General features: G+C 41.4%; 1 pseudogene; it reads right to left on the minus strand.

The window, feature by feature from the left end:
- Window positions 1-45,371: 45,371 nt before the first annotated feature.
- Window positions 45,372-45,469, minus strand: LOC140916679 (U6 spliceosomal RNA; annotated as a pseudogene).
- Window positions 45,470-144,179: the final 98,710 nt, after the last annotated feature.

The raw sequence follows: 144,179 nt of genomic DNA on the forward strand, positions 1-144,179 counted from the left end.
CTCATCCTGTGAGTATAGCCTCATTCTTCGTTCGCTGATGTATACGTGTACATTTAGCCATAGTAAAACTCTTATTGTTTGCTTGTGCCCAGTTTACCAAGCAATCCAGATAACTCTGAATCAGTAACCTGTCCTTTCATTTACCACTCCCCCAATTTGTATCATCTGCAAACTTTGAGTGATGATTTTACGTTTTCTTCCAAATTACTGATAAAAATGCTAAATAGCATAGGGCCAAGAACCAATCCCTGAAGGACCCCACCGGAAACTGACCCACTGGATGATAAATAGACATTTAGTTACATTTTGTGACCTATCAGTTAGCCAGTTTTTAATCCATTTAATGTATATTGTGTTAATTTTTTATTGTTCTAATATTTTCATCAAAATGTTATATGGTATCAAGTCAAATACTTTACAGAAATCTAAGTATATTGCATCAACACTATTATCTCTATCAACCAAACTTGTAATTCCATCAAAATATATCTGGTTAGTGTTAGAGGGCTTATTCCTTCACCCACTTACTTCCCTGGTCCTTCTCGCATGAACAGAGAGCAACAATACCCGAAGTCCAAAGGTGCAAACAATTCGATGTTTATTGGGGTGAACTTCCAGCAAGCAGTATTCCAGTTTCCTTCCTTAGTATCCTCCTTCCCAGCTCTGACACCACAGAGCCTTACACCTGTGTCCCTGTTCCCATTCCTGCCCTTAGCAAAACATTATTCCAATTTCCTTACCTCTATTCCCTGTTCTCATCTCTCCCACCCACACACCCACCCCCTCACTTTCTAATTGACTGCAGACTATATAGTAAAACTTGAGTTCAGCTTAGCTATACCTTAGCCATTCATTTTCCTGAAATTTAACTAACCAATCCTAACATATTGTAACATGATTATGTAACCAATTATATCCCACCACCTTAATTAGTTTACACCCAGCAAAATTAATTATACAGCTGACAGGAACAATCACAGAACCAGACAGAGATTAGACAGACAAACAATAGCAAAGTGGGAACTATAATGACAAAACAATACAGAAGTGAGGATTTCACATCCCAGTATTGATAAGTGAGTTCTTGCCAGACAGGATGCTATCAAACTAAGTTTCCTTTTACATTTTCTAGGCACTTCCCTTTCTCTGGAGGTGATAGGCACTATCAGGACAGGATTGTACTCCTAACAGCCCAATAGCACCTTATTTCAATGTGACTAGTTTGGAATGCGAGGATGTGACCAGTCGCTTCCTAGCTTATGGCTGCCTCTGCTGCTTAGCCAAAGGCCTTAGCCTAAGAACAGGGCCTCAGACTGTGACAGTAAGAGAAGGTCCTTACACCAGCAGACAGTGATTTTGATTCTTTCTTTTATACCTCTAGAACTAGCCAAGTGATGAGAATACACCTAAATTCTTAAAGAACAGGCCTTTGCAGACAGGCCTGAATATCTATATCCTAACAGTTAGTTTGATAAATAAACCATTGTTGGTGTGCATTAATTACATTACCATCTATTAATTCTTTAATAGAGTCCCACATCAGCCACTCCATTATCTTGCCCAGGATCCATAACAGGCTGATAGGCCTGTAATTACCCGAGTCATCCCATTTATCCTTTTTTTTTTAAATGGCCCATTAGCTTTCTTCCAGTCTTCTGTAACTTCCCCAATGCTCCAAGACTTATTGAAAATCATATTAATGGTCCAGCAAACTTCTAAACTAGTTCTTTTAAAACTGTTGGATGCAAGTTATCTGGACCTGCTGGTTTTAAAATGTCTAACATCCTCCAATGATACTAGTGGAATGGAAAGAGTGTTATCACTCCGTGATTAAAACTATATCATTTATTTTTTCACAAAACATAGAACAGAAATATTTATTGAACACTTCTGCCTTTTCTGCATTATTATTATTGATAATTCTATCTTTTCCAATTAGTAATGGACCAATACCATTGCCAGATTTATTTTCATACCTAATATATTTTTAAACATTGCTTCTTATTGTCCTTAACTCTGCTGGCTATAGATTTCTCTTTGTATCCTTTGGCTTTCCTTATCAATTTTCTACAATTCTTAACTTCTGAGTTATGCCAAGAAGACATTGTTTGTTCTTCTTGTCTTCCTGAGCTTGGCAGAGAGTTGCTTAAGCATTGTCAGGTAACTAATTAGTTTCCCAATTAATATGAATAATTTTATATTCAAATGGCTTTTTATGTTAATAATCAGCTAGCTAGGTCATTTGAATCCATAGTTGTATAAGATATCTCACTGTTCACATAACAATGGTATAAAGCAGTCATTACATATGCAGACAAAAATCTCAAAGCATCTTAAGCATTTAAGGGGCAATGAAGGTTTTCATCTTCTAAAGGAAACATGAGTTAGAAGTAAACTATCTAATATAAAACTTTTTCCAATCATAAACATTCTCCTTAACATTTGAAGACTTCAGACCGTTTCTAAACAAAATCACTTTCAGTAAGAATATTTCTAGAATTCTTTGTGAGAGTTTAAAGGATTTTCTCTTTGCACAGAGATGGGGTAAAAAAAGCTGACTTAATGACTTTATGTATAGCTCTGATTACACACCCTAACTATCATTCCTCTTTGGAATATCCTAAATAAAGAACTTCCTTACACTAGGACATGACCAGGTGTTATTTTTTTTTCTTAAAGCATAAATATCTTGAGAGAGTTTTTTCTTGAGATAAAGATCAAACCTACACCAGGCTGGTGTCTTGTATGAGAGGGAGGTGTCTTGTTCTTTGAGAAGTTTCAGAGTAGCAGCCGTGTTAGTCTGTATTCGCAAAAAGAAAAGGAGTATTTGTGGCACCTTAGAGACTAACCAATTTATTTGAGCATAAGCTTTAAATTGGTTAGTCTCTAAGGTGCCACAAGTACTCCTGTTCTTTGAGAAGATGCTCTTAGATGGTTATTTGCCTTTTGACCCATGGTTTCTAGTTTTACAACTTGCCATTTGGAGTACATTTACAATTTGCAATTAAGGCTCCTATATGGGATACAGATCATGACTAACACTTGTATACATCTTTCAAAACATATATAAAAGGAAATTAAAGCAAAATAAAAGTTACAAATCTGCATTCCAGAGTCTCTGTAAACACACTTGGAGGTAATAAATATGGCTTTACAACTAAGGATATGTCTTCATCTTTGATACGTTTGATGCCTGTCACTGGTTGACAAAAAGCAGAGACTTTCTAGAATTTACTTAATTAGCTCAAACATTTAATTAAATTAAATAAGCAATCAAAACATAAGCATGTGAGCTGTCATATTCTCTAAGCATCATGTATATAAATAAGTATTGCCTTCAATTCAATAAAAGCAAGATTGTAATATCCTACAATTAGAATATTAACATTTTATTAACCATTTTTGCATCAACATTGAGGTCTGTCCCATATAAAGAGGAAAAGAGCAGAATTGTTTGTGATTGAAGGAAAGCAATTTGTACCAAATACACCAGCAAACCTGTCATAGCAAAAATATTGCTGTAATATTGTAATACTGACCATGCACTGTCTCCAATAAGAAGCTGAGTTGTGTGGCAGGGAAATGCCAGTCAGACAGCTTACACTGATGCTAAGTTACTCATGTCTTCACCCATCTTCTTTTCAAAAGATGTTCTTACCCTTTTGTTCCTTCATCACTGTTCTTTTCTCATTTTCATTAGTGTCACTCCTCCTTCCTCATTTCCTAAATTTTATACCTTGTGCACTCTTAACAGCTCTGTACAAAACAGGAGTCCCACTGCACACAGCCCATACTGATGAATAATGACGGAGCCAGATTTTCAAATGAATTCACCTCCCAGTTAAGTACCTAAACATAGGTCAGATTTTCAAAAGTGGCCCACTCCCAATGGCTCTCATTGTGAATAGTAACACTCATGGCCAGATTTTCTAAGGAGCTCAGCACTCAATGTGCACTCAAAGCATTGAGCTCTTTTGGAAAACCCAGTTTTGGGTAATGAGCACATATGAATATTTTAGCCATAAGATAGTTTTTGTTTTTTCTGTGCTGATTACAGAACATGGAGCACATATTTATCAGGGTTTCAGATATTCATGACAAGTCTCTTCAGTAAAATCTTCAGAAGATCTGGAATCTGACCTCCAATTTTGTACGTGCTGCTTTTTACACAGTATCCTCTTCACCTACAGGTGCCTGCATGCAGACACAAACGCATGCACAATTATCAGAATGTGTTAATGATATGCATGTGCAAAGTCTATTTGTGCATAGACATGTGAACGGAATTGCATACACCAATAAATGTGTTTGCCACGTCATGTGCAAAAAAGCCCATATTTTGAAAATGTGACTCTACTGGTTAGTTTGTTAATAACTGAGTTATTATGGTCTTTCTGGTCTGATAGCAAACCTGCATGAAGATGTACTAAATATGCAGCTATAAGGATTAGATTCTCTAGTGTGATCTTGTGCTGAATATAGCTTAGCCAGAGTGGGTGAATAAATGTGGCTTTAATACCATCCTGTATTCTTCCATAGTCTAATGACCAGCAGGATGCTGGACTGGTCCCTGCCTAGCTGCTCATAGTATCAAGGCCCATTCCACCAGCTGGGGATAAGTGTCAAGTGTAGGGGCATTTCTCCGACAGTGATGCCTGTGGGGAAGTGGCATAGAAGCTGCTACAGAAGCCCTATGTCACCAGAAGACTTCCTGACCCAAAGGGAATCTTCCTATGTTTAGAATTGTTTTGCACTACCAAGTAAATCAGGCTCCGTATATTTAACTAGTGAATACTGATTTGATCAATATATTAATATTCATTAGTACAGTTGTGTGTATCTTTCCTGCACAATTTCTGCTATACAAGTTACTGTAAGAGCCTATTATTCCCTTAGTGGGTAAAAAGAACTATTCACTCTCATTTTCTGCCTCTACTGAGAATTTAATAGAGTTGCTCAATGAAATCAAAAGTTTAGGAAAATCATTAGTTTCTCAGTTGGTAGTTATTAACATATTTGGTATGTTTTGAGTTTAACTGTGTCTAAGTACATGGCTTTGTCATCTAAATAGTTCAAAGGACAACAGCTGCAGCTTGAATTAACCTGTTAATCCATTGTATCCCTCTTAAGTATAATTTGCTGACTACCTGATTTACAGTGTATTGCATCAAGGTGGCAAGCTGCTCTGCCCACTGTTCTTAAACCCTCAGATTGAGAGGGACATTTCTTCTGGAGTGAGAGGGTAGTTCATTCTCTATACCTACTCAAGTCCTGACCACTCTGTTTAGACTGCTTTAGGGCTGCCGATTAGTGCCAGTTTTGACTGTGGTTTTCTCTCATGGATTCTAGTCCAATCAGAACAGAACTTTGATCACCATTTCATTTCTCAGAGGTCACACTTCTGAATTCTTATTTGAATCAAATAGCTGAATCTGAGGTTTGTTCCACACCTGTTGACTTTCTCCTCCCTTCAGTTAAAGTACAGTATGTAATTCCTATCAATCTCCCTTTGTTTTATGTATAAATCCTGCAGGTGACCCTAATCACTAAACAATCAGAACTAAAAATGGGATTGGGACTCAAAAGGACAATTTGATTGGAAATCCGAGAAAATTATTCAATATGAAGAAATGGAATGAAGGATTTACTTAACCCATGCTAATAGTCTCTGCTAAAGTGAAAATAATTAAATCAAGTTTAGCTTTAATTTGTTGCCCCGATATACACTTTTCTCCCCTGTGTGATAAATTATTGGAAAAGCAAATCAAATTTACTGTGAGCCTGCTGTTGTATGAAAGTGGAATTAGTTGGAAAATAGTTGAAGAATTATTCAGCACTTAAATTTATTGCATTGGCAAAGTAAAAGGACAGGTAATCCTGAGCGGCCAAATTGAGATCCACATTCAGAATTGATCTTCCTCAAAGTCCTATGGAGTTTGCATCCAGGGTATTGGAGCAGTCCATTAAAGAGACATGGAAGAGATGCAAAATTTAGATTGGCATCTGCATATGGTTCTGAACTTCATCAGTGAATGTGCACATTGGAGGAGATTCAAAGAATACCAGAGATGTTTGTAAACATACTCTCTCCTATGCCAAACAAGGGAACACCTTAAAGATGTTGAGAGCATAATATCTGCTTTAAGGTCAGTACTTACTTTCAGTACAAGGAAGGTAACATATTAATTTGATTTTAATTCAATGGCAATTAGGACCTATAGGAACTGTTAAGGCCTAGCAAGATTGTAGGGCATTTACACTCAGTAATGGGAACTTTAAAGATACTCTGAGATGAAAGAGTCACGTGAAAGGAGAAAGTCAACTGGCATATCACAAGCTGGTAATATGGGAGCCTAGATAAGATCAAATATTATCATTGTAAGGACAATGATAATTATGAATTGTAGGATTTGCCAAGGCCTAGTGGAGAAGGGATAGACTGAGGGAGATGATATCTACTTGAGAGTCACAAGGAATAATTCTCAGTATAAAGAGAAGGAAAAGAGCAGAGGCCTAATGAAAGATCCTAGGGAAGGATGGTCAGCAAGGGGCTATTTAAGAAGTAGAGTTAGAGATAAGGAGATTATCCAAAAGTTTGGATGCAGCTTATCCCAGCTGAACAACTTGGTCTGTGTTTGACTAAGTCATCGGGCATGTTTGTGTTCATTAGAGCCTACTCACTGTGGAGATCTTACAAAACATTTTTAAAGGTGACCTGAAATATTTACCTATCAAGACCCAGGGTGAAAGAGTGAACGTGGAACCTTGAACAGGCGATGCCACTTGTAACACCTAACATAGAGCAGCAAGCACCATTCCTTGTACTCTGCTGGGTGGCAGCATCAACTGCCACAGGAGAAACAGAACCCAGAACTCAGGTCCTGACAAGTAACGTTCTTAATCACTTGTTATACTTCAGTTACACTGGCAGCAAAAATATATCCAGCTTAGCCCTTTTGCGTTAGCAGAACAAAATCACAATACAGCAATCCATCATCTGCCAGCCCATTATGCTCATGTGTTGTCACTGCCAGGTAGAGGGCAAAGAACAGACTACTGAACAGTTTTCAGCCAATGATGGTCTGCGTGCCTGACCATGCTTAAGCGAGGCTCTGGAGAGTCATTTTTTTTCTGTTAACTCATTCTTCCAGTATCAGCATTAGTGTCACTGCTGTAGTATGTGCAATAGCGATTGCTGCAGGGGGTTAGTTTCAGAGAGCTCTGATGCTTCATTGTCTCACAAATTAGAGGCGATAATAAAATCTAAAAATGTTGAACTATGACTCCATCTCGGTAGATGACCCTGACTTAAACCCCAGGGCCAGGACTGAATAAATCACCCATAATGGGTGTTATGACTGCAGCAACCTAATAATAGCAGGAGAGTGTTGCTGCTTAGTCTACTGTTGCTGCAGTAGCCTCTTGCTGTCTGTAGTAGGACCTGAATTAGAGACTGTGGCCTAGGTTGGGTGAGGGGGGCCAAAAGGAGGTGCTGAACATGAAAAATCTGATCATATGCTTCCCCATCTCAACTCCTAACCTCCAAGTGCTACCTCTAGGAATGAAAGAATAGTATCTTTCTGCTCATTCATTCAGTCCTTAATACTCCCCCTGCTGAGACGAGCAATGGGTGTGTCTTCATGATGTAAACATCTGCTATCAGGATCTGCCCTGAGCCTCAGCAACTCATTTCACTCATATCACCAAACAACCATCAGAGGGTAGTGATTTTAGTCACTATTCCATTATAGACCTAGGCTTGCTTCACACCTGTGTCCTAATGGTAAAAAGCTTTGTATCCTGTTCCTAGGACTCAGTGAACGATCTGAAACAAATGTATCTAATAAATGTGGCCTTTTTATTTGCTCATGGAATATCTATGAATAGATCACATTCTTGAACCTATTCATTATTCAAAAATATTATAAACTCTTTGGATTGTATATTGCAGGAAAGTGCTGGTGATCAATGCTCAGAACATGCACTGTGTTGGCTAGTTATCACTGGTCAGGTAAGTTACGCGGCAACAAAGGACTTATAAGCAGAACAGGAATGGCATGAACTAAATGGAGAGAAGTGAGCGGAGTGATCTGTGATAGGAGAATGCCTATCAAATTGAAAAATAAGATTTATGAAACAGTAAATAGCCCTGCACTTTTATGTGACTCCAAATGATGGGTGCTGAGGAAGAGATAGAAAGAGATCTTGAATAGTGAAAATGGGAATGTTAAGACGGATACTTGGAAATACCAGGACGGTTCATATTTGGAACAACCGTATTAGGGAAAGTGTGAAAGTGGTACCAGTAACAGAAAAGTGGAGGGAATCCAGGCTTAGATGGTTTGGGCATGTGAAAAGAAGACTGGAAGAATATATTTTTAATGAATCTGTAAACTCAGGGGTTGTACCGTATGATTGGAGAATTGCTAACATAGTTCCTGTTTTTAAGAAAGGGAGAAAAAAAGTGATTCAGGTAATTATAGGCCTGTTAGTTTGACATCTGTAGTATGCAAGGTCTTGGAAAAAATTTTGAAGGAGAAGGTAGTTAAGGACATTGAAGTCAGTGGTAAATGGGACAAAATACAACGTGGTTTTACAAAAGGTAGATTGTGCCAAACCAACCTGATCTCCTTCTTTGAGAAAGTAACAGATTTCTTAGACAAAGCAAACACAGTGGATATAATTTACCTAGATTTCAGTAAGGCATTTGATACCGTGCCACATGGGGAATTATTAGTTAAATTGGATAAGATGGGGATCAATAGGAAAATTGAAAGGTGGATAAGGAATTGGTTAAAGGGGAGACTACAGCGGGTCACACTGAAAAGTGAACTGTCAGGCTGGAAGGAGGTTACTAATGGAGTTCCTCAGGGATCGGTTTGGGGAGCAATCTTATTTAATCTTTTTATTACTGACCTCGGCACAAAAAGTGGGAGTGTGCTAATAAAGTTTGCGGATGATACAAAGCTGGGAGGTGTTGCCAATTTAGAGAAGGACAGGGATATCCTACAGGAGGATCTGGATGACCTTGTAAACTGGAGTAATAGTAATAGGATGAAATTTAATAGTGAGAAGTGTAAGGTTATGCATTTAGGGATTAATAACAAGAAGTTTAGTTATAAGCTAGGGATGCATCAATTAGAAGTAACGGAGGAGGAAAAGCACCTTGGACTATTGGTTGATCATAGAATGACTGAGTCGTCAATGTCATATGGCCGTGAAAAAAGCTAATGCAGTCTTGGGATGCATCAGGAGAGGTATTTCCAGTAGGGATAAGGAGATTTTAGTACCGTTATACAAGGCACTGGTGAGACCTCACCTGGAATACTGTGTCCGAGGAATGGAAAACTTGTCTTATGAAAGGAGATTCAAGGAGCTTGGCTTGTTTAGCCTAACTAAAAAAATGTTGAGGGGAGACATGATTGCTCTCTATAAATATATCAGAGGGATAAATACCAGAGAGGGGGAGGAATTATTTAAGCTCAGTACCAAAGTGGACACAAGAACAAATGGATATAAACTGGCCACCGGGAAATTTAGATTAGAAATTAGACGAAGGTTTCTAACCATCAGAGGAGTGAAGTTTTGGAATAGCCTTCCAAGGGAAGCAGTGGGGGCAAAAGATCTATCTGGCATTAAGATTAAACTCGATAAGTTTATGGAGGAGATGGTATGATGGGATAACATGGTTTTGGTAATTAAATATTCATGGTTAATAGGCCCAATGGCCTGTGATGGGATATCAGATGGGGTGGGATCTGAGTTACCCAGGAAAGAATTTTCTGTACTATCTGGCTGATGAATCTTGCCCATATGCTCAGGGTTTAGCTGATTGCCATATTTGGGGTCGGGAAGAAATTTTCCTCCAGGGCAGATTGGAAGAGGCCCTGGAGGTTTTTCACTTTCCTCTGTAGCATGATCACTTGCTGGAGGATTCTCTGCTCCTTGAAGTCTTTAAACTATGATTTGAGGACTTCAATAGCACAGATATAGGTGTGAGGTTTTTTGGAGGAGTGGTGGGTGAAATTCTGTGGCCTGCGTTGTGCAGGAGGTCAGACTAGATGATCATAATGGTCCCTACTGTCCTAAATATATATGAATCTATGGGAAACAGGATGCTAAATTTTAGAAATAGAGGGTAAGAAAAGGGTGGAAGACCCAAACGCAGATGGAGGACGTCCTACAAAAGGATTTGATTAGTTGTGGAGTTTCCAAGGAACACTTCAAGACAGACTGGAATGGAGAAGGATTCAAAGAGCTTACCTCAAAGAGCTTACCTCATAAAGATGGGACAGTGGTTACAAGAAGAACAAGAAGTGGTAAGTTACAAGGCATCTGATTCCTGATTCTGATCCCTGATTAGATGTGTATGCAAATGTTTGTCTTGTGCAAATTTAAATTTACTCTCTCGCACACATTCAAAATTTCCATTTCCATTATTATGTATGCCTATGACTTTGAAATTCACTTCAGTAAATATTCATACCAACAAATCCCAAATGCACAAATGTTCCCAGGAGGTAAACACATAAAGGGAGTTAATATGGCTTAATCGAATTCATTTATAAATGTGTACAAATTCACAGAAAATGTAACCCTATTACCAATCCCAAGAGCCATCCACTCCTCAAGGGGGTCAAGGACAAGAAGGCTAATGGCACCAAAGAAAAAACTGTGTGATTCAGAGATGCAGCTCACCTCGAAGAGAAATAGGCTCTAAAATAAATCCCCTCTAAAATAAAAGGCACTCAAGCTTGTTTTTGTAGCAGGTTTCAATTTTCTTAAATAGTCTGTTCTACGTGATCTGTTCCAGCCAAAAATATAATATATGTGTCTGTACTTTTTTGAAGTGGGCAGTGCTGAATTGTTTCTGCTTATAGCTTTTAGCAGCCATGTTTTTGGCTGTCTGGGTGTCCTCTAGTAATTGAAAACTTGCTTCTTGGCATCACTTGTTGGACTTTTATTTAATCACAATTTCTCCTTGAGGAGTTGATTTATCTCTTTTGAGGGCTGACTTTGTATAGGCTTTGTCTGTTTTCTGGCATTGGGCAGGGTCTGTTTCATGCATGTGGATTTGTAATTTAGATGCAGTGACTAACCATGAGCTATCTTGTCTTTGGGTGTAGTTGGGAACCACTCATTTGGTGTTCTTTGGAAACAGAAGGCACTGGATAAGTACCTGATGAGAAGAGAAGTGTCTCCCTTACAATGGATTGGACAGCTGCTGTTGTGCCCATTATAGCCAAGGCCACTGTCATTTTCCTGAACACACTGGCAGGCAATCTGGCCGCCTTTTAATTGTGAAGAGTTTGAGTAACAGTTCTCTGTTTATCAAAGTGGGCCCTTGTTAACACTGATTACTTAGATTTCTGTTTGATCACATTACATACAGCACACACTGCTTTTGCTCTGATTTAAATGTCGCTTTTTCATCCTTCCCAGAAAAGTATTTTAGTCTCATTCCCCATGAACTCCGAGAGGGAAGAAGGATTATTCCACACAGTGCGAGAGACAAATCTTAAAATCCTTCCTTGCTGAGTCCTTCTTAAAAATCTGTTTAACACAACAGTTATATAAGAGTCACCTGATGGGAGAGGACTTGACTGTGGCTGCTGCCACCAGTTTCTAGATCACTGAGAGGCAGCAGGTTGCTGCTCTAAGAGTCTGTCTAAACTGGCGGTGTAATTTGCAGCTCGGGTAGACGTATGCATATTAGTTTTGATTGAGCTAGTGTGCTACAAATAGCAGCGTGGCCATGGCAACGTGGGGCAGTGGCATGGACTAGCCAGCTGAGTCCAGTCCCGTCTGAGACCGTATGTATGTACTAGAGGCAGCTAGCCTGCACTGCTGCATACACCACCATGGCTACATTACTATTTCTGTCACACTAGCTTGATCAAAGTTAGCGCATGTACATATAATGGGCGGCAAATTACACATCCACCTGCAGTGTAAATATACCCTAAATGACCACAGGGCCACTTTGGGATCAGTGCAGAAGATCCAGGGACTACAATTGATTAATACTGATTATATTAAATCTTAATTTGGCTTCTTGAGAAAGGAGATTTATGATGGAAAAGGCCATGGGCAAGGTTGTTTCTGACTAGATGGTTTGGAGGAGATGAATGAGTCATCACACAGAGGCCTGAGTATCCACTGGAGCTGCATTTTCAGCACATCCTCTGGGAGATCCATGCTAGTGAATCAATACTGAGCTTTATTTTCCTGTTCTACAACGCAATTTATGGAAAAGATGAGACCAGAGGGTGTAAACTCTTGAGGGATTGTTTATGTGGGCTGCGCTAGTGAATTTATGCTTGCATTGACAACTGTACATTAAAGATTTGTGTTCAATATGAATGCAATCAGCTTGTGTGTTTCTTTCTGTCATTCAGTCTAGGAGGTAAGGAAATGTGAGACTGGATTTAAATTGGGTGGGCTGAGGCAGGCAATGAGGGAATGGCAGCCAGATGAACCTAAAATAAATAGCCAAGTTGTAACCAAGGCAGTAGGGAACATGTGGGTTGTTTTGTCTGCATTGTTTGTATCAGCTCTGCATGCTAACCTGCTGGTGTCCTCACCACGGAAGGTTGAGTGGTCTAGCTGTCTTTGTATGAAATGCTCATGGAAAGTGAATTTTAAATTTTCATGCTTGAGTATTTGCACTGGAAGTTATATTTTTAATATGATATGAGCCATGTCTCTCTGCTGTAGGAAGCAATGTTCTTTCCAAGGCTTGGCACAGAAACAGTTAAACAAGCCAGACAAGAAACTTACTGCATCCTTCACAGTTCATATCAAATACACCTACACAGTTATTTTGTGTCATTGACTGTGCTGATGTCAGAAAATTACAGTAAATGCAATAAGAAAAGGAGTACTTGTGGCACCTTAGAGACTAACCAGTTTATTTGCGCACAAGCTTTTGTGAACTACAGCTCACTTCATCGGATGCATTCAGAGCTGAAGTGAGCTGTAACTCACGAAAGCTTATGCGCAAATAAACTTGTTAGTCTCTAAGGTGCCACAAGTACTCCTTTTCTTTCTGAGAATACAGACTAACACGGCTGCTACTCTGAAACCAGTAAATGCAATGTGCTTGGTGTATTTTAGATAGAATGGGACAGTTCTTAACACAGCAGGAATATAGGGTCCCCCAAACTTCTCACTAAAGCTCTGACACTGTGGCAATTAAGGGAACCAGACAGGGATCTGACCATCAACCCACCTTCCCACTCACTCAGGGGGAATTTGATGAGAGAGAATTAAATGTGAACCCTGTCCCATCCAGTAAATCTTACAATAGCCTGACCTATTTTTGAATGATGCCTCAGGCAAAACCTTTGTAGCCTTGAAAGGGCAAAGTTTAAAATTATCTAAAATTCCCTACATCTGTCCCTCAACTGTATCTCCCTAAACCACTCCCTCTCCCTTACAGATGCAAAGTCACAGTGGCTTCTTGAAGCTCTGCTCCAGGTTGAGAGTTACTCTAATGTGTCAGGGAAGAGAAGCAGTACCACTTAAGTTGTGTGACCATTCACTACTTTTAAAATTGAGTATTGAGGAGTCCCAGTAAGCATTTCAGATCAATACGCAGTAAAATAATTTAGAAAACCAAAAATTCATTGATAAGATATGAATGTTCTTGAAAACATGCTCTGTTTGTAGGGATTGGTCAATCAGTAAAAGAGGCTAAATTTGTTCAGCAAATTATTGACTGTGATTGATTTATCCTAATATTAAATGGCTTCATTAAAGCTTCATGAGTTGCTACCAATTGTATTCGTACATTCCTCTGTTTATTTAGTGTCTGGTTATGTTGTCCCAGCCAATGATTTGTTTTTATTTAAATGATAGCTAAACATCCTCAGAGCCATTTGAAGAGTCTATTTCCTTCTCCCTTCTGGGGAAAAAATGTAGGAGATAAGAATACTGGTAAAAGAGAGACCTCAGAATGAAACTGTGCTGGTCAAATGTTCTCTCATGCAGTTTGCTTCAGAGCAGGTGAGATCATCTATCCTCTCCTGAGCCTCAGACGGACCATGAGAGATAGGCAGGGAGCATAGTCGGTTGCTCTTTTTCATCCACTCTTTCTGAATTCCTTTTTCCTCTTTGGGAATAACTGCTATTATTTCTCCTCCTCCCTCTTCCTTCACAAGGGAGTGTTCCTCTGAGAATGGAAAGCATCAGGAAGTATATACTTTTCACAATCATGTGATCTCGTACTCTGCTACCTTCAAGTCTAATCCCAATTCTATTGAAATCAATGAGTATGGCAGTTCTCCCTTCACCTGTCTTCCTTGCCAGTCCCATAATTCCCTCCACCACTACACTGAACAGCAGAGCTGGCAGGAAACAGTAGGGAATTCCTGGATATCTAGTGCTGGCAGTAGAGCTAGTAGAGAGCACTGCACCCACTAGTGTCCTCTCACCCCTCTCCTCACACACATCTACACAGGGTTATGGTTAATAGTGTGAATGGAGATGCAACACAGTCTTACTTGGGAGCTAGTGGTGATAGACACATCCCGCTCCGTTTCATTTATCCTCATGGAATATTGGTAATGGTAGCTACCTTGACAGTGGACCACAAAAGTGCTATGCTTCCACCTCCCTGGATCACTTCCTACTAGACACCTCTCTTCCAACAGGTAAAGTCAAGTCATTAAACACCTGCAGTCAAAGATAAAGTCTCAGACCTTCTTCTGAGTTTGGCAACATCACTATAGCCAAGCCTCAGGTGGCTCAGAGTGCAGGTCAGTTCATCGCTGTCTGCTGCCCTCCTAGCCTGGGCTGCTCACCTTCTGAGCTCCTCCTCCAAGCCAAGCCTGCATTGCAGATGTAGCAGGGTGGGGCTGCCTGTACCCAGAGCAACTGCTTAACTCCTTCCTTACTGGTGCAGGGTTTATGTACCACATCACAGGCACACATCACTGTGGTATCCTAGGACATCACAACCTTTTAATGTTTTTATCCTCACAACACCCCTGTTAGGTAGAGAAGTGTCTTAACCCCACTTTATAGATGGGGAACTGAGCCACAGACAGGTCAAGTGACTTGCCCAAGGTCAGAGAAAGTCTGGGTCTCCCACATCCCAGGCTAGCGCCCTAACCAATGGACCATCCTTCCTCTCTAGTGTTATCTCCTGCATCCCTCTAAAAGCACTCTGATCCCTCCATTCTTCTCTGTAACTCTCTCATAAACCCTGCTTCAGCCCATTGATTTGAACCTTGAAGTTGGATAAAAAGACATAGCTGAGCAAGAAAAGTAAATCTTAGAAATAAAATAAAATACAGAGTACAAAAAAACCCCAAAAAAACCCAAACACCAAAGTGTAAAACTCTTCAGGGAGGAAAGTAGAATAAACTGACAGTAGCAAGCAAAGGAATCCTGTATAGGAAAGAATTCTCAAGATACTGGTGAAAGTAGAGTTAGTCCACAGAGAGGATGGAGCTTTAAAAGAATTAAGGTAAATAATAAAGATAAAAAAGAATCAAGGAGGACAAGATGGTCAGGGAGTCCATGATTTTTCTCTTTGAGTATGAGCTATTGGTGGGTTTTTTGTTCGTTTGTTTGGGGTTTTTTTAATAATAAGCTGAACTTCCACTGGCATTTATTCTGGGATTTGTTTCCAAGTCTATTGAGATTCATACCTTCAGAAGGAAGGATGTGGATTGGGTTCTTTCTGGGAGTATGGGGGAAAACCTGTGTCACTTTACCTCCTTGTGAGGATAAAGTATCCAGGAGCAGGTTAAGGCATGTCCTTTGAGAATTGTTGGGAGGAATCCTAGAGGCTCCTCCCCTCCTCCTTGGAAAATTATACATAGGATGAGTACTGATCCTCTAACTTAAGGAAAAACAGGTATTTTGGTATAGCATCAGCTGTATGGGTATGACTTGAAACCTCAAACAGTCATTGAGAGTGAAGATTGATGTACCCTGGGATTGTGGTATTGAGCTTCTAATTTTTTATTACAATTCGTGAAGTGTCACTCGGACAAAGGTTTCCTTTATTGCAGTGGTGCTATGGATCACTGTCATAAGTTATTTCTGTTTGTACAATTTTCTTTTAGGTTCTCATGTGTCTAGTGGTTTTATTGGTGGCTGGCCATAATTGGATTCCAGTTGCTGCCTCACTTTCATCATTCTTCGTCTCGTTGCCTGGAAGGCACCACTTGTGTTCTACTGCTTCATTCTTCAGCACTAAATATCTGCCTTCTAAGGTTATTTTAATTGGTAGGATCCTCAATACTCCATGAGTAGAAACCTTTCTAAAAGCCCTATTGGATTTAATAGGGAATTATAATGTTTATAGAAGTGTTAAACCACCCCATATTGTTCTTTATTTAATTCTATAGGCTAATAGAATAGTTCCTATAAATGCTCTTCAGTGTCTATAGAACCATATTAAATTCTGTGTGGCCTTTCTGATAAATTCTGTGGGACATGGTTTAGCACAATTTGACTATCTCCTTGTGGATTGCCTGATTCTGGAGTTGGAGTAACTCAACACCTCTCAGGATTCAGTGTGGAGTGAGCACGTTTTTGTCATCTTGTGCTGTAATCGTTATTAACTTGGATCCCAGTTCTGCCTCTGTTTCTCAGAACCTGGTGGGCCCCCTGTCATCCAGTGGTACTCGCCTCCTAAAGACCTAGGGAAGTAAGAATAATCGAATTACATCAGGGATGAACTTGGGCTATTAAATCCATATATGTATCTTCATCTGGTACTCAGTAATACCAGACACGTCTGAATTCCAAGATCATATCTTTGGCTTTTAGGATGTCATCTTCCTCTGGCTAGATTAAGAACACTCCCTTTTGAAGCATATTCTTGTTTCTGGAATGGATTATCAAACGGTGTGCAGGTGCTGCTTGATCAAAAATGAATGAGTCTACCTCTTCTTATTCCTCTGATGCTCATCCAAAGGATTTCCCAGTTGATCGTGGACATGTTTACATGTGGGATGGTTTCTCTGGCATGGTGTTATTCCAGTGAGAAAATCCAGGTGATGGAGACATGTCTTCCTGGAATACCTCAGGATGAAGCCAAAGAAGAGGGAATTGCTTATTTTATAGAGCTGCAAATTTGCCACAGGGAAAGCTATTCCATGTATGGCTGGTATTTTCAGCACTGTCCTTTTTCGAATACTGAAAGTTACTGGAGACTGGCATATAAATGGATGTAGAAGTGTAGTTCTGAGGAAGATATAAATAATTACCCATATATTAGCTAACATATTTGTTTATAGAAAAGGATGTGAGTAGTGAGGGTTGAACCTAAAAAGTGTAGAGGACTGAATCAGATAAGCATCCACAATTTCAGATATTTACTCTTTCTGATTTTTACACTGTATTTGTAATGATCTGGCTATGTATCACTTTTGAATAGCTAATATAAATAGAGGATGATTACCTGTATTATTACTAGCCAACAGAATCATTCCTTTAGCTCTCATGGTAGAGACCTGTGCATTTGATGTTAGAAGGTCCCAGATTCAACTTTTGGTAATGACTCATGGGGGGGGGTCATGATATATTTATTACCTGAAGCTGTCTTTCTAGCTGATACTTTATCTGAGCTCATGTTTATGAAGATGGGGGGAAAGTTACAAATATATTGGAATTACTGAAAAAAAGCACAATGCATTGTACGAAACTGCGCATTTTTAATGGCACACCTGTCTAGTAAAAATTCACAGGCCATAAAGAAAACCCCAATGCACTTCAATGGCAAACAACAACAAGATGTTTAAAGATGTTTCTCTAGAATTCACACATCAGTTAAAAGCCTTCACTTGTAAATCTGAATAATACCAAATAAACCAAAATTGACAAACATTTAAGATAAGTACCTTCTGCTGTGATCTGAATACCAGCTGTGTAATGTCTTCATATATAAAGTGGTTGATGAGGCTGGGCTAACTTCATCCCACCAAGCAAGGTGAAAATGGTGTTCTTGCCTGCAACTAGATGTAGGTGATAATTAACTAGAAATAAAGTTGTAAAGATAATACAGCTGTCATATGAAATTATAATGCAGCCGTTAGAACTCGATCCTACATTGAGGTCAATGGGAATTTTGTGTGAGTAAAGTCTGCAGAGTGAAGCTCAGAGAAGAAAATTTAATTTGAACTGTAATATTTCATACTTTTTTTTTTTAAATCCTAGAGCATTTTCACAAAGAAGTGGTTTGTGAGTGAGATACTGAATCATTGACTAGGGATGCAAACAGAGCAACTATTATAACATTAGCAATAGCTCTGACCCAATGTTGGAAACTGTTTTACTGTGACAGAATCAATGTTGGGCAAGATATATGGATCATCCACTACCCTATTCAAAAAGAGTCAAGGGATCTTTAAATTCCAGTGCTTTATCCTTTCTACTTCCAGATTCTATAGCTGATTTGTTAATGGGGAGCATGCTGGTCTTCATTATGTATTGCCTTCCTTTGAAGGACCTGCAGAAGTGCCCTACTGGTATGCATTGTACTTGCCTCCCCACCTCTAGTCAATCACTGGACCCTAAGCAGCTCTGAGCAGTGGTTGAGACAAGCCAGCAAGGTAAGATTTATGCTCAAATAAATTGGTTAGTCTCTAAGGTGCCACATGTCCTCCTTTTCTTTTTGCAAATACAGACTAACACGGCTGTTACTCTGAAACAAGGTAAGACTGGTACTCACAATTTTGGGGAAGCCAAATTAAGTCAATTAGTGCTACCATATTTTCCTTCAGCAAACTGAATACATAAATTAATAAAAATGTCAAGCCATGAAAGTTTATCATCAAACTGAACTTGACTTAGTATTGATCAGTAGATTGCAAAATTCCTGCATGTTTTATTATCAAAACAAATGCAAAAACTCCAAAAGCTGTTATTTCTTATGGCCCAATTATGATTTTAATAATATTTCTCAGGAACACTGCTGTTGACATAAGCACCTTGGGGCAATCTGTCATTATTATTTACTTTTTGATGTATTTGATATAGCATTGTCAAAGCAGGAAAGATGATATTTTCCTTTGCAGTATCAATTAAAAAAACTCCCCTTTGCCCAACTTAAATTATTTCCCAACACAGAGGCCCTTTTGGCACATTCAATTTTATTGTGAAAGAAAGCACTGTACGTTTCCTATAGCTTTTGATGAAAGATTCATTTTCAATCTCTGTGTCAGGAAAGGTACCAATGTTATCTATAAATTAGAAACGTATGCAAGATACTTAATCAATGCTGAATTTCAATGAACTTTGTGGTTCTAATGTCATGGAACTCTGTCAAATGTTAACAGAAATTAAAGGTAAAATTCATATAGAGCCTTCACAAATCACAGCTTTATCTGTCAACATTTTATAATAACCTAACATCTATGATCTATCAAGGTATTAAAGTGCAAATCTGAGTTCCATTGGAAAAATCATGACATTCTCAGACCAGTATAATAACAATATATATTTCCATTGAACAGAATTGTCAAGCTTTCCTTTCAAACTTCTCTCACTAATTGCATTTCAAACAAGTTCCATTGCGAATACTGAAAATAATAGACAGGAAAAACACTGGGCCTGTTATAACTTTGAAATACTTGAGATAGCACTGGTTCATGTTTATTTAAAACATTACTTTCTTCCAGCATTTTTAAAAATAAAACTAATTTTAAATTTTTGATAAGGTAGTTTTCTTTACAAACACACACTAAACAGAGGCACTACAAATCTTATTTAACAAGGCAAGTGAAACATTAAAAATATATAAAGCATTCCATCTTATCTGTCACCACAAGTAAATTTCCTTACAGGCCACTGTGTTATATAAATCTAGACATTGTGCAGCAATACACTTTTAATTCAATTACTTGGCCCTAATTTTAAAAGACACCAAATCTGTGGAGATCAGGGTACTGTTTAGAACTATATTTCTCTCATTTTGTGCAGTTGTGAACTCGGAATACCCAGATTCTGCCCTAAATTATGGTCATAATGTGCTGCTCCGGTGGTGCAAAAGGGGCCATAAAGCTGCCCTAAGTAGTAAACTAGGATTACCCCTCAGCGAGGTAAACTCTGTACCTCCCCTTCCTAGATCTCCAATGAGGAGGCATGAGGGCGTGTGGTCACACTGTGCTCTGGGAATACCTGGCTGCAGTATTAGTCTCTTGGGAGCCATTACAAGCTGATATAATTCAGAGCCACTTAGAGGCTGTTCTAAATTAGTGTGGAGGCCAGCCTGCAGGGAGCAGGGGAGGGGAGCATAAAGGTGGTGTACAGCCCCACCCCCCCGCCGTAGTGAGCAGAGGATCTAGTCCAGAGGTGGGCAAACTATGGCCCGCGAGGCACATCCGGCCCTTGGCACCATCCTGCCTTGCCCTTGAGCTCTCGGCCGGGGAGGCGAGCCCCCGGCCCCTCCTCCGCTGTCACCCCTCCCCTGCAGCCTCAGCTCGCTGTGCCGCGAGCACTCTGGGCAGCGGGGCTGCAAGCTCCTGCTGGGCAGCGCGGCAGCATGGCTGGCTCTGGCTGGGCCACGTGGCTGCCAGTCCTGCTGCTCTGAGCGGCATGGTAAGGGGGCTGGTAGCAGGGGGGTTGGATAAGAGGCAGGGGATCCCAGGGGGCAGTCAGGGGACAGGAAGCAGCAGGGGTTGGATATGGGGTGGGGTCCCAGAGGCTGGTTAGGGCAGGGGATCCCAGGAGGGGGCAGTCAGGGGAAAAGGAGCAGAGGGGGTTGGATGGGTTCGAGGTTCTGAGGGGGGCAATCAGGGGATGGGAAGTGGGAGGGGGCGGGTAGGGGGCAGGGGCCAGGCTGTTTGGGGAGGCACAGCCTTCCCTACTTTCAGAACCCTGATGTGGCCCTCAGGCCACAAAGTTTGCCCACCCCAATCTAGTCCATGGCACTTTGAACAACTTAAGATTTAACAAAATATTATATACCTGGTATACAATACACAAAAGCCTGAGTGGGTTTAATGTGAACAGCTGTTTTAAGTGTTCCATATTTAGTTTAGCCCACAGACATACTTGCCAAGGACCTGTGTGATGAAATACCAGTCTATCAGAGGGTTTGGCCTAGCCTCAAGGGCTTCATGTGGCAAAATGGCATCTTCATAGTACCATTCCTACCAGCCTGCCACTTCTCCAGCAAAGGATCCCCAACTCTACAGAAAGGGGTTCTGGGATAGATATGATTTTATTGTGATAGTAGCTGAACCTCCTCTTCTCTTCACAGGGGGAAGGGTGATCCATGCAAAGGGTCTTAATACAGACCAAAGGTTATTTGAGTCTGAGGGTGTTTGGATATTGTGACAAGTGTTTTTCTTATTGGACACTTTTCCTAAAATCCAGACAAGTTAAAGAAAAACTCAGGACAATGGATGCCTTCCTGCTTGAAGTTGTCTTTGTTAGCAACAAGCAAACTTCAAAATGTCCAGAAGTTCATTGCATTTTGGAACAGCTCCCTAAAGTTCAGATGTTTATCAGAACTTTACTGGGTCTACATAACTCTGTTTGGGATTTTACCAGAAATGGTTTGCTTGTGAGAATTTTGGTGCTTTTGAAGGGGCTTCAAATGCTGGCTTTCTCCAGTATTTCACAAGTTCTGTTTCCAGTATTGAAAGGATCCAAGAAGTGCAGAGGAGCAAAAATAATTAAAAAGTACAATAAAAACAAATTACCATTAATTTTCAGAATAAGTAAATTATTTTTATTTCAGGGGAATAAAGACCTATGTTTTCCTTATTCTGTGATCCTTAAAATGACTTCAAGCAAGGACTATCTGGCCCACAAACCAAAAGTTCAGATTCCCTTCTGTTGTACAGAGGCTTAACTTCCATGCATTGGTGATTTTGAACTCAATGCATGTATAAACAAGATGAGAGTGCCTGAAAAAAAATCACAGTTCACTTCGTATAAACAGAATTATCATTTCTCACTGTAACTCTGGCTTCCTTTGATTCTCACTGCATTTCAGCCTCTAAAGGGCAATTATGAGGTAGTGGAGAGCCCTAGGTAACTTCACTTGGCTGACCTGCCTCTCTTTTTGTTAGAGAGCCTGGTCAGTGGAAAGGTAGGGGCAAGATAGAGGTTGATGTTACTCTGTTGCATCTTGAGGAAGATGTTTCTGTATCAGTACATGCAGATAGTCTGCAGAGGTAAGACTGAGAGATAGAGATAGTACTATGACTCCATTTCTACACAACTGGGGTGTTCAGATGGGATTTAATACTGATCTTTATCATATTAGATTTCACAGTGACCTAAAGTTGTCACAAAGATGCTGCCTGTTGGAAAGGTGGGTGTTAGGTGCTTCCCAAACACAGAGGAGCATGTTATATTGTTTCCTATTGGAAATATCTTATTGCTGTTCTGAGATTGTTCTTTTCAGATCCAAAACACTTGCCATAGGTAAGTCGGCTCTTTCAGCCGAAAGCCTTGCTTGAAGTTTATCCTTAGGGTGACTATACGACCTGTTTTGGCCAAGGCAGTCCCTTTTTTTAAGCCCTGTCCCAGCCATCCCGACTTTATTGGTGAAACTGTGCATTTGTCCCATTTGTTCTTGCCAACTGATGATCAGTTGGCAAGAACAAACGGGACAAATGCACAGTTTTGCCAAAAAAGTGGGGTGAGACCCCTAGCGGGGTGAAGAGGAATGTGCAGGGGCAGGTAAGTGGCAATGCCAGCCCTGCTCAGGAGAATGACTCAGGCCAGGCTGGACTGGCCCCGTGCCCCGAGCGGGACCTTGGGCGGGTGGCAGGAGGGCTCAGGCCAGCCCCAAGGGGAAAAGGGAAGGGTCTCAGTCCAGCCTGTGGGCATTCTGTATTCCCTTTGGGAAAATACAGTCACCCTATTTATCCTGTAACCAGATGTTTCCTCTTCTTACAAATTCAGGGACTGGGGAGTGACTCTGGTACCCATATGTAGCATGGGGGTCAGGACCAAATTCCATTTGTGTTTTGTTTTTTGTTTTGTAAGAGTAACTTTTTTTTCTTTTTAAGATCAGTGTGTAGGAAGTTAAGTTTCATTTAATTTCCTGGTTTATATATCACTGTGTTCTGATGAATGAGGTTGCAATGAGTTTGAATAGGGAACAATAATGATGAACATAGAAAGCAAGTGATAAGCATTTCATTGGCATCAAACAGCTTTTGAAGTTTGTTAGCAAGTACCAGTCCTTGCTTTCAAGGGAAAATGAAAACAAAAAAAAGTTATATTTAAACAGATGGCAAGAAACACAAAGGCTACATCAAAATAAGCGAAGTATTATCTCGTTGTCCAAATCAAGCTATTAGTGTCAAGGACACATAAGAAGGAGACAGTAAAGAAGAACATGAAGAAAGAAAGGATCAGGTAATATCTTGAACTGATATGGAGATAAAGTGCTAGTTATACATCAAAAGATGCTGTACATTGTGTGCAATAATTTGTCGTTTTGGTTTCCTCTATATTCAGGAGAAATGGTTGCAAAATAAACTTAACATTTGCATAAGAAACTTCATGTTTGGCATCTATCATGGTTCTGTTTAGACAAAACAGGGTTTTCAGGCAGAGATGTTCAAAGCTGCCTAAAGGATTTGGATGCCCAATTCCCATTAAAATTATCCGGAATTAGGAATCAGAATCCCCTATGTAGCTTTGAAAATTTCAGCATCAGAGCAGGACAGAGCAGTTGGGGATTGGTCCTGCTTTGAGCAGGGGGTTGGACTAGATGACCTCTTGAGATCCCTTCCAACCCTGATATTCTATGAAACTTGAAAGAACTGACTGTTCATTCCCAGAGCAGTTTTATTAACTGACCATTTTCTGTATCCTTTTACTGTTATTGGCTAAGGTTTTATTCCATCTGCAGCCCAGCTCTCTCCTTGATTTTCTGCAGTGCTTGATGGTGTAGTCTGGAGTTTGGGGTACAAAATGCACTTGTCACAAATAGGTTCTTTATCCAGGTGGCTACAAAGAGTTAATTAAGAAGATGAGATTGGTAAAGCACACAGAAATTTATGGACTTTAGTTAATACAAATGTAATTCAAAATTTGTTCCAATACCTTGCATACAATTGCGGTCAAACTAACAGGCCTGTAGTTTTCCCTATCACATTTTTCCCTTTCTTAAAAATAGGTACTATATTAGCAATTCTCCAGTCATAGGGTATGACCCCCAAGTTTTACAGATTTATTCCCCTTTTTAACATCTTGTCTTTTCTTTTTTCTGAACGCTCTTTTTCTCTCTCAATACATCTTATTTTTCCTCTCTCATATTCTTTCTCTCTCACGAATCCCCTTCATATTAGGTAGCTCTTCCTCTTGCTTTCTCCCTCTTCCCTGTTTTAAATCTTTCACCATTTCTTGTTTCTTTTCCTTCCTGTTACTGTTCTCCTCCTTTGCTATTCTCTGTAGTTTCTCTCTTTGACAGAACTTAAAATTACAGTCCAGTTCCCAGTAGATAGAGGTCCATGTCTCAATGACCACTACCACAACTGAATATGAATTAATCAAGAATTAAAAAGATATGAATCCTGAAGTATGCCCTCATGCCTGTAAATGATTCTTCTGGATCAGAGTTGAGTCACGATGGCCAAGCAGCATGGGAAGGATTGGATCTTGGAATTCAGCTTGTAAAGGCATTAAGATGAAGTATCACACTAGCTTCCTATATAACATGGCTTGACGTGGCAATCACATGGAGCTAAATTTTCAAAAGTGACTAGTGATTTTCAGTACCTTGACTTTTGGGTAATCCAACTTGAAATACTGTAAGGGGCCTGATTTTTCTGAAAGTATTAAATCTTCTAAAAACCAGTCTCCTTTATCTCTTTTAGATACCCCAGGAACAATGGGGGCATCCAAAGTCACTAGTCATTTTTTAAATTGTAGGCGTGGATTCCCTTCACCCTACTTACTTTATGGTTCATAGTTTAGGAAATGGGTTATTGCACAGTACTGCTGGCTCCAAGATGTTACCATTCATTCATATTAGGCAAAAAGAAAAGGAGTACTTGTGACACCTTAGAGACTAACCAATTTATTTGAGCATAAGCTTTCGTGAGCTGCAGCTCACTTCATCGGAGCTTATGCTCAAATAAATTGGTTAGTCTCTAAGGTGCCACAAGTCCTCTTTTTTTCTTTTTGTGGATACAGACTAAGCCGGCTGCTACTCTGAAACCTGTCATATTAAGGACAATGTATGGCTGCTTCTGCCAACGCAATTTTCTGTGCTCTGTTAACAGTTGCTCAGTCAGCCATCCTGAGCCCTTTGGTCATCTTGTCATACTTCTTTCCCTCACCCGCGTGCTCAGGGCCCTCCACCTTTTCTTTCCGCTCCTTTTACAAACAACTATAAGTATTTGTACTCTGACTTGTCTTATAAGGTTGCAGTCCCCAGGTGAAATTCCTAGGGCAGGCAACGTTTACAGCTCAGCACAGGTTTTCATAGTCCATGGGGGGGAAAAATGCTGCTATATTCCTAATGGACTTTCCTCAGTAATATGCTTCATGGCACCACTGGATGTTTGGGGACATTGACACTGCTTGAATATTTCTCTTTTATTGCTATTGTTGCTTTGACAGCTTTGATTTTATGGCAACTTTAATCATGTGTATCCTATTCCTTCACCTCTGGCATTTTGCAAATATGCTTTTTTCTCTGTTGCCACTATGATCACTACCTTCATCAAAGTATAACTCATCACTCTGTTCCCCCCCCCCATCACAAGTGAAACCCCAAAAGAGGACTATGTCAGCCAAACAAGGAGATGCTAAATGTTTATATGTTAGAAAATCAAGTAATTAAAACATAAAAAAGAAGAAAAATTAGGTGTATAAGTTAATGCAGCCCCAAGACAACACTGGCAATAACTTGTGCACTGAAACTTTAAGCAAGCTTTATGAGCCTGTTTGTACTCAACTGTTCATGAAAAAAAATGTGCTATCAAGTAGAACAACACAGTGTACTTGTGTTATCTTAAAGATACAGAGTACCAATAAATCACAATGGGCAACATAGGTCCTATTTCTACATCCTTTATTCTTAAGAAAATGTGTTCTGTTTCATAGGCTTTTTTTCCTTATGTATAATATTGATTAGTTTTACACTGAGACAGATTTTGGTAGTGAATTATTACCGAGAGTTGGAGGCAGTACAGAGTTGCAGCATCTCTGCAGGGCATTCTGACTCAGGTAGATAGAACCCCTCCTGGTGCTCCTGACTTGCTGGGAGAGTTTGCAGACAGTTCCACTTCTTGGATGCATGTAATGTCTTTTCTCCATAGCTGGCCAACTCTTCTAGTTGGTGTGTTGGGATGTGAGGCCAGAGAAATGCCCCCACCCCATCTTTTGGGTTGGCTTGCATCCTACTGGGGAACATTGGCTGCAAGGCTTGCAGTTATGACTCTTCACTGAGAAGAAGGGGCTGAGAAAGAGGAAGACGTCTTCAATCTTTTGTTGCAAGGATTGTCTGCAGTATAGCCCTGAGGTTATTATTCTCAAAGGATGTACAGCAACATTAAGCCAAGTTTAGCGTACAGTACACAAGCCCTTCCACAGTGTGCTGTGACTCTCCTCTGTAATATGTGAAAATGAATGACATTAAGAATACCAGTATTGTCAACCACAAGCATTCAAAAATCATTAGCGAGACTGGGAAAAAATCATGAGATTGGCTTAACAATCATAGGAGTTTTTTTAAATAATAATTGTTGGGATCATTTTATTCATCTTCTGGCTTCTGAGCCTTTAGGGTGAGTCACATTTTATACTTTTCTTCACAACTGTCAGAGTTAGAAACTTACTTAAAAAAAAAGAAGCTAAGATGCATGTATCCAGGAGTTGTAGCTTTAAGAAAAACATGAAATATCACAAGAGATGACAACACTGGGTTAGGTAAGCCAACTGAAATAAAAAGCCCCATCTTGAAGTCCTTATTACTCAGTTCTCTCTCAAACAAAATTCCCATTGAAGCCAATGAGTTTTCCAAGAGTAAAGATTTAAGGACTGGACCTAAAATAATAACTGACTCAGACCCTAACCTAAGCTCTTTTGACCTGGAAAAGACCAAACGCAAAAATGTCAAAACTCCTCAAGAAAATTTATTTTGTGACGTCCAATGTGAACCAGAAACAGGAAGGTCAATAAATATGAAGTGATTATCTTGCTAGATTCCTGACCAAATTTGCAGATGAAGAGGTCTGAAAAACACCTAAACTGTACAATATTTTGAACCAGAAGATTTTTTTTTAAATATAGATTACTCGTTACAGGGTAGTAAACTCAGCATGAGTATATTGGAAGAAGAGAGGTTCATGTTCCAAGGAAAGGAAGATGATGGAAAAAGGTTAGAAATTACCATAATTGTTTTGCATTTTGGATCTTGTTGCATTTCCAAACACACACACACTACCCTAACAAATGGCTGTGTGGATTACAAACCTGAATAGAATAACTGGCATTACATCAGATAATGTGCTGTCAAGTTTATTTCATCAGTAAATCTTCAGTGAATGAGAACTGTTGAATAACACACCTTCTGCTGAGACTCTCTTGCATCTTACCTTATGCATAATCAACCGAGAGAAGAGGATCCTTTAAGTCCTTAATAATAGATGAGAGCATCAATTGATCTCTAAGCAGTAATTTAAAATACATAGCAAAATTAGAGAGAGCATGACTCCTTGGCTTCTACCTCAATGCTCTCCCCTAAGAAAGGAATGTCATCCCTCCAGAGATTTATGTGAGTGACTCTTAATTAGTAACAAACCTTAGACAGCTTAGGATGCAACCATGACATTTTAAAAGGTATGTTACAATAACATGACACTGGGGAAAGAAAGTGAGGAAAAAAATCAGAATTTCACCATATATTAGCTCACTCCCATACAATCAATCAAGAATTGTAAGATGCTGCTTCTAATCTTTTAACCTTTCGACTGTCTCAGAACTTGTGTTTTTATTTAGTATGGTTCATAAAGGAACTAACCAAGGTGATCAAGGCTGAAGTCTCATTTCTCTTTAGTCTTGACTACTGTGACACACTGTCAGAATCTAATGCTTCATCTCGAGAGAGTTCCATTAAATAAAATGAGGGACTATTCTGTTAATTGTTATATATTTTCTGTTATATACAATAGCCTTTTTCTTTATGATGAAACAATTTTTTTCTTAAATGCATTGCAACAATTATTTAAACTGATTTCAATTACCATTTTAGTTTGCACTAAATTAACTATTATTAGGAACCCAGAGATTGGGTTGGCCGCTGATTTTGTCCAGTACAGTGCAGAATTAAGGATATAAAAATGATTTTTTCCTGAAAGGATAGTCTGGTGCCATGTTGTTGGGGTTGATTGGCTCTAAGTGAGGGCAGAGTGTAGCCTATTGTGTTTAAGGAGGTGGTGCAGTAGCTCTATGGCAGCCAGGGCTTTCCCTATTTTGAGCGAATCCTCAGTTGCACACTTAGGGCAAGATTATTGCTCCTTTGCACCTTGGGCCATGGTATGGCCACTGAAATTAAAGTGTGCTTTGATGCTGAAATGTAACTCCAGTGATGCCATGTTATTGTGTGGTAATGATTTCAGACCCGTTCTTTACAGATGAAAGCATGTTTTTCCTCGCTAACAGTCTGCACACTCTACTTGCGATCTGAGTAAAGCTAGTTTCTTTCCTTTTCACAAATCATCATTATTAATGATAAAATTTCCATGGGCCAAATTATGCTCTCATTTACACCTGTGCCAACCATGTTGTCCTCAGTTTATGCCCCCAGTGACAATGTGTAACCTCCGTGCTTTAGGTGGGTTGCACAGGTGTAATGGATTGGAATTTCATTTTTTTTAAATAGTTGTTGCACAAAGAATAAATCCTAGCTCATGCTCTCTCTGCTATGTTTCCTCTGTGGATCAAACAGGAGTAAAAAAAAAAAGCTGTAAAAATGTGGTTTTGTCCTGAAAGTAATCAACTGTGACTTTGGAATATACAGGGAATAGATATTTTGAATAAGACTCCACTGTACACAGTCATGTTTTATACATTAAATTAACTGAGCTAGTCCTGTTTGGTCCAGGTGATGATTAATACATTCACAGAGCAACAGGTGCCATTTTCCATCTATTTTATTATGCATTCTGAAGTGCGCACACAAATGAGTAAGAGCTCTTTCACACTCAGCTGATCTAGTTGCTCTTCAGTTTGAAGCTGTAATGGCTTGTGTAGCTTCACTCCTGTTTTCTGGGGAACAATTGCTCCCTTGCAGAGCAGCCCTCATGTGTAGTTTGAAGGACAGCTTTTCAGATTCAAAAAGGAGCGCTTCTGCATCTTGCAACACTGTTACACCATTCTTCCCTACAGTGTCTACCTTATGCTGCAAAAACTCTTGTTAGTATCTTGATCAGTACACTTAATATAAAAGATCACAAAACTAAGTCACTTTGCTGTGTTTTAAGATTTTCCCCAACGGCTAAGTAGCTTACCTGGGCAGATGTTCATGAGTGTGGAGGTGTGTTCAGTGTAACGATTGAAGCAGTTTCTGTGAGTTACTATACAGTCCCTCACCCCATCATGAATAGGGGGAAGGTGAAAGCATCCAGTCAATAGCAGTTTTGCACAGCCAGCCAGTGCTCTGCCCCCTCAACTCTGTTTGGGGGGGTGCCACACACAGTGCTCACAGGAGCAGAGCTATATGTTGCTCAGGAAAGGGGACCACATCCCTTTCTATTTCCAAACCCTCTGTATCCAGCTCCTGAAATAGTTCTCTTAAATCACATGGAAATATTAATCCTACTGCCAAAGGTCCCTCTGCATCTATTGAATTCCGGAGGCAGCCCGCCCTCATCTAAAGACCCTCCTCCCAGCCTGAGTGGGAGGAGCTACTAACCCAGGGCTCAAGTAAGTTCGGGGGGCAAGAAATGGAAAAAAAAACAGGGATGGGAGTGAGGGTCACAAGGTCAAAAGCAGGGAGTCGGGGGGGATACTGAACAGAGAACCCTGGATAGCACCCACTGCTCAATGACCCTTTGTAACTGCAGAGGAGGGAATTGGGTTTGCCCCTGTGATTCTGTTTGTCTCAGAAATGTTACAGACTTGAATACAATATCTTCCAGTGTACCAGATATGTAGACTTAGCAGAATTTGATTTTTGTTTTATAATTTCAATGGGTAGTAGATGCTAATTTTTAAGCATTTTTATATTTTTATCAATGTAAATGGTCAGTTGGGCAAAACTATGGGTTTTTAAGCATTTTTAAAGTATTTTATCTATTTAATTTTAACAATTAAGGGCAATTAGGGAGAGGTCAGATAGTGCGGGGGGGCAGACAATTATTTAATTACAGTGGATTTATAGATTCAAAAAGATAAAGCTTTATTACAGTTTAAACACAAATTGTCAACATCACCTATCAGAGTAAATATCCTAAAATCAAACTCTTTCAGTTCTCAAGCAGCATTTTTCTTACTTTACTTATCTCTAACTTTTGTTTATTATCATCAATGGAGATATTTTTAATCTGTGTGTGTGTGTGTGTGTGTGGTGAAAAAAATCAAATCCTTCCAACCCTGCCTATATGGTGATGGGTTTCAGCAATAAATCTACTGACAAATAATGAATCATACATGGCTTCATCTGAGATATATCTTGCCTCTTATCTCAGACATGATCATCAGAGAGAGGAGGATCCATTTTTAATAATAGATTATAGAGTTAATGCCTCTGTGCTGTACCTGAAAGCGAAGAGACACAGTGTAAATGCAGGCTGCTTCTCTATACTCCACACATGAATTTAAACTGCCAATAGACAGATGTGTGTGAGGTAATATATTTTATTGGACCAGCTTCTGTTGGTGAAAGAGACAAGCTTTCAAGCTTACACAGAGCTCTTCTTCAGGTGTCAGCTACAACACTTCTGTCCGCTTTGCAACTCTTAAATTGCAGCTAATGTGTGAAGACAACAGCATTAATAAATCTACAATGAAGTAATTCTAGCTGCTCTGATAGTTTCATAATACCGTATGCATAATATATTAAGAGCTTTTCCTTGGTAAATACGTTCCTGAAAGATAAAAGCCCTTCACAAAATACATAGAAATAGAGCCACTTCTAGGACAGAATTCATCAGCTAATTAGTTTATTATGTTTCCCAGCCCAATTTCATTAGGTTCCTGAGAAGTTCCTCACAATCTTCCCTAGTCTCAAGTACCCTAAATAATTTATCACCAAATTTGAATCAATCATTATTAACCGCCTCTTCTATGTTAATAATGAAGAGTCTGAGTCACAAAATTCAGGCTTAAGCTTCTTATTTTAAACTTCCCAGTATTTAAAGGTATTCAGACCTGCAGATTTTGTTTTGGACTGTATGTAGTTGTAAATAAATATCATATACAATGTTGGTCTTACTACTGATCCCTAGAGTATCCTACTATTAATCTTTTCAAGGTTGAGAATCAGCTATTTATTCCTACTCCTTGCTTCCTGCCTATTAACCAGCTTTTAATCATTGCAGGAATTTACCTCTCACACTGCGGTTACTAAATTTCCTTAATAGTCTCTTGTGAGCATCTTTATCAAAAGCCCTTTGAAAGTCTAAATGTATCATAACCCTTGTGTCTCCTTTATCCATTATTTTGTTAACTATTTAAAATAATCCTAACAGGCTAGAGAAGAATAGTTTATCTCAGCCAAAGCCAGACTGGTTTTCCCCTCTCATAGTAGACTGATATAGGTTCTTTTGGATTACTGTGTTAATTATTTACTATAATTCAACAATGTGTTCAGAAATAAAGTAACAGGAAAATAAGCACTGTACCTTTGTCAGTGCCACAACCCACTTTATTTGTACAATATGTCTTTTCTACGTGTGTCCACTGACCCTATTCTCTACTCCATGCCTAAGAAGATTCTAACTCTGTGTGCATATATGAAACCAACTTGACTAGGGAGAGGTACCAGAATAACCCTGCCCTCACAACTACTGATGTGCTTTATACTGTGTATAAAGTTAAACTAAGAAAATAATGTAAATAATGCTCTAAGATAAAGCAAAAACTATACATAATTAATGCCATAATAAAAGAGCCATCGGATGGAAAACTGTAGTGGAACGAAATACAGCATTGTGAAATACAGCCTATCAATGTGCATAAAATATGTATAAATGGGCAACTGCTCTCAGCCTGGTCACACAAAGGAGAAGATCATGAAGTGACTAATGGGTCACTTGTTCAATCCTGTGGTTTAGAAGAGTGGTAGGGAAGGGGAATATTATTTGTCACTTGAGCCATCAGTATTGACTCATCTATTGCACCATACAAGTGCTGGAGGCGTGGGAGGCAGGAGCCAGGCCATGCCGATGAACCTAATGGAGTATTGGAAGTACTGCAGTCAGCAGTACAGTAAGGGAATGTTCTATTCTATTATAATGTATTGATATCTTGGTAATGCCTAATTGATATCTTGGTAATTCCTACTCAGGAATTGATGCCCCATTGTGCCAGGCACTGTACAAGCACTTTTTTAAAAAGACAGTGCCACCCTCTAATCTTTCTTTTTTTATTTCATGCTCATCACTGAGTGGTACTTAAGCACCTGATAAGAAAGTAACAAGCGATGCATCAGAGTGTTCCTCTTTCTCTACTCCTGTTCCATGATAACTTAGGATAATATGTGCTAGTAGTTAAGCTTTCGTTTCATTACTTTATGTAATTTGCAATTATAGCCATGGGGCATCAAACTGCTTACGTGGAAAGGTACTAATTTCATTTTTAATTATGGTCTGTGGGTTGGCCTACAGAATAAGGGGCCATACAGTACCCGAACAGATTTTCCAAAGATGACAATGTAAGGTTTGAACAAGGACCTTTGTTATAGGGTCAGAATGAGAGTGCTGGAGTCTGGCTCTTAGTTAGCTTTACTGTGGGACACTGCATTACTCAATGCCGGAAAAATAATTCAATGCTCTCTTAAGGCCACCATTATTTCTGTCACCTTCATGTTGCCTATAAAAAATAAATACAAAGTCTGAGAGACCAGGTGGGTGAGAGCTCTTTCATTGGACCGATTTCTGTTGGTGAGAGAGAGAAACTTTGAGCAACACAGATCTCAAAAAGAATGAGGAGTACTTGTGGCACCTTAGAGACTAACATTTATTGGGGCATAAGCTTTCGTGGGCTAAAACCCACTTCATCGGATGCATGCAGTGGAAAATACAGTAGGAAGATATATATATATATATACAGAGAACATGAAAAAATGGGGGTTGCCATACCAACTCTAATCAGTTAAGTTTGAGACTAATCAATTAAGGTGGGCTTTTATCAGCAGGAGAAAATAAAACTTTTGTAGTGATAATCAGGATGGCCCATTTCAAACAGTTGACAAGAAGGTGTGAGTAACAGCAGGGGAAAAATTAGCATGGGGAAATAGATTTTAGTTTGAGTAATGACTCATCCACTCCCAGTCTTTATTCAAGCCTAATTTAATGGTGTCCAGTTTGCAAATTAATTCCAGTTCTGCAGTTTCTCGTTGGAGTCTGTTTTTGAAGATTTTTGTTGAATAATTGTGACTTTTAGGTCTATAATTGAGTATCCAGGGAGGCTGAAGTGTTTTCCGACTGGTTTTTGAATGTTATAATTCTTGACATCTGATTTGGGTCCATTTATTCTTTTGCGTAGAGATTGTCACGTTTGGCCAATGTACATGGCAGAGGGTCATTGCTGGCACATGATGGCATATATCACATTGGTAGATGTGCAGGTGAATGAGCCCCTGATGGTTTGGCTGATGTGGTTAGGTCCTATGATGGTGTCCCTTGAATAGATATGTGGACAGAGTTGGCAACGGGGTTTGTTGCAAGGATAGGTTCCTGGGTTAGTGTTTTTGTTGTGTGGTGTGCGTGGTCGCTGGTGAGTATTTGCTCCAGGTTTGGGGGGCTGTCTGTAAGCGAGGACTGGCCTGTCTCTCAAGATCTGTGAGAGTCAGGGATCATCCTTCAGGATAGGTTGTAGATCCTTGACGATGCGCTGGAGAGGTTTTAGTTGGGGGCTGAAGGTGATGGCTGGTGGCGTTCTGTTACTTTCTTTGTTGGGCCTGTCCTGTAATAGGTGACTTCTGGGTACTCTCACCAACAGAAGTTGGCCCAATAAAAAATATTACTTCACTCGCCTTGTGTCTCTAATTAATCTTGGGACTGACACAGCTAGAACAACATTGCATACATAAAGTTTGAACACCTACATAATACAGAAGCAGAAATAATTTTGTAAAAACACAAGGACTATTTAGGAAACAGTAATTGTTTTTTAAAAAGGTAGCAGTTTAGTCATTGCCAATCCTCATCATATGAAACAGCCATCTTGAAAATGGGCCACTACCAGATATGTGGGAAAGCTAATTTAAAAGACTAGCCATTAAATAAACATATTTCCTTTTAAATCTATTATGCTAATAATAGTAACTGCACATTTAACATTGATTATGGTTAACTCCAGTTGACCTACATGGCTATCATATTCCATACTACAAGAGACAATGCTATTCAAATGTTCCAAACTCTGGGCCGATATCTATGAGAGAGAGGCAGGGGAGAAGGAATTTCTTCTTCCCTCATTCCTTGAAGTGGCTATGGAGCTGCTCTGCAGCTGTTGTAATAGCCCAAGGCTTCAATAGCCACTGTGTCCTTAGCACATCTTCCTCAAAGGTGGGGGTGGGATGTAATCAAATATCCACATAGACACAGATCTTCTGGCTCTGCCCCACCTCTCTCAGCTTGCTCCTTCCCACCAGCTACACAATGACAGGCAGGGGCACTATGGTAATGAATTCTACATCATACACAGAGAGAGTACAGACCAGACCTCCCCACATCCTCTTCTTGGGCACTAGAAATGTGTCAGGTCTTCTTCCAGAGGACCCTCCAATGCAGATCATGCCCTTTCCTAGGTGAATGAATTGCTACAATTTAAAACAACTCTTTTTCATCTATGCTGCTGGAGCACCATGTATGCAACAGTTATTGGGTAACCTATTGCCAAATGCTAGGTCTGCTGGGGAAGAAGTGAACATTATCACCACTTAGTAAATTAGACCAACAACTAGAGACAAGATCCAACTGTGGAATGAGCTCAGTGAAATTGACAGGCTTATACTGGAGACGAATTTGGACCTTATGTTTCCATTAACTTGACACACACACCAGAGGAAGGATGGTCCAGTAGTTAGAGTGCTAGCCCAGGTCACGGCAAACTCAGATTCAGTTTTCTCCTCTGCCAAAGACCTCCTGTGTGACCTTGGGCAAATCACTTAGTTTTTCTGTGCCTTAGTCCCCGAGCTGTAAAATAGAGATAATAGCACTTCTGTACCTCATCAGTGTGCTGTGAGGATGATGACATTAAAAATTGTGAGGTGCTCAGATACTGCAGTGATGGGGGCCATATAAATACTGAAGCTAGAGCTACACTTTATCACCTATAAACCTGCACTTTCTAATTCTGTAATATGGCATAAAGGAAAACCACACTTGTCACCAAAACAATGGCCAAACATTGACAGTGTCTTATTCCTGGGAGTGGTCCCAGTAAAGTCAATAGGACTCCCGACATAACAGGGCTGTCTCAGACAATGCTACCAAATCTGCACTTGCAGAGGTCCCCCAGCACAAGGGATTGGGGGCTATCATGTTAGTATAAAGTTTACTGCATATGCTTCCATAGGCACTGACTTTCTTTCTAGCTGGGGGGTGTTCGACCCCCCGCCCCTCCACCTCAAACCTGCCCCCACTTTACCCCTTCCTCCAAGCTCCCCCTTAACCCCCCTCTTCCCATCCCTGCTCCACCCTAGGCCCCACTCCACTCCACCTCTTCCCCCAAGTCCCTACCCTGGCCCCGCCTCTTCCTGGCCCCTCCTCTGAGCATGCCCCGCCCCTCCCTCCCAGCTGTTCCATGGCATGCAGGAGGTGGTGGGCGGGAGGGGGAGGAGTTGATCAGCGGGGCCGCCAGTGGCTGGGAGGTGCTGTGGGGAAAAGGGAGAGCTTGGCTGCCGGTGGGTGCTAAGCACCTACTAATTTTTTTCCATGGGTGCTCCTGCCCTGTACGCTTCAATACCACATGGTTTGGTTTGTGCAGCTAGAGAAATCTGGGATGACAGTAAGGCTCCTAAGGAATTGGGATGTATCTCTCTTTAATTTGTGGCCCTGATGAGGTTACATCCTCCAGTGTCACAGGGAATCTTGATTCCCCTGTTCTCCATACTCCCTCTACAAACCCTACTAATTCTATGTCCGTGGGCACATTACCTATTCACCTCACACACACCTTCGCTCCCATGGAACTGAACCCCAGTGCTACTGACATGGCATAGGAGTCTTCCCTCCCCCACAGCCTCACCTCGCCGTGCCGCTGGTGCAGTGCTTGGGGTGGCGAGCTCCTGGGGCAGTGCCGCTGCAGAGCCCAGCCTGCCCAGTGCTCAGAGCTGCGCTGTGCATGGCGGGCTCCAGCGAGGCTCCAGCCATCAGCGCTCCAGGCAGCGCAGTAAGGGGGCAGGGAGCGGAGGGTTGGATCGAGGGCAGGGGAGTTCGGAGGGGGGCATGGACAGGGGTTGGGGTGGTCAGAGGGTGGGGAACAGGGGGGTTGAATGGGGGTAGGGATCCCGGGGGGGGCAATCAGGAATGAGAAGAGGGGTTGGATGGGGGAGCGGGGGCAGTCAGGGGTGGGGGTTCTGGGGGCGGTCAGAGGACAGGGACCGGGGGGGTGTGGATGGGGCAGGGGCTGTGCGGGGAGGCATCAGGGAACGGGGGGATTGGATGAGGCAGGAGTCTGGGGGGGGGTCCAGGGGGGAGGCCGGGCCATGCCTGGCTGTTTGGGAAGGAACAGCCTCCCCAACTGGCCCTCCATACAATTTCTGAAACCTGATGTGGCCCTCAGGCCAAAAAGTTTGCCCGTCCCTGATCTAGGGGCTTTCAACTGGAGAGAAGTGAGGTGGACTCAATCAACGAGCTTTTGGAGGGAGCCCAAATTTTTGAAACAGCCATGGTAAATAATGCATTCACAATCTGGCCATCTATTAACTAAGAAGGTGCCCATGAATGAGGAAAAGTATATGTTTTCACTGTTTATGTGTAGGCAAGACACGGAACATATACCCCTCCCCCCCCCCCGCCCAGTAGTATAAGGGGCAAGAGACTGTGTGGTATTGAGAGATCTAGATGAGAAGTTTGGTTTCCAATTTTCGACCAGACATGGCTGACAGCAGCTTCCTCTATCTTGTTTCCATGTCCATGTGATGTTTTCATTTCTTTGAGTTTCCCATTTCATAAAATCGGAGGGAGTCTATTTCTAAATATAAAAAACAGGTTAATAAAGCTGTTAGGACCTTTTTCAGCTTACAGTTCCCACTGAGTTCAGTTGGAGTTGTGGGTATTCAGCCAGTCTGAAAATCAGGGCCTGTTACATTTTATTTTTAGATGACTTTTCCATATTTTTTTCTTCTGTTTACACAAGAATAGGATAGGTTGGAATATGAAGAGGCTGTTAGACAGCTCTCCAACACCACATTCAACAAGCCATTACCCTCTGATCCCACTGAGGGTTACCAAAAGAAACTACACCATCTGCTCAAGAAACTCCCTGAAAAAGCACAAGAGCAAATCTGCACAGACACACCCCTAGAACCTGACCAGGGGTATTCTATCTGCTACCCAAGACCCATAAACCTAGAAATCCTGGACGCCCCATCATCTCAGGCATTGGCACCCTGACAGCAGGATTATCTGGCGATGTAGACTCCCCCCTCAGGCCTTACGCTACCAGCACTCCCAGCTATCTTCGAGACACCACTGACTCCCTGAGGAAACTACAATCCATAGGTGATCTTCCTGAAAACACCATCCTGGTCACTATGGAAGTAGAAGCCCTCTGCACCAACATTCCACACAAAGATGGACTACAAGCCGTCAGGAACAGGATCCCCGATAATGTCACGGCAAACCTGGTGGCTGAACTTTGTGACTTTGTCTTCACCCATAACTATTTCACATTTGGGGACAACGTATACCTTCAAATCCACGGCACAGCCATGGGTACCCGCATGGTCCCACAGTATGCCAACATTTTTATGGCTGACTTAGAACAACAATTCCTCAGCTCTCGTCCCCTAATGCCCCTACTTTACTTGCGCTACATTGATGACATCTTCATCATCTGGACCCATGGAAAAGAAGCCCTTGAGGAATTCCACCATGATTTCAACAATTTCCATCCCACTATCAAACCTCAGCTTGGACCAGTCCACACAAGAGATCCACTTCCTGGATGCTACGGTGCTAAGGAGCAATGCTCACATAAACACCATCCTATACTGAAAACCTACTGACCTCTATGCCTACCTACATGTCGCCAGCTTTCATCCAGACCACACCATACGATCCATTGTCTACAGCCAAGCTCTACGATACAACCGCATTTGCTCCAACCCCTCAGACAGAGACAAACACCTAAAAGATCTCAATCAAGAATTCTTACAACTACAATACCCACCTGCTGAAGTGAAGAAACAGATTGACAGAGCCAGAAGAGTACCCAGAAGTTACCTACTACAGGACAGGCCCAAAAAAGAAAATAACAGAACGCCACTAGCCATCACCTTCAGCCCCCAACTAAAACCTCTCCAACGCATTATCAAGGATCTACAACCTATCCTGAAGGACGACCCATCAGTCTCACAGATCTTGAGAGACAGGCCAGTCCTTGCTTACAGACAGCCCCCCAACCTGAAGCAAATACTCACCAGCAACCACACACCACACAACAGAACCACTAACCCAGGAACCTATCCTTGCAACAAACCCCGTTGCCAACTCTGTCCACATATCTATTCAGGGGACGCCATCATAGGGCCTAATCACATCAGCCACACTATCAGAGGCTCCTTCAGCTGCACATCTACCAATGTGATATATGCCATCATGTGCCAGCAATGCCCCTCTGCCATGTACATAGGTCAAACTGGACAGTCTCTATGTAAAAGAATAAATGGAGCCAAATCAGACGTCAAAAATTATAACATTCAAAAACCAGTCGGAGAAGACTTCAATCTCTTTGGTCACTCGATTACAGACCTAAAAGTTGCAATTCTTCTACAAAAAAACTTCAAAAACAGACTCCAATGAGAGACTGCTGAATTAGAATTAATTTGCAAACTAGATACAATTAACTTAGGCTTGAATAAAGACTGAGAGTGAATGGGTCATTACACAAAGTAAAACTATTTCCCCATGTTTATTTCCCCTCCCTCCTCCCCGAGCTGTTCCTCAGATGTTCTTGTCAACTGCTGGAAATTGCCCACCTTGATTATCACTACAAAAGGTTTTTTCCACACACCCCCGCCCCCCGCTCTCCTGCTGGTAATAGCTCACCTTACCTGATCACTCTCATCACAGTGTGTATGGTAACACCCATTGTTTCATGTTCTCTGTGTATATAAATCTCCACACTGCATTTTCCACTGAATGCATCCGATGAAGTGAGCTCTAGCTTACAAAAGCTTATGCTCAAATAAATTTGTTAGTCTCTAAGGTGCCACAAGTCCTCCTTTTCTTTTTACAATCCATCAGTGATCTTCCAGAAAACATCATCCTGGCCACTATGGATGTAGAAGCCCGCTACACCAACATTCCACACAAAGATGGACTACAAGCCGTCAGGAACAGGATCCCCGATAATGTCACGGCAAACCTGGTGGCTGAACTTTGTGACTTTGTCTTTGCCATAACTATTTCACATTTGGGGACAATGTGTACCTTCAAATCAGCAGCACTGCTATGGGTACCCACGTGGCCCCACAGTTGCTAACATTTTTATGGCTGACATAGAACAAAGCTTCCTCAGCTCTCGTCCCTTAATGCTCCTACTCTACTTGCGCTACATTGATGACATCTTCATCATCTGGACCCATGGAAAAGAAGCCCTTGAGGAATTCCACCAAAATTTCAACAATTTCCATCCCTCTTAGCCTGGACCAGTCCACAGAAGAGATCCACTTCCTGGATACTACAGTGCTAATAAGCGATGGTCACATAAACACCACCCTATACCAGAAACCTACTGACCGCTATAGTTACCTACACGCTTCCAGCTTTCATCCAGACCGCACCACACGATCCATTGTCTACAGGCAAGCTCTACTGGGAGTGGATGTGTCATTACACAAAGTAAAACTATTTCCCCATGTTTATTTCTCCCCCCCCCCACTGTTCCTCACACGTTCTTGTCAACTGCTGGAAATGGCCCACCTTGATTATCACTACAAAAAAGTTTTTTTTTCCCTCTCCTGCTGGTAAAGGTCACTTTACCTGATCACTCTTGTTACAGTGTGTATGGTAACATGTTCTCTGTCTATATAAATCTCCCCACTGTATTTTCCACTGCATGCATCCAATGAAGTGCACTGTAGCTCACGAAAGCTTATGCTCAAATAAATTTGTTAGTCTCTAAGGTGCCACAAGTACTCCTTTTCTTTTTACAAGAAAGAAAAATGCTCGTGAGCATGGCGACTCTTCATTTGCGTGCTGTCATTTTAGGCAATTTTACTCATTTAAAACAAGGATTTGGAACAAAAGCAAAAGTTATTCTTAGAGCACAACAATCCTCTTATGCTGTCTTTTCCCAGACACAAACACAGTTGGAATGCTAGGTTCTTCAGCCACCTTAATGTTGTCTGCTTCTTTCCTATTATGTCTAGAAAAAAATTAAAGCAAGGGGAAATACTTGAACATATCAAAAGAAAGTAAAACAATTAAAATTAACCTCTTGAGTGATCACAATGCACTTTCTCCCTCACTGGGTATGTCAGTTACTTCCTTTGCACAATTACCAGGGTCGTGCAATGAGAAGTCATAATTCAGCGGCAGGTCTGGGAAATGTAATAAATGGATGGCTAGCCCTGCCTAGCAGCAGTAGCAACCCAGTAGTAGGGGGTAATAGCAAGGCCATGGCACGGTCCCCTATCATGGAGGGTTAACAATGATCAGCACAGCAATAGCTACCCTTGAACTTGTCAGTCCACGTGCATGGAGTGCAAAGTGGATGTGCTGCAACCTAAGTGAGAGAGACAGCTGTGTGTAAGCAGAAGGATCAGCACTATATACTCCTCGGCACAGAGCAGAATTAAGCCTCAAGCCACTTGTATGCCTGTGGGTGGAGATTGGCATACCTGAAGATGCATAGATTTAGGCATAATCTAAACCATACAAATGAGATGCTTTACAAAATATTCCCCTTTTTGTTCTTACTTGTCTTACTGGGCAGGAGGAACTTGATGGCCACACTTTGGCTCTTTTATTAATGCAGGATAGGGTGGCCTCTGTCCTCCACAGCCTGCTCTTCATTTCTGTCTTGTACTTTCATGTACAAAATTCCCCACCTGCAGTGTTCAAGCTCAAGCCACCTATGGTACGTTCAAGCACCAGCAAACTAGGCCAAATTTGAATAGAAGTAAAGGAGTTGCATTCAATTTACAATGCCTTGAACTATGTAGACTCACAAGAGCTCATATTGTTACTTATATCCATGATGTAGGTACTGCAGAAAATGTGAATTGCTCCATAAATTTATCTGCAGTAGTAGATGTGGATATTATATCAATAACATGTGAAGCGAAAAGTAATACATTAAGTGGAAATCACATTTTAAAGAAGGATTATATAATAAAACAGAATTAAGTTGACTTATAATTAGGTAATTATTAAGAATTCATGTACCTTTTAACATAATTTACACTTAATATAGTAGTTTGAAAACTGCAAAGCATCTATTTTAAATTATACTTATGAATTTGCATATATTATTTGAATGAAAATAAATATAGGACTAATGGTTTAATAGGTATAAACAAACCTGGGTTGTGTGTTTGTGCATTGTGACTATAATAGAAAAGGAAAATAATTTCTTATTAGTCTAACTAACTGCAGGGCATTTACTAAACCAAATATTAATATTATTTTAGTTAACTTTCATGTATCAAAACAGCTGGGTAAATAAACTCTGTATGAAATTTGGAGTGTAATTTATAATGAATTTATACTAATGATATCTGATGGGCCTATTTAAAATGAAAGTTTTATTGAGAACAAATGTTCATTTACTTCAAGGGGAGATACAAAACATATGTAATTTGATGGTAATTTAAAAAATAAAAAAAATTGGCTAATAAATGCATTATTTACACATTTCTTTTATGAAAATGAGATTCACCGAGTATAAAATCTTACTTATATTGTGTAATATTAAAAAACATTCTTCTTCTGAGAATCTTTAGGCTGCAAAAGGGCCAAAAGGAACAAAAGTCCTCAAAATGTCTATGGTGTTTATTTAAGTAATAAAATCTATATTAGTCAATTCAGCAAATGAGTAATGTTGTAATGAAATGTTACCGTTACACTAGCTATTATATCTGCATTATGGACCAGAGCTTTAGAGCAATTTTCAGGAAGTGAATATGTTTCAAAGGTGACATCTTTAAACAGCTGAATGAGAACATGAGTCTAGTCCTGAATCAGTTGGGATCACTGGTAAAATCCTTCTGGCTTCAATGGTAGCAGGATTGGGCCCTGCATGTATGTATGTTTGTTTATTTTATACATAAAACATTAGCTGCTGTCAGGTTCTTTTGGGTTCGTTATGAGAGAGATGCACCTGGACGGAATGAGATCTTTATATATTTATAAAGTGTGGCCATCAAGTGGTCTCCATTTTTAACCAATTTATAATTAGCTCGACAGTGATAAAGTGAAAATCTATTCTTTACCTTCAGATTTTATTCACAGGTGAGAAGCTACTAATTTACTCTGGCTCCCCCTGTGTCTCTCTTCACATTTTACAGAGGGACCATTCAATAAGCCTTATGGCTTTCAATATAAAGATTTCTTCTGCCGATAAAAGTAGGTTTATAGACCTTTGCTCATGTTGCTTGTGCTATGGGGAATCTTGGTTTTGGTTTAATTTAAAGAGGAGCAACATACAGTGTATCACGCTGGGTTAGATTTCACAAAACATGGCTTCAGATATCCCCTATGATGGGAGTGTTCACCCCACACTTGCCCTGAAAGGGTTAATGAAGACACAGAAGGGGGCTAATTAACCCAACAGGGCACAGCTGAGAGGAATCAGGTGGCTAAATAATCCTCTGACTGAGTGAAGGAGGCCAGCTGAGAGAGAAGAAACTGGGGCTATAAAGGCAGGAAATTGGCAGCAGAAAGGTACTGCTGGGAGTAGTTTGCAGTCATTACCTGGAAGATGGGAGGAGTATTTGGGCTGGCAAGCCCACAGGGGGGAAGCAGGACAGGAAAGGGCTTAGGGAAAGGCAGTAAAGTCTAGGTGGGAACAGACCTTGACTGTTGACTAGAGGGCCTCTGAGCTGGGACTCAGAGTGGAGGGTGGGTCTGGGTTCTCCTGCCAGCTACTGAGGGAGTGGCACTATGAAGCAGTGAATAGAAAGACTGCCTGGGATTGCTGGAGAAACCCTTTAGTACCCCAGAAGGGGAAAATGCATGTAGTGATCTCACCAGAGGACCAAATCACAAAGAGGCGTCTGCAGCTTGTGGAGTGAGAAAGGGGCTACAGACTGGCAGCAATGGAATGATGGTGTGCAATTGTGGGAAGAGGATTTGACCCTGGTTAGCTATTCCCCAGAACTGCCAGAAGGAGGCGCCAGAAGCAGGTACCATCGGAGCAGTGAGTGGAGCATCGCATCCCTGGCCTTGTTAATTTGCACAAAGGGATCCATAACTAAACAAAGGGGAAGTGAGTATTACATTCTTATCCAAACCAGTGTATTTCATACACTTTAATTCCAAAATCTCTGACTTTCCTTTTTTCAAATATAGATGTGTATGTTTATAACCCAGCACCCCAGAGTGCCCTAGTTGTTCAGTCTACGCTGCAAGGTGTATTGAACTTCTCAGGCCTAACAGAGGGTAGGAGGGAGGTGTTTGGCACTAGAGACTTGTCAAGATTACTAGGAATAATATTTCACTGGTGGTGGTGGGATCAGCTGGTAGGCTTTTCTTTGTTTTGGAACTCATATCAGGGACACTTAGGTGCTTTTAAAAATACTTTAATACATTATAATAAATTAAAAACATTTTTAAAATAACCTCTTTCAGTACTGACCCACCGTAGCTTCTTTATTCTCTTGGCCTTCATATCTGTGGAGATTAACCCTGGCTCTAAGGCGGATGAATCCTCTCTCCAGTGGCTAGAAGCAGTTCCTGAGGCTAGGCTTCAGTGCCTGGCACTTATTTCTTAATATGAGGACAGGTTCTTCCAAAGAAGATTAACTCTCTCTTCACTGCCAGAACTGTGTTGTTTTTCAGTGAGATAACTAACGTGTGTTTTATTATTCCCCTGAGAAGTGGCGACAAGGCAACTTAGCTTTTACTGCAGAGAGCTAGACAAGATCAACACCATAGGCCCACAGCCTGTGGTTGACCTCATCTAGTTTCTTTCACAGTAAAACTACAGTGTCTCTTCTCCCCTAAGATTTTACAGCAGGGAAGCGAACATGGATTAGTTATCCCGCAGTAAAAACACATTACAGTAAAAGATTTGTTATCGAGAATGCGGGGTGCTGGTTAATCAAATTCTGGTTATACTTACTGAGGGAGGGGTTGTGGGAGGGGGCTCAGGACTGGGGGGTTTGGGCACAGGAGGGAGTGCGGGGCATGGACTCTGGGAGGGAGTTTGATGTGGGAGGGGTTTTGGGGTGCTGGATCCTGGTGGCGCTCACCTCAGGCAGCTCCCCGCAAGTGGCGACATATCCCTGCTGCTCCTACGTGGAGGCATGACCAGGCAGCTCTGTGCACTACCTCCGCCTGCAGGTGCCTCCCCCACAGCTCCCACTGGCTGCAGTTCCTGGCAAATGGGAGCTGCGGAGCCAGCATTTGAGGTGAGGGCAGTGCATGGAGCCCCCGTGGCCATTACTCTGCCTAGGAGCAGCAGAGACATGTTGCCACTTCTGGGGAGCTACGTGGAGCCAGGTAGGGAGCCTGCCGACCCAGCACCAACCGGACTTTTAATTTCTATTGGGGGATATCAGAAATGCTGGTTCCTAGAGCTTTCTGGTTAGTAAAGTGCCAGATAACAGTATTTATTGTATTTTCTAGTAGTGAAGACATAGCCTAAGTATACCCATCCCCTCAGCATCCTCCTTCCTTTCTTTTACTTACCTATCATAGAATATCAGGATTGGAAGGGACCCTCAGGAGGTCATCTAGTCCAACCTCCTGCTCAAAGCAAGACCAATCCCCAATTTTTGCCCCAAATCCCTGAATGGCGCCCTCAAGGATTGAACTCACAACCCTGGGTTTAGCAGGCTAATGCTCAAACCACTGAGCTATCCATCCCCCCCCCCCCAAAATATGGAATGCTTCACGCATTTGGTGTCATCCTTGCACTGGGGCCATGCTAGTCTTCTCTGTATTGTTCCAATTTTAGTATGTGCTGCTGAAGCTCATATTTAATTGCCTGCAACTGCGCCTTGCCCAGTCGTATAATAATATTGATTTTACAAAATAGATTAATAATAAGGAAGAAGTTTATTCAACATGATGTGGGCTCACCATGATCACTTTGCTGTACTCCTGTTCCCCACTCTTTTTTTTTTTGTCTATTTGGATTACATGCTTTGGGGGGCACTGTTTGTACAGTGCCTAGCACAATGAAGCTCTGATCATGATTGGGGTTTCTAGGTGATACTGCTGAATAAATAACAATATTACATTACCACTCTTTAGTCAAAATCGGCTCTCCATTCCCCTAGCTATCACTAACACAACTTTTGGCCACACAGCTGGCTTCAGTAGTTAGGTGGTACTTGCAGTTGGCCAAACAATACTACATAGTTTGCCACAGAGATGTGAACCACAATTTTCAGATATTGGTCTGCCACTGCGGCACTGAATTTAAAGGACAAAAGATTTAGAGCATTTATCAGTTTCTTAATGAGAAGTTTTCCAACTGTTGGTTTAGTTTTCCACCACTGATGATGAACCATCTGAGTCAATCATGTGCATAAATCAAGCTGAGGGAGATAGATCACTGTTAAGGGGGAAATCCTCAGCTTTAGTTCCTTATTAGCAAAGATAGTACTGCAGTGTTGTGCTTTTATTGGTAGTTCAAGCTCTATGCAACATACAAATTGCATCCAAGAGAGTTATTTACTTACATCTCACATTCTGTGGCACATATAGATTGCCCTTCTGTTATCTGTGAACCTCTTCTCTTCCCAAGGAAAAACCTTTGGGAGGGTGGGAAAAGTATGCTGAGGATTTTTTTGAACACATTAAGTTGCAGAGTTGCTACTCTATTCTCAACCCCATTCTGGAGGGTGGTATTTTTGGCCATGTGAAAGGGCTGGGGAGCATGGAAACCTCATGGAGCTGCTGTGGGAAAATCCAGTACTATTCCTACTGATCTCAGAGCATCTGCTTGGAGACTCAGACCTTCGCAGTACACCCCCCGTGACCCTAGCAGCTGCTCACTTGGTACAATGCTGGCAGCAGCTCCACCTCCCCTCTGCGCGCACAAGGAGTAGTAGCCGTGCTTTTCCAATTAACACTAACTGGCATGGATTTCTATTTACAAATCTACTAGTCCCTGAGAAAAATCACACTACTCCTGCCTCCCAAAAAGAAAAACACTGACTTTCAGACACATGGAAAAGTGTCTGAGCTCCGTGGTGGTGGTGCCGCATGTTGAAGAGCAATGTGTTTCCCTTCTCCCACCCCCAGCTTTTTTTATGGTTTTGGATCATTTGACCCTTGATTTCCCACTCCTTTGCTTCCCTAAGTACCCCAAACCAGAGGGGAAGTCTAGCTCTGCATGATTATTGTTTGTGCACTGTACTATAAGGCTGCAGATCATTTCCTCTATATAAGCCCTCATTTGTCAACTCACTGCAAGTGCTGTAACTATAAACAAATTCTAAACATCCCCCAGACAAATGCCACTCCATCTTTAGACATTAAGGACACATCCTTTGAAGTCAGGATCCAAACTGCTTTCTCTATAGTAGGCTGAGCAGTAGAGCAAACTCAGAAGTACCAGCACCTTACTGCAAAAGATGAGAGTAGACAACTTGGAGAACAGCGGTGATGATACGAGGTTACCAGTGGGTACCTCGTGCATTTTTAAACTCGTGTCAGGAATCAGTGATAAAACATCCTTCTTGGTGTTATGAAACTGCAAATGTAAATCACCAGGAAACCAAATAACCTAAGCAATGTGAACACTCTAATGCTGTTTTTGCACAGTAGAAAAGATATACCAAACTCCAAGATATGTCCTTTTGTACAGCAAAAGTTTAATTAACAGCAATATATTGCACTTAAGCCTGACAATCATGAGGTTTTTTCTAATGACAACTTTTCAGTAAATAGTTTTGGTCAGATAATTTACTATCCTTGGACAGTATCATGTTACTGAGTGAAAAGAGAGGGTCTGATCTTCTCAGAAATACACACAGAGCACAATAACTAGAGATGTGTGTGAGTATACCATCAAGTCATGAACAGATCCCTAAGTGTATGAAGATAACTGTAGTGTGGTAAACAAAGTTGAAAATAAAGTGGTGTATTTTTATTGTGGGATTAGACAGGGATTAGTGTAATTCGATACAGATATCGTATGATGAGGTGAGAATGTTATGAAAGTCCTGAAAGAAGGATTAGATTCTCAGTCTAAAAGTCCAGGATGTCTTAGATAACTTTATTTTTCACTAATGCTGCAGCTGTAAGATGTTCTTGGTATCCATGCTGACCATACTGATAACGGATGATCTGTAAATTTTCTAAGAGTCCTTTGAACTAATGGATACTAAAACTTCATTTATGAATCTCTAACCTGTTGTATTCCTCTGCAGTTCACAAACCTGAAATCTGTGGCGGTCCATCAGTGTTATCAAGTTCCTCGACCATATGAAATTGATCATTACATTAAATATTCCAATGAGGAGAGAGTTGTAGATGTGAGTTTAATTTCATAGTTTTTGCATTTGAAAGCAACTCTGATGGTTTGTAAAAATAAAGTGTAGAGAACAAAAATCCATGTAAGCAGAAAACTAAAAATAGCAAATGGTCCCCATATCTATATCTCAGAAGTCAGAATACAAATAAACACCCTTGGTGAAAACACATCAGTGCTTCCAATTAAGGCAATATAATTGCATTCTTTGAAGTGGAACAATGGAAAAATTTGACAATCCATTGTATTAATATGAGGCACAGACTTCAGAGACATATAAAAATACATTTAATCTGTGTAAGGCATCTGCTACTATATATTTTTTGCATAACATTTATGTAGTGTATGTAAACACACACACATTAGATAGATAGATAGATAGATAGATAAACATGTTACGGAGCAGAATGAAATCTGGTGCACTCTTTTGATGCAATTCAGAAACCATTGCTTTTCTAATTTAAATTTAAGATGTAAAGAATTCAAATTTCTAAGTGAATTTTTAATACCTGTAAAGGGTGCTAAAATGACAGCCTTCAAGTCTAAAACCCTTTGCTTATGACCAAAAGAGACTCTTGCTGCCAATGCTGTAATGTAAACTTCCCCAGGCCATCACCCAATAATGTGCCGTGGATTACATTTAAGGATTAAACAGTCTCCATGTTTGTTCAGTCTTTTCTCAGTTTTGAATTTTTTTAATACTTCTATCAACTGTTTGAACAAATTATTGGTGAATAATAACTTACTACTGTTCAACTAGTCTTTTAGATGGTTCAAACAATAGAAATAGATTATTCTTGGTTTTTCCTACCATCTCGAACATTTTTTACTATTTGATGAGCTGTTTAGTGCGATCTGAGGCCAAAATCTAATGAACCTGATGTGGGTGCTAATATCTCAGTCTCTGGCATGTTTGGTTTTGATCCTAGAGTAGAGCTTTTTACAAATTAAAATTCTCAAACTCAGATGGTTATTTTATTTCTGTAGTGTACTTTTTAAAATCGATTTTTAAAAGATTCAAACTATAGCTATTCTTTCCTGGTGTATACCCTCACTAAACTATTCTGTACTGATGGTATTGGTTTAATCACAGTGTGATACAGAACATTACCTTTACTCTGGACAAGAAGGCAGTTTGCTAACAAATGAGTAATTGTTTACTCTGCCTATTTAACAGTCTGACAGTTGAGGCAGTTTGTCGAAGATAGCTTTCAATTATCAGTGGGAGTCTGGGCTGGGAGGCCATTCTAGGCCTTCTAGTGTTGCCTGCAGACTTCACATTAGGAAGGATGAGGAACATAAGCAAGCATATGAACCCACTTCAGGTGAGTTGTCTAAATCCTTGATAAGGTCTCTACATTATTTGGCCCAGATTCTTCTTTGCCTGGAACTGAGTAGTCATTTAGACCAGTGCAGAGTGAGTGTAAAGCATATGTAAGATACTACTTCTGATCTGGTAGTGTTTTAGATGCGCTCTGTACTCATTTTGTGCAGCATGGATGACTGCACAAGACTCAGGGTGGAAGAGGATCAGGCTTTGTGAGCTGAATACTCCTCTGCAACCAGTGTCCATTTCCAGAAGCTGAAGTGGGGGAGCTCCAGCCACTTTTTGTGACTTCTCAAGTCTGAGGCTGGCCAGTTTGGCCCTTTGTTTATTTTAGGGCCATGGCCCCCTTCCCCGAATTCCTCTGCACACGTAGAAGAGGATGCTGCCAAAAATGGCTTCCTGACCAAGAGGCTAGAGCAAGGCTCAAGGTTGAGCCCTGTATGTCTTTAGGTGATCATAAAATCATAGAATATCAGGGTTGGAAGGGACCTCAGGAGGTCATCTAGTCCAACCCCCTGCTCAAAGCAGGACCAATCCCCAACTAAATCATCCCAGCCAGGGCTTTGTCAAGCCTGACCTTAAAAACTTCTAAGGAAGGAGATCCTAACACCTCCCTAGATAACACATTCCAGTGCTTCACCACCCTGTTAGTGAAAACGTTTTTCCTAATATCCAACCTAAACCTCCCCCACTGCAACTTGAGACCATTACTCCTTGTCCTGTCCTCTTCTACCACTGAGAATAGTCTAGAACCATCCTCTCTGGAACCACCTCTCAGGTAGTTGAAAGCAGCTATCAAATCCCCCCTCATTCTTCTCTTCTGCAGACTAAACAATCCCAGTTCCCTCAGCCTCTCCTCATAAGTCATGTGTTCCAGACCCCTAATCATTTTTGTTGCCCTTCGCTGGACTCTCTCCAATTTATCCACATCCTTCTTGTAGTGTGGGGCCCAAAACTGGACACAGTACTCCAGATGAGGCCTCTCCAATGTCAAATAGAGGGGAATGATCACGTCTCTCAATCTGCTCGCTATGCCCCTACTTATACATCCCAAAATGCCGTTGGCCTTCTTGGCAACAAGGGCGCACACTGCTGACTCATATCCAGCTTCTCATCCACTGTCACCCCTAGGTCCTTTTCCTCTGAACTGCTGCCTAGCCATTCGGTCCCTAGTTTGTAGCTGTGCATTGGGTTCTTCCGTCCTAAGTGCAGGACCCTGCACTTATCCTTATTGAACCTCATCAGATTTCTTTTGGCCCAATCCTCCAATTTGTCTAGGTCCCTCTGATTGGCATGCCTCTTGCAGTTCATTGAAAGACCTGTTGGAGATAACGTAGATGATCTGCCCATTTTGTGAAGAATACCTGGAATGGGAATATTAGCTCAGAAGATGAGGAACAATGGCACTGTGTTCAGAAGAGCAAAGGAACATTGGTGGCTGCCCCACCTAGAGCAGGTCATTGGAAGAAGATGTGGTGTATACTGTTGCATTTGCTGTTTCTGCCCCTGCTTCCCTCATTGCTGATTCTGCCATGGTCACAACAGCATCTTCCCCTGCTTTCCATTTTAAAGGAATTTTTAATATGGCTAGAGGTTTAGTTGGTTCTGGTAGAAATGCCAGGTGTATTTTGATTCAAAACACTCCCTACAACACCTGAACAATTCTAAATCTACAAAACAAAAGCACATTTGCAAGGAATTTTTAAGAATAATTGCTCCGTATATTTGTTTGGCACAGATTTTAGTCCCCAGTCAATTGTCCTTGATTTTTAGATTGCCCTGCATTTATTCCTGATCATTTCTTGCCCATATAATGCTCAATGTTACTGTAGCTGAAATTTTGGCAGCACAGTAAACATTGTAATTCAACCAATATGTTCTGCTGACATCAAGCGTCTCGTTTTTTGTGATTGGGGCTGGATTAACCAACACTGAAATTCCCTATTTTTCCACCAAACTCATGCTGCCGGGAGGAGACTGAGGGGAGGCATGAGTTTCACCAGCTTTTTATGTACCTCAGCCCCTCCGTTTTTAAGCCTCAACTTCTAGGTTGAGATGATACTTCAGTCTCCACAGTCCTAGGATAGCTCTGCATTTTCAGACATTCATCATGCATTGGGTTGTCATTCTTTCAGAATTGTTTAAACACAGCTCCCTACTCTATTACAGAGTATGCCTGGAGGTGGTAGCAATTGTTCCCTACTAGACTGTACAATAGGATCCTTAATATCCATTGTAGTAGGAGGGAAAAGATTACAGTATTCTGAACAAAATGAGAAATGCTTAAAGAATTTATCTGCAGCCATAATTTGTCAGGCAACATTCCGTGTATGTTTGAAGAGGCTTTGAAACAGGGATCGTATTTTCTCTTCTATGGATAGTTCCCATATTAAAATACTACTTTGCCAAGGGTTATGATCTTTGCACCAGATTCTGACTACAGTTATATTGGTGTAAATCTGGAGTAATACCGTTGATGCGAATGGGACTACTCCAAATATACATAATTTTGAGAGATGAGAATCTGGCCCTTTGTATTTCAGAATCAGTAATATGGTGGCAAGCATCCTGCCTGTACTTTGTCCCCTTTTCACAAGCCCATCCAGTCTAATGTCAGAAGTACCGTGAAGTAGAATCACAGGTGAAGTAATAAATCCCAATGAAGAAGCTAGGCTCTAGAGATGAAATAGTTTTACAACTGGCCAGAACACACACATAATAAGTAACATGCAACTAACTTCATCAGCTTTCTCCAAAAAGTACCAGAAGTAAATTATTTTTAAGCAAGGTAGCAAAATTTATTAGGCGCTTATAAATATTCTTTGTTAACCTGTCAGAGAGAGGGATATTAAAAGCATATGGAAAGAAAGGAGTGTTTTGATGAGGATGTGATGTATTTATTATTTTTGTTGCCATAACACCCAGGAGCTCTGTGGACCACAACCCCTTTGTGCTCAGCACTCTATAAACACAGAGCAAAAGACAATCACTTTTCCAAAGGGCTTACAATCTAAGTAAGACACAAGACAACAGAAGGAATAGTTACCATGAGGTGAATAAACTGTGTGAACTTCATGCACACAATGAAATTAGCTTTTTAATACACTTAAGGCTAACCTGAGGCTAAGTTTTTAAAATTTAATGGCCCAGATAAAACTGGAATCTATACTCTGTTCCCTACGTGCCTCTGATGGGGGGTGGGGGGGTTACGCCACACTAGCCTGCATAGGGTTACAGAGGTTACGAAGTGGCCAGCTAACCTAAAGGGGATTAAGTTTGCTAAGAAACCCTGGCTGATGATGGAACCCGGATGAGAAGGGGAGGCTAGTATAAAGGCAGGAAGTTGGCAGCAGAAAGGGGCAATAGTGAGGAAGCGTGCAGTCCCTCTCTGAGCATTAGAAAGGGAAATGCAGGGGAGTGAGTACAAACTGTTAGAGCTGGGCTCCGAAAGAAGGGTTTACATAGAAGGGTTAAGGAGCAAAATCCTGGGAGGTAGGAAAAGGCTCATGGAAATGTCAGCAAGGTGGGAATTAGCAGACCTTGGCTGATGATTATAGGGTGCCTGAAGTCGCCAGTGGGACTGGGTTCCCCAGTGGCTGGTAGGGGAAGTGGGTATAGTTGGGTCAGTGATCTGGCTAGAGTGTCAGCCACACAGGAGCAGCCAAGCCATGAAGAGAGCATGTAGAGTTGCAGAGAGAGAGAGAGGGACTGTGGGAGTTATGAACAAGTGACAGAAGTGGGTGTCGGACCTAGAAGGAGCTAATCCTCAGAGTTGCCAGGAGGGGGTACCCAACAGTGAGTGAACCCTGTGACAGAGCTCAAGAATTCAATCTGGGTAACATGCTGCATTGCATTTGCGCTCAGATTATGTGTACTTACAGCATGGTCCCATGAAAATGAAGGGAACCTTCTCGGTGTCATTACAGAGGCAGAACAGTGGGTTCACATTCACATTTCCAGTTCTGGACTCATCACAGACCTCTTAATTTCTGAATCTTTTTTGTTCTTTATATTAATGTTGCTAATTAAGGCTGGCTGTATTTTCAAGTAAGTACCATCAAACACTGTTAACTGAGTTTGTTGACCCCTATGAACCAAAGAATGAACATGTTTCTCTGTTAACTCCTCGCTGCTGGGAGGGTAAACACAAAACAAAACACTCCCCCAGTTGAGCTTCACAGAACCCTTTCTTGTGGACCATGTTTGTGGATTGTGAATTGGATGCAGATACAAATTTTGTATCCGTACAGGGCTCTGGCTATAACCCTTTGTGGACTGCTACGTGTGGCCCCTTTTCAGTATTCTGACTACTTTGTAGTTGGAAGATAAAGATGAAATATTTCACTGAGCTGAAGGACCAAAGTGAAATCCAAATGGTAGTCGGAGATAAAACACCTTGAAGACCATAGTAGATGGGACCAACTCTGGCTGAAAAAACATCAACCATGTGTACCTGTATCTGGGGGTGGCAGGGGTGCGAGGGGAAAATAACAAAAGAAAAATACAAATACTGTATACAAAATAAATGGGCTTCACTTCAAAATAGGTGAAATAAGCAAAATCAACTATTCCTCCCACTGTGATCACAACCAATCAATTGTCTTGAATTGCAATGCTCCTTTTCTTTCCTCCCTCTTAGAATCTGGGCAGATGCTGAGGCCTTGGAGAAAGGGAGTGACATTTATAAAGTCCTAACTCCATTTCTAACCCATCTCTTATCAGGTATCTACTGGGCACGTTCACAAGGATCCCTCTTCTTTTTTAATCAAAACCAGAGCTGCCCTAATCCAATGGAAAGTTAATTCTGACAGTAGATACAGCAAAACATTGTCTCCCATGTAAGATTTCATCTGAGAGCCTATGGTTGCACCAGGACTGAGGTGTCTTCCACTGTACAATGCCCATCAATGTTGCCAGCTGCCTCAATCAAATCTCTTTACATAGTTGTGGCAGACCTCTTTCTTTCTTTATAATTTTGACAGACATTGATGATTTTAAACTTTTTTTACATTGTTTCAATTTTCAGTTGTGGGAAATTATGGGGGTGTCAGGCAATGGCAGGGTCAGACAACTTTTTAATGACCATAGATGTTGATATTCAAAAAGTTAAAGCTTTATCTGTCATTTAGCTTTAATGGGCAACATAAAAATATACAAAGTAAATAGCCTTAAATCCAACTAAGATATCAAGCAGCATTTTTCGTACTTTGCCTATCTGTATATTTCATTGTCGATGAAAACGTTTTCATCTTGTGTGTGTGTATAGTGAAATCAATGTTTATTGACATGACTGATAAAAATGTAATCCTTCCAAGCGTAACCTTAAACAAGTGTCTGAATCTGCTTAAAGTTTTTTTATTTTATTCTTTTAATCCCATTCTGCCTAGGCAGAATTAAAAGATCTTTGTTTTTATTTATTTTTAGAAAAACAGCCTATCATAAAAATGGGGGTGAAATATTAAATGTTTTGCTTTTTTGAAAAAACAATTTAGGGATTGTTTCACTGGATTTGCTGCCTGTGAGAACTTTTTGACATACCTATGGTGGCTGATTCTCCTGGGAACTATAAAATCCTGAGGTACTCATTCAAGCAGAAGGGGATAGTAATTTGGATGCCCAAATTATCATAGTATTGAGAACATACTTGAAATCTGAGACTTAATTTGAACTCTTCACACTCATTGTTGCATTCTAAATTAACTGTAGCCACTCAAGAACATGTTATAGCCATCGGAGCGGACAGCCAAATGGAAACATCTGGTCACTACATAGCTGTGGCAAAAAGTTAGAAAATAATAAAATATGGGATAGAAAAATACCCTTCAATATTAATATTGCTTACATCTGTTCACCCTCACTCCAAAAGGATAGAGCAAAAATAGAGTTCCAGAGATGGCCAATGGAAACTATTAGAGATATGGAAGGACTTCTGCATGGGGAGGGACTGAAAAGATTATGGACCAGATCAAGGGTGACCAGACAACAAGTGTGAAAAATCGGGAAGGGGGTGGGGGTAATAGGAGCCTATATAAGAAAAAGAACCAAAGATCGGGGCTGTCCCTATAAAATCAGGACATCTGGTCACCCTGGCCAGATTCTCCATTCCATTAGGGTATTTTTGTATGACTTCTGTTGGCTGGATCTGCCAGCTTTGGGATAGGAAAGATCCAACTATAAGATTCCAGAATGATTTAGTGGCTAGAGGAAAGGTCTGGGGCTCTGAAGATATGGGTTCTGTTCTAGGTTTTGCTACTGGCCTGCTAAGTGATATTAGGCAAGTATCTTCCCCCACCCTGTGCCTTCATTTCTCCATCTGTAAAATGGAGATGATAGTGACCTTTTTATAAAGTGCTTTGAGCTCTATTGATGTAAAACACTAAATAATGTTCTCTGGTAGCAGTTCCTATTCTGCCCCCTAAAGGCTGCCAGTGTGCAGGGGCAAAGGAATTTTGGCCCAGTCTTCTGTTCTACAGAGTCTCAAGGCTCTTTAGACTTCTCTCAATAGCTGCCAGGATTAGACTGGAGCTAAGTTTCTGCTTAAAGTTCCACTAAGCATAGGCAGTCAGGCTAGAGATGCCAGCCCAGGGAAGATCAGTTGGGCATGCCTTTATTTATTCATTCATTCTTGTGGTGCCTGAGAACAAGCAGCATCCCATGGCACTAGAAAGCAATAGCTTTAAAATGTTGAGGGCCAGAAAGAAACATACTCTATAGACAGGTTACTTAACTATTTGTGGTATTCTTGCACTTTCATTTTGAAGTGTCAAGTATTGGCCACTGTCAGAATAGAGCAGCATGTCTGGTCATGTATAACAAAATTCAGGCTGTGAGAAGTTGAGGAGTTGAAATCCAGTGGGTCAAAACTAGGACAAAATTCACAGATCAAATTCAAGACTTTATTGCTCATCTAGGGGAAAGGTTCCTTATCAATTACACAGCATTCACTTCCTGATAATTCAGCAGGAGTTTGTATCCAATTGTTCAAATATTAAACTTAACAAACTATTAAACTATTTTATGCTGCCTTTTAATGATAAAGGGGTGTTCCTGACTGAGCAGCTTATGAGGTCTAGGGGTTAATACAGCAAGTACAAATATGGACATTTTAATTACTCGTGCTTTTTTCTATCCTCTGTAATAGCATAGAGGATTCAGAGGGGGCTTTGGCATCAAGTTTGAAGTGTGGACACACTTGTCCTTGTTTCTGTTATTGGCTTGGGGATTTTCCCAGTGTAAATCCTCTTGGATCTTGACTCTACAGATTTTTTACAAATGTGCTATAACAAACTCCTTGTTTTGAGTCTGAATCCAGTCTTTTGTTTAGTGAAGGCAGGCAGATTAGACACACATCTGAGTGACCTATTGTGCATTGTGAGAACTGTTTGCCTGAAAAAAATATATAACAGCTGCTTAATTTAGGAATATGCACTACAGGACCAACCATTTCAGCATGGCAAGCAGAAGACTCCTCATTCATTGCGTTGGCATGGCTTCCTCATGTTGTCGTTGCAATAGGAATCTTTCTTTTGGAGTTAATTTAGAGCTTCCTGACAAGTGCCGGATTGCAACCCTGGAGGCTGAAGTACAGTATTTAGCTCTAGAACAGGTGCAGCAGCAGCCGTGCAAGCTTTTACCCCGCTCGCCCACTAGTTTCATTGTCCCTCACAGATGGGGGCACCTTCAGAGTGAGGGTAGTTCCGTTTCCATGCTTTGTTGTATTTGAGATTATCAGCAATCCTGCCAATTTGGAAGTGAACCCGTCCACTAGGAACTGGATTGTGATGATCAACCCTTTTAACGTAGACCACTGAACTGCCAATAGATGGCAATGACATTTTGTCACAACGGAGGGCAGGGGGGGCATGAATCCAGGTCTCTAGATCCCAGTATAGCAAGCTGGTTTTTTATGGATTGCATTCTTAGGTGCCTAACTGTCCCCAGTCACTGTGTAGGCTGCCTATGTGCCTAATTCAGGGTTTGTGGATCTTTGTTCCTGTGACTTTTTCAGGAACCTAGGGTGGGGAAAAGTTAGGTGTTGTGATGCTGAGTGTTGCATTGCCAAAATCCCTTTGTGGACCCTTGCCTGTACCATTATATATGGATTCTGAAAAAATTATTGGAGCTTTTCCCCTCAGTCTAATGTGAATACAGTTAAAACAGGATTACTTATAGGCTTGGTAATATAGGCATTGAATGTGACTAAGGTTATCCCTTTTTCTGGTTCTTTAATTGTTAAATGAAACGTGCATGTTTGGTACTCCGAGTCAGTGGAAAAGTGGTTCACTCACAATCTGATTGTACTAGTCTTGGGCCCATTGATGTCAACAATAGAGTTCTGAGTGGCTGATCTTTAGTGCTTGTGCTTAGAAAGAAACAATAGGGTTAAAACTCATAAATATATTTAATCAAATTTCCTAACCTGCAACACTTTCAATTACTAAGTGAAGAAATTTTCAAAACCTGATTTACTTTCCACCTCCAATATTGCCTGTTCACTTTTAGCACTCTATGCAGTGTGTACAATGAAAAGAGTGCCACTTTCTGACTCCCATGTTTAGAACTGCTGCAGTGTTTGGGTTTGTAAACAATGCAGAGGAATGTTAAGAACCTAACATTGCTCTAATGATTCTATGTGTGTATGTACAAATAACCTGCATTTTGGCCCTAAACAGGCCTCAACACTCCTGGAGGAGTATAATTCACCTTTGTGCAGCATGCCACAATTTAAGCCCTGAGTAGATGATGTGCCTCCTGCTGGCCCTCTACACAGGTGACTTTTGCCCTGTAATGGGGTATATGGGTCCCACATTGAGCAACACAAGATTTAATGAGCTACTGTGGGCTCAGTCAGACCCACCACAGCTGTGAGATGTCAGGCCTGGAGAGAGGAGCTTAAAGGGAAATAGAGTACAGCTGGCAGGGACTAGAGAGGAGAGCACACTTCTAGACTTCAGTTCCTGAACAGAAGGCTGGCGGAAGGCAAGAGCTCCTCAGATGACTGATGGTTCTTCCTTGAAGGAAGGGATGATCTAATGCTGACTCTCCTTCGATAGGACTGTTTCTTCATATTTAGCGTGTGAGCCTAACAGAAGGCATCTAAAGAAAGAGCCTGTGGGATGATGGGCTATTTTAGGAGTCCCTGGAAGGTGGAGGTTCAAACACCTGGTAGGGTTACATGAAGTTGGACCCTGGGAAGGGAAAGAGGGAGAAGCTCCCCCAGAGGCACCTAATGTTTAAATTATGCTAAGGCTCCTACAGGTGAGAGAGAGAGATTCCTAGTAGAGGAACTGACTTTGTCAGAGTGCATGGGCCTGGCCTGGGGGGCCTCCTATACAGGGAACCTGGTGACACACCACTATAAGAAGGAATAATTTCATGACATGAGCTGTGACTCCATGATTAGGTGAAAATAGGCCTAAACTGCAAAAATCCAGGTCAAGCTCAGAGCTTGTCCAAAGGGTAAATTTGGATTTGGAGTGAGGTTTGGGCCATTTATCATGTTTGAGTGTTGATATTTTTAAAACAGTTTTTGTACCCAGTATGGTCAGAGAAGTAATAGGCATATGCTTATACAGTACTCCAATGGAGAACTGGAGATTAAGAGAAGTCTTCAGAATAATATGTCTAAAATTAGCACAAATGCATACATCCTACAACTGCAGTTTGCAAAAGGAAGATTTCTTTGCGTGGGGGGGGGGGGGACTAAGAACAGACTTGTGCTTGAGCATAAATGAGAATTGAATTGACAAGTCCTGCAATTATCTGGGTTACAATAGTCATGTAATTAGTATTACAATAAATGTGCAAACCCAGGATTATTAAAGAGAATGCAATTTTTACTGCAACAAAAACTAGTGACAGCAAGGTACTAAACCACAAGTGTGCTTAGAAGATGCTCTTCAATCATTCTCAATAGATACTGCATTTTTGCTTAAAGGGAAATTTTAAGTGGTTTTGTTTCAGCTGTGTGAATGTAGGAAGAGCATTGCTGAGAGGCATTGTTCACAAATGGTCAGTGATATCGGTAACTGTAAGCAGGTGGATGTCTACCCTAGTACAGAGTATACACACGCTATGCCAGATGTCATCCAAACTTGCTCTCTTCCTGAAGTTTAGCTTTATTTATAACTCAGACAATCATAAATGTAAACACAACCTAAGCTTTCTCCCTAGGCTTGGCTGTTCCTAGAAGGACTCCCCCCACCCCCCCCATCCTAGTTTCCTCTGTCTCCAAGAGAGATATTAACGCTATTATACCCTAGTTGGCCCTAACAATATCCACCTGCAGACATGACACAGCAGTAATTACTCTGCATCATTATGCAGGGATCTAGTTTCTATGCATACAGGCTTGTATTCCTAAGGATGGCCCTAAAAACTGTCACCCTGTAAACTTCTATCCCCCACTGATTGTCTTTATAAAGATCTTTCTAAGATGGAAGTTGTTGTCCATCACTGCTGTTAGAGTTGGTACTGAAATACAGTATTTCAATCTAAATGATGCTCCCAAGAAAATGCTTTCATCTCCTTGGCATCTATCTGTAGAAACTTTTCACTGTTTAGATTTTTTTTTCCTTATCTGGCAACTTTTTTTTTTTTTATTGCTCAAAAGTACAGCTGCATTTCTGGGGAGGAAGTCCCTTTGAAATATTCTGGGATTTTTCATAGAAAAATGTAATGAGGCTGCACCTTGTGAACATTCCTCATGGGCTAAGAGAAACAAGAGTCTTGTGTTTTAGCATATAAGAATTGTCAAAAATCCCCCAAACTGAAATTTCCAACCCTGCTTTTCTGGTGGGATTACTAAACATTGCAAGGCAGGGTAGGGTGAAACTTGTCAAAGTGTCTCCGATCTTCCACGTTCCTGAATTGGCATGGCCTGGCATGTGTTTAACATGCAGATTCTCTATGTAACTCTTCTCAGTCTGAGAGAAAACATAATGTTAGACAGGAGATGAGTAGATTTATTTAAAAATGTGTGCTGTGCTGCACTGCCCCCAGCATCGTTTGTGTAGTATAAATTCAGATGTCCAGCGGCTTGGACAGAAGTACAGAGATTGCACCAAACCTGCTTGTGCTGCTCTTTCTTTAATCTTCAAAGAAAATTCACCAGTGCATCATGTTGATCAGATTACACTGCATGCCCTATATTCTATTTATGGGAAAACACATCCTCAGTGTAATTCCACCAAAGTCAAAGGATGAAATTTAGTCAACAGATGGTGTCAGTGATAAAAACCATTCCCGGAGCAAGTTTTCTTCTTTAAACAAACAAAGACCATAACAGTGAGGTTGTAGCACTTTATTAGAGGATCGAAGAAATTGAATAAACCCTGTCTTGAATGCGGGAAGATCAGAAAGGAGGTAAGGAGTTTAGACTAGAGGGCTAGAAACAAAGTAGAGGATCTGCACCTCTCCTTTCTGATCATCTCTTGAGGGAAATCGGCGATAACTGAGAAGGAAGAACTAGAATGGGTGAGAAGCAAGACCCATCTTGCTCTCGTGTTCCTACGCTGCACCCATCACCTTAACTGGGTACCAAATACAGTTGTCCAAAGTGGGCACTGCTCTTTACTATTCCCAGGTGTGGCAGTTTTGCTCACTGACTTTGTTTCCCCTTTTCTTTTTGTTGCAATCCCTTGCTTCCTTTTTGAAGAAAAGCCTTTCAATCATAGAATATCAGGGTTGGAAGGGACCTCAGGAGGTCATCTAGTCCAACCCCCCTGCTCAAAAGCAGGACCAATCCCCAATTAAATTATCCCAGCCAGGGCTTTGTCAAGCCTGACCTTAAAAACTTCTAAGGAAGGAGATTCTACCACCTCCCTAGGTAACGCATTCCAGTGTTTCACCACCCTCCTAGTGAAAAAGTTTTTCCTAATATCCAACCTAAACCTCCCCCACTGCAACTTGAGACCATTACTCCTTGTCCTGTCCTCTTCTACCACTGAGAATAGTCTAGAACCATCCTCTCTGGAACCACCTCTCAGGTAGTTGAAAGCAGCTATCAAATCCCCCCTCATTATTCTCTTCTGCAGACTAAACAATCCCAGTTCCCTCAGCCTCTCCTCATAAGTCATGTGTTCCAGACCCCTAATCATTTTTGTTGCCCTTCGCTGGACTCTCTCCAATTTATCCACATCCTTCTTGTAGTGTGGGGCCCAAAACTGGACACAGTACTCCAGATGAGGCCTCACCAATGTCAAATAGAGGGGAATGATCATGTCCCTCAATCTGCTCGCTATGCCCCTACTTATACATCCCAAAATGCCATTGGCCTTCTTGGCAACAAGGGCACACTGCTGACTCATATCCAGCTTCTCATCCACTGTCACCCCTAGGTCCTTTTCCTCTGAACTGCTGCCTAGCCATTCGGTCCCTAGTCTGTAGCTGTGCATTGGGTTCTTCCGTCCTAAGTGCAGGACCCTGCACTTATCCTTATTGAACCTCATCAGATTTCTTTTGGCCCAATCCTCCAATTTGTCTAGGTCCCTCTGTATCCTATCCCTGCCCTCCAGCGTATCTACCACTCCTCCCAGTTTAGTATCATCCGCAAATTTGCTGAGAGTGCAATCCACACCATCCTCCAGATCATTTATGAAGATATTGAACAAAACCAACCCCTGGTGCACTCCACTTGACACTGGCTGCCAACTAGACATGGAGCCATTGATCACTACCCGTTGAGCCCGACAATCTAGCCAACTTTCTACCCACCTTATATAGTGCATTCATCCAGCCCATACTTCTTTAACTTGCTGACAAGAATACTGTGGGAGACCGTGTCAAAAGCTTTGCTAAAGTCAAGAAACAATACATCCACTGCTTTCCCTTCATCCACAGAACCAGTAATCTCATCATAGAAGGCAATTAGATTAGTCAGGCATGACCTTCCCTTGGTGAATCCATGCTGACTGTTCCTGATCACTTTCCTCTCATGTAAGTGCTTCAGGATTGATTCTTTGAGGACCTGCTCCATGATTTTTCCAGGGACTGAGGTAAGGCTGACTGGCCTGTAGTTCCCAGGATCCTCCTTCTTCCCTTTTTTAAAGATTGGCACTACATTAGCCTTTTTCCAGTCATCCAGGACTTCCCCCGTTCGCCACGAGTTTTCAAAGATAATGGCCAATGGCTCTGCGATCACAGCCGCCAATTCCTTCAGCACTCTCGGATGCAACTCGTCCGGCCCCATGGACTTGTGCATGTCCAGCTTTTCTAAATAGTCCCTAAGCACCTCTTTCTCCACAGAGGGCTGGCCATCTACTCCCCATGCTGTGATGCCCAGCGCAGCAGTCTGGGAGCTGACCTTGTTAGTGAAGACAGAGGCAAAGAAAGCATTGAGTACATTAGCTTTTTCCACATCCTCTGTCGCTAGGTTGCCTCCCTCATTCATTAAGGGGCCCACACTTTCCTTGGTTTTCTTCTTGTTGCCAACATACCTGAAGAAACCCTTCTTGTTACTCTTGACATCTCTCGCTAGCTGCAGCTCCAGGTGCAATTTGGCCCTCCTGATTTCATTCCTACATGCCCGAGCAATATTTTTATACTCTTCCCTGGTAATATGTCCAACCTTCCACTTCTTGTACGCTTCTTTTTTATGTTTAAGATCCGCTAGGATTTCACCGTTAAGCCAAGCTGGTCGCCTGCCATATTTACTATTCTTTCGACACATCAGGATGGTTTGTCCCTGTAACCTCAACAGGGATTCCTTGAAATACAGCCAGCTCTCCTGGACTCCTTTCCCCTTCATGTTAGTTCCCCAGGGGATCCTACCCATCTGTTCCCTGAGGGAGTTGAATTCTGCTTTCCTGAAGTCCAGGGTCTGTATCCTGCTGCTTACCTTTCTTCCCTGCGTCAGGATCCTGAACTCAACCAACTCATGGTCACTGCCTCCCAGATTCCCATCCACTTTTGCTTCCCCTACTAATTCTTCCCGGTTTGTGAGCAGCAGGTCAAGAAAAGCTCCCCCCCATAGCACTTGCACCAGGAAATTGTCCCCTACGCTTTCCAAAAACTTCCTGGATTGTCTGTGCACTGCTGTTTTTGCTCTCCCAGCAGATATCAGGAAAATTAAAGTCACCCATGAGAACCAGGGTGTGCGATCTAGTAGCTACTGAGAGCTGCCGGAAGAAAGCGTCATCCACCTCATCCCCCTGGTCCAGTGGTCTATAGCAGACTCCCACCACTACATCACTCTTGTTGCTCACACTGCTAAACTTAATCCAGAGACACTCAGGTTTTTCTGCAGTTTCATACCGGAGCTCTGAGCAGTCATACTGCTCCCTTACATACAGTGCTACTCCCCCACCTTTTCTGCCCTGCCTGTCCTTCCTGAACAGTTTATAACCATCCATGACAGTACTCCAGTCATGCGAGTTATCCCACCAAGTCTGTTATTCCAATCACGTCATAATTCCTTGACATCACCAGGACCTCCAGTTCTCCCTGCTTGTTTCCAAGGCTTTGTGCATTCATATATAAGCACTTGAGATAACCTGCTGATCGCCCCTCATTCTCAGTATGAGGCAGGAGCCCTCCCCTCACAGACATTCCTGCCTGTGCTTCCTCCCGGTATCCCGCTTTCCCACTTATCTCAGGGCTTTGGTCTCCTTCCCCCGGTGAACCTAGTTTAAAGCCCTCCTCACTAGGTTAGCCAGCCTGCTCGCAAAGATGCTCTTCCCTCTCTTCGTAAGGTAGAGCCCGTCTCTGCCTAGCACCCCTCCTTCATGGAACACCATCCCATGGTCAAAGAATCCAAAGCCTTCTCTCTGACACCACCTGCGTAGCCATTCGTTGACTTCCACGATTCGACGGTCCCTACCCAGGCCTTTTCCTTCCACGGGCAGGATGGACGAGAACACCACTTGCGCCTCAAACTCCTTTATCCTTCTTCCCAGAGCCACGTAGTCCACAGTGATCCGCTCAAGGTCATTCTTGGCAGTATCATTGGTGCCCACATGGAGGAGCAGGAAGGGGTAGCGATCCGAGGGCTTGATGATGATGAGTCTTGGCAGTCTCTCCGTCGCATCGCGAATCTTAGCCCCTGGCAAGCAGCAGACTTCTCAGTTTTCCCGGTCAGGACAGCAGATAGATGACTCAGTCCCCCAGAGTAGAGAGTCCCCGACCACCACCACCCGCCTCCTTCTCTTTGCCCAAAGGTGAGTTTTAAAACATGCTCTAAAAATGGCCAGGGCTGGGTTCAACCTTATCTATTCTGTCCATTTTGGGAGATTGTAGCCAGGCCAGGGATACAGCTGATACAGAAAAGTGGGGATATCCAGAGGTACCTGATCTATAACTCCCATTAGGCATCATGGTGGCATTTCCAAATCAAAATTTTCAGTTTTCAGGAACAAATTTTCAGTTTGGTGTTTTACCAAAAAGTCTAAATCTTCTAAATTTTTCTCCTCATGTACAGGATGAAGGGTCAGATTCCCTGGGACTAACATGAATTAGGACTGGAATGGGTCAGGCTGCTCCAGAACTGAAAATGTCCCTTGGCAAACTTGCCTCAGTGGGGGGCATGTGTGTACATTCGTTCTGAAAGTCTTCTCTGGGGCAACCAAGCTTAAAGGGCAGAGTAATCCTGAAACATTAGGGAGTTTTCAGTGTGCTCCTTTACTCCATCCAGCAGAAAGCCTGTTGGTGTAGAAGAGTTTGAAGTTCTGCCAAATGCACATTGGCTTTTTCTGAGCAGGTCTGGAGAAGACAGCAGCCAGCTCAGCTGAATTCATGTCCCATCTGTTCTGGGGCTGCCCTGCTGGCTGTGGTCAGAAGCATGCAGTAAATTGAGTTACAACTGAAGCACAGAAACCTTAGAAAAACACATGCTTTGGGGACAATCAGCAGATGTAGCGGCTGCCATACTTAGCCTCCCAAATCTGGAGATCTATCAGAGATGGGTGAAGCCTCCTAGGAGCACGGTACGCTCTTGGACAGAATGGTGGAAAAGGGAAAGTTACTCTCCAAAGGAGAATGGGAATCACTCATTCCAGGGCAGGGAGATCCAGTAAGGAAACTTGTTCTATAATGTATGAGTTTTTTTTGCCTGACTTTATCCTTTAACAATTCTTAATGAAACAAAAATCCTTCCTTGAAGTAAGGCAGATATTTTAAATTTCTAAAGACATAAGGAAAAACCTTCCTGTTAGGGCAACAAATAGAGCCTTTATTTTTTTTAAGGCTTTGACAGATTGTGATAACTTATTTTTACATTTCCTTTCATTAATTTTTTCCTCAGCAGTTGATCCCTACATTTTAAAAAAACCCTGAGAAACAGCAGCTGCATCCTGTCTTCTATAAGTGGTTTTAATTCATTAGGTTTCTTTATCCCTCCTTCACTCCCCATCAGTATTACATCAGCTTCTATCTCCTGCCACAAGCAAGCATAATTCCTGTTGTGCTTCTTTCCAATATCCAATTTGTTATGATGTATTATGCATGCAAATGTAATTGCAGAGGAGGAGTTAAACTTAGTGACAGTTTAAAGAGGCATGTTCCTTTGGTTGTGTCATTTACAAAAAGCAGCAGAAAGAAAAGTGAGATAGAGTGATGCCCTGATGAAAATCTTGGCTTGCCAAGATACCAGATGAAACAATGGGACTGTCTTAATCAACCACATCATCTCTTACACACAATGAGCTCCTGATACAGCTGCTATTGTCATTGGGTATGTGGTAGGGGTTTTTTTCTGTACCATCTACCATACTGTTTGTGTATCTGAAACTAATTCAACTCAGTTTGTCAACACCCAGCTGAGCATAATCCATTTTTTCCTAAGACCTGTGCAAACCTTTGAAATTCCATATTAGTTAGTTTCATGCCTTTTTCTCATAAAACAGAATAAAAATATGTAGTAATGAAGTGTAAATAGCATAGTAGGTGTCTCAACCACAATCTCGTGAAAGACTATGTATAAAAATATGTATCTTTCAGTGCAAATGAGGATAAAGGTTTTAAACACAACAAATGACATGTTACCTAACACTGGAATTAAAAAGGCATATCTATTGAACTAATTGTAAAAAATATTTTGCTCTCTGGGTTTTTTCCTCCCCTCAACAAATTGCAGTGGTAGAAAAACAGCTTTTAAAGCCAAACGTTTTTCTTTATATGGCCGAGCGATGTTGTCTTCAGTGTATTTTAGCATTTTCCATCTCAAATATTTTTGCATCATCTCTTTAAGGGCCAACACCTCCCCTAAGAAGCCAGACCAGGTGCTGGACAGATGTGCAGGAGAAGGATTAATCCATTCAGACATGATGCAGTTTAGGAGGCTGTTTTCCCCCATGTGCTCTCCACATAGCAATGGATCCCCTGGCCTTTGCTTGGGTTGCTCATGCCCTGAGACCCTTCCACATGCAGCCTTACAGTTAGCTCATGCAGAACAGCACTCCATACACTTCCAGGGGTAGGGGGTTCCACTATTACCATACACAGTCAGCACATTGGAAACATTAACGTCAGCTCAAGCCCCTTCATGGTCATGGAAGAGAGGGATGGATTTGCCTTTACGTTACATTGTCTTCAATGGGCTGCACTGATGTAACTATAGCCAGGATTTGGTGAAACTAAAATGTTTTATGCTAAAGGGTTTATGTAGACAGGAATTGCACAGGGGAAAAAACAGCTGCTTATTTCACAGAGGGTGCAGATTTAATCAAATTGTCAGTATAAAGAAAAATGGGAAATCTTTCAACGGTCAGTTGGGAATGTGACAGTAGTATCCTAAAGATCAACCGTAAAATCAGTTTAATATCACATTCTCTTTTGGGGTTTGTTATCCTGTCCTTCAGGCGAGATCTTGTCCACCTCTACTATATGTGATGAGGGAATTCTGTGCCAAAAAAACCTAAAAATTCCACACAATATTTTAAAATTCTGCGTATTGTGTTTCTCAAAATAACACAAAATAATCACACCAGTTTCAATTATTCTGGCAATTTATTTCAAAACACCTGTCAGTAAGTGTCTGTAACAATACAGACAACAAAAAAGATTCAGGAAACCTTTTTTGACACACAGATTCTTAACTGGGCATCTTAATACAGGGCTTTGAGTAATTCATTTAAACTACAACACAGAAATATATTTCCCAAAACCCCTCAGAAGTGGTGCAAATGCTTGAGGGAGTCAGGTAATGGAGGAGCTGAGGGAGAGGAAAGTAATTGCTGGGACAGAGCCTGGGAGTGAACCTCGAGGGTTGTTGGGTGGGAAAAGTATGGAACAGTATTTTTTGGGGAGTGAGAGATTGCATATGCCTGATTGCATGGATGAAAGGGATGTGCATATGCCTGATTGTATTGATATAAGCCTTGTTCCTCCTCACTGCATCCTCTCCCTACTGTTTGTGACTCTCATTCATGGTGTCAGATTTCAGAGTGGTAGCCATGTTAGTCGTATCAGCAAAAACAACCAGGAGTACTTGTGGCACCTTAGAGACTAACAAATTTATTTGGGCATAAGCTTTTGTGGGCTAAAACCCACTTCATCAGATGCATGGAGTGGAAAATACAATAGGCAGGTATATATACACAGTACATGAAAAGATGGGAGTTGCCTTACCAAGTTGGGGGGGGTCAGTGCTAATGAGACAATTCAATTAAAGTGGAAGTGGGCTATTTATGATTTAATTGGGGATTGGTTCTGCTTTTGAGCAGGGGGTTGGACTAGATGACCTCCTGATATCCTTCCAACCCTGATATTCTATGATTCTATTTGCAACAGTAGAATACCAAGGGAGGAAAAATCACTTTTGTAGTGGTAATGAGGCCAATGTAATCAGTGTGGCCCATTTCAAACAGTTGACAAGAAGGTGTGAGTAACAGTAGAGGGAAAGTAGTATGGGGAAAATAGTTTTTGTAGTGATCCATCCACTCCCAGTCTTTATTCAGGCCTAATTTGATGGTATCCAGTTTGCAAATTAATTCCAGTTCTGCAGTTTCTCGTTGGAGTCTGTTTTTGAAGGGGGGGGGGGTGGTGGTGTTTTGAGAATTGCCACTTTTAAGTCTGTTGTTGAGTATCCAGGGATATTTAAGTGTTTGCCGACTGGTTTTTGAATGTTATAGTTCTTGACTTCTGATTTGTGTCCATTTATTCTTTTGCATAGAGACTGTCCGGTTTGGCCAATGTACATGGCAGAGGGGCATTGCTGGCACATGATGGCATATATCACACTGGTAGATATGCAGGTGAATGAGTCCCTGATGATGTGGCTGATGAGGTTAGGTCCTATGATGGTGTCCCTTAAATAAATATGTGGACAGAGTTGGCAACGGGGTTTGTTGCAGGGATAGGTTGCTGTCTTAGTGTTTTTGTTGTGTGGTGTGTAGCTGCTAGTGAGTATTTGCTTCGGGTTGGGGGGCTGTCTGTAAGCAAGGACTGGCCTGTCTCCCAAGGTCTGAGAGTGAGAGATCATTCTTCAGGATAGGTTGTAGATCCTTGACGTGCTGGAGAGGTTTTCGTTGGGGTCTGAAGGTGACAGCTAAGGCATTCTCTTCTGATGGTGTCATCCACAATTTAGAGTTTAAGCAGATGCTATGGGCTAGATCCTCAGCTAGTGTAAATTAGCATAGCTCCATTGACTTCTGATTTATACCAGCCACGGAATTTTCCATATGTTTTTTTGTAATGTATTTGAAACACCTAACATATTTAGGGCACATTAAAATAATATTAATTTAAAATGTCTGAACATCTTCTAGTGTTGCTTTCCATATTATTTCTATATGGATGTTTATTTGTTTTCTTTTTCTTTTCCTGGCATGCTGTTTTGGAATAATATGACTAATTATTACAAATTTCTCTCTAGAAGTCACTTTTCTCCAGACACCCTTCCTATGGGTGAAACTCGCTTATTCAGATAGTTCACAAATTTCATCCCCTCATTTGTTTCTTTGTATAATGAAGTTGTAAACAGGAGTTATGAAATTTGAATGGTGATAATGTCTTACAATGAAGAATAATCCTAGTCTTACAGTGCATTTCAGAGGACAAAGCATTGCATTTTTATTGCTAGATCCTGAGCTGCAGCCAAAATGTACTTAGCACAACTAAGGAGGAAGGTGGCAGTGAAGGAATGTCCAAACCACTTAGGCAATCGTCAGCCTCATTTCAGTTTGCTCCCTGGTGTGATTTAGAGATACTTTGGGCTGCTCTAAATTATGTCTCATGGCCCATAGCCCCAAGAGGCGTTACTGGCCGTGGGGAATCACTAGAGTATCAGGACACTCCGTTTATGTTCACTTTCCCCTGGGAGCACACCCTATGCAGAGGAGGGGTGGGGAAATAATTTAGACTGCTGTGCCAACTCTGCATCACCCAGCAATTACACAGGGTGATTCCCAAGGATCCATTTAAGCCATTTTCCCAGGTGTTTTCTGCCCCTGAGGCATACAAAGCAACCAGAACAGACCCAACAATCAAGCCACACGTTTGCAAAGCTATAACAACTCATCTATTCCACATGAACCAGAAAATTGCTTTTACTCTTTACTCTATACATGTTTTGGCTCAACTTGGAGCAAAAAGCATCTAGTTTATTAAAGGGACTTCATTCAAATAATCTGTTCAGTACAGGCATCTGAATACCCTTGTCTTACCATTATTTGTCATTACAGTTTCCACTATTCCTCAGATGTATGGGTCAATTTTAAAAAGCTGTCTTTTCCTTTAATTTTAAGTGTGATGACAGCTCTGTTTCTATAGCCCATTCATCCCAAGTTGCATGAATTCACCAGTAATGTATTTAGGCAGTGAGTTACAAGCAGCTACATCATAAGTGATAATAGGCAAGTTGAAAGAGGACATGTTATCAAGACTATGAATGGGGTATTAAAATGCATTCATCTCAAGCCAAAAGGAGTATCAAAATTACAGAAATCAATTAGGAATATTTAAGAACAAGTCTGTTTTCCCCATCTCCTAGCAGAGGCAGCTTGTGTAATTCTCCATGTACATTTATATATTTTTATGTACCAAAACTTTCCAAATAATTTCAACTTATTTTTCTTTATACTATATGACAGCTAAAAATCCATGGGAATAACAGGGTTATTCAGCCATCCAGTCAATCTCCTTGCCAGTTAATGTAGGGTTGTTCTCTATATTTCCTAATGTCAAGTGGAGGCTCTTGCAGTGGGGCACTGCCCCATTTTAAAAGAATGAGAGAGAATATCAGAATAAAATAAATATACCTTATGCCAAGGCTATGTACTGTTCATTGTTAAAAAGCATGGCTCTCCAGAGGAAGGTTCCAGGTAGGGGCAGCTGCCATAGGCGCCAACTTCCTCTGTTCCCAGGGAGTGCTCAACCCCCACTCCACCCCAAGCCATGCCCCCACACCACCCATTTCCCCTCTGTCCCTGCCCTGCTTCTTCCTGCCCCCCCCTCTTCCCCAGCACCTCCTGCATGTTGTCGAACAGCTGTTCCGTGGCACTGGAGGTGCGGGGAGGGAGGAGGATGAGCTGATCGGCAGGGCATCTAGTCAGTGGGAAGCGCTAGGGGAGGGGAGGTGCTGATCTACAGGACTGCTGGTGGGTGCTAAGCACCCACGATTTTTTTTTTGGTGGGTGCTGCAGTCCCAGAGCACCCATGGAGTTAACGCCTAAGGCAGCTGCTCAAAGAATGACTCTCACTGTCTGGTGCATATTCCATCAGTAAGCTCTAAATCGGAACCAGTGGTGACATGCAGGATTTCATTGAACAGCCTTGGCAAACACAGCAGACACTTAATAAGACCATTTAGAGCTAAGGCAAGTTACAGCTCTTCACCTACAAGTTGGATCTAGAATCACCCCAGAATGTGTGGAAGGGCCATGGACAGAGTGCTGTTGTGCTCTGGTCATTTCGAGCTGCTGGAATGGCCACTTGGGAGCTATGGGAAACTAATATAACTTATAGCAGCGCTAAGACTATTTGAACTTCCTTACGCAATGGAAAGTGGAAAAGTGGCTAAAAGCCATTTTTAGACCCAACACATTCAGAACTGTGCTGAGTGCAAGAGGGTCAGACCTGAGGATCTGACACACAGTTTTGTGACTCAGTGTTACTATTTTGGATCTGACACGTAGTGCTTCTTGGTCTAGTGTTAGTACCTTGGGCAATAAGTGACATAAAACAAGTAAAAACTCTTCAGGGTTCCAATTCAGTAAGGTACATAAACATGTCCCTAACTTTAAGAACACAAGTGGTCCCACTGAAGTCACGTACCTTGATGAATCAGGGCCTTATTCAAGACTAGCTAAAATAATTTAGTTTTCCGGGTCTGCCTTTGATTCATCTGTTTGTTCCAAAAAATTTTAAAGAAGAATTGCATATCAAAAGGGAAACAGTTGGCTTTGAAGCTGGGAGTCACACACACAAAACCAACTGAATTTCCAGCATGGTGTCCCCCACAGAGAGAAACTAAGAAACATGATTTTGAGCAATGGCTTTCAGTTCAGGATGAGTTAATTAAAAGTTGCTGGCAATAGGCTTTTCATGTGTTTCAATTAGAGTGAAAATGTGCAAACACTGGATGGGCTAAGGATACTATATTTCTTTGTTCTGTAGTATAAATACAAAATAAGCCATCGTTGCTTTCATATTTTCTACAGATCATAGAATATCAGGGTTGGAAAGGACCTCAGGAGGTCATCTAGTCCAACCCCCTGCTCAAAGCAGGACCAATCCCCAATTAAATCTATCTAGATCTAGATCTAATGGCCAGGCAGTTCAGATCCAGTTCTGCTCATTTGATAAGGCTGCCCATGCCACTTGCATTCTTTTTTTATATTGAGTCTAAAATGAATTTGAATGATCTATTGCTTGTTCTAAACTCCTGCCTTTATTTTTCCAACCCTATCTGTTTTTAAATTAATAATTTTCACTACCACATGCAATCTTCTAAATTACTTTTTAGAATACTGGCTATTAATATTTTAGGTAGCTGTGATGTTTTACTTTATAGTCTTTAATTTTATTTTACATTTCACAGGTTCCTAGTTGCAAACAATCCTATATGCAATTTTCTCATGTTGCAGCTATTTCTTGAAAGATCGGCTAATGTTGCAAGGCATTTGCAATACTGGGGGCTAAGTTAATCACCCAAAATGAGTTGTATTACTATCAGTGGTGTATAAAGACATCTCCTAGTGAATTACCCGGAGACTAGTGTTAAAGCTACTTTTACAAAATACCCGAAGCTGAAGATGGGCAAAAATAAGCATTCATTTCAAAGTCCATTGAGCTAAGGAATCAGTTGTTTGGTATTTGTAGGCTTGAAGCTACCAAATATAAATAAAGTGACTGCATTTTCTTTTAAACAATATTGGTAAACCCTTGTGGATCATGTAAAGTTTCTGTGAAAGACAAACACGGAATGGCAGTTCTTGTCTTTCTATTAATTTGTAAAGAAAAGGAACTGCTGGCTTGTTGTCTGTTTAAGGCAAGCTGCATGAAATTCTGGACACCTACAGAGCAAATTGATGATGTATTCTATATACTACATCAGTTAAAATGACACTTGAACAACATCTACAACCTTGATATTTATTTACAAGTAGCCAGGAGGATGTGTATAACAGATGTATTTATTCTTTATGCAGTATAATTCTCGGCATGTATTTTATCCTTCCTTTAAATTCAGAGAGATATGTTAGGATCCTACAGAGTAAATGACTAGCTGGACATTTCAACATGCCCCTAAAATACCCAAGAGGGTAAACTTTGGCCACAATGCACAGGTACACAGGGTGCACCTTTTCTACAATAGCGTTTTCGATAATAGATACCACTTTACTGAAAATGCAATACCTATATTTAGGACTATCCTGCTGCCATCCAATGAAATGCATCTCTCTTCTTGCTGAGCACAAAGGAGCATTTAGATATGCAGGCTGAAGAACATAGTTAGGCTCCTCTGCCAGCCCTGATGTTTATTGGTTGCATCATGTGTAATGTCACAGTGCTGTTCTGTATGGACAGTAGGTTAAGGAGTTTTAGAGAGCCTTAATCTGTTCTGTCAGAAGGGTACTTTCTTAGCAGACTGACTGCTTAGAGACAAGCAGAGGTAAATTCAGGGCTGCATTCTAAAACAGCAGTAGAGCAGTACTTATAATTATCTAGATTCTCTTTCTTGTCTGGAAAAAAATTGAAATAGGATTTAGTTACATTATAGTGAGATGCATTTTTATGAGGACAAATATATTTTGAAGCACAACTTAGTTTTCTTGAAAAGATAGGAAGTGTGAGGGAAAAGGTTTACATGGGACATAGTATTTATTTGCCATGCATATTTGATATGAGTTCATTAAATACGCAATAGAAGTGTCAACATAAAGTGCTGTTTAGATCCTACTATAAAAATGAACTGCACTGGTATTAAAATTGGAATGCACTAATCTGTGGTTAAATACAAACCTTATTTGCTATACGGCAAAGAAATATTTTGTTGACTATGGTTAAATAACCATATACTTAGCTTAATTCAATTTGCTCTTCATTTGTAAAGTCTGATAGTCAGTGTAACTGGCACTTTTACATACCATCCATTTGCCACTACATGAATTTTTCCTCTCACCCATTGACATTCAATCATTAACAATTATCACCAACCTGTGCGTAATTTAAAAGTATTTTCTCAGTCTCTCTGGACCATAGCCAATCCTTCACAGAAAGAGTGGGGGAAAGGGTGCATCTCTAAGGAATTTTTTTCATATAACATACATTCGTCTGACTGAGCCGTAGCATACAAATATATTCAGTGGTAAAATAGTGTTTTTGCAAGATGGAGGGAAACTTCTCTGAGATTTAGGGGTTTGATTCTAAACACAGTTATACTGTTTTTTTAAATGACATAACCATGTTGACTGCCTTGGAGTGACTTCTGATTTTCACCTGGGTTCGATTAGAATCAGTCCTTTTTGAAGTGAGTATTATATGGTGATACATATACTCTGGGTTGGATTCTTCTCTTGCTTGCAACAGTCACTGGAAAGATACTTTCTTCTAGTGGTGCGTATAAGAAAATAAAAATTGCCACGCTGGGTTGCCATCCTATCCCCTAAAAGTGGCCAGTACTTGATGTTTTAAAGGAAAATTCAAGAACCCTCACAATGGGTAATTATGTAAAAATAGCCCACAGGGGAAGTTCTTCCTAACCATGAGAGTTAGTAGTCAGTTTATGCCCTGAAGCACGAAGGATTGCTGGTATCCTTTGAGTGTTTTACTCTGCATAATGTAACTTTTGGTGTTCCCATTATTCACATAAATGTCTAATGCTCTTTTGAATCCTACTAAACTCTTGATTTAATGATAGCTAGTGGTAGTGAGTTCCATGAGTTGGTGGAATAGCTTGTATTAAACTACCTCTTATCAGGCTTAAATTTGTTTCCTTTCTGTTTCATTGGGTGTCCTCTTGCTTTTTGTAAGAAAGGATGCTTGTACTGTTCATTATTTTATGTCTCTCTCATATCCCCTCTAATTTGTCTCCTCTTCAAATTACAGTCCTAATCTTTTCAGTTTGTTTATCTGAAAATCTTTTCATGTCTCTAATTATTTTCACTATCCGTTTCTGAACCCCTTCTACTACGTCTTTTTGAGAGACCATAACTGAGCACAGTATTAGGGTGAATGTGTGGTGTATCTCTAATCTTTCTTACTGCCATCCATCATTGTAGTATCTGAGTGTTTCCATATAAAATCGATAGCAATACCGAAGCCACTAATTGACACCGTCTACATAATAGCCTTCTGGTACTCTTGGTTTTCCATTCTATCTCATTCTCAATACAGTCCAACATCCTGCAGAGGGAAAGTTTCACAGGACCAGAAAAGAGCAGTAATGCTTTGTTGGACACTTCAAAAAAATTTAAACAAAGACCTTGTTTCTGAAGTGAAATGAAACATCTGGAGCTAACCTCCATATGGCCAAACAATATCAGTGTTATTTTTTCAGTAAAGAGTATTCAGTTAAAAAAAGAATAATGTAACATTATTTATGATCAGTCATTTTACATTTCTCATAGTCCCTCTCCAAATTACAATATTCCCCATTCTCCTTATTCCTTCTCCTCTCCTTTAGCTTCCTTGCAACATTCTGTTCCTACTTCTCTAGTCTTCTGTACTTTCTTCTCTGTGGGAAGGATGATAAGACTTCTCAAGCAAGCCAGCTACTATTGAAAGCATATTTTTAAAGTTGCAGTTGGGGCGTTCTGGGTGCAGGGGCAATGCCCTCTGCAGGGGGGTCCAGGTGAAGGTGGTTGGGGCTCAGCAGAGGGGGTCTGGGTGTGGGGAGATCTGGGTGTGGGGAACTCAGTTTGGGGTCTGGGTCCTGGGGGAGTGGACCTTGATGGGGTGGGGGTCCAGATGTAGCTGGCTGGGGCTCAGTGGGGTGGGGGTCTGGGTGTAGGGGGCTCATTGGGGGAGTCCAGGGGTAAGTGGGTAGGGCTTGTCCGGGTAAGGGTTTGATGGGCCTGCTTAATGGGGGAGCCCCAACTGCTGCTGAGGGAGCACCGCATGCCAGGATCCTGCTTCCCCAATCCCGTTTTCTTCCCCATCTAATCCCCTTCCCCCACTGTCCCATCCACCTCCCCTCCCCCTTTGTTCCCCAGTGCCTATTTCTCCCACCTGCTCAGCCTCCCTTCCCTCATTTTCCTCCCTAGCCCCACCGCGGGCACACTCTATTGCACGGAAAACAGGAAGGCTCCCAGCACACAGAAGGGGACCATGACTGGCACTAGGACCCAGGAGGCGGAGTTTAGCTGCAGAGTCAGTGGAGCCCGTACTCAGCCTCCTTCAGCTGGGCAGCTCTGCACTTGCAGAAATGGAGGCAGGGGGGGCAGCAGTGGCACATAACCCCATGTGCCCCCGCCATGTCTCACCTCCATTTGGGAGGGGCAGTCCCCCCACAAAACTGCACCCATGGTTGTCCCTTCCCTCCCCCCCCACCCTACAGTGTGTCTTCCCTTTGCTTCCCTGCTGTTTTCTGCAGGGAAGCATAGGAATTCTGCAGGAGGTGGGGGCATTCTCTGTGAGTGCGCAGTACCACAGAATTACCCCAGGAGTAACCCACTGAATGTGAGTTAACAGTGTAGTGCTTCTACAAAAAAGGCAAATGTCATTCTGGGAATATTAACAGGAGTGTTGTATGTAAGATGCTGGAAGTAATTGTTCCACAGCTTGGCACTGGGGAGGTCTCGGCTGGAGTACTGTGTCATTCTGGGTGCCACACTTGAAGAAATATATGGACAAACTGGAGGGAGTCCAGAAGAGATCAACAAAAATAAGAGGTTTAGAAAACATGATCTGTGAAGAAAGGTTGAAAGAATTGGACATACTAAATCTAGAGAAGAGAAGACTGAGCGGGAGACATGGTAACAGTCTTCAGATATGTAAAAGGTTGTTACAGAGTCTGTGGTTATCTGTTCTTCATGTCCACTGCGGGTAGGTCAAGAAGTAATCAGCTTAGTTCGCAGCATGGGAAATTTAGGTTAGATATTAGGAAAACTTTCTAACTATAAAGCTAGTTAAGAACATGTGGCATCTGTCATTGGAGGTTTTAGAAAACATTTGTCAGGGATGGTCTATGTATAACTTAATCCTGCCTCAGTGCACAGGGATGGACTAGGCAACATCTTGAGGCCCATTCATGGTCTCCTTTTCTAGGATTCTATTATTCTATACATATCCAGAGCTGGAGCACCCACGGGGGAAAATTAGCAGGTGCCCCGCACCCACCGGCAGCCCTAGCTCCCCTTCCTTGCCTCCTTCTCCCTCCCAGTACTTCCTCTCTGCCCCCCCACCCCCGCCACTTAACAGCTGTTTGGCAGGGCTTGGGACTTTCTGGGAGGGAGGAGGAGAAGCGGGGATGTGGCACGCTTGGGGAGGAGGCGGAGAAGGGGCAGGGGAGGGGCGGGGACTTGGGGGAAGGGGCGGAATGGGGGCGGGAATTGGTGGGGACTTTGGGGAAGGGGTTGGAATGGGGGTGGGGTGAGGGCGGGGCCAAAGGTGGGGGTGGCGGGGGTTGAGCACCCACCGGGCAGAGGGGAAGTCAGCGTGTCTGATTCTATATCAATCAATCTATCAGATAGATAAGCAAGACTCTGGACAAACATTGTTTTGGGTCTTGTGTGGAAAATGTTCATCTCTGGCAAAACATATACCCACAAAAACAGGGAAAGAAAAGAAGTACTGGTCTAAATATTTATGGAGGAGAAAACAGCTAAATGATAGCATATTGTACATAGTGAGTTCATTACATCCTTCATTAAAGATTATAATGAAAAACAGATTTTAATAGTAAGGTATAATTCAAAATAATTAGACAATTAGATGAAATACCTCATTAAATAATGAGACTTGTGTGATAAGAAACACTGATGGTTATTTTCCATTGTAAACTACATGAGTTGCCAATGGTGTACAGCTCACTATCACTGTGTCCTGGGCTCTACTTTTGGTTTTTCCTCCATGTAGGGAGTGGTGCAGGGCTGCACTGTGCCAGGAGAGCACTGGGGGGTGTCTGGCATGCAAAGGACACATACCTACTGCAACAACACCCTTTCAAATGGTACAGCAGCATACGCCACCCCCTCTCCACCCTCAGCATGGCTATGTGCCTCTATTTATGGTGTACTTTGCATGCCAGGGTGCATCACTATGTCCGGGAAAGCCCAGAGACTGCCTTTGTAACTGGCTGATGCTTAAGAAGCACACAAGGCATTAGGAAGGCTCCTTGTTCCATGTACCACACAAGTTAATCATAGCCTGGCCTCATGCTAGCTAACAGAAGTATATTTAATTCAAATGGTTTTTACACCATATTTGTGTGAATCTGCATTAATATTGTACCATTATAAAAGATGTGAGCCTTCAGCTCTGACAACAGCCTCATTGAAAAGTATTTCTCTGGACTTTCCTCTTGGCTTGTCACATGCAGCCCATTGAGCTGTGACAAGAAGTGGGGTTGACCTACTTCAGTCCACAAGAGCTAACGGAATGGGGGGCTAAGCTTTAGAAGCATGGCTGACCCTAAGGTCATTTATCATTTACGAATACATAATTTGCCCAAGTGCATTCCTTAGGGCTGCTAGGGATTGCTATGGGATGAACTAGAGAGTCCACAGCTGTTTCGAGGAGAGTGAAGATCAGGACTTGTAGAGGGAGAATGGTATTATTAACCAACATGTGTTAAAAGTTCTACAGGTGATAAATATATCATTGTTTTGTGTAACTCATAGAACAGATTTATTTTCCTCCATTCTCTTCGATAACCAAGATTTAATAATGTTTTTGTTTGTCTCAACAGCAACTGTTGAGATTAAAATGGTGGCTGTGCGTGAATATTCACTGATAGCTGCCATTTTGGAAGCAACATAGTTTTTTTTTTTTTAAACAATCAGTTTGGACCAATTTCTGCTTTCAGGTATATCCATCTACTGACCTGACTTGTATACATTTCTTTTCATTTATACTGGATTAACTGGGAGCAGAATTTGGCACTTTGACAATATGTTCAGACTTGTCCTACATAGATCTAGAATGTCAGTTAGAAATAATGTGAACTTTGTCATTTTAAAATGATTTTAGTGTCCAAAGCAGGCAAAGCAAAATGATCCTCTAGAGGAACATACCACCTGCCAGTGCTGATTTAACGAAGCAAGAGTTTCAATGCCATTTGAAACCAACAGACATATATTTGTGTGCGTCCATATCTCAAACAGCTCATCAAAACTGTATGAGGGGACTGGGAGAAAACCATTATCAGGCTGAGGCCAAACATGCCAAGTTTTAGCCTGAGAGGAATTTGTATCCTGAAGTTATAAGCCACTATAATAGAAGTGCCATCTTACCCTTATCTATAGTGGCACTACTGCTTTGCTACAATATCCTCTCTCATAGCATCTGTGAAATTGTAATCTGTCCTATAGCTGATAACTGAGGAGGAGATGAAACCAAGGGACATGCTTTGAACTGCCTTAATTTATCTGCACTGTGTTTTTTTTTTTTTCTGACACGCAGAACGGAAAGGTGAGCAGAGGGGCCTGAAGTCAGACAACTGAGTGCCTTGGACATGCCCAAGAGAAAGCAAAGCAAGGCACATGGTGAACGTGTGCTTCAGTCACTGGCTTTTGCATTTATACCTCAATCTGTTTTTAACTTTTTCATTTTACATAGCAGACATAGAAACAAAAATGTTTCTGATTTCTGGAGGTTTCATCTGAAATATTTATCTTTCAGCCCAGTTGCTGTAAGAGAAATTCAGTATACATGGAACCTCATGATGTTATCTCTGCAGGTTCTCCACACTGTACAACATCAATGTCATCACTCTACCAGTACCATAATAGTACTGTAGTATAACAATAATTAATTTCTCTTCAATTACAGCCTATGACAATATCAGTCAATAGGCATGATGTGATGGGCATGTCACATAAATACAGCTTTTGTTGCAATGCAATGTTATAAAGTATTTGTTTTATGACTACTCAGTCATTTCCAGTTACTGAATCAGCTGCCCTGTTCCCTGTCTTTACAGTGCAGCTGTGGTTGATTGTATCTTTAATAGTCTGACACAATAGTCATTTTTCAGGATAGCATGTTCATACCCATTTTGGTCACTTTTCCACTAGCATTCATGAAGAAGAGGCTTTTGTCTCCCCAACTGCTGTAGAATGGGGTTCTTAGAGTGATTACCCTATATTCCCTTGTGAAACAGTGTGTTTGCACCAATGAGGGTATTGGCTATTTGATAGAGCTTTCCATGTGGAGCTTTGGAACAAGGCCTACATCTCCAAGAGCATCTCGCAGCTGAGCCTAGGTTCTGTGTCAAACCAGATGAAACTTGTTGCTCTTGATGGAGTTTTTTGTTTTGAGTCTGAGGATCTATTCAGAGGAACAGCTCAAACTGATATGATTGCAAATGGAAGAAAGGAGTTGGCACAACACACTGTGATCCAAAATCACTGACTTTAACACTGCTCCACCTACCATCTATTTGTATAACTGGTTTCAGTTCATTTCATGTGCATCACATGGAATTGCTTGAGTGAAGGGTTAGAGTGGTTTTCTTCTGGGCATGATGTAGGTCAGCTTTTACACAGCCCTTCTAGCCTCATTCTTTCAGAAATCACCCTGGTTAATACTCAGCTTTATCCTTGTATTCACTTAGAGCTCTGTGAGCGCTGTCATCCTGGCTGGCACAGATACAGGACTGGCCACCAAATGATTTCTTAAAACTCCAACATCACCAAGACTTCTGCTAATTGTGGGCTCTAAATGCCCATAACATAATAGCCTGTATCTGGCGGGGAGGGCTGTGAAGTCTGACCACCCTGGTCGATAAGGCACTAGCCTGTGTAAGGGAGTGTATGGAGTCTGACCACCCCCGTAAGAGTTCAACAAGGTTCAAGGGGCCCTTTTGAATTGGGCAATACCACTGGGGCACTAGCCAGGAGCAGTGCTTGCACTCAGTTGTGTGCAAGGACTGGAATTTTGATTCACAGATTCCAAAGCCAGAAGAAATCATTGTATTAATCTAGTTTCAATTCTTGTATATAACAGGCCATGGAACTTCCCTAAAATACTTCCTAGAGCATATATTTTAGAATCTTGATTTAAAAATTGCCATGATGGAGAATCCACTAGGGGCGTGATAAATTGTTCCAATGGTTAATTACCCTTGCAATTAAAAATTTACACCTTTATTTCCAGTCTGAATTTGTCTAGCTTCAGTTTCCTGCCACTGGATTGTGTTATATCTGTGTCTGCTAAATAGAGTCCCTCATCCTGTCAATATTGCCTACATTCTTTATTCCTAGATGCTAGCTGTGCTAATATGCAAATTGTTTGCTTGCAGCCCAACTTACCAAGCAATCCAGATCTCTCTGTATCAATGACCTGTCGTCTTCATTATTTACCACTTCCCCAGTTTGTGTCCTCTTTAAACTTTATCAGTGATGATTTTATGTTTCCCTCCAGGTCACTGATTTAAAAAGTTAAATAGCATAGGGCCAAGAACTGATCCCTACAGAATCTTACTGGGAACACTCCCATTCTGTGATCCCTCATTTACAGTTGCATTTTGTCATGTGGTACCAAGTCAGACGCCTTACAGAAGTTTGTCTATTACATGAATGCTATCGCCTTTATCAACCAATCTTGTAATCTCATCAAAAATAGATGTCAAGTTAGTTTGTCAAGATCTATTTTCCATAAACCCATTCTGTTTGACATTAATTATATTACTCTACTTTAAACCTTTAGTAACCAAGTCCAGTATCAACTGCTTCACTATCTTGCCAAGGATCAGTGTCATACCGACAGGCCTATAATTGCCTGGGTCATCCTATTTACCCTTATAAATATTGACACAACATTAGCTTTCTTCCAGTCATCTGGAATTTCCCCAGTGTTCCAAGACTTTTTGAAAATCAGCATCATCAGTCCAGAGAGCTCCTGAAATAACATAATAGCCTGTATCTGGCAGGGAGGGCTGTGAAGTCTGACCACCCCAGTCTATAAGGCACTAGCCTGTGTAAGGGAGTGTATGTAGCTCATGAAAGCTTACACTCAAATGAATTGGTTCGTCTCTAAGGTGACACTAGTACTCCTTTTCTTTATACAAGTTTTATATGTTTTTGTTGCACTTGGGAAAGATGTTTCAGAGAGAGGTTTCCTTCCCCAGGGCTGTTTGTAAGAGCTGAATAGGAGCTTCCTATATCATAGATAGAAGTGAAAGGGCCTGTCTGTAATATCTCAGTATTCCATTAAGTTGGACAGTTGTTGCCTGTTTAAAACAGGCTGCCGTGCAGAGGAAGCCCTTGCTGAAATTGCAATAGAGTTCCAGGCTGAAGTGGCAGCTTTGGAAACAACAGTTGGAGAGGTGAGATGAACAGGAGCAGTGCAGAGTAATAAAGTCTCTGTTCTCCTCTGCCAGTAGGGTAACAGTTCATTGGGATTTGAAAGAGTTGGGTGGTTTCTTCTCTCCCTCCCTCGCCCCCCGACAACACTAGAAAGAAACTAACAAAAAGAGCCAGGAGTGGAGAGGAGAAAGGGAAGTGCAGAGTCATTAGTGGCAAGCAGCCAAGGCAGACAGAACAAGAACAGAGGGGTGGCATAGTTTAATTTAGAAACCGATTTTAGTTCTGAGGTAAGGGAAGGTGAAGCAGAAAACAGTCATTAACTAATAGAAGAGATTAGGAAACTGTGCTGTCTTGTTAACTAAGGACCTGATTCTATCAGCTTTATTACTTGGAGTGAAAATCAGGGTCTGAAGCACCTAGAAGGGTTAAATAAGTGAAAGATGTTACTTAAAGGAAGGACTGGCACCATCCATTTTCCAATGTCTTGGGTCAGTTAGTCATTTCCGATGTCAGTCAGTTTTGACTGTTCACATCTGGCTCATGGTAGTATTTTCAGCACCCTGATTGGATGAGTGTACCTCATACCACCAAGTTTATAGAGTGAATACCCATGTTTACAAGTTTGATATATACTTTCTCCACTATTCACTTTAAATTCCCTGTATTTTTTAAACATTCCATCTATTCAACATATGTATTAGTCTGTTTATGGGAAACAAGCCCAAAACGACTACAAAGAGCCATGTTAAGTGGATTGATAATATGGGGGATATAGGAAATCCTAAAATATAGACAGATTCACAATATGGAAAATATTCGGAGATATTAGTCCAGCTGTAGTCATCAGTAACATTCAACAACAGAGACATAATTCATTATCATCACATGGACCCTATTCCCGACCCTGTCTAGTAACACTCTTTGACCAATCACCATAAAGTTTGTTCAACATGTTTTGATCAGTAGTAAAATATATTGCTTGAAATCCACTGTAAGAAATTGTAGTATTGATACAATAATACCAATAGCTATAGGTAAGGTTAGTTTATAGTTTAGAGCTGATTAATCTGTTGTGCACTTTCTCAATATCCTTTCTGCTGTATAACATACATTGCACTGTATGCTAGACTCCTCTCACTCACAGGTACAGGAAAGCAAGACAACAGGCTAAAGAGCTTGGAGACCTTTGTATTTCGTATCTAGTATGCTTCATCCTACTTCTGCCTTTCCTTTTTCCTAAACTCCTGACCACACATGCCAAACCCGCCAAAAAACAACAACAAAATAGAGAAATTGGGCTTGTTTTTTGGCTTAATTAGCTTGTGAATTGCTTGTTGGCTAGTTTTTTGGCTTGTAGCTTGTTCCTTCTTTTTTTGATCCGCTCCCAGTGAGCAGGACCAAGGAGGGGAGAGAGTCAGGAGTGCCCAGCGGGCCCACCACTGTCCCAGACTGCATGCCAGAGGGATCTAGTCACATACAGTGTTGGAGTTCTTAGGGATTGGCTTGTTTTGGCCTTGTTTTGAAATAGGATTAGTTTGATTTTTGGCTTATTGTGAAAATCGGGGTGCTTATTTACCGCATGAAAGTTGGCAACTGTGCTTCTGACATCTACTGTATATACTCGTTCATTAGCCCCTTCGTTTATAAGCCGACCCCCCAAGATGAATAGGTAAAAATAGTAAAAACTGTATGATCCTTTCATAAGCCGACCTTATATTTCAGGGGTTGGCAAAATTTGGGTCCCGGCCCGTCAGGAAAAGCCACTGGTGGGTTGGGACGTTTTGTTTACCTGGAGTGTTCACAGGCACGGAGACCCTCAGCTCCCATTGGCCGCAGTTTGCCATTCCCAGCCAATGGGAGCTGCGGGAAGTGGTGCCAATTTGCTAGCTAAACGGTACCAGGGTGCTGGAACAATTTTTATAGTGTGGGGACGGGGGGGATGCTCAAAGCAGAAACCACGTATTTGGTTGTTATAACTACTTCAAGCCACGGGGTACTGTTGTACACCCAACACCCCTAGTTCCAGCATCCCTGAACTCTACTGTCTGACCCTTACCTCCCTTTTCCTTCTCCTAGTATAAAAGGAGTAGACACCTAAGAGGCCATAGACATGAACATTTACAAATGTATAATTCCATTCAGAAAAAAGTCTGAGTGGGTTCAAATTTCCTATACTATGTTTCTATGTACTATGTATACTATGTAGTTAAGAAAATAAGTACATACGCTTTCCTTTGCAAAATTGCACTCCCTGCATAAATAATATTTAGATAAATGGATTCCTTGTCCAACATGCTGCTTTTCTGACAGTTGTTAGGACAACTCACAGCAGTTGCCATCCAAATTGGCCCTAACTCATATCAGTCATGCACTTTACTGCATTTCCTGACACTCGTCTTTTGTCCTTTATCCAGATGTCCTTCGTTACAGAGATAATTCTGTGAACAGGTGCGCTAATGCCTGGAAATGCCAACTGAAATTCAAGAAATAAATCAACTTATGGGAAGAGTTAATCTTTTTTATTTTATTAGCTTCTAATGAATTGCATCCTCTTTGACGCAAATACTTTCCTTAGCTATTGAGTAATATATATTCATATTGCTGAGGTTTGACATTAAGGCCAAGCTTTCTAATAAATAGGCACAGGACTGCATACAAACAAAGAATAATACTTGACCTGTAGGCATACCTTAACATTCAAAGTGGCTTACTTTACAAGTTCAACAATGTTAAAATGAGGGATTCTTCTAGAACTAGTAATCTCCATAGAATTGGAATGAAATGTTTTAAGAGCATCCACTGTATATTTACACAAACTCGGCAAGTGCCCATGTAAATGATGATTAGATGCCTAACTAGGCACTTGGATGCACAATTAGCTAATTTCCATTCCAGCTGGGGTAACTGTGTGTAAATATAAATGTAAGGGTATGTCTTGTGCATAACAGCTGTCCTAAATCTCTTAAATTTAAGGATTTTCTCAGTTCTGTTTGATGCTGAAGTTAAGGTCTCTGAGGGGTAAATATTTAAGATCCCCCCCCCACCCCCACATTAAACTGTCCTTGCAGAAATGTTTTTTGAAAGAATCAGCTTGGTTATTGTTTGTCATATTTTCCATGTTCAACGAAGTAGTTAACCAGTAATTAAGGATATGTTAGACCTGTGTGAGTCTTTCACAATGAAACCTGAAACCAGTCTCTGCCCAACTAGTTGCCTCAGTGTTTCAGGCTGAAAAACCAGCAGAGATTTCAGCAAGACCTGAGAGCTGTCAAAGTGAAACTTTACACCCTCTCTTATAAGCACTGAGATCTTTGAGACTGAGATTCATGGTTTCTGACCAGACTTGTGGCAGTTGGTCAAATGAGATAAATGAACCCTTATTAGCCAGGATATATATAGATACAAAATCACATGCGAGTCAGACTTTTCTCTGAGCAAAACTGGGTTCAAAAATCAAGGGAAGCAGAAAATATAGGAGCAGAAGCTGACAAACATATTCATTGAAATTCATGACCAGTGAAATTGATAAATTTCACATAATTTTAGTGTGTACTGTTTCCAGGCACTTTCAAACTAGCAGTCTAAGTCCTTCACTTTTCAACTGATACACTCACTTCTTCCTTTTCCAGAAGTTAGTTTTTTAAATTAGCTCTCTACATTGTAAGAATAGCCATCTCCTTTCTCAGTAGTTAGTTTTAATCATCTTGATTATCCTCCTAATTCTCTTGTTAAAAAAATTGTTTTTCTGTGTCCAGCTTGCCGACTCATAAACTGCTTGTCTGCTAGCTGAGAACTAAAGCCAGAGCTCAGGATATTGATCTCAGAAGAAATTACTGATGATTGTGGGGTATTTTGCTTCTGACAAGAAGAATGACTGTATGGCCTCAAAAGATGCATAATTCTTTCTATAGCATGCATTAGTGATAATCAGTTTGCGTTGCTATGGTTCAGTAGAAGTCGGCACTGAACTTCACAGAACTCTTTCAACCTTTCCTCTCTAACTGTGTAATGTGAAAGTAACAATAAATCTTGTGGACAATTACTTCCACATCTATTGGCAGTCAGTCAGCTGCAGGGTGAACAGTATTGTGCATAATATGTACAGCACAGCCAACACCCATTAACTATCTCCATAGTTTCTCCTATGACTTATATAACGTTATTTTTCCCCAGCGAGGAGCCCTTCCAAATGTTGAATTAGTAATTTTAGCATGAAATACTACTAATGTGTTTTTTCCATAGCACTTGCAGTGGGGTCTGATAACTGCTTTGCAGTTCAGCAGAGCAAAGATGAAAATTCAAAGACTTTTGTTTGGATATTTTGCTTAAGAGTAAAACTGGCATTGTTTTTTCTGTTGTTCTTCAAAGTATCCATTGTGTGTCTACAAAACATATGCTTAATTCCATCGCTATTCAGCAAAGCACTTGAACGCATGCTGAACTTTAAGCATGTGCTTAAGGGCTTTGCTGAATAGGAGCCTAAAAACAGCTAAGACTGTGGTGTCTCTTTTTTTTTTTTTGTTCAGAAGGCATGGGTAGTTTTCAGAGGGAAGGGAAACAGTGTCTTAGGTTAGGTACAGCCTTGTTTTTCAATTTTACTGAGTAATTTAACATGTACTCAAGAAGGGTAAAATTACAGTTGGATATGTACAACAAAATCTCTTGTATATCGGGCACTTATTGCCTATGTGGAATTTTCATTGGCATAAGGTGGAGGAAGAAACTAATGCAGAACATGAAACCAAAATATACACAGTGGCTCATAGAAGAAAGTTTTGCCCACAATGTTAAATCAATTTTATCATGCAATTCATACAGGCAAATGAGTAAGCAAAAAGCTTCTTTCACTTCATGAAGTCTCCCTTTCACTTCAATTCATGCTTCGTCAAGTATTTTAAATGAATCTTAAATAGAGAATAAGGGATGGTAGTTCTAAAAATATCAACACCGTCGTCGATGCAGAACTCACTGGAGGTCAGCAGCAAGCTGACCCATTTAATAGAAAGGCAGAATCCACATGAAGCAGGTAGAGGGGGTGGTTACAAGCAATGGTCTATGCCACCATCATCAAAAATTAGGGGGGAAGCTTTTGATATTCTGCATAATTAATCAAGGGATTTAGTCCATATCTGCACATCAGTATTTTTTATCCTGGAGATTTAATCTAGCCCAATATTTAAACTAGCCTGTAAAACCATGACTGGGGGACTTGGGCCCACCACTGTGAGGAAATCTCATGAGGCAGCCACCAGTATCCTGATCTAACACTCCATTAAATTATGTGTCTGTCAAGATGGGAAGAAGCCAGAGAAGGAAGCAGCATGAGTGGCTTAATTGCTGCCTTGTATGGTTGCCAGCAGTGTTAGTTAAGCTAGTGAATCAGCCCTAGGCTCTGTGGCAACGGATTCAGAGAGATCCATGGATCCTACCAGCCAGTGTCTTTTATGTTGTCAGCAGAGATGTTCATGGATTATGATACAATTTGAGGATTGCATTCTGTGTTGCTCTTCAACCTTTTCTAAAATTCATCTGTCCAAAACTGCACTGTCATTCATTATACAGCTCTTGGGTGAAACAAACTGAAAATGGAACAAAAGCACAGTTTAATAGCTAGCCCAGGGGACTGGAAGTCAGGATTCCAGGGTTCTTTCTATTTTTGGGTTTGTCACTCTCACACCACCTGACTTTGGGTGAGTCACTTTGGCAAACATTTTCATCACCAGGTATCTAAAACTGGACACCTAAATCTCTATTTAAGCAACTAAATAAAATTGCCTGATTTTCAAAGGTGTTCACTACCACGACTCCCACTGAAGTCAATGGGCAAGAAAGGTGCTTCTGAAAATCAGGCCATTTTTATTTAGGCTCCCAATTTTGGCCTTAATCTCTCTTTTCATATATCTGTGAATGATTATAATATTTACTGCTTAGAGCTTACAGTCAGTAAATCTTAGTTGAATCTCACTTTGAGATCCTCCAATTAATATTGTCATGTAAGTGAGAGATGCTACCATTATTAGTACATTAGGTACTATTTAGTTCTTAGTTTATTTGAGATCAAATCACAAGAGATGAAAGTACCATTGTAGCAGTGAAGCATGCTGATAAAAGCCATCATGCGTGCAAGAATTTTTATTTTTTATTGAACTAAACCCTATGTTTTATCTTTTGATCAGTTCCCACCCTGTGTTTTACCTTCCTCATGAGGCTTACAAAAAATAAGATTACAGTGCACATCATAATCGTCATGCTCATGTAATATTTTCCCCCATGAAAGAGAAACTGTTGTTTTAAACCTTTCAACAATCATAGATTATTGAAATACTAAATTACTGGCACACAAGAGAACTAGATTGTTTTTCCACATTTACAACACAAACCAAATGATGGATTGAAAAAAACAACCCAGCAACAAATATTTTGAATCTTAGTTGTCAGGGAAAGAAGCCTGATGTGAACAAAAGAGGGACAGCAATTCAGGAGGGGAAATAGACCAGCAAACGGAAGAACAAACGCATTAAAAAAATTTAAAAGCCTTTGTCAGCCTCAAAAAGAGAAACAGACTTAATTATTATTTTCTGTTTATTCCCTTTTGGGAGCTTTATCTCAAACTATAACTTACAAAGAGCAATTAGAAACAAATGGCACCCAGCATGAATACTTCTCTGGCAGTTTGATTGTCTCATCCTTGGTTCTTACATCAGCACAGTGATGCATTGCCCATTGGAAGCCAGCATGACTAGCAGCGGAAAAGACACGCCGTGCGGTGATTTAAACCTGTGGCTTCCTTTGTCTGCTCCATGCAGAATTGCAACCTGGACAATGGTATCACTCCATTAAAATAAAGGTTTTCCTCCAATGGAGCCAGGATATATTAGTTAGATTGTTCTGCAATTCATGGAAAAAGGTGGAGGGAGGAGGCAAATAATTTCCTAGAATAATCCAGAGAATTACCTTATGCCGCTAATATAGATCGCCTGGGAAATAATTTAAAAGCATTTTAAAGTCTCCCATTTTCTATTATGAGCCTTTGGATTTCTACAGTTTGAGAGAGAGGAAACATTGTGGGTTAGAAAACTAATTGCAAAACATAAAAAATGCTCGAGTCTAATGGAATGAATCAGGCAGAAGGTAAAGATTTCCATACAGAAAGATCAATGTTTGGAATGGAAGCTTCAGCTTTTACCTAAATGTCTTCCTCTCAACATCTTTGTTACAGATTTTCTTTGTTCCTCTTAGTTTACTAATTAGCTGTGATTTTTTTCTAATGCCCCCTACACTGGCTTAATTTTGTCTAACTCAACAGCAGGGGGTTGTGTAATAATAATTCACATAGCAGTGTTGATGATTAAAATCCTTTCATTAACATGGTACCTTAAAGATAATGAATGTGAAGCATTTAGCTAACTCAATCTCTGGGCTCAGAAAGACAGTTTTTGTACCCAAAAAAAAAAAAAAAAAAAAACCTTGCACAGATTAGCTGGTGCCAGCAGAACAAATGATATCTTTGTTTGGGTGTGTTACTAACAGTCATACAAATCAAAGAGCATTTATTATGAATACAATGATATAGCATGCTTCTTTTGACAAAAGAATCCTAATACTGTACTTGAAGAATGCAAAACAAGCATTCAGAAGTGCTAATTTTCTGGCATTTTTGTAGACAGCACTGTCAAGTCACAGATAATCAGCTGAAGGGTCAGAGAGCCTTGAGCTGAATGTTGTCAGAGATGTGGCGGGAGTTGCTTTGGGCTGGATATGCTGTTTCTTCTCAGTCTCCTCAAGAATTTTAAACAGGTTTAATCTGTCAGGGTACAAGGAGTGTGGGGCAGTAATTAGGGACATGAGATGAAATTACATTTTGGAAAGTTTTTTAATAAGTGTTGGAACAATTGTTCATCTGAACTCTGTCTCTTCCAAGAAATACCTTTTGACCTACACCCTAATGATTCTGGTATTTCATTTTGCTAAGTTCAGAAAATGTTTGCTGGATGAATTCATCCACATACAAATAGTATAACTAAAAAAGAAAGAGAGCCTGGTAACAGCAGCAACATCATTGATTAGACTCTGGTAACTATCATTCAAGTCACTGATAGCATTCTCCTCTTAATATACAATGCTCTTTCTGTTGTACAAGTCAGATTTTATTTGTGTAGTTTCAGGTACAGTATGTATTCTCTTTACCAGCCAAGTATACATTATGGAATTAATCATTTTAATGCAATAGCTAATGAAATGATAAGCCCTTGTTTTAATAGCAGGATGCAAAAACAAGAAGGAAATACAATAGAAAGAGCCTCTCAAATCTAGGATTGCGATTTAATTTTAAAATGTGTTCTCGCTAATGCAATGAATTTTCAAGTTCTCAGCTAGAGGACTGAACCTGTAAAAACAAGCAATGTGGGTAACCTTATGCATGTGAATAGTCTCAGTGAAGTTACTTGTGTGCCTGCAAAATCTTTACAGGATTGGGACTTAGTATTTAAGGGCTTGGTTAATACAAGCAAAGCTCCCATCTAAGTGAGCTCAGCTGGCATTTTCACAATGGTAGTCTCTCAGTGGCTCTATAGGTGAATCTCTACTATGTCATTCATTCACGTAAATAGCCTGTCCACTTCAAGAAGGAGGTCAGCAGCAGGGTAGTTGGAAGGAACACTCATTGGGGTTGTAGCTGCTCTGTAATTTACCGTGGTAACTTCATATTTTTTGTTTTTAGTGTGCTGCTGTTCCCATTGCTCTCATAAGCACAAATAATTGCTCCCATTTTTTAAAAGGAAAGAAAGCAGGAGATAGCCCCCTAGAAAGCTGAGTCACTGAGCTAGCTCCTAAAATTAATGTTGAATACCACTAAGTAAGTTGCTACTGATAAAGATGTTAATATGAAAGCTGTAATGAATGCTCTCTATTTAAGAGAGTATCTAGGCAAACTTTTTGGGTTTGCTTTGCCCAGCCAGAAGTAGAAAACTCTTTTCATCTTACATACATAAACCAAAAAACTGAATTTTTATCTTAGTTACAGGTATAGATTAAAGGCAAGCATAGCTTGGTAAATTTGGCTCCACCTAATAGTGTCTCCTGCCCTAGACTATGTGAGTGCTTTGTGACTGATACCTGTGACTGGGCAGCAATAGATACTGCTCTTAATTCATGTAAATTCATATCTCCCATAATACGCGCCAACTACTAGTTACGCTAAACGACCTTGTATTTAGCCGTGACACTTTGAGGACCTTTCCCAGATCCTAAGGAAGTACTTGGTGTAGCTCAAAAGCTTGACTCTGTGACCAACAGAAGTTGGTCCAATAAAAGATATCTCACCCATCTTGTCTTTCTGTCCCCCATAGTGTCACATAATATCCTGCACCTGAGAAAATAAGACTAAGAAACACAGGCAGCTCTACCAATTTTGCCACCCCAAGCAGTTGCTGCTGAATTGCCACCACCGCAACAGGGGCAGAGCTGCTGCCGAATTGCCACCGTGGGACAGGCCGCCCCATTCTGAAAGCTGCCCCAAGCACCTGTTTGGAAAGCTGGTGCCTGGAGCCAGCCCTGCTAAGAAAGAATACTACCTAAAAACACAGTTTTACAAGGTGTAGAGTGCCCACAACTCTCATTGATTTCCAGTGGTGCACTGTCCCATGGCAGGGTTCCCTCACCCTACACTCTTTGTCACAAACAGTCCTCACACTCCTGTGCCAAGTTCAGCACCTTGTGCTTTGTGTACAGGGTGCTATACAAGTGCTTGTTCCCAGCAACAAAAGGCTTTTACCTTCTCCCCAGATAGCGGGTGAGAGAGGGAAGAGATCTCACCTCCATGAGATCCTGGGTTTCTCTAGTCCTTCCATCTCTGTTTTAAGGCTTGGTCTACACTATCTGCCCCAATGTAAATTTGTAGTGTAGACCTGCCCTAAAAGGTGCACTGAACCTCTCCAGAATGTCCGTTTTCTTTCCTCCCTTCTCCCCACATCTGTGCTAGTGATCTGAGTCCAGGTGCTCACTTCCTTGAAGCAGTGTAGTGTAGACCTGCCCTAAAATTCAATTGGTGAACTGAATAACCTTGTTAGTTGGTTAATCACCTGGTGCTTAAACAATTAACTTGTCAATGTGGGGACGCTTACAAAGGACACAGAGTGGTGAGCTAACCTTAGGCTACTCACACGCTGATGTGCAATCTGGATATGTCTACACTGCAATTAAAAACCCATGGTTGGCGTGTGCCAGCTGACTCGGACCAGCTGCAGGTGTCTAATTGCAGTGTAGATATACCCTGAGAACTTTGTGAGATCTAGTCCTCAGAAAATACAGGGGGCAATTCTGAATCCCCCTGTCCTCTATGTACTAGTGGGGCACTGTAGAGCGATGATACAGGAACTGCAAAGGGCCAGGGGAGAACTCTCCTCTGTTGAAGTAGCATAGTTCTTTGCTCTCTCAATTCTCCTCCCTGGGCTGTCTCTTTCAATGCCATGCTAGTGAGGGATTTGGCGCTGCTCTGAAGCTCCTAAGTAATTCTGGGAGGGTGTCCCCCTGGGGCTGAGGGCCATTTTAGCACTTGCAGCAGCTCTGAAACTAGAGGGCACAAAGGTGCTCTGCTTTGGTCTGCACAGTCTGTGCTGCTCCTCTCAGGACTCTATACCAGATGTGTCCCCTGCAACCTACCCCAAAACCCACTTTGTATTGCTTTTTGGATCATTGAGTCCATTATTACAATATTCATTCTTTTATAGCAAAGTCGTCTTAGGCACTTAAGATCATTAAACAACAGAAAGGAATCCATCCGCACCATTACAGCCTGTATTTCTTTCAGGCAGAGATAATGAAGAGGTCAATGCAGTGTCCATAGAGGACCTCCCAGGAATGAATCTTTAACACACAGCTTTACATTGTTTCAGCCCAGTATTGAAATAATATTTCGGGGGGGGGGGTTATATTGAGCATTTTCTGGTAATGTTGAGTGATTCTGAAAGGATGTGTGCACTGCACCTCTCCAGAATGTCCGTTTTCTTTCCTCCCTCCTCCCTACCTCTGTGCTAGTGATTTGAGTCCTGGTGCTCACTTCCTTGAAGTAGTAACAAATGACAATTATAAAAGACTTCTTACCAAAAAGTGATGAGGGAAAACTGTGCCTAATCCCAAGGGAAAGGGGAGAGATGGCATCATGTTATGCAGCAGCCTGCCACCAGGTCAGGAATGGGAAGGTAAAATGGAAACAGGGTCCCAGCCCCCTAATTCTATGTAGACCTAGCCTGGGTGAGCCACAAATGCCTAAGAAGTCTGTCTTTTCCTTATAGTTTGGCAACACTTCTATAGTTTGTATAACTGAGTTGAAAAATGGGCACCTGATAAGCGGTATCGCTCTCTTTGTTCAGTTTGTAGACGTGTGTGGGATGGTAGTCTGAGTTAAGACTAAGAACTTCAAGATCAGATCAGTCCTGTACTTCAGCAGCCGCACCCATTGTCCCCATATATATCTTGCCCTATTCTGATAGATTTTCAGCTTCTCTTTTGCTCTGACAGGTGATGGTGGAATGTACTTGCAGGGCAAAGCAGGAAGAGTTAATTTTAATGTATGAAGTTGTATGATTGTACTTGTGGTGTGTAGAGACAGGAGACAAGATTTTTCATAAAAAATTGTGTTGGCGGGCCTTTTTATGTTCATTTTCTGAGTGGGTGTCTTAGGGGTCTGCTTGGAACAGGCAAAAACACCAACAAAACAAACAGTTGTGCACATTTTTAATTGATAGTATTTTTTTTTCTGAAATGGCATTTTTTTTGTTTTCTGGGTGTGTGTGACATATCCCTGGGATACAACCTGGAACTGGTGGGACTGCTGTGCCCCCGCAACTCTCTTCCCTGGGGTGTCTCTTACAATGCTGGTGACAAGCTGCAAACCCCCCAGGTGCTGTGATCACCCAGCCAACAGCATGCAGAGACGCACCCAGTTAAGTTACATGAAAGCTCTCCAAGCTACTCATGAATTATGCAGAGAGACACCAACAAATACCTCCAGCCCCAAGCCTTGCATCTCAGAAATGCACCATCTTATACAGCTCAAGATTGCCTCTTTAACAGTGCAAGCCCACTAATTAGTTCACCACTTTATCAAAGGATAGGGGACATGCACCAGCCTTTGTAATCTGAGAAGATTCCCCAAGCACTTTAGACAAACTCATTGGTAAGGATAAAACAATAAAATGTATTAACTACAGAAAGATAGATTTTAAGTGATTATAAGTGCTAGGCATAGAGGTCAATGTTGGTTTCATAAGAAGTAAAAAATCACAGTCTAAATTCTAAACTTTATCAGATTAAGCAAGATTTGAATCAAACAATTTTTTCTCACCCCACTGGAAGTTCGTCAGTTTACATTCTTAATACAGAGGCTGAATTCTCTTCTAAGCTTGGGACCAATCTTCCCAGTTCAAAGTCTTTGTCTTCCAAACAATCTTCCAGGTGTTGAGATGCGGGAGGAGAGAGGCCCCAGGTTGATGTCACAGACTCCAATTTATATCCCCTAGTCCATGGGCATGGAAAGATACTGTCTCAAACATGGAGTCAGGGATCACATGTTCTATGTCCCCTGCTGAGCCACTGGGTTAAGCAATCCCCATTGTCTACATTCTTTGGGAGGGGCCCACTGGGAAAGTGGATACCCCTTAATGGGCTATTAACTCATGGCTGGCTAGTCCTAATGTAAATCTGTTTTAGGGGTGTTTGTGGCACCTTTGTTGCCACCAAAGGGCCAGCTGTGGGCATCTCCCAGACTCGCAGCATATTTCAGTAACACACACATAGCAAAACTTCATAACTTCAGATATAATTGTAACACATAATTTGACAGGAAGTAAAGTTCAATATATCAAGACTTCTCAAATGATACCTCACAAGACGTACTTTGTCCAAAACATATCATAAGCATCTCACAGTGGATGAATATTGGAGTTTCAGAGTGCTATTTTGAGGTACGGAGTGTCACTGTGTGTTGGGCTTTTTTTGGCAGTGTCTAATTGTGGACTTTGTAAGGGGACCTATTGCAAATAGCACAGTCACTGTCCTTATTGTCTGGGTTGGGATTTAATTTCAGTACATCACAAGTATCCAAGACAGTCCTGGCATTGCAATTTGTCACACTTTCTTATGAGCTGTATCTCAGAGGTGCATTCTCCCTAGTCTACTGCCATAGGCTATGAGTCTAGAACAAAGCATTCGAACATGAGAGAGGTAAAATCACACCAGAGAAAATTAATGACCACAACTATACATCTGTCATTCTTACTGACTTTGTAAAGACTGTTATGTCAGCCAAAAGTCAGTGATCATGCTGCTAATCTTACATGGAGCTGTGCAAAATTTGCCAGTTTTATGAATATGGCCCAGGGAAAACACATGTTCACAGAACCAAAAGCCAGTAGAAATTCTATGCAAGGCTTTGGACCAGTAGGCCTCAAAAGATCAGGCCTGAAGAAAAAAATGCCTCTAAAGGCCTTGTAATCTAGGTCAATGTTCTGCCAACCCCAATTCCTACCCTGCAGGTGTGGCACATCCTGGCACTTGGTTCACTCTGATGTGAATAGTGGTGTATCTTTTGGTGGTGGTTGTCTGTATTTCAGAAGTGCCTAGAGACCCCAACTGCAATTAGTGCCACATTGTGCTAGGCATTATACATACAGATAGCAGTTCAAATTTTGTATGTGCTGCTCTACTTACCGTCTGCGCTATAGGTGTGGCTATAGTGCCCAGTATTATCCAAGAAGACAGTACATGCAGGCCTGGCTGTCGAGAGAAGAAAATGGTTTGTATTTCTCAACATCCCAAAGCAATCACTCTCCCTCCCTCCTAAAATAATTGGTGTTAATCTGATAATGGAATGTGGTTCAAATCATAGCATTGTTGCTGTTTCTCTGGGACAGCAACTGATGATTTTATGTCTTGCACTAAGTCGTAGGCTGAAATTGATGTGCATAATTAATTGAGCACGGAATTGTTAGATGAGTATTAAATGAAACTCATTTTTAACTATCTCTACAGCTTGCCCAGATGAAAGGTTAAGGATTCTAATGGCCCTTTTGAAAAGAATAGGAGATAAACTTTCTGTCCTAGCAGACAATATCTTTTTTCTCAGTGTAAGTTATCAGCATAATTATCCATAGTTGAAGGATAAAGGAAATGTTGGTGAACCAAATGCTGCAGTCACTGTTAATTTCTGCTTTTCCTTATATCCAGAAACAAGGAGGAGCCATTGAGAAGATAAAAATATGTTGTGAACAAAAAAGTGAAATTCTTCTCAAAAGAAAGAGAGGATCACAAGTACATGTGGTACAATTTCTCAGATACGAAAACCTACAGTGTTTCATGGCAAACTTCGTTTGTGGCTGTAACTGACACTGGAAATGTACATGCTAAGATGAAATAGGTTTGTTATATACAAGATTGGGAGCCAAGTTTTTGGTCCAGAATAGTTTGGATTAATATCAGAACCCTGAAACTTTCCCATTTTCCTCTTCACTTAAACACTTCTGACTCCGGTTTTAAGGCTTCATATGACAGCCATCATCCTTTTAACCAAGCAATATTGGGTAGAACTATTTTTGCAGCCCATCACCACTGCCATTATATTAGCTAGACAACTAGGCCCAGGGAGTATCAATATGATAATCAAACCAATCTTTCACAAAACATTGTGGAGGCCAAAACTACCAGGCTTTGGGAGGCTTTTAGTGATGGGGCCAAATTCAGAGTCAGTGTAAGGTGATATTAAACTGTTACATTCAGGCTTACTTGAAGAATGTCCACACCACAAATGAAGGTGCGATTGCAAGTATCCTATTCACATTGCAGTCACACCTTCATCTGTTGTATAAACGTACCCTCAGAACACCCACTTGCCAATGTATGAGTGTAATATGAACGTATAAATTTGTGTAACCTGCATGCTGAGGAGATGGAAGAAGGTATTATAAAAGGAGTGAGTGAAATGCAGAAATTCACCAGCTTTTAACTTGCACCTTCTTACACACTGCTAGTAATTTCTTTTCTTGCTACACTTCTCTCTTTGGGCCTTTGGCATGAACATTAAACCAGCTTAGACCCTCTTACACTGTGGTTAGACTCAGTAGGCCAAATTCAGAGGCAATGTTGAAGTTACACGCTGGTAAGTGTATATGTCTCAGTAATTAAGTCTGATGGAGTCTAGTTTGGAAGAAGTGGACCATCTGAGACTATCTCTATACATATTTAGACCCATCTCTGAGTTTGGCCCATTAGTGTTAATATCAATATAGATGAAAAAGGCCTATCAAATTACATTACTTCTAACTATATTGTTCTGAAACCAAACTGTCAGTCAATTCACTGGGTGATATCCTAATGCTCTTGGTTCTACTTCCCTGTGATTCGGATGGGGATTTTGTAATGGACAACGCAAGGGAATAGGAGGAAAAGATATGTAAGTCATCCCTGAGTGTATTAAATGCCTGAGAGTTTGACAATAACAATTTGAGAGTCAACAGGGAAGCTTGGCACAATGAAGTGCAGTGAATCAGGATGATCAAATGATTTTATTAGTTTGCTTTTATTAGTCAGATCTATTTCCATTTTTTTTTAATGTGACCAGGGAAAAAAGAAGTAATTGTAATCAGTTTATCAACTAAGACCTGGCAGAATGTATGCCACTGATAACTCGATTTTGTTCAAACTGAGCACTCTCTTTTGATTAATCCTTAGCTTCTGAGATCATTTATCTCTAGCAGGCAGGAAGATGAGTAAATTGAATAGTTTATTTTGGAAGGGAGAGGGTTAAAATAATGTCTAAATGTTGGGGCAAGCTAATCTGAGTATTTGTCCTTAAGACATATAAGGGACATTCACCATTTAAAAAACAGAGAAAATCCTTAATTTATCTTCATACCCCAGGCTTCAAGTCTATCATAGGAAGTCACAGTGTAAGCTGCATCAACGCTCCTGCCCTCTCCACCTGCCATGTAAAATTCACCTACAATAATCACAGACTCTGTAGGGGAGAAGGGATTCAGTAGCTGTGATAGCTAATTCCTGAGCCTCCCCTAAGTAAAGATGAACAATCATTATAAACCGTTCCAAATTATAGATGATAGGCTCTGCAACGGAGACTTCTGCAGAGTGGGCTGAGACAATTACCAAATGAAAGAAAATATTATTATTTTAGGAAATGTAACATTTTAATACAATGTGAAAAATGATGAGGGAAGAATAAATGGGAAGCATAAAAAAGTGCTAATAATGAAAAGGATCTTGGTGAGAAATCCCGCTGTCGTATTTGCATTTACCCTGAAACTAATGCCGTGCACATTTCTGAATGCAAATAATTCACTAGAGGAAGCAAAATGAGGATGTTAATAATCATTTTTTCTTAATGAGAAGCTGTACTTTGATTGAAAGGAGCTTTAAGGTAGCCTAAACTAGGCCTAACAAAGGAGCCCTTATTCAGGGACTATTTAAAGGAATGCTGTAGAATATTATTCTGTCTCTTAAAATCCTTTGAAATACCATTGTTATCACAAATCTTATTTCAAATTTAAAAAGACATGGTAGTCTCACACGAAGGGAATCATTTTTTCTTTTTCACTCTGGCTTTTAACTTTAAAGTGATATTTTTGTTGGAGCAGTTTAACCTTTTTAGGGTGCTACTCTCCTCAAAACTTAAGGTCACACATGGGCTGTGCAATTCTTCAACAAAAAAACCTTCAAAAACAGCCTCCAACAAGAGATTGCTGAATTGGAATTAATTTGCAAACTGGACACCATTAAAGTAGGCTTGAATAAAGGCTGGGAATGGATGTGTCATTACACAAAGTAAAACTTTTTCCCCATGTTCATTTTCCCCCACTACCGTTCCTCACACTTTCTTGTCAACTGCTGGAAATGGCCCACCTTGATTATCACTACAAAAGGTTTGTTTTTTTCTCCTGCTGGTAATAGCTCACCTTACTTGATCATTCTCATTACAGTGTATATGGTAACACCCATTGTTGCATGTTCTCTGTGTATATAAAATCTCCCCACTGTATTTTCCACTGCATGCATCCGATGAAGTGAGCTGTAGCTCATGAAAGTTTATGCTCAAATAAATGTGTTAGTCTCTAAGGTGCCACAAGTACTCCTTTTCTTTTTACATGGGCTGTGGAGTCAGCTCCTTAACTCAGGACTTCTAGCCCAAGCCATACAAGCCTTCTTCTCGTTTCCTGTTTATTGGGCACCTTCCAATCATAGACAGAAAGGGAACTGGGCACTTGAACAAAATGGAATCTCTCTCCTCCCCATGTGCTCTGCTCAGTAACGGCTCTTTGTATCCTAAAAGAATTATTATTCAGCTCTAACCTTGGTCCCAAGTGAATTCAGGATTGAAAAACAGTGCCCTTTCCCTAGCCTGAAATACAACCCTAAACATAGGAATATGAGAATTAGCAAACTGGATCTGACGGGGATGCATCTAGTGCAGTGTCCCATCTCCGTCAATGGCCAGCACCTGATGCTTAAAGGGAAGATGGAAGAAACCCAGTAATAGGCAGGTGTTGGATAATCTGCTCCATCTCCTCAAGTATGAGGTTTTGTGTCCCTTCCAAAATTGTTAGCGTTAACATACCCCTGGATATTTTTGTTATCTATATAAATACGCAGTCCCTCCACAAATGTATAATGATTGATCTTTTGAAAGCCCAGTGGTAGGCCTCATGTTGAGATAGCATCCTTTCTATGGACCTTTGGCGCAGGATTCTGAGTCAAATTCAGCCCTGCTGAAAGAGGGTGTGATTCCACTGAAGGCAATGGAATTGCATCAGAGCAGAATTTGGCATCAGACACTTTTTTATTTTAAAAGTCATTTGCTGTCCTCCTCTTGTCAGCCATTCCCTGTATATTTTTCCTCTCATGAGTCAATGTCAGTGTACAGTAGATCTGATAAAATTATTCACAATGAATAAATCTACTGAATGTAGCCCTGTTTTGTGTTGTGAATTGTTCACACACCAATTTTGATTTCTTTTTTAGTATTTGTATTTGCAGTTATTGACCAAATAGTTTGAGCACAAATGTCTGCCTCTGGGGTGTTCTTGAGCAGTTTACTTTGTGCATGGTGTGTGACTGGTCATCAAAGTCACATGGTATATTTGCTCCCTAACTTAATGATCGAAACTTTTAAAACAAGATCTTAAGGAACAATGAATGACAAGTAGTGAATAGCAAATCATAGAATATTAGGGTGGGAAGAGACCTCAAGAGATCATCTAGTCCAGCCCCCTGCTCAAAGCAGGACCAATCCCCAACTAAATCATCCCAGCCAGGGCTTTGTCAAGCCAGGCCTTAAAAACCATTAAGGATGGAGATTCCACCACCTCCATAGGTAACGCATTCTAGTGCTTCACCACCCTCCTAGTGAAATAGTGTTTCCTAATATCCAACCTAGACCTCCCCCACTGCAACTTGAGACTATTGCTTCTTGTTCTGTCATCTGCCACCACTGAGAATAGCCGAGCTCCATCCTCTTTGGAACCCCCCTTCAAGTAGTTGAAGGCTGCTATCAAATCCCCCCTCACGCTTCTCTTCTGCAATAACCGCAGTTCCCTCAGTCTCTCCTCGTAAATCATGTGCCCCAGCCCCCTAATCATTTTCATTGCCCTATGCTGGACTCTTTCCAATTTATCCACATCCTTCTTGTAGTGTGGGGCCCAAAACTGGACACAGTACTCCAGATGAGGCCTCCCCAGTGCCGAATAGAGGGGAATAATCACTTCTCTTGATCTGCTGGCAATGCTTCTAGTAATACAGGTCAATATGCCGTTGGCCTTCCTGGCAACAAGGGCGCAGTGCTGACGCGTATCCAGCTTCTCATCCACTGTAATCCCCAGGTGCTTTTCTGCAGAACTGCTGCTTAGCCAGTCAGTCCCCAGCCTGTAGCAGTGTATGGGATTCTTCCATCCTAAGTGCAGCACTTGTCCTTGTTGAAACTCATCAGATTTCTTTTGGCCCAATCCTCCAATTTCTCTAGTCACTCTTGACCCTATCCCTACCCTGCAGCGTATCTACCTCTCCCACCAGTTTAGTGTTATCCGCAAACTTGCTGAGGGTGCAATTAATCCCATCATCCAGATCATTAATAAAGACGTTGAACAAAACCAGCCTCTGGAGCGACCCCTGGGGCACTCTGCTTGATACCGGCTGTCAAATGGACATCGAGCCATTGATCACTACCCGCTGAGCCCAACAATCTAGCCAGATTTCTATCCACCTTATAGTCCATTCATCCAATCCATACTTTTTAAACTTGCTGGCAAGAATACTGTGGGAGACCATATCAAAAGTTTTGCTAAAGTCAAGATATATCACATCCACCGCTTTCCCCATATCCACAGAACCAGTTATCTCATCATAGAAGGCTATTATGTTGGTCAGGCTGGAGAAGAAGAGTATCTGTCTGAAGAGTAGTCATAACACATACATTTCTGTGAACAAAACCTGTTTATGTGAATGTTTACATTAACAATAAGGCGGGAAAACATGCCATTCAGAATTCAGTACAAATGGCTACAACCCATTGTTTCTGCAGTACCCATTCTGTTCTAATGTATGCAGCCAGAGTATGTAGAGTACATCTTGCTTCATCATTGAGCATCGTTTTTCTTACATGGCCATTAGGTAGTGTAACTTGAGGCTCCCCCTTTACTCATTTGTTTGTTGGGGAGTGGAGAGGTAGGACAGATAGAGTTAATAAAACTGAACTATGAGGGCTAGTCTACATTGGCAATGTTAAAGCGCTGCCGCGCTTTAAAAAAAACACCTCCACCAGGGGCGTTGCTACCAGCGCTGGGAGTGCAGCTCCTAGTGCTGGTGCACTGTCTACACTGGCACTGGTTTTTTCACACCCCTGAGCGAGAAAGTTGCAGCGCTGTAAAGTGCCAGTGTAGACAAGTCCTTTCAGTCTTTCATTGCATTATAGAACGTGTCAGGTCCTTTGGGAATTGAGCTAGATAACCCCCTCTGCTCCTGCAAGGTTGGAACCAGCCCAAAACAATATTTAGTAAATAAGACTCATTTTGTTCTGTTTTTTAAGCCTGTACACATTAATGCTTTTTCATTCTAGGTTTATAGCTTTTAAAAAGACTTTTACTTTTTATTTGTTCTTCGATACTTCCAAGCTTGATTTGGTTAATTCTCCCAAACAACACATGAAAATAATTTGATTATAATGACTACAGATTTTAACATTTTTTTAATTAAAGAAAGGTTTCTTTGACTTTTTTCCCCTAGAGATTTCTCATCATCTTATTAATGAATGCCTTCAGGTTGATCAGCCATCAATTGTGTTCCCTAAGGGCCTGATTCTACCATCCTTACTCATGTTCTGTAGCTTTTATTCACACAGATAGTCCCATTAAGTTGTGCACAGTGGGATTACTTGATTAAATGTACTCAACATGATTAAATGTGCCTGAGCATACATTTCAGATGGAAGGATAACACTCCAGTCATCAGAATATGTACTAACTTAGACCCTGATCCTGCAGACATCTATATGTGAGTAGTTCCGTGGAGTTCCATGTATTGAATTTACACATGGGAATATTCATGTGTTAAGTTAAGTGCCTGCATAAATCTTTGGAGGATCAAGGCCTTAGGCTACACGACTAGTGAAATCATTTGTTAATCTGTTAATCATTGGTCACTCACTTGTGTTAACAAGTACACAAGATTTTTTTTATAGGCTGGTTTCTCATTGTGTTTAGAATTGGTAAGAAAATATTATGTCAAATGGTTATGAGACTGAACTGTTAACTCCTCTCAATTTATTTTCTCAGTGCTGGGACAAGATATTTTATATCTGTAGAATATCCTCTCCCGACCTGAATATAGGACTTTGCAATTTGGACAACTTTAAATAAAATGTAATAGATTTTAATTTGCTAAAGAAGGGTATTGCTTGTTTTAAATGATTTATACCAGAATGCATGCCTTAAAGACATTCTGTAAATAGATGTGGTGTTGTAATCTTGTCCCATGATAATCATGTCAGGCCAGCGAGTTCTAGAATGAGTTTGGTGACTCTGACAGGGTCCTTTGTAAGGGCTTCATCCAAGGTGCAAATCCAAGCACTTCACTTTCCTACAATATTACATTCATAAGTGTGGACAGATGTTAAAGCCTGCTCCCTACACATCTTGTCCCATGTCTGTTGATTTTCATTCCTGCAGTAGTGTGCCCTATCCATACTCTCAAAATAGTGGATATTATTTTCAGAGATGCTTTGATCAATCAGAGGATCTTTTATCTTTTGACCATTTATTTCTGCTAATATTTTCCCTGATAGGTCATCAATATCCTCATATGGCTGGGCATACTAGGTCAGGCCAATGGTCCATCTAGCCCATATACTGTCTTCCAACAGTTCCAGATGCTTCAGATGGAATGAACAGGACAGAGCAATTTGAATGATCCATCAACTGTTGTCCAGTCCCAGCTTCTGGCAGTCAGAGATTTAGGGACACCAAGAGCATGGGGTGTGTCCCTGACCATCATGGCTAATAGCCATTGATGGACCTATTCGCCATGAACTTATCTAATTCTTTTCTGAACCCAGTTACTTCCCAACATCCCCTAGCAAATAGTTCCAAAAGTTGACTGTGTGATGTGTAAAGAACTTCCCTTTGTTTGTTTAAAATCTGCTGCCTATTAATTTCATTGGGTAATGCCTCCTTATTCCTTTCTCCACACTATTCATGATTTTATAAACCTGTATAATATCCCCTCTTAATCATCTCTTTTCTAAGTTGCATCCATCCGGCTCACTGCGAATTTCTTCACTTCCACATGGGCAACAAGCACTACCAGTTTAAAGTTCTTCCCTTTGGCATCACAATGATGCCAAGAGGAAAAGGAGTACTTGTGGCACCTTAGAGACTAACCAATTTATTTGAGCATAAGCTTTCGTGAGCTACAGCTCACTTCATCGGATGCATACTGTGGAAAATACAGAAGATGTTTTTATACATGCAAATCATGAAAAAATGGGTGTTTATCACTACAAAAGGTTTTCTCTCCCCCCACCCCACTCTCCTGCTGGTGATAGCTTATGTAAAGTGATCACTCTCCTTACAATGTGTATGATAATCAAGGTGGGCCATTTCCAGCACAAATCCAGGGTTTAACAAGTACATCTGAGGAAGGGGGGGGTAGGAAAACAAGAGGAAATAGGTTACCTTGCATAATGACTTAGCCACTCCCAGTCTCTATTCAGGCCTAAGTTAATTGTATCCAATTTGCAAATGAATCGCAATTCAGCGGTCTCCCGCTGGAGTCTGTTTTTGAAGTCTTTTTGTTGTAATATTGCGACCTTTAGGTCTGCAATCGAGTGACCAAAGATTGAAGTGTTCTCCAACTGGTTTATGAATGTTATAATTCTTGACATCTGATTTGTGTCCATTTATTCTTTTATGTAGAGACTGTCCAGTTTGACCAATGTACATGGCAGAGGGGCATTGCTGGCACATGATGGCATATATCACATTGGTGGATGTGCAGGTGAAGGAGCCTCTGATAGTGTGGCTGATGTGATTAGGCCCTTTGATGGTGTCCCCTGAATAGATATGTGGGCACAGTTGGCAACGGGCTTTGTTGCAAGGATAGGTTCCTGGGTTAGTGGTTCTGTTGTGTGGTGTGTGGTTGCTGGTGAGTATTTGCTTCAGGTTGTGGGGCTGTCTGTAGGCAAGGACTGGCCTGTCTCCCAAGATTTGTGAGAGTGCTGGGTCATCCTTCAGGTTAGGTTGTAGATCCTTAATAATCCGTTGGAGGGGTTTTAGTTGGGGGCTGAAGGTGACGGCTAGTGGTGTTCTGTTATTTTCTTTGTTAGGCCTGTCCTGTAGTAGGTGACTTCTGGGAACTCTTCTGGCTCTATCAATCTGTTTCTTCACTTCCACAGGTGGGTACTGTAGTTGAAAGAATGCTTGATAGAGATCTTGTAGGTGTTTGTCTCTGTCTGAGGGGTTGGAGCAAATGCGGTTGTATTGCAGTGCTTGGCTGTAGACAATGGATCATGTGGTGTGGTCAGGGTGAAAGCTGGAGGCATGTAGGTAGGAATAGTGGTCAGTAGGTTTCCGGTATAGGGTGGTGTTTATGTGACCATCGTTTATTAGCACTGTAGTGTCCAGGAAGTGGATCTCTTGTGTGGACTGGACCAGGCTGAGGTTGATGTGGGATGGAAATTGTTGAAATCCAGGGTGGAATTCCTTAAGGGCTTCTTTTCCCTGGGTCCAGATGATGATGTCATCAATATAGCGCAAGTAGAGTAGGGGCATTAAGGGACGAGAGCTGAGGAAGCGTTGTTCTAAGTCAGCCATAAAAAGTTGGCATACTGTGGGGCCATGCGGGTACCGATAGCAGTGCTGCTGATTTGAAGGTATACATTGTCCCCAAATGTAAAATAGTTATGGGTAAGGACAAAGTCACAAAGTTCAGCCACCAGGTTTGCCGTGACATTATCGGGGATCCTGTTCCTGACGGCTTGTAGTCCATCTTTGTGTGGAATGTTGGTGTAGAGGGCTTCTACATCCATAGTGGCCAGGATGGTGTTTTCAGGAAGATCACCGATGGATTGTAGTTTCCTCAGGAAGTCAGTGATGTCTCGAAGGTAGCTGGGAGTGCTGGTAGCATAGGGCCTGAGGAGGGAGTCTACATAGCCAGACAATCCTGCTGTGAGGGTGCCAATGCCTGAGATGATGGGGAGCCCAGGATTTCCAGGTTTATGGATCTTGGGTAGTAGATAGAATATCCCAGGTTGGGGTTCCAGGGGTGTGTCTGTGCAGATTTGTTCTTGTGCTTTTTCAGGGAGTTTCTTGAGCAAATGCTGTAGTTTCTTTTGGTAACTCTCAGTGGGATCAGAGGGTAATGGCTTGTAGAAAGTGGTGCTGGAGAGCTGCCCAGCAGCCTCTTGTTCATATTGCGACCTATTCATGATGACAACAGCATCTCCTTTGTCAGCCTTTTTGATTATGCTGTCAGAGTTGTTTCTGAGGCTGTGGATGCCAAGGGTCTTTATAACTTACGTTTACCTAGACAGAACCTATGCCTTCCATGCGCCTCCACGCCCTTTTTGTGGCTATTGTAGAGCAGTTGAGAGGCCAAGCCCTCCCTTCACAGTGCATATCCAAGTGTGTCTCTACTTGCATCAGAGAGTGTTATGTGTAGTCCAACTCTGCTGCCTGGCAGGATTATGGCCCACTCAACGAGTGCACTAGCAATCACCTCCCACTCCCTGGTAGATGTCCCCTGGGAAGACATCTGCTGAGCAGCGACCTACCACTCCGTACATACCTTCACCGTCCATCAACCAAGGGGTGGCAGAAAGCACAGCTGTGGGCCATGCCATCCTGCAGATGCCGAAACCTCTTGCGTCTTCACATCACTGATACTCACCTGTGTTTGGAATACACATAGGGGACCACAACTCGAAGAAGAGGTGGACTGGAGGTTCTTTGAGATGTGTGGTCCCTATTTGTATTCCAATACCCACACACCATCCCCTCTGCTGCAGACTGGGCTAATCGGTGGTAGGAGGGTGACTGAAGGAGCATTGCCCTGCACGGCCTCTTATAATGTCACCTGGGACACAAGACAACATACAACCCAGGTGTGGGTTTCCGGTTCCGGCACATGGTATGCATGCGCACCTGCATTTGGAACACAAATGGGACCACACATCTTGAAGAACCTCCAGTTACAGGTAAGTAACCTCCTCTTATTCATTCTTGGTTATTCATGCCTATGTGCATCCTTATCTACCATATACTGCCTGCCTGTGAAAACTGAATCACTCTGTATTGCATTTACAAATAACAAATGTTGTGGCAGGTTCTGTCATCTGATAAGTGACTGTGATGGAAGTTTTGTAGCCGAAAAACAAGTATGCGTAACAGCCACAGGTGCAGCTGTGAAGCAGTATTTACCATCCTCCTCTGCTGTAGCACAGGAGACTAGCAGAAGAGCTGATACCGCATGTTCTAAAATCAATGTGCAATTATTCGTGCATGTGTGGTACATGATTGTTTTTTGTCCCTGGAATCACAATTCTCAAGCACTGAAAGTAGCAAAGAGGTTAATGAATCAGAATGCATCCGATGAAGTGAGCTGTAGCTCACGAAATCTTATGTTCAAATAAATTGGTGAGTCTCTAAGGTGCCACAAGTCCTCCTTTTCTTTTATTCTTTCCATTGTTTTCCCATAGATAATTTGACTAGAAATAAGTAAATCAAAATCTGTGTACGACTAGATGTTAACAAATATTATAGCTAAAACTGTATGAGGCTCATAATACCAGAATCCAAATTGAGCTGTAGACTTTCTTGGAAAAATGCAAGCTTAATAATTAAGGTATTCCTAAGGCATCTTACTGGTTCAGTTACTATATTTGTTTGATTTTGTATAAATTCCGGTCCTGAGGTTCCTGAGATTTTAATTCTGACTATTTTAGTCAGAGATGGAAAACTTCTCATATATCATCTGGCTAATAAATTGCTGATTGAGTAAACAAACCACATATATGATGCTTGCACATACATTACTTTGGAAAGACTTAGAAAATCAACATCAGAATTTCATTTCTAGAATATAATTTGTCACCTAACAAAACCCTTTTTTCTCAAGTTTTATCAGAACTTTTTCCCCTTTGACAGCTATATTTGACAGACAAGTCATTGGCCTCATCAGCATAGTAATACAAGAGGAAACCAGATCTCTACAATTTTACCCACACTGCTGGGCCATGAACAAGAAATGGAATCACATGCATTAACAATAATGAGTGTTTTCCATTTAGCCTGGAAGGCCCTGGATTGAATTTAGATGTGCACTGATGTAGCTTCTAGATCTTGATTTTTCTATTGGAGTCATCATGCTGAACACTTTGCACGGGATCCCCAGTGGGAGTGGTAGAAATCAGACCTTTCAAGCTACTTATGGTGGCTGCAAGATAATGACTCAGGAAGCATCACTGACATAGTTTAGGAAGCTGTAGTGGCTCTCTCATTGTTCACTGCACAGCAGGCATCAGGGCAAAAGTTTATCAGGAAAAAAACCTGAGGGTTAAATAGAACGAAAGAGAAATTCAAACATGTTTAAATAAAATTTTCTCATGGGCTTCATTCCAGCCTTTGATTTGCATATTTCTACAAAAATTAAATAGTGTGTTAAACTTAGCAGACTCTTTGTATCTCTTATTTAACTCCTGACTCAAGCTTTATTAAGAACATTAAATATTAGTCTTACAATGTTAGCTGACTGGTAAATGGAAAAGGTGTCTCAGAAATCTTATTCCCTTTACTGGAATCATTTTTCTTAATAAGTACTTAAAATGTACAAATGGCATTCCAGTATTAGAATGCTGCTGGTGGAGCTACCCATTGAAGGACAGGGATATTCCATGTAAATATGATACAATATGGGGTAAAAGGGGTATTTCAAGGTATTGCTAAATTTTATCCCCAAAATTACTAAAAATGTATAGTGTAGACTAGAGAAACAAGAAATGACAGGCCAGACCTTAATAATTGTTGCTCTGAATGCCAATCCAGGGATGTGGCCCCTGGAATATTAGTCACAGGGGGTTCTTACCATGCTCGAGGGGACACCACAATTAAAGAGAAACAAAATACTCTCAAACACTTATTATGAATGATTTATTCTTTTGTCTTGGTGGCAGGAAATTCTTAGTCCCTTTAAAGTTACTCTTAACTTTTTATTTTACTTAATTCTTTTTCTGAGATACCCCTTTAGTTCCATTAGTGTTAAATAGGAGTTGAAATTCTCTTTTAAATTTGTCTGAACACTCCTATATTCTATACCAAAGTCTTTGAGCTTTTAAAAGTTATTTTACACTTTAATAAAAAGAAAAGGAGTACTAGTGGCACCTTAGAGACTAACCAATTTATATGAGCATAAGCTTTCATGAGCTACAGCTCACTTCATCGGATGCATTCAGTGGAAAATACAGTGAGGAGATTTATATACACACAGAACATGAAAAAATGGGTGTTATACATATTGTAAGGAGAAAACCTTTTGTACTGATAATCAAGGTGGGCCATTTCCAGCAGTTAACAGAAACGTCTGAGAAGCAGTGGTGGGGGGGGGGGAAATAAACATGGGGAAATAGTTTTACTTTGTGTAATGACACATCCACTCCCAGTCTTTATTCAAGCCTAAGTTAATTGTATCCCATTTGCAAATTAATTCCAATTAAGCAGTCTCTCAGGAGTCTGTTTTTGAAGTCTCTTTTTGTTGTAATATTGCGACCTTTAAGTCTGTAATCGAGTGACCAGAGAGATTGAAGTGTTCTCCAACTGGTTTATGAATGTTATAATTCTTGACATCTGATTTGTATCCATTTATTCTTTTATGTAGAGACTGTCCAGTTTGACCAATGTACATGGCAGAGGGGCATTGCTGGCACATGATGCCATATATCACATTGGTAGATGTGCAGGTGAATGAGCCTCTGATAGTGTGGCCGATGTGATTAGGCCCTATGATGGTGTCCACTGAATAGATACGTGGACACAGTTGGCAACGGGCTTTGTTGCAAGGATAGGTTCCTGGGTTAGTGGTTTTGTTGTGTGGTGTGTGGTTGCTGGTGAGTATTTGCTTCAGGTTGTGGGGCTGTCTGTAGGCAAGGACTGGCCTGTCTCCCAAGATTTGTGAGAGTCGTCCTTCAGGATAGGTTGTAGATCCTTGATGATGCATTGGAGAGATTTTAGTTGGGGGCTGAAGGTGATGGCTAGTGGCATTCTGTTATTATCTTTGTTTAGCCTGTCCTGTAGTAGGTGACTTCTGGGTACTCTTCTGGCTCTGTCAATTTGTTTCTTCACTTCAGCAGGTTGGTATTATAGTTGTAAGAATGCTTGATAGAGATCGTGTAGGTGTTTGTCTCTGTCCAAGGGGTTGGAGCAAATGCAGTTGTATCGCAGAGCTTGGCTGTAGGCAATGGATCGTGTGGTGTGGTCAGGGTGAAAGCTGGAGGCTTGTAGGTAGGAATAGTGGTCAGTAGGTTTCCGGTATAGGGTGGTGTTTATGTGACCATTGCTTATTAGCACCGTAGTGTCCAGGAAGTGGATCTCTTGTGTGGACTGGACCAGGCTGAGGTTGATGGTGGGATGGAAATTGTTGAAATCATGGTGGAATTCCTTAAGGGCTTCTTTTCCATGGGTCCAGATGATGAAAATATCATCAATGTAGCGCAAGTAGAGTAGGGGCATTAGGGGACGAGAGTTGAGGAAGCGTTCTAAGTCAGCCATAAAAATGTTGGCATACTGGTGGGGCCATGCGGGTACGCATAGCAGTGCCGCTGATTTGAAGGTATACATTGTCCCCAAATGTTAGGTTAGTCCCTAAGGTGCCACTAGTACTCCTTTTCTTTTTGCAAATACAGACTAACACGTTTGCTACTCTGAAACCTGTCTTTACACTTTAATGATTCTCACAGAGCATATTTTAAACCTAAATGGTCATCAAAATCCTTGGAGAAGTGGTCCTTGTCTCTGAGTTTGGTACTGAAATTGCTTAAGCATTGCCATACAACTAATTTATTAATTTTCCAGTTAATATAAGCGTTTTTTATACATAGCAGTTATAGCAAGGTCATTTGATTCTGTGTCAAGTTAAAACATCTTATTATTTACATAGCAATGATATTAGGAAGTTATATTAAATGTATTTAAATATAAGACACTTGTAAATTAACATCACAAAAGGAGCTTATACCATTTTAAGCATTTAAGGAATAAGCAAAGGTGGAAACATGGCCGTAGAAGTAACCAAACCCTTCTCCAACTGTAGGTTTTCTTTAAAGGTAAATGAATGAAGACTTTAGAGGGCTATAAAATAAATCTGTTTCCAATAACAATATTTCTTAAAGTTTTTGTGTGGGTTTAATACTGAAATTTTTCTCTTTGAAGAGCTGTGGGAGAGAGAAGGGGTGATAAGACTTTTGGCCTATCCTCTGTTGCCTTGATAAACCAGCTGCTATTCATCGCTTCTCTTTGAAATCCTAAAATACTGTCTTCACATTTCTTAACAATGGGGAAGTGTCCTATTTTTGAGAAAACACTCCTGTTTGTTACAATCTACAATAGTTCAACCCACAAGTAAAGACTCTTACCAAACACTTTCCACAAAACTAAACTCACAGTAACTAATATTCAGATAGCTTTCTAATATCACATAAATTAAAACTACATAGAGTATGAAAGCAAAATAGAAGTAATAAAGCTGCATTCCAGAGTCTGTTCTAGGTCTGATTAGACCTAGAGGTGATAAATACAGATTTATGGCCAAGGAAAAGGTATTCTTGAAGCTTTTTGTGCCTGTTGCTTATTGGGAGAATACAGATTTCCTAGCAATTTCTTTAATTAGCCTGAACATTTCATTTAATAAAATAAGCAATCAATAACATAAGCATGTGAGCTATTATTCTCTAAGCATCATGTATATTAAAGTAATTGTAAATATTTCCTAAAATTCAGTAAAGAAAAAGGCAGGTTTGTAATAACTCAAAATGATACATTATACTTATATTAATAACTCTTTGCCATCAACTGGAGGTTTATCACCCACAACAAATTAATGGGGAAAAAATAATTGAGGTAAGGAGTGTTGTAAGTCAGATATCTGTTTCAGCTTTTGTTCATCACTGTAAGTGCCAAAGGAGTCTAAACTTCATTGAGTCATAATTAATTAATCTGCTGTGCAACTCCATTTAGTCATCCAGTGCTTGTGGGGGAAGAGCTAACTTGGAAATGTTGTGTTCACCTGTGGTGTAAATGACCAAAAAGTAACTAAGCAGCCACCTCTGTCCAAAATGCATTTTCACTTAGGCCCATATTAGGTTAGACATCCCAAACACTTTGGCAGCATATTTCAAGACCCCTCTAGCCCTCTCCTATGTGGTGGAGTAGCTGGACCAAACAGGTTAAGTCACAACAGTGATGTGTTTTGATAGTTGCAAAAAACAGAACACTGTCTACCATAAGTGAGAATCTCCACTCTAAAGAACATAAGATCTGGATTGTTGTAAGTGTTCCAGGTCAGAATTGAAGTATGTTGACAGACTCTGTGGAGAGGCTTGTTTATGCCTAGATGCAATATATCTGGCTCTAAACTGCCCTAGCAGATCTTCACTTTCATAAGCACAAAATTCACACACAAATTTAAGAAAGAACATTAAAATTGTAAAGACAAGCATATTTGCACCTGATATGCTGAAAAGCATTCCAGAATCATTCATCCTTAATAAATCTTATCCTAGAACGCTGCCAAGGACAAGGAAACCTTGTGTTATCTGCTGCATAAATGCCACTTGCATAAATTACAGCTCAACACAGCAGCTTTAATTTTCACATCTGACTTTTTCAAATATTTTCCAAGTTTTACATTCATTTGAAATTACTTTTTTTTTTTACTTTTGATGACCACTTTATATTTTGCTCACTTTCCTCCACTTTTTCAAAATTTCGTAAGAAATGTTTTGAACTGCCAATATTTTTCAAACCTATTCCAAGCAACTAATATTGGTTCTAGATAACTTTTTTTCTTCGCCTCTCCAGAGGATGTAGTGACGTTTTGCAATGTCATTAAATGATCCCATATTCTCCTCAGTAAATGCCATTTAGCTAACCCAATGATTAATAAAAACAAAGAATGTTTCTTACTGTGTCTTGTTTATATTAAGTCCATTTCTCTACCGTTTACAATTTATCATAAGAGGGGATGTGGCTATTCGTGTCTAGCTTTTAATTAGGTTGTTTTGATCTTTTGTTCAACTGTTTTACACATTTTAATTATTATACCTATGAAGACTAATTGAATTGTTTGATATGCGTTAATGTTTTCATAATAAACAAGGCCCTTTGTTCTTGTGTGGCAGTTATTGTGTAACTGTATGATCGCAAGTGCTTTGCAACCACATACAAGAAATACATTTTTGTGACCTGAGTTTAAAATACTTTGATCACCTTTTTTGTGGGGCAGATCTCATTAATTTGGAGATGGAGACCGAGACTCTTTAAATGGTTACATATGATATAATGGATTTAAGCTCAAGGTGTAGATGATTAAACAAACAAACAAAAAAACAAAGGGTGATCCCTGCATTTCCATTTATATGATTATTAAGAATTCATTTGCAAATTTCATTTCATAGAGATTCATTGGACCAGAGTAGAATGGGTAAATGGTCATTTGAAATATCAATTTATCCTTATGCTTGTAGAAATAATAATAATCTCTGAAATCTCCCCCTTACAAAGAAGGTACAATTCTAATTGTATTCTACCCATAGATTTTGAAATCTTTTATTGGCATACTACTTTTTTTTTTACACTGGGTAAAATGTATTTTGTGAAATGTATTGTGAAAGTGAGAGACTGAGAGCAATAGCTAGATCTTCTTTTACACCGCTCTGAACTAATCATATCAGTCCTGATCTACACCATGCCAGCTATTAGAGTGCCAGGTTTCTCCTGAGTAGAGGCTGTCATTCTTGCCAAATTGTATAGTGATTTTATGTGAACAATTGTCACCTAGGGAATACAGAATGGGAACTCTAAATTTTCTCTTGCGAACTAGAAGAATTTTAACCCAGGTTGCTAAAGGAGTAACGTTTGCCTCCATAGTATTATTTTTAAATCATTTAAGTGATTCCATGCATTCAGTTTCCAGAAGTAAATCTGTTTATATTTCATTGGCATGGGTAATTAGAATAGAAATAATGAGGACACTTTTGAGGGATAATACCATCTTTAATTGGGAGAAACTATGTTTCCCTTGTCAAGGAGGATTCCTATAATATCTCCCCCACCTCCTCTAGAGGACCTATTTAAATAAAAGCAACCCCCAGAAACTGAGAGACTTTGAACGTCTAGATTCAGATACCTATGTTATAATGCAGAGCAAATTATACTACCAATGTGCTAAATCCTAATTTTCTCCCTTGGCAAACTCCCATTGAATCTAATTTATTTCTCTGGTGCTCATATAGTACTCAGTCTTGGCTCCACTTCTGCAAAATGCTTAAGCATGTGCTTAAGTTTAAGTGCCTTACTAGTGAGAACTCAACGGGCCTACTCACATCTTTAAAGTATATTTCTTAAGTGCTTTTTCTAGTTTGGGACACAATGCTGAGCACCTTACAAGACTGGGTTCACTTTCCATTGACTTCAGTGAGCTTTGTATCAGGCCTATACGACACCATGATCAAAAGAGAGTGAGAGTCAGTCAGTGGGAGTTTGGTGAGTATGAACCAAGTAAGGGTCTCTGGATTAGACCTAAATTTTTCATTTGGGGGTCATGGTGCAATGAGCAACGCTGTGGCCAAAAGGGCTAATGCAATCCTCAAATGCTTAAACAAGAATCTCGAATAGGAGTAGTGCTTTTATTTTACCCCTGTATTTGGCACTGGTATGACTTCTAGTGGAATATTGTGTCCACTTCTGGTGTCCACAATTCAACAAGGATGTTGGTAAATTAGAGAGAGAGTTCAGAGAAGAGCTACAATAATGATCGAAGGATTAGAAAACCTGCCTTATAGTGACAGATTCAAGAACAAGAGATGGGCAAACTACAGCCTGTGGGCCACATCCGGCCCACAGGACCATCCTGTCCAGCCCTTGAGCTCCTGGCCAGGGAAGCTACCCCTCCCCCGCAGCCTCAGCTCACCATGCAACCAGCCGTCAGGTGTCATTGAAGTAGGGGAAAACTGAGGCCTGTTAGTGGAAGTGGACTGCTACTACTACTGAAAGCACATTTGTGAATATTCTTGGTGCTATTGCCAGGCCAAAAGGTAGCACTTGGTAGTGGTACTGGACAACTGTGAATGTCAGTCATCTCCTATGTGCAGGGTGGATGTTTATATGGAAATAAGCATCCTTCAAATCGAGAGCTGTGAACCAGTCATCCTTGTTCAGTGATGGAATTATGGAAGCCACAGTGATCATCCTGAACTTCAAGCAGTTGATGAAGACATTTAGCCATCTGGAATGGGATAACCTCTTTTTTGGTGAGGAGGAAATATCTGACATAGAAGAATCCTTTTCCTCTCTGCTGAAGAGGTACTGATTCTGGTGTTCTCAGATTGATCAGGGAGTCTACTTCTTGCCCGAGTGTCCTTTTGTGAGAAGAGTCTCTGAAGGGGAACGTGGAGGGGGCTTTTGGAGGGGGAAGAGAGAGGAACTCTATGTAACCAGTGGTGATGATTTCCAAAACCCATTAGTCTGTTATAAGATGCCAGGCCCGGGGAAAATGAGCTAGGCAGCCACCAATTGGGTACTGGAGTTTTAAACAAGTAAATGTGGTAGAAGGATTGATTCAAAGCTCTTGAAGTTCCCATCAAAAGTGTTTCCTAAAGGGAGGCTGCAGTTGGAAGAAGGATGAGGGAGGAATGTTGTGTTTGCTATCTTGTACCTTCTGATGCTTCGTGTGTAGCTTATCAGTGTGGTGATAAAAGGGTTGAGGGGCTAGCCTCTGTTTGCAGGGCTGCAGTTTGTTGTAATGCTAAGGTATAGATGTGCAATGAGCAGAGGATTGCCTTTGAGTCCTTTAGAGAATGTAACAACTCATTTGTCTTCTCACTAAGCAAATTATTTCTCTTGAAGGACAGCTCCTCCACCTTGGGTTGTATTTACCTCGGAAATTAGGAAGATTGGAGCTATGATTCCAGACACATAACTACAGAAGTCACAATTGAGCAGGATGCTATATCAGCTGCACCCATGGAGGCCTAGAGGGATGATCTGACTATCAGTTGGCCCTCCTCAGTGAGCTCTTGGAACAGCAGCCTATCCTCTTGTGAGAGTTTGTTAGTGAATTCAACAAATTTTGTATAATTAATAAAATCATATTTTGACATTAATGCTTGATAGTTTTTGCTATGTCGAACTGCAAGCTTGTTTAAGTAAATATTTTTCTCTTTAAGAGGACTAAGCATTCAGCTTCCCTATCCAAGGGGGTGGATCTGGCATGATGATGTCTGCCTCTTTCAGTGACAGCTGGTATTACTAACATTCAGAGCAGGGTGTGTAAACAAAAATTCACTCTTTTAGCTGGCACAGTATTTCTTCTGTGTTCTTTCCAAAGTGGGAACTCAAGTGGCAGGAGTATGCCAGACTTCCTTGGCCATATCTAAAATGGCTTTGCTATAGGAAGCACAACCTTATTGGGACCAGCGCTCTGGAGAATATCCAGCAATTTGAGGTGTGTCCTACACTTCCTCCAGAGGGATCTGGATATGTCAGCAATACTCCTTAATGTGTCTTCAAATTGCCAATAGTCACCAGGTGGAGGAGGAGAGGCTGGTGTGACCACCTCTTCTGGGAATGAAGATGGCAACCCTGTCAGAGTTCATGGTTCCATCTGATCTGGTTTCTCCTCTTCCTCCATTAGTTCAGGAGATTCAGGATCTTTTTGCAAGAGAAGGCTTGTCTGGATTCCCAATAGGACCATATGGATTTGCGATTTTGCATATATGGATCCAATGGGCCCCAGTAAGGTCAGTGTTCGGGGTCAAATGGAAACTGTGATGCTCCCCAGGGAGTAGGGTACCATTGCTCCTGAGGCGCATGGTTTCTCTTGAGATCAAGATGGTGTCCAAGCGACTCTCTCCAGACTGAACCCTTGTCTCGATAGGAGTGGTGATGCTCTCCCACTAACATTGGAGCTTCATTGGAGGAAAAAGTAGCAACTCACTGGAGGAGTGTGGTGGGGTGGTGCCCCACCCCAAGGCCAGATTAGGCTACAGCAGGCCAGAGCGGCTGCGCAGACAGGCAGCCAATCAGAGGGGGCCTGCAGGGAGCCAATCAGGGCTGAGCAAGAGGCAGACAATCAGAGCCAGGCTAGGCCCTATATAAAGGCTGCCCAGGCGAGAGGCAGGGAGTCTATCCCAGACTTTCAAAGGGAAAGGTCTGTCATCTGAGTGAGGAGACCAGCACCTGGGACAGCACAGTGCTGTCCTACCTCTGGGGAGCAGAAGGGAACTCCAGCCCAGTACCTGCCAGGCTGCAGGCCCTGATAGAAGGGCCCACAAGGTGCAAATGGGCTGAAGGGGAAGCGGCCCAGGGAGGAGAGGCAGACAAGGGGAGCGAAGGAGGGCAGGGAGGCTGCCGACAGAGGGTCCCTGGGCGGGGACCCAGAGTAGAGGGCGGGCCTGGGTCCCCCTCTTCCCCCTTGTATTACACCGGCCATTAGAAGTGGCCATAGCAGACTGCACCCGACCCCTGAGAGAAGGGATTAGACTTTGGGGGTGTGGTTGGCCATGGTGGCTGGGGCGAAGTGGAAGGATTGCTGTTAACCCCCCCCCCCCTCCAGAAGGGGGTGAGCGTGGACTAGGAGGCACTACCGAAGGGCAGTGTCCTGAAGACAATGCTGTGAGAAGGGAGCAATGCGGGTCCGGACGCCAGCAGAAGTCGAGAGATGGACAGGACATCACCAGCGGAGGGCGCGCCACATGGACTGAGCTAATTCCCAGAGTTACCAACAGGAGGCGCTGCAGTGGTAAGTCCCAACCCTGTCACAAGGAGAAAGTTGCTTCAAATTCCATGGGGGATGCTGTTGGTATTGCTGGGGGTGGGAGGGGAGGTGTTGTACCTCAACTAGTAGATGCTACTTGTGAGTGACTTTCTCTTTCCTGTATGCCCTCAATTGATATTGTGGGGATCTTCCTGGCTAGGATTGGGGATTCTGGGTCCATGTAAAAGGCAGTGTCCTCACGGGCAATGCATTTATCCCAGGATGCAAGGGATCTGTCCAGGCTTCTTTCTTTTCTGCGGCACTGGCAGTGTCATTCTCATCATGGTCTTTGGTATCAGCAGCTCTTTATCATGTTGTTTCAGTGTTGGAGGTGTCTGCTTTCCCTCATTGATGCTTGAGATTGTTGTTCTCTTGCAGTTAATATCCATTTCAGGGCATTTCTTCCCTCTGGAGGTGGAAGAATGGTACTGTGCTCCTTTTGAGATCCTGACATTCCCATATCAGGGCATGGAGTCTCACTCAACTTGGAGGGTGCCAAAAGAGGACCTGGAGGGGGGAGTTCTCTCATTTTTGTGAGATTGCTTCCTACCCTCCGCTTGCCTCTGTTTCAAGGGGTCCTTTGCTCTACTTCTATCAGTCCCAGAGCCAGAGATTCTTGGAGGGGCTTGATGCACAAGGGGGTTTGATGGACCAGTGTCAGACTGGGCCCTCATAGCACAATCCATCAAGAATCTCCAGTGCCTGTACTCATGGGATTGGCAAGTGTGCACTTTGAAGGGGGTGTGGGCTTCCCCCAGGCTGTGGAGGCACTTGAGGTGATCATCACTGACTGGGAAGACCCAAGAGCAGGATATGAAGTTCTTGAATCCTGGATCTTAGTCATACTAGTCAGTGCCGTAGGTGTGGTGGGGGTGGTTTCAATAAGAGCAAGACTCCCCCAGATCCTGGCACTAAAAACTGCACTAAATTAACTGGCTAAGAGAACTTTCTGAAATTACAATCTAAAAACTACAGATATAAGCAGAGGAAGCTAGCTAATGTTGTGGACACTGAAGATCAGGTTTCATCTCAGACCAGAGTTGTAGAAAGGAACTGGAGAAGTGATCAGTCTGCATCACTCCTTATGCCTCAGTTCGGAGCACAAGAAGGAGAAGGGGACAAGTGTGAACCAATGGGTGCTGCTAGCAAAGATCTTCTGGTCTCAGGCACACATGCAGGCGCAGTCCCAAAGCGGGAAACACATAGGGACTATCACTCAAAAAAAAAAATAGGCAGCAGATTCTTTGAGTTCCACAGAGATTTCAAGGAAACTAAAAGACAAGGTCTATCCAGGTGCAAGCCTCCCAAGTTCCCTGATAATGTGTCTTCTGCAGGGTCAATGCACCAGCCATTTCCCTGATTCAGAGGGTCTGCATAGGGCAAAGGGGAAGCATTTAAGTTAATGTTAAGAGTCGTCATTGTCTGTCTTGCTATAGTCACATGAGTTTTGGGGAGCTGGGATAGGATGCCATGGAAGTGGTTGCTCCTGTCCTTATGTTTGTTTATTTAGTACTTATAAAGCAGTAGCCTTGTTGTAATAGCAGTAGTCATGATTCTGGGCTTTTTTTGGACAAAGAACTGTGTAGCACATAATAGTCCTTCCATACTGACCCTTCCTCTTTCCATGCTATACTGCCAACTCCCTGCAGAAATCCCCGGGGAAGGCTTTCTTGGAAGCAGTAGTAGAGGAGAACAATACTACAGAGGCAGCACTCTGTGCTTCTCATCCTCTGATCTACCATGTCTCAAAGGCAGATAAGGGGGATAAGACCATAAGAAATTTTTTGGAAACCAATTTTTACCTTTCTTCTACTCAAGTTTTGTTCCAGGAGCCCTGTAAACTATTACGTCTTTAAGGTCTTCCTCAGAAAACATGCAGTTATCTAAACAACCAATACAAATCTTGCTTCTGCTTAAAAAGAAAGGAAAGAATAGCCCAAGGCATATTACTGACAAAGAAACACGGGCTGTAGGTAATCCTTTTAATGTTGATGAGAATATGATCTAATGTGAGTCACCAAAACCAAATTCCAAGGCTATGAGAACAAAACAGAGAGATGATTGACTTGGCAATTTTATATAATGGAGGAACATTGTTGTTGTAAAGGTAAAAATAATATAATGGAATGATCTGCAAATTGATCCCTTATGTACAAATCAATTGTGTTGCCTTTCAACAAATTGGAACTGTAGTTATAAAGAAACAATGATTATTTATTCAGCTAATATAAAGCTAAAATAGGATTTCATCACATGATGAAGGAAAGCAGTTGGCGACGTCTCATTAGGATTAAAGACACTGTGGTTAAATGGTTACATCCTGGCCAATCTTCAACCCCAAATGTTTTTTGTATGAAATTCTTTACATCCTCTCTTAAAAATATGGCTCACCTTCTAAAGTGTCTTTGTTAATGCAGCCTATTGACATTCCATGCCACCATCATGCAGAATGGACCATGTTTCTGGGTTATCTAAGTCAAGAGGACATCACAGACTGTGTAATTCTTATTTCTATAGTTGCACTTATTACAAGTTTCTCTATATATAATAGCTAAGGATGTTAGTTTTTAATGGAAACTCTTTGGAATAATCACTAGTGAGCCCTGGAGAATGTTGATAATCTAATGGATTTGTTGGTGTGTTTTTTCCCCATCAACATTTTTCAGCCAGCACTTTTACATGGGAGCCAACATTTCTATCTCCCTACAGGGGACAGGCAGCAGTACGCGTGGGACCAGCAGCAGCAGCACCTTACCTGTGACCTCTGTGTCTGCTGGTAAGTATACTTCCCTCACAATGGCCTTAGCCATTCTGTCTCTGTGCATCTGCAAGACTTTCCTCCTCAGATTCATTTCATTACAGGTGGTAGGAGAATGACAAGGAGAGGAGGGAAATGATACCACAATTATAGGGCATCAGCAGAGTGGTGGGGGAAAGGAGAAAATGGGTAGGTGTTAAAGATGTGGTGATGGGGAGAAAAAGCCACAGAAACAGAGCAGGACTGAATAAAGCAGAGAGAACATGGAAACAGAGCTCCCAGGCTCTATTTACATTTCACATTCTGTTTGTATTTTAGTGAGACCCTGCTCTCTTCCTCTTGACTACTAGCAGGGAGCGGTCAAATCTGGCAGTTAACAATTCTGGCATTGTGTTACACATGGCACACATTTTAGAATGGTCCCTGCTTTACACATACACCTCTACCTCGATATAACGTGACCCGATGTAACACGAATGCCGATATAAAGCAATAAAGCAGTGCTCTGGGCAGGTGGGGCTGCACACTCCGGTGGATCAAAGCAAGTTGGACATAACGCGGTTTCACCTCTAACGCAGTAAAATTTTTTGGCTCCCGAGGACAGCATTATATCTGGGTAGAAGTGTATTTGGTGTAACCTTGTAGTGCCAGAATGTTTTGATGAAGCAATGTCAGTAGATTAGTAATAGATAGATATTCATTATCTAGGTCAACTATTCTCAGGACAGGAAGGGGTTAAGATGGCCAGGAAGGCCTGTCAGCTCCACAAGCTGCCCCTGGAAGAAGAGCCTGGGCACAGGGAATTGATTGCAAGGAGGTGCAGCTGTGCAAGAATATGCGGGGCCTATAAAGCCTGGCAGCTGGCAATAGACTGAGGTTGCTGCTAGAAAAGAGCAGTCACTCCCTGAGAAGAGGGAGAAGTGTTTTGGAGGCTGCAGAAACATGGAGGCTGCAGTTATTCCCTTGGAAGAGGGAGGAAGATTGGGAGCTGGTACACCCGGGAAAGGAGGAGAACGAGGAGTGGTAGAAGGCAGTACAGGGAAGGAGCAGTGAGGGCTAGAAGAATAAAGCCTGAAACTGCTGGGTGGGTGGTCTCTGGACTGGAGCCTAGAGTAGAGGGCAGGCCTAGGTTCCCCTGCCAGACACTGAAGGAGTGGCTCCTGAGGCAGTGAATGGGAAGACTGACTAGGACGGCTGAAGGAAAGATTTTGATATACCCTGGAAAGGGAGGAATGCTGAGTGACCTGGGCATAGGGCTGAGTCTTGAAGAGGACGCTGTGGTTCCTGGAGTGAGAGAGGGGCTGCAGACCAGAGAGAGAGCAATGGAGTGACGGTATGCTGCCGTGGGAATGGTGTCCGCCTGATCATCTAATCCCTAGAGCACACCAGACTAGCAGTGAGTGGTGTGCTCCATCACACTCCCACTTTCATATTGCAAACAAAGCTAACAGAGAAATGAGATAATACCAGTTTGTATCTTGGCATGGGTTATATACTGTAGGCAGATGGCCAAATTTTGGATCTCCAATTCATTCCCCGCTAGCCCACTGAAATTGAGGGAACTGCAGAGGATTATAACTCGGCAGAATTTGGCCCAATTAATGTATTTAACCAAATAGACAATAGATATGCACTACTTGTGAGAAATGTGGGATTCTGAGCATAATGATGTTGTTCATGTGCAAGGTTATATCAAGACACTGAAACAAATTGTACCCATATGTACAGGGAATTTAAAAAAAACACCTTTTTTGCCATATAATGACTATTCCCCAAGTTTGGCTGTTGCTCTTTTCGTATTTGTCATAAATATAACAGAAGGAGGGTAGAGTGCATTTTGTTAAGAAAATTACCAATATTGGCTTCAATTCCTGAAGTAATTATTAAAATTGTCAATGGCCTGATGCAGCACTTCAACACTATTCAGAAAAACACTTAAGCATGTACTTAACTTTATGTACTTGTGCAAATCCCATTGACATATGTAAGCTTAAGCACATGCTTTGCTGAATCAGAGCCTTAAATTAGCAGCTGGGGAAACCAAGACACAGGCAAATGCCACAATTTCCAATTCCTACAATTGTGTGCATAAATAAATGGTCTGACTTTCAGAGGTGATCCCTGTAACTCTCATTGGTTTCATTTTTCTTTTATTCCCATTGATATGATCTTTTAATATATATTTTTGTCATCTGTGCCTTTGAAAAATCTCACCATTTATTAGTACTCTGGGGGGCGGGGGGTTAAGCTTACAAATAAATAAAGGCATTACCTTCCTGATGTGAGGCCTGAGCCAATAATTACTGATGTCAATGAATCTTTCCATTTACTTCATTGGGGATAAGGGTCATAATACAGAAAGACCACAAAGTTTTACCATAATTAACCTAACCCTCAGTTAGGATATCCACAAATTTAGGAGAACTAGTTCAGATATGACAAGAGAATGTATATAGTGGAGAAGATTTCTGTGATCCGGTCATTTTGAAAACCACAATCGCAAATTTAGTTAATCACATATGAAATAACAAATACACAGAAAGAGAGAAAGATAGTCTGTTAGACTCTTTTGTTGCATTTCAAGTTGGACTGTAAGCGCCTTAGGAACAGGGACTGTCTCTTTCTATAAGCTTATACGACATGCAGCACAATGGGGCCCTGATCCTGTCTAGGACATTAGACTACTAAAAATAAGTTAATAATAATAACTATCTTAAAATATATATAAATATATATCAGCAGCCCTCACTGGCTTCCTATCTAGCTATAACCAATAGTGGTTGCTGGCAGTCTTTTAGAAGGGTAAAACTTCCATCTGTTCGCTCTTAAGCAGGTGTTAGTACCCTTCCTCACATTGAGTAGCACGTTACCCCCTGAGTAGTTCCACAGAGATCAATGGTGCTACTAAGTCTGAGTAAGAATATCCGAATATGCAATAAGTTAAAAGTCAAAGTATTGCTCTTGGATTGTAACAATAAGCCAAGGTTGGAGCCACTTGCATTCTGGTGCTATCTATAATCATAACTTCTATTGCAATATGCCTTCGGCAGAAGATCTAAGAAAACTAGTGATGCTCCTGGACACCTAACCCCATTGCTTTCTTCTGCTGAACAGAACAAACTTTTAAAACAAAACCCTGAGCTATTCAACAGATAAGAACTGAAGAACTTGCAGCAGGCAATACACATGGATTTAGTGATGGCCAGATGGTGTCAATTACAACCTGGCCCACAGTGGAGCCACATTGCCCCAGGGGGAAAACTGGGATATGCCTAAAGTACAATCCCTTGCCCAGCTCCCTGGTGCACATGAGGAGTGGGCTAGCGGTACTATGTGTTCTAGAATCATCTGCCCCCACTCCCCTTGCTCTGCTGAGCAATTTCCACAGGTCAGTGTAGAAGGAGTTTTCCTTCCTCATCACCCCATCCCATTTCTTACCCAAAATTGGGCCAGCTAGTAAGCTTAGGGAGGACTAATGACCCACCAGAGTTTGGCAGAAAACAGCACATTCATTATACTGATGTTAAGCTCAAAAGAAGGGGGAGGCACACACTCACACTTGCATACTCACGCTCCCAGGACAGGCACGGCACTGGAGATGTCAGAATTCTTCAAGGTAAGCGTCCCACAGACACAGCGATGGACAGTGTGATGAAGGTAAGTCTTCCCGAGGCACGATGGAATGCAATGCGGCAAACCACTGGCTAGGCAGTCCAGGCGAAGGGCCTTCAAGGGAGGTACCATCTTGTGAGTACACTCCTGAGCACATGGTGCCTTCCCTTTTTAAGGACCTGCTTCTCATGGCCTGCGACTAGAGATGACTTGGCCACGTCTGGTTGGTCATACTCCACCTCGTGCGGTGTCCATGCATTGGGCGTGTGATTGCTGCTCAAGCAGCCCATTCATCCCTCAAGCATTCCAGGAGGGAGGGGGAGGGGGAGGGGGAAATCCACTTCACAGGTATTCAGAGAGGGAGAGGAGACAAAAGCGGGGGGGAAGGTGTAACGGACCTTTTGAGCATACAGGTTATACATAGTATTACAGATCACTACTGCTCCAACAGCACCATTTAGAGTGGATTATGTCCTGAGGTGTACATGTCCATGTGCTTCTGTGAGTTCAGGGTCTACAGTTGTCGCTAGACCTGTTATGGGGAGTACAAGTGAAGGTGGAAGGCTTCTTGCACCTCACAGAGCACACCTGCTGAAGGGGCAAGGACAGTCTAGCCCTAAACAACATGGTTTTTGTCTGCACTAATTCTAACATAAACATTCCTAACCCATTTTAGGAAAATTTAACAGTAAGTAACTATGGTAGGGCAAGTAGTGTATATGGTTCAAGTATATTGTTGTTTAAGATTATGACCATTGTTTCTGTTTCTTTCCCTATCCCCCCTCCAAGAAGTTCAGATGAGCTGCTAACAAATTTGATTTGGCTGCTTAGGCAGCAGATAAGAAACCAAAATTCTGTATGCCAGAGAAGTCTAGCCCTTCATTTCTTACCAATGCATTTACTTGGGGCAGAGTCCAGGGATGAAATCTATGAAGAAATTATCCAGAGTGCACATAGAAATAACATTTTCATCTTGATACTTCCTTTCTTATTCCTTTAGGCTCTGTTGCTGAAATATTAAACACGGTGCTATAAGTGGAATACCTCTGTGTTTTAAAAATCCATGCATTTACAAGTTCACAACAGTTATATTGGCCTTTGGTTTACAACTGTCTTTTTTGAAAACTTATTCCTTAGTAATATTCGGACACTTATATAATACTGATGTATATTGAAATATTCCAAGTGTAATTATCATCTAATCATCAGATGGGGGTGCAGCAAAGGGATGCATCTGTGACCAGAACTCCTTGGAGAAGAATTTCAGTGTCCAACTTGTGATATAGTTTAGAGATAAAACATGCTTTCAATGTTAATCATATGGAACAGTTTTGAACACCTGTTTGAGTGCCATGCTAGAGCTTTATGTTTCCAGTATAAGCTAATGGAGATCAACACTTTATAAGCACTTGGTATCAGGAGTGTCAAAAAAGTGTTTATACCTGTAATTGTGTCAAATTATGTTAATTAAGCACTGAAAAGACACTAAGTTGAAGTGCTCAAAAAGTGTATTACTCAGAGTGTCACCTAGGGGCTCTTCACAGCAGACACTTGGGGGACAGTTTTTTCCCTTTCAAGCACCGTTAGAGCATTATGTCTTAAAGTGTCTTTCTGATCTTAATTTAATTAAAAAAGCAAGTGCCAGTAAAGTGCATGATATAATCTTTTGAATAATAAATGCATTCTAAAGTAAAAAGGCCTTTCCTTTTCACCTTTTCTTCTCAGCTCAATCTCCCCCACCATTTATTATTATGTATTTAATAGCTAAAAGCACATTTTTATGATAAAAGCTAGGAATTAACCCATGTGTGAGGGAGAGATTAGACACAGAGAGAGAGAGAGAGAGAAAATGAAATCCCAAGGGCATAAAATACCCTTAGGGAAAAATAATACAATAGAAGCCAATTGTATTCTTAAGATGCTGACTCACACTGGGGGGCCTGTGCAGAGTTGGACCACCACCATGGGAGTTCATCTCACACTTACTTGTGCCCTCCTTGTACACCTACAAAAGAGCAAGTCACACTCTGATCCATAGTAGAGCCTTCTACAATAATTGCCGCAGGTCTTCCTCTCATACAGCATTTTTCTTCCATAGAACTCAAACCATTTTACAAAGGAGACAGGTATCATTAGCTTCATTTTGCAGATGGGAAGTTTAGGCACAAAAGAGGTGAAGTGACTTGGCCAAGTTCACCCACAGCAGAGCCAGAACACAGAATTCTTGTCCCAGTCCAGTAGCTATCCACTAGATTGTGCTGCTTATAATATCACATAGTAATATTGCTACTGTAAGAGGGAGTCGTTTGGCCCAACCCTGTAGAAGTTTATTATGAGGGCACAGAGAAAATGCATTTTCTAAAGCAGAGAAATTTAAAAGTGAGAGGCGAGCAACAGCAGCACAAGGACACAGAAATTTAATACACATCTCACTGAAGAGTCTTGAGCCTGATCAAAAATAAACAGATACTTTTAGGCATATTATTTTAGAAAATTCTACTTCAAGGGTTGTTCTATTTCCTGATAGAATATTCTTTAAGGTGTACGGATAACAATTCCTATGTTGCCCAATTCTGACTAGACTCTATTAAAATGATGTTTTCACTTTTCTGTGAAGCTGTATTTAATCTTTGTAGTCAATGTGCTGAGAAAGATAACAAAAAGATAGCTGAACTTTCCTTTAAACTTCTTTAATCTTTCTCTTTAGCTTTCATTCTTGTAGCACAGCCTTAGCAATCAGGCCTCAACACTCTATTCCTCAGAAAAACTTACATTCAGAAACCATAGTGAGAGAGGTTTCCCCTTTATATCCAAAGTCACAGATTCTCCTTAATCACATCTTGTGGAAGTCTCTCAGGCTACTGAAATTCCCCTCATAGTTAGAAGTTAATTTGGCAATGTCTAAACAATATCATGCAGGAGGCTTGATACCTAAGGGGAATAGTAATTCAGCAATGAGCCTTTCACCTCTAGGTCATAGGTGCCTTTCAAGCCTTGGTTGGAAGCACAATCACATGGGTCTTTGTTGGCCTCCAGTACGTAAAATGAATTGCTCTTAACCTAGTCCTCAGTGGAAAGGTGTCCATGTCACAAATGGCTCTCATTTGTAGCCTGAGCAAAGAAGCCAACAACTGAATGGGCATGTAGGTGGACACTGAACAGAGAGATTATTCCCCCCGGTCAATGTACAGGCACATTGGCAGGGTATAGGTTTTACTCTATATATTGATCAGATTAGAAGACTTTACTCTTGAGGGCTCCCAGTCTAACACCTACCCAGGTCTTGATTGAATTGCCACTCAAATCAGTTTGGAAAGATTCTGACTTCACTGAGAGTTTGTGGAGCCTCAAGAGCATTACTTAATTAAATACAGAAAAGAAAAATGAAGTGATACTACTTTTGTAGTGTTAATTCTTGCTGCTTGGAGGGAAATAAGTCTGTGCTTTCTGTGCACTTCTTCAGGGTTCCGTCTCATAATGTTATACCTATAAGAAACACATGGGATCTTTATAGGGAAGAAGGCAGCATGCCACATTTATTGAGAATACAACAGTTAGCATATGCGTTTCACACACCATGCACACAGTCCTGCCAGCTGATGTTTATAGTTACCAGTCCAAAGTCTGGATCAATCTAGTGGCCAGCCAGATTGGTCACAGAGGGGAGCAGGGCTCTGTTGGTCACGATCCAATGCTCCTGGAGTGTGGCAAGACAAACCCAAAGTCCCATGGCCAAGCACCGTGTTCTTATCGTCTTTTTTTCTCTGTTGAAGTTTATGGATTTTGCTGTGTCAGTTTCTGACCAGTTACTCCTTGATTGCTGTTAACATTCCAAAACACATCTGAGAGGGTCATCCAGTCCTGGTTTCGATTTAATCAATTGTCTTTAGGGATGCCAGCTTTCACCTCAGGGTCGTCAATTTGCCCTTCCTTTATTATGGATGCACGCTGATGATTCTCTGGTGTCGTTAAGTCTCTTCACTCCTTCTTCCTTGACCATTTGGCTATAACAACAGCCTTCACACCTTATCTTTTCCTGATGCATACATTCCTCATTCACAGTCTTTTACAGAGACTTTGAGAATACAAACAGTCGTATTTTATATCGAGCAAAAAGGCATTTCAAATTAAACCTTGCTAAGTTTTATAACCAACCAAGACAATTTACCTTGAGACCTAGGCCTTCAATGTTCCTCTAATCTACTTAACATAGACACAATACAGAATCCTGTCTCTTACTTACTAAACCTTAAAACAAAGAACTAAAGAAGGCCCAATTTGTAATGCATATGGGAAAACAGAATCTCATAGTCCCAGAAGGTCATTCCTTTCTGCTATTCAAAAAGGGTGTCTAGCAGGATGAAATCAAATCATACATTAATTCTTATAGAGCAATTCTAAAATCCTGCCCCTACAATAAGCTATACCCCTCTCTCTGATTTTCTTTTGAGCTGACAACTACTAGGCAATCAAGAAACATGCAGGCAGATTCGCCCACTAAAAATGGTCTCCGATTCATTCTTGGCATAACTCCACTGGAATTAGCCGGCAAAGGACTGGATCCAGAATATATTAAAGAGAACACGGGCATATCAAAATATTTTTAAAACGGAGATGGTCTGCAGTCAAAATACCTTGCATCTTGGGTAACCATAAAATCTCACCTCTCCATGACTCTCAGAGACACTCCAGTCTCTGGGAGTTCTGTAGTGTAGTCCTATTGCTTTTTAAAATTTTTTAAATTTTTTAAAAATGTATTGCGGTACATACAGGACTGAAAAATACAACGTACTGAAATACTGGGTGCATTATGAAAACCTAAACTTAAATAGAAATAATGGGTAAAACCAAGTGTAGGGGCTATTTTTGGTTTTGGTAAACTTCATTGGTTGTTTGGAGTGGGGAGGGTTGTGTTTTTGTTTGTTTAAACCAAAGTTGGGGTGGTTTGGATCCAGGTCCTCTTATTCCAAACCACAATCTGTTTGCTGGAGGTTGTGGGTAGTTGGAAAATAAATGGTTGTGGTTAGGGTTAGATATATTACTCTGTAATCAATGCATCGGCCAACAATTTGCTTCCAACATAGTTATTGTAGTACATGAAGCCAGTGTTTACTAATTCCAAGATAGTACAGGTCTTGAAATATTCAAATTATCTGGCAGGCCTTTGGACATCTGCTGCCCATCTGACCTGGAAAATAAAGGCTGATGAGCAAACAAAATTAGAGGATCAGTAAGGTCCAGATTGTGACTTTTAAAACCTTAAAGCTGTTTAAGGAGCAGGTGCATGAGGGGTGGGGCGCACTAACCATTTAACAGAGGCCTCTGCCTGTGAAGGACACAGGAATGAAGAATACCCCTAAGGGAGCTGGCAGAGCACACAGTAGAGTAGTAAATCCAATATCATCACACCAGATGCAGTGTGTACTTACATTAGTTCTGGACATGAATCACTACCTGATATGAAAAGGATGTGGGGTTATGCCAAACCTCACCCCATTGTGGGGTTGCTAGTACCACTGGTGACACTAATGTTCCACCCTTCAATTCACTGCAGAAGAAGGAAGGAGCATTTGTTCATTGCACTCCCTCTCCAACTTTTCCCTTGGGCACCTATGCAAAGGAATCAATCTGGTCCTAAATGATCAGAGCTATTTTGATTGATGGACAATATGTGTTTGCTACTGAAATTTTTTTGTGAAAATGAATGAGCTACAGAATGAACCTGCATTTCTTCTCCATGCTTCCAAACTGTTGCATTGATCTGCTTTATGCACAAACATGCATTCTCCATAACACAATTTTTTCTCCTCTGTAGCAGCAGTAAGCTAGCTCACATAGGGATGAGACTAGTGCATGCTGGGACAAAACCAGGTTGTGCAAAATTAGAAGACCAAAAGTAGCGGGTCTTTTCATTTAAGATAGAACCTCTCACTGTGACTGACTTGTTGCCAGGTGAGTACCTTTAAACCTTTTAAACAGTCATTTCAAACTATTAAGATTTAGCTTGTATTGTGAAAGAAAAAATAATATTGCACTGGCCACCGCTTTTCTGTAGATGACTCTAATAAAGATTTGTGACAAGCGTGTAGTATGTTTGGAGAGGGTTGTTAATGTCTTAAAGCTGTAGTCAGAATATGGATTGGGTAGCATGTGGGTGAAAAGTTGGGGGTTTCAGAGAAAACTTCCCATCTCAGACACAATTACATTTAAAAATTCAAGTATCATTTGACTGGGAATCACTTTTTGAAAAGAGGGGAAAATCCTTCTTTTTCTAATATTGGCAAATAGGCCTTTGAGGCATTCTAACTACAAACTCAGTCACAGAATATAAGAATTTCAGTAGAGGAACACACCCATCATGATCCATCTATTCTGGTACATTGTGTTGAAGGCAAATTCCAAATGGGTCAATGAAAGGTATGAATCCAGTGGATAAAGTAGATTAACGCAGGAAGGTGCTTTCTCAGCACAATAGGATCTCAAAGACAATCATTGCAACTGTCATAAATATAAAGGGAAGGGTAAACACCTTTAAAATCCCTCCTGGCCAGAGGAAAAACCCTTTCACTTGTAAAGGGTTAAGAAGCTAGGATAACCTCGCTGGCACCTGACCAAAATGACCAATGAGGAGACAAGATACTTTCAAAGCTGGAGGGGGGGAGAAACAAAGGTTCTCTCTGTCTGTGTGATGCTTTTGCCAGGAACAGAAAAGGAATGGAGTCTTAAAACTTAGTAAGTAATCTAGCTAGATAGGCATTAGATTCTGTTTTGTTTAAATGGCTGATAAAATAAGCTGTGCTGAATGGAATGTATATTCCTGTTTTTGTCTTTTTGTATCTTAAGGTTTTGCCTAAAGGGATTCTCTGTTTTGAATCTGATTACCCTGTAAGGTATTTACCATCCTGATTTTACAGAAATGATTCTTTTACTTTTTCTTCAATTAAAATTCTTCTTTTAAGAACCTGATTGATTTTTCATTGCCCTTAAGATCCAAGGGTTTGGGTCTGTGTTCACTGATGCAAACTGGTGAGAATTTTTATCAAGCCTTCCCCAGGAAAGGGGTGTAGGGTTTGGGAGGATTTTTGGGGGAAAGACATTTCCAAACGGAGTCTTTCCCTGTTATATATTTGTTAGACGCTTGGTGGTGGCAGCAATAAAGTCCAAGGGCAAAAGGTATAATAGTTTGTACCTTGGGGAAGTTTTAACCTAAGCTGGTAAAAATAAGCTTAGGGGGTTTTTCATGAAGGTCCCTACATCTGTACCCTAGAGTTCAGAGTGGGGAAGGAACCTTGACAGCACCCCCCCCATCTTTTCTCCCCTCATGTCCATGCAATATTTCTTGGTCTTATCAAATCATCTTTCTCTGGTAGCATTTGTTCCCCATATGGAAATTCCCTAGTATTCTTCAGGATATCTGGTATGCTTTTCTGTGGCTTCATTTGTCATGACACAGTATTGGATACCATCATGTTTTCTTTATCTGAGCCACAGATGTATGTCTGGCCTAGATTCTGCTACTTTATTCTTTTCTCCAGAGTATATCTGTGGGAGTAAATGAAGTAGCAAAAATCCAACCACTCTTACAGGTGTGAATTTCACAATCACTGGTATTTTTAAAAAACCTCTCTCGATTGATAGAAAAGAATTTAATGAAATCCCCCTTTGTCATCATCTCATTGTGGGGAGTGGATTCCTGTTAGTGTGAAATACTCTTCTACATGAAGTACATTTTTAGAAAATAATTTGTACGCCAAATTCTGGTTGCTGTTTTTCACGTGTGCCTATACTGGGAAAAGAGCAAGCCAGTAGGGTGAAGTGTGATGCAACTGTTGTTCCCTGAAGCTACTTCCGTCAAAATTCTTGGAGGATGTCCATACACTCAGCCTAAATTTTTGAGGTAGCGCTTAGAAGTCATGGGACATGGTCCACATGTTGTAGCATGAACACCCTTGATCTTGCTGTAAATATTACAAACCCTTCCCCTTGTGCCATAGATTCATACAATTTAAGGCCAGAAAGGTCTGTCTAGTCTGATCACCTGCATCACACAACCCCTGGTGAACTTTCTCCTGATATGAGTAATCTGCATTGGTGTGTTTGGAGAACTGTGATGGGGTGTGTAAACCTCACACCAGCCATGTAGGGGTTAGCTAGAGTCTGAGAGTTCTGTTAGCCCCACCTTGTTGCATCTAAAAGGTGTATCTGGCTGAAGGAAGAGTTAAAAGGAAGGAGAACCATGAGACAGGTGGCTTGAAGTTTCCTTTCTGTGGGAAGGGTCTGACATGAACTCGGTGCAGAGAGAACTGTGGGAAAGCTACAAGAGTGGAGTTAACTCCTGTGGTGGGCTTTGAAAAGGGACAGGAGTACTTGTGGCACCTTAGAGACTAACAAATTTATTAGAGCATAAGCTTTTGTGGGCTACTGCCCACTTCATCGGCTGCATAGAATGGAACTTATAGTAAGAAGATATACATATATATACATACAGATAAGTTGGAAGTTGCCATACAAACTGTGAGAGGCTAATTAGTTAAGATGAGCTATTATCAGCAGGAGAAAAAAAACCTTTTTTGTAGTGATAATCAAGATGGCCCATTTAGACAGTTGACAAGAAGATGTGAGGATACTTAACTTAGGGAAATAGATTCAGTATGTGTAATGATCCAGCCACTCCCAGTCTCTATTCAAACCCAAGTTAATAGTATCTAGTTTGCATATTAATTCAAGCTCAGCAGTTTGTCATTGGAGTCTGTTTTTGAAGCTTTTCTGTTTCAAAATTGTCACCCTTAAGTCTTTTACTGAGTGACCAGAGAGGTTGAAGTGTTCTCCTACCGGTTTATGAATGTTATAATTCCTGACTTCTGATTTGTGTCCATTTATTCTTTTACGTAGAGACTGTCCGGTTTGTGTGCAGGTGAACAAGCCCCTGATGGCGTGGCTAATGTGATTAGTCCTATGATGGTGTCCCTTGAATAAATATGTGGACAGAGTTGGCATCAGGCTTTGTTGCAAGGATAGGTTCCTGGGTTAGTGTTTTTGTTGTGTTGTGTGGTGTGGTTGCTGGCTGCTACTCTGAAACCTGTCAGTTTGAAAAGGGAGTAGGACTCACAAAGGATTCACAATAAGGCTAACTTATACTATCAGGTACTTAGCAGCTAATTATGTTCATACAGAGAACTTCCTCATCCTAGACTCTTCTTCACTGCTACCCTCATCACTCTTTGCTTTCCACACACACACACACACACACACACACACACACACACACACACACCCCTCTACCTGTATTAATTTTGGCTGTAAAGAGAGTCACATAGTGATGTCTTTGTAACAGGAACAGAATGGAGAAATGCTTGAAGGACATATGGGACAACTAAAAAGAAAGTATTGTACTCATAATAAAAACTGTATATTGATAAAAAATGTGTATAAAGGCAATCGGAGAACCCTGGAAATTAGCATCAAAAAACCTAAATCAAATGGAAAGGAAAATGCAGCCAAATTTTGTTACCCTTCATACTCAGAATCTGAGAATGTTTCAAATAGCTGTAGTATAGTACATGCCAGAAAAAACATTCAGTGAATATGTTGCAGTCATTATCAATCTAAAAAGATAATTTTTCCAATGATCCTGAAAGAGGCTTACAGAATGAGTGAATGATACAATCCATAATTGGACTGGAATTAAAGAGTAGTGAATATATTTGGTTAGGACATGAGTGCCAAGCTCCAGACAGAAAAATCTTTTTCTATATTTTCTTAATTTGAAATAACTGTCATAACTACATGATGCAACACTGTGGGTGGTTACCTGCCTTGGATAGCATTTCTACAACTCCAGTTGCCATAACAATCTGATGCCACTTTTATATGTGGCTGTACTTTTCTGTATTTCTTTTCAGAACATTTCTAGCACACCAGTCATTAAGTGTGACATAGTATGAGTTTATCATACTTTGAGCTGGAGTATCCAATTCAGCTCTGAAATCACTGAAATCAGGACTGTTACAAGCTTCTCAAGGTCTAAAAAGTAAAAAAAAATCTTCACGGACCCAATTTAAAAAATATATATGTATCAGGTTGGTTTGTCCAGCCCTTAAAATTGAACCCTTAAGCAGTAGTTCCTGATAGAAGTAGGAGTGTCTTTACAAGAGTTTGCCTTTTCTTTATGAAGAATAGAACAGCAGCATCACCAAGGGATATGCAGCAGGCATCCAAATGTGCTGCTATTCATCTGTATGAATGCCAGGATTAAAAGGGGAGGGATTTTTTTAACCTGTGAGAAAACAGTAATTACTTACTTTCTTTGACTTAATGACTTCTGCCTTTTGTGTATACAGGGGAACAAAGCAGGGCAAGTTACAGTCTGGGGCTGTGTTTACATTACACACCAGTGGCTTGTAGTGTTACATGCCACAGTGAAAAGTAAGCTGTGTCCATACTGTGGTGTGCAGGTACACATGTCCGTGAAAGACTCTAGCCATGGGGAAAGGCTTCAGCAGCTCCCCACCGCCAGAGCTTTTCATTGAGGCAAAGGGAGGCTCTGGTAGGGGGCAAGCAGGGAAACTCCCCTTTTCAGGGCCTTTCCCTGCTGCTGCAGTCCTTCTCTACTCCAGGGAAAGGCTCCAGCAACTGGGAGCTGGAGGAGCCTTTGTAAACTGCTTGGGTCTTTCCCTGCAACCTTGGAGGCAGCAGGACACTACACCGCTATAACTAGCGGTGTAGGCAGGGCATGGGGGAGTAGAGAGCCTGTGGAGTATGTACTGGAGTGTGTACTACACAGTGCTGAAAAAAGCATGCAGTCTAGACCGACCCTGTATGATTTCTCTATTGCAGTCAGCAGTTCAGACCACAGCACTTAGCCCGCAGAATATTTATAGGATGAATGAGTTGTATGTGCATGGATGACAGCTGTGTGTGATACTCATTCTAAGGGGCACTGACCAGTGAATCTGCATGTCCTCACCTGCCACACTGATTTCTCTCAACGTGCAACCCCTCCCAGCTGCCTGATATGCCACACAGACAGCTTCTGGGAGCTCGGGCTCCTTCTCTACACTGTGCAGGGCTTCAAATGTCCTGCTTCCCCCAGCACAGCAGAATCAGAGCTGGTCACTGAGGAGGGATAAGATTTTCTCCTCACCATCCCCTCAAGTGTTCTCTTATTTTAATCCTTGTAACAGGGTGGCTTGCCTGCGGGCTGGAGACCCTTGGGCTAAGCCAGCCCTGATTATGCCCACCTGAGAGGAATCTGGTGCTTCCAGTACAAAAGGCTCCTGGAAGTATAAGGCAGGAGTATACTAGACAGAGACAGACTGACTGTCAGATGCAGGAAGCCTAGTAGTAAGCTGGGGAAGCTCAGGGAACAAGAGACTATGTGGAGTTGGTGGAAGGAGCAGTGACAAGGATCAAGTCTGAGACCTGCAGAGTCCTAGCTAGACATGGTGAGATGAGAAACTGTGTGTGTTTTTGGACTCTTGAGTTCTGTTTGGTGCTCAACTGTTGCCAACCTGAGGAGAACTGGTGAAAAGTGAATTAAAGGATTGTGCTTAAAAGGTAACTGGAGACTGTGTGAATTCTTAAAGGAGAGATAGAGGTGGAACAGCTAGAGGGGCAACCCTAACTCTGAGGGGTGCTCGGGGCAGGTGGCGGCTGCTGTGTTACAATTGCTTATAAATAAGTCACCATACACTTATGTTTCTCTAATGCATAAACTAGAAAGCTGACAGTGTGAAATGGAAGAGCATGACAAAAATTCATGCTAGGGAGCCTTTGGCTATTTGTGCTATGCATTTAGCTATCTTTGGGCCAGCTGATAGTGTGCTTGGGTGGTCAAATATCTCATTCACTTTCACCCCACCATTGTTTGTGTTCTTCCAGTTGCAGCCATGGCATTTTTAATATTCTGTTCAGAAAGTAAGGGATGATTGTCCTCCTGAGTCCACAGTAAATTCAGCCCATGCAGCACTTAGAAATAAATATCTAAAATATTCAAGATATAGCATTAGATATTTAAACAGGAGAATTGTAAAAGGCAATAAAAGGGGAAGATAACTGTATCTAACGAGCAACAGAACATTATTATCTATCACTATTTTTATGTATATTTTGCTAGTGCCTTGAGGCCACCAACCTAGAATCAGGCACGGTCAGTGGTGCAAGTGTGCCATACCAGTAAGATATTTATAGTTGGTACGGCATACCAGAAAGACACCGGAGGAACCCAGCCCCGCCCCCAACCCTTCAATGTAGCTGTGTCTCCTGAGTCCTCCCATCTAGGGTCTATAAAGCAGAAGTCTCTGGCGCAGCGGGAGGAGGACAGACTCCACCCCCGCTCCAGGTAACGTTAGATGAATGTGGATCATAGCGAGGGGATGGGGAGAACACGGGGGCCCAGGACTGTGGTCAGGGAGGAGTCACGTGCCCCCCCCTTTGTGTCCTTCTCATGAGTGTAGCATACCAGGAAGAATTGATTTCTACTTTACTTCACTGGGTCCTGTACACACCCACAAGGAAGAGATGATCCCTGCACCAAGTAGTTACAGTCTGAAAGGCAACAGGTGAATGCATGATAGATCAGTGAGACAGTTACAATTGGTATAATAAGTAACATTCACAGCACACCAAAAGAATTGACGTGAAGGATTACTAGAAGTTATAAACAGATCAAACGCAGCTTGTCTCTTTTGCGCCATTTGCCAATGCAGTAAATAATCTCATTCACTGGTATAATTTTAAGATTATGAATGTATTGTATGAACCTATGCTTTTTTGTATAACAAATTACTTGAACTGCCTGTTTCCCATGACCCTTTGGCAGTCTCCATAATAAACTATGCAGCCTGGCAGTCAGAAAGCTGATTGTGCCCATTTTAAAAAAAAATCAATTTATTTCCCCTCAGATATAAAATACACAAGCCAGCAACTCTTATAGTTAGCTTGTGTTACAGCTCTATCAGGAAGAGCCTGCCTGAGTGTATGGGCAAGTGTAAAACATACTTGTAGTTCTTCGGACACCTCAGAAAACCAGTTATATACGTCTTGATCCTAGAGACACAGAACTTGCACACATGATTAGTCATCATTTATTTTTAATGGGACAACTTGTATGGACAAACTTACACACACACATCCAGGGCATAACAACAGGATAGTCTTAAACATGGATACAGAAAATCTATTCATTTATTTTTCGCAGAGAGGAGATATTAGTTGTCTTAACCTAGGCTGAATGTTTCATTTTGTGTCTGACTTTTTCAGTATCAGGCAAATGTCTGCTTGTAGTTATTAACTCATGGACCCAGAAAATAAATGACAAAAGTATGCATGTCTGCCCTTTGTATAGAATACTCAACATTGCCCTTGCTTTGAACCTTCTTCTAGTTTACTGTTCATTATGAGGTGGGAGAAAAGCAATATTAATAATTATACATTATATTATTATTCAGGGCTTGTAAAATTATTCATGGTGAATAAATTATCCCACAAATTTAGCCTTTTCTGTTTGCTAGTCATTTGCAAACTGAAGCTGATTTCTGCAAATGGATCCATTCTTTAGTAAATACCAAATTTTAATGAACAATATTTAGCATAAGGAATACTGTTAATAAATTGTCTCCTTTCACTATTTGCTATTGACTTCAGGTTGCAGGCAGGGGTTAGTGGAACAATTTGTAGAGTGGGGGTACTGAGAGCCATTGAACCAAACTGTAAACCCTGTATATAATGGAAACCAATTCAAGCTAGGGGGTGTGGCAGTACCCCTAGTTCCAGCACCTATGGTTGCAGGGTTTCTTCTCCTTGTAGAAGTTTTATACAGTGACAAACAGCAAATAAATACCCTTTTTATATGAAAATGCAAGTATTTGTATAAAAAACAGCCATTACGTAACATTAATGTGGTCAAAAACCCTTTTAGAATGCTTGGCAGTAACAGTGGAAAGGTGCAAACATGAGTGACCTCAGTATGTACAGTATTTGGGTTTTGGGGAGAAGTGGGGTTAGTACTCAGACAGGTCTGTTATCCATTTGATAACACCTTTCATTTCAATGAATCTCAAACCACTTTTGAAAACTTGAGGAAGAGATTTATAGTCTATTTTTGCAACTAAAAAGCAGTCATGTCTGCAGTGAAATGAGGCAACTATTTAAGCTCATACATCAACAATTTGGGGCCAGGAAGTGCAGAATGCCATATCTAATTGAAACTGCAGGGGAAATTGTGGGTAGGTGTTAGGATACAGATATTCAGGCCTGTCTGTAAAGACCTATACTCTAAGAATTTAGGTATATTCTTATCACTTAGCTAGTTATAGAGTACAAAAGAGAATCAAAATCACTGCCTGACTGTATAAGGCCTTTTCTCACTGTAACAGTCTGAGGCCCTGTTCTTAGGCTGAGATCTCTGGCTAAGTAGCAGAGGCAGCCATAAGCTGGGAAGTGTACGGTCACATCCTCACATTCCAAACTAGTCACATTGAAATAAGGTGCTATTGGGCTGTTAGGAGTACAGTCTTGTCTTGATAATGCCTATCGCCTCCAGAGAAAGGGAAGTGCCTAGAAGATGTAAAAGGAAACTTAGTTTGATAGCACCCTGTCTGGCAAGAACTCACTTATCAATAGCTGGGATGTGAAATCCTCATTTCTGTGTTGTTCTATCACTGTAGTCCCCATTTCCCTATTGTTTGTCTGTATAATCTCTGTCTGGTTCTGTGATTGTTTCTGTCTGCTGTATAATTAATTTTGCTGTGTGTAAACTAAGGTGGTGGGATATAACTGGTTAAATAATCATGTTACAATATGTTAGGATTGGTTAGTTAAATTTCAGGAAAATGATTGGTTAAGGTATAGCTAAGCAAAACTCAAGTTTTACTATATAGTCTGCAGTCAATCAGGAAGTAAGGGGGGAATGGGAGTGGGGAAATTGGAATCATGTTTTGCTAAGGGGGGAAATGGGAACTGGGTCACAGGTAAGGCTCTGTGGTGTCAGAGCTGGGAAGGGGGAAACTAAGGAAGGAAAGTGGAATCCTGCTTGCTGGAAGTTCACCCCAATAAACATTGAGTTGTTTGCACCTTTGGACTTTGGGTATTGTTGCTCTCTGTTCATGCGAGAAGGACTGGGGAAGTAAGTGAGAGAAGGAATAAGCCCCCTAACAGGAGGCAGACTGTAATTAACCAAGTTGGAATTTGGCCAGGACCAGCTCTGTATATATTATATTTGTCTTTAACTTCTAAGATGCACTCTTCACAATTATCTCTGAATACATGTACTGTATTAACAAAATTCCCCAATACAGTTATCAAAATGGACATACATACATGGAATCTTAATATACATACATTTCCTTATCTTTTAAACTGATGTAGTAATCATTAAAATGTTACACCCTCCCATTACAGTATTATAACAAGTAACATCTCTCAGACATTGAGACCTGAGCATTAATGTGTAAGACTTGTCATCACTTTGGTAATATCCATTCTAAATACTGTTCCTAGTGCTAGAATGTTATGGATCTGCAACTGCTTACAAATCAAGAAAATACAGTTTCCAAGCCCCAAAATATGTGTGGGTTACTTTGGCCCCAATTCAGCAAAGCATCCAAGTACAAGCTTAAGTCAATTTCTTTTCAATACATCACATGCTCAACTTTGAAGGCATGGGACATAAGCACATGCATGGTGTTCACTTTAAGCTTCAATGCTTTGCTGAAAAGGGATGGACTGCTGAATCATGGCCTTGTTGAACATTCCTATTTCTACCTGTGTAGGTGGTTTTACCACAGTTGTACAAATTCATCCTTTTAAACATTAGATCACTTCTTCCTTGTGAAGTCCCCCTCTTAACTTCTTAATGATTTCCAATCATTGCTCTTGGTTCCTAGTACTAAAACTCAGCTCAGTCATTTGAACTGCAGTTATCTATTCCACATTTGATTTTTGGATAATTAGCTCTGAGAAGTAAAGCCCTTTCTATCATCTATACAATCAATGTTAGAAAGAGCTTCACTTCCCAATGACAGTCATGTACTCGCTGGACATATTTCTTCAGTAAAAAGCATACAAAGGTCACGAAAGGTACTCAATTTAGCATACGTCAACACTACAAAATTAGGTCATTTTTATAGAAGTTGATCTTCAGAAAGCGATTTTATACAGTCGATTGTGTATGTCCCCACTAAGTGCATTAAGTTGGCGGAGTTCGTCCTCAATACCATGGCTAGCATCGACTCATGGATTGCTGCACTGTGGGTAGCTATCCCACAGTCCCTGCAGTCTCTGCTGCCCATTGGAATTCTGGGTTAAGCTCCCAGTGCTTGATAGGGCAAAAACATTGTCGCGGGTGGTTTTGGGTACATGTCGTCAGTCTCCCCACCCTCCCTCCCTCTGTGAAAGCAATGGCAGACAATCATTTCACGCCTTTTTTCCTGGGTTACCCATGCAGGCGTCATAGTATGGCAAATATGGAGCCCGCTCGGCTCAGCACTGCTGTTGTGAGCATTGTAAACACCTCGCGCAATATCCTGCAATATGTTCAGAACCTGGCTAGGAGATGCCAGCACGAGGATGATTGTGAGGAGGACATGGACACAGACGTTCCCGATAGCATGGGATGTTGCAATTGGGACATCATGGCCGCAGTGGGGCAGGTTGATACAGTGGAACACCGATTCTGGGCCCGGCAAACAAGCACAGACTGGTGGGACCGCATAGTGTTGCAGGTATGGGATGATTCCCAGTGGCTGTGAAACTTCGAATGCATGAGGCCACTTTCCTGAAACTTTCTGAGTTACTTTCCCCTGCCCTGAAGCACAGGAATACCAAGATGAGAGCTGCCCTGACAGTTGAGAAGCGAGTGGTGATATCCCTCTGGAAGCTTGCAATGCCTGACTGCTACCAGTCAGTCGGGAATCAATTTGGCAAATCTCCTATGGGGGCTGCTGTGATCCAAGTAGCCAATGCAATCACTGACCTTCTGCTAACAAGGGTAGTGACTCTGGGAAATGTGCAGGTCATAGTGGATGGCTTTGCTGAAATGGGGTTCCCTAACTGTGGTGGGGCGATAGACGGATCCCTATCTTGGCACTAGACCACCTTGCCAACCAGCACATAAACTGCAAGGAGTACTTCTCAATGATGCTGCAAGCACTGGTGGATCACAAGGGACATTTCACCAACATCAGCGTGGGATGGCCAGGAATGGTGCATAACGCCTGCATCTTTAGGAACTCTGGGCTGTTCGAGCAGTTGCAAGAAGGGACTTACTTCCCAGACCAGAAAATTACCACTGAGGATGTGGAAATGTCAATAGTTATCCTTGGGGACCCAGCCTGCCCCTTGCTCCCATGGCTCATGAAGCTGTACACAGGCAGGCTGGACAGTAGTAAGAAGCAGTTCAACTATAGGCTGAGCAAGTGCAGAATGGTGGTAGAATGTGCCTTTGGATGTTTAAAAGCTCACTGACGCTGTTTGCTTACTAGGTTAGACCTCAGCGCAACCAATATTCCCATTTTATTGCTGCTTGCTGTGTGCTCCATAGTATCTGTGAGAGTAAGGGGGAGATGTTTACGGCGGGGTGGGAGGTTGAGGCAAATCGCCTGGCAGCTGATTTTGAACAGCCAGACAACAGGGCAACTAGAAGAGCATAGCTAGGCACACTGCGCATCAGAGAGGCTTTGAAAACCAGTTTCATGATTGGAAGGACTACGGTGTGACAGTTGTGTGTGTTTCTCCTTGATGCAAACCCACCCCCTTTGTTGATTTTAATTCCCTGTAAGCCAACCACCCTCCCCCCCTTCAACTACAGCTGGCAAAGGAAATAAAGTCTATTGTTTTGAATCCATGCATTCTTTATTTATCTTAAAAAAGGGAGATCACTGACAAGGTAGCTCAGGTTGGGTGGGGTGGGGGAGGAGGAAAGGACAAGGCCACATTGCTTATTGTTGCCACACTACAAATCAAAACTGTTTGAATGACAGCCTTCTGTTGCTTGGACCATCCTCTGGAGTGGAGTGGGTGGGTGCCTGGAGCCTCCCCCCCACGTTCTTAGGCATCTGGGTGAGGAGGATATGGAACTTGGGGAGGAGGGCAGACGGTTGTACAGTGGATGCAGCAGTTGTCTGTGCTCTTGTTGGCTTTCCTGCAGCTCCACCAGATGCCTGAGCATGTCCATTTGCTCCCCCATTAGCCTCAGCATAACCTCCTGCCTCTTCTCATCATGCTCACTTAGTGCTTTCTTGGACTCTGCCACTGAATGCTTCCATGCATTCAGCTGTGCCCATCAGTGCAGGAGGACTGCATGAGCTCAGAAAACATGTCATCGTGAGTGCGTTTTTTTCACCTTCTAATCTGCGAAAACCTCAGGGACGAAGATGATAGGGGGAGCATAGAAACGTTTGCACCTGCAGGGGGATAAAAAGGGAGAGTAAAATTTAAGATGATACATTTCTGAGAAGAAAAGGGAGACTCTCTTTCACAGTGAATCAAGCAATTCACAGCAGACAGCACATGTGCTTTAGGTATAAGGTCGCACTTTGCCTTTTATATTGAGTGTCTGCCAGTATGGTGACACATCACACGTGGCTTGGCAACAGAAGTGGGTTTCCAGGCAGCCATGGTAAGCCAAAGGGTACATGGGTTTGGCTTCTAACGCCTTCATAACATGTGGGAATGTTTTCAAACTGCAACGCCCTCCTTTCCCATAGCAAGCAATGCCGGTTGGGTTTGCCATTTAAAAGGAGGGGCTGCGGTTTTCAGGTGGATGTGCAGCACACACCTCCCCCAGCCCTCCGTGTGGCTATTCTCGGGGATGATCCCTTTTAGCCAAGCGCAAACAACCCAGCATGAACAGGGTCTTTTTACTGTTCCCTTACAAAAATTTCCCTGTTTCAACCAGGTGACCATGAATGATATCACTCTCCTGAGGCTAACACAGAAAGATGTAGACCGAATGTTGCTTGAATGCAACCAAAACCCAGGACCATTCACTGCCATGTTTTTTGCTGCAATGATTCCAGACTACTTGCTACTGTCTTGGTGTGGTAAAGTGTCCTACCATGGAGGAAGAAATAAGGCAGCCTTCCCCAGAAACCTTCTGCAAAGCCTTTCAGAGTACCTTCAGGAAAGCTTCATGGAGATGTTCCTGGAGGATTCCAGCTCCATCCCCAGACACGTTAACAGACTTTTCCAGTAGCTGTACTGGCCACGAATGCATCCCAGTTCTTCAGGGAAAATCAAACATTAAACACAATTACTTTTAAACCCTGTAGTTTAGTTACAAGTGTGCACTCACCAGAGGTGCCTTCTCTGGTTTCAGGGTTCGGGAAGCCGCCTTGGGAGGGTATTGGCTCCAGGGTGATTAAAAGGTCCTGGCTGCCAGGGAGAAAGGATTCTTTGCTTGCCTGCTGCGCATTCTCCTCCTTCTCCTCTTCCTCATCCACAAAATCCTCCTCCATGTTGCGTGCGACTCCCTCCTTGCAGGTGACCATGGTTTTAGTGGTAGGGTAATGGTAGGGTTTCCCCCCCCCCCCAGACTGATCATCGAAGCGGCATGTATGGGACTCTGACCCAGAGTAACCATTGACTCCTTTTTCTTTTGGTAGGTTTTCCTGTGCTCCTTAACTTTCACGCGGCACTGCTGTGTGTCCCTGGTGTAGCCTCTCTTCACCATGCCCTGTGCAATTTTTGCATATATATGAGCATTTCTTCTTTTTGATCGGAGTTCGGTCTGCACAGATTCTTCTCTCCATAGAGCAATCAGATCCAGTGTCTCCCATTCAGTCCATGCTGGAGCTCATTTGCGATTCTGGGACTGCATGCACGTTGACCAAACAAGAAATGAAATTCAAAAGTTCCTGGGGCTTTTCTTGTGTACCTGGCTAGTGCATCTGAGTTGAAAGGGCTACCAGAGTGGTCACATTGGAGCACTCTGGGATAGCTTCCGGAGACCAATTCTGTCAAATTGCGTCTGCCCTACCCCAAATTTGACCCAGCAAGGTCGATTTTAGCACTACTCCCCTAGCCAGGGAGAAGTACAGCAGTCGATTTTAAGAGCCCTTTAGGTTGACAGAATGGGGTTGGTTGTGTAGAC

Source organism: Lepidochelys kempii, chromosome 8 (genome assembly GCF_965140285.1).
Source record: "Lepidochelys kempii isolate rLepKem1 chromosome 8, rLepKem1.hap1, whole genome shotgun sequence".
Lineage (NCBI taxonomy): Eukaryota > Metazoa > Chordata > Testudines > Cheloniidae > Lepidochelys > Lepidochelys kempii.